Source organism: Sus scrofa, chromosome 9 (genome assembly GCF_000003025.6).
Source record: "Sus scrofa isolate TJ Tabasco breed Duroc chromosome 9, Sscrofa11.1, whole genome shotgun sequence".
Classification (NCBI taxonomy): domain Eukaryota; kingdom Metazoa; phylum Chordata; class Mammalia; order Artiodactyla; family Suidae; genus Sus; species Sus scrofa.
Window position 1 is genome coordinate 4,132,759 of NC_010451.4, and position 125,320 is coordinate 4,258,078.

The 125,320-nt window shown below is 45.0% G+C and overlaps 8 protein-coding genes and 1 pseudogene across 11 annotated transcripts; 1 reads left to right on the forward strand and 8 right to left on the reverse strand.

Annotated features, from left to right (window-relative positions):
• Positions 9,057 to 10,643, reverse strand: LOC100622082 (olfactory receptor 52H1-like). The gene has a single exon (XM_021062358.1). It carries the CDS (start codon positions 10,372 to 10,374, stop codon positions 9,412 to 9,414), a length of 963 nt encoding a protein of 320 aa, XP_020918017.1. The 5' UTR covers positions 10,375 to 10,643; the 3' UTR covers positions 9,057 to 9,411.
• On the reverse strand, positions 18,078 to 19,732 carry LOC100524884 (olfactory receptor 52H1-like). Its single transcript, XM_003129492.4, has one exon. The coding sequence runs from the start codon at positions 19,519 to 19,521 to the stop codon at positions 18,580 to 18,582; it is 942 nt and encodes a 313-aa protein (XP_003129540.3). The 5' UTR covers positions 19,522 to 19,732; the 3' UTR covers positions 18,078 to 18,579.
• LOC733579 (tripartite motif protein TRIM5) lies at positions 24,532 to 37,475 on the reverse strand. Its single transcript, NM_001044532.1, is given in 8 exon segments — positions 24,532 to 25,984; positions 26,201 to 26,227; positions 26,503 to 26,603; positions 27,838 to 27,860; positions 30,792 to 31,022; positions 31,657 to 31,752; positions 32,611 to 33,086; positions 37,297 to 37,475. Coding segments are annotated over 7 exon segments (1,479 nt in total). The 5' UTR covers positions 33,034 to 33,086; positions 37,297 to 37,475; the 3' UTR covers positions 24,532 to 25,406.
• LOC100738479 (tripartite motif-containing protein 34) lies at positions 42,902 to 55,770 on the reverse strand. 4 transcript variants are annotated; one of them, XM_013979111.2, is made up of 9 exons: positions 55,631 to 55,747; positions 52,948 to 53,123; positions 49,764 to 50,243; positions 48,821 to 48,916; positions 47,656 to 47,886; positions 45,943 to 45,965; positions 44,154 to 44,254; positions 43,833 to 43,859; positions 42,902 to 43,588 (listed from the first exon to the last, which is right to left on the reverse strand). In XM_013979111.2, exons 3-9 carry the CDS (start codon positions 49,929 to 49,931, stop codon positions 43,023 to 43,025), a joined length of 1,212 nt encoding a protein of 403 aa, XP_013834565.1. In that variant the 5' UTR covers positions 49,932 to 50,243; positions 52,948 to 53,123; positions 55,631 to 55,747; the 3' UTR covers positions 42,902 to 43,022. The 4 variants fall into 4 exon arrangements, with proteins under 4 accessions (XP_013834565.1, XP_005667136.1, XP_013834564.1 ...); XM_005667079.3 differs by lacking the exon at positions 52,948 to 53,123 and having other exon boundaries at positions 55,631 to 55,770; XM_013979110.2 differs by lacking the exon at positions 52,948 to 53,123 and having other exon boundaries at positions 49,764 to 50,930; positions 55,631 to 55,719.
• LOC100738522 (olfactory receptor 52B4-like) lies at positions 60,105 to 61,065 on the reverse strand. The gene has a single exon (XM_003482526.2). The coding sequence runs from the start codon at positions 61,044 to 61,046 to the stop codon at positions 60,105 to 60,107; it is 942 nt and encodes a 313-aa protein (XP_003482574.1). The 5' UTR covers positions 61,047 to 61,065.
• LOC100622028 (tripartite motif-containing protein 6) lies at positions 65,164 to 71,930 on the reverse strand. The gene is made up of 7 exons (XM_021062360.1): positions 71,484 to 71,930; positions 70,662 to 70,757; positions 69,565 to 69,795; positions 67,845 to 67,867; positions 66,249 to 66,349; positions 65,939 to 65,965; positions 65,164 to 65,726 (listed from the first exon to the last, which is right to left on the reverse strand). Exons 1-7 carry the CDS (start codon positions 71,904 to 71,906, stop codon positions 65,164 to 65,166), a joined length of 1,464 nt encoding a protein of 487 aa, XP_020918019.1. The 5' UTR covers positions 71,907 to 71,930.
• On the reverse strand, positions 92,334 to 93,352 carry LOC100516630 (olfactory receptor 52B6). The gene is given in 2 exon segments (XM_003129447.2): positions 92,334 to 92,977; positions 92,980 to 93,352. Coding segments are annotated over 2 exon segments (1,005 nt in total). The 3' UTR covers positions 92,334 to 92,345.
• LOC100525239 (olfactory receptor 52H1-like) lies at positions 105,204 to 106,166 on the forward strand. The gene has a single exon (XM_003129493.2). It carries the CDS (start codon positions 105,204 to 105,206, stop codon positions 106,164 to 106,166), a length of 963 nt encoding a protein of 320 aa, XP_003129541.2.
• On the reverse strand, positions 111,653 to 112,611 carry LOC100739167 (annotated as a pseudogene).

A 125,320-nucleotide genomic window follows, 5' to 3' on the forward strand; every position in this document is an offset into this window, starting at 1 on the left:
ACTCTCCTGCTAGGATTTTTTCTCTTTGTGCTTTCGCTCACCCATCTAGCACTATTTACCAACACACTCCACCACGTAGTTCGTGTTCCAACCACAGCTGAGTGTTTTGAAATGTCCAAAAGCTTGTTTTATCACACCTGCAGGCCTTTGCACATGGAGCTTTTTCGTACAGAGTAGATATTTCCATTTGGTCCCCGGCCAGTAGCTAATAGCCATTCAAAGTCACACGAATCCCTTCTGCTACAATAAAAGCATCACCCATCTTAAGCTCAACTCCCTTAGGAATTATAAACTCGTTTGATAATTCTGTGTATGCCCCTTATCCCATTACATGAGGAAATTTCTGAGTCTCTTTTTTGCTCTGTCTGGGATCAATGCCTTACGTGCATACTAGGACACTAAGGAATGGTTGATAAGTAAATGGGGCCACATGGGTGAGACCCTGGGGTTTACAGGGGAGTTATACCAGGGAAGGTTTTTAGCAGTGACCGGGCAATGGTTTGAGATGGTGGTGACAGCAAAGGGGAAACAAGAAAGAGCCATCTTGCCTCGAGAGGTTCCTGTACGTGCAGTCAGAGTCATCATTCCTACCTTATTGAAGTCCACTCTTTGGAACTCAAAGATTCTCATTTTTAGAGGGGACATAAAACATAAAGATCATCCAATTGGCCTCACCTAAAAAGAATTTTAGAATGTGCAATACCTATGATAAAAAATTCTGTAATCATTTAGGAGTTCCAGCTGTGGCACAGTGGGTTATGAATACGACTGCATCCACTCGGGTCTCTGCAGAGGTGCAGGTTCAATCCCAGGTCCAGCGTAGTGGGTTAAAGGATCTAGCATTGTCACAGCTGCAGTATGGGTCACAGCTGTGGCTCAGATGCAATCCCTGGCCCTGGAACTTCCATAGGCTGCAGGTGTGGTCATAAAAAAACTATAATTATTAAAAAAAATCCTTCCTTCAATTCCTTATTCATATTCAATTGTATTATTGAAAGATTAATTTTGTTTATTTTATTAATTGCTGTATGCATTTCTTACATACTACTGCAAATATGTTACTTCATGGCAACAGTCATTATGGCTATAAATTGTATGTAACAATGTTATTACAAGTTTTAATTACTAATGAAATTATTATTTTGTTTGAGTTGTTAAGTCATAAAATAGAATTTACTACCAATTCTACTGAAATCTTTGTAGTCTTGAAATTTCAAAAATTATTATTACAACAAGACTTTGTAAACATGTCTATGCCCATTTTAGAAAGTATAAATATTTTTTTACTTCTATCCTGGAAATAACTGTGATTTTTAAACAATAGATAAATGAATGAAATATAGTCTTGTCATCCAGTTGGAAAATAAGTTTTTAAAAAAAGCACATGTAGTTCAATAATTACGCAAGGCTTGACTCCCAAATGTGATATCCTGAAAAACAGTTACCTGGAAGTTGTTTGTACTCTGGTAACAGAAAAGATACACTTTCTGGAGACAGCCATTCTCTGAAATATGAGAATGTTTCTCTTTCCTTCCAGTCAATACCTGTGAGCACAATCCACATCAAACAAGAGCAATTCCTCATCAATGTCATAGGGTTCTAATTTCATAACCATTATTATCCTTCCTAAGGCTACTCTTTTATTTCACCACTTTGTCAAAAAAAAAAAAAAAAACCCTATTGACAGTCTACCATGCACCAGGCATTCTTCTAGACGTTTTATGTATTCTAGAGTAAGAATCTGCATGCTCCAAGGTAGATTAAGTTGATCTAATGGGAAGATGTAATTAATCAAATAATTTCTGACATATGAGCAAAAGTGTACATTGACGTATGCTATAAAGAAAAAATGCATAATCCAGTTCCTATTTGGAGAAAGCTGCCCTGAGAAAATGAAATTTAGTCTCCAAATCTAAGTCTTCCTCAGATGCTTCAAGCATCGCTTATACAAGTCAGTTTCTAGGATTGTCACTGTCTTTATGTGGTCCAGTCTGGAAGATAAGAGATGGGATTCAGACTGCCTGGCTTGAAAATGTGGTCTAACTTCAGTTACTTGCTAACTATATTATCTTCAGTAAATGTCTCGTTCCCTTCGGTCTTCAGTTTTCTAATATAAAATACAGATAACAATATTTTAAGGTTTTTTTCAAAGAATTAATTGGGAACAATCATGTAAAGCACATAATACAGCCTCCATAATTTAATAAATGTTTATTATAATACTCACTGGTAGTTCTCATGTTTGTGCTAATTATAGCTGAGTCAACTGGACTATGTACATGCCTTTCAAAAGAGAAGACTTTATTTAGTTTCTCCACTTAAAAGACATGCTGGTCTTGGAGTTCCCATCGTGGCGCAGTGGTTAACGACTCTGACGAGGAACCATGAGGTTGCGGGTTCGATCCCTGCCCTTGCTCAGTGGGTTAAGGATCCGGCGTTGCCGTGAGCTGTGGTGTAGGTTGCAGACACGGCGGCTCGGATCCCGCGTTGCTGTGGCTCTGGCGTAGGCTGGCAGCTACAGCTCCAATTCGACCCCTAGCCTGGGAACCTCCATATGCCACGGGGGTGGCCCAAGAAAATGGCAAAAAGACCAAAAAAAAAAAAAAAAAAAAGACACATTGGTCTTTCTTGACCCTATCTATAATCTATGGGTGAAAGCACTGCAGTTTCAGCCTCCTTTAAATCAAGAACTGTTTTCAGAGCTATCCAAGACTAGCCCTTAGGTTAACTCTCAAAATATGAGATAGATGGCTGCTCAAGGATCCCAAGCCCATCAGCACGGCAATGTCATTGAGGTCCCCTCAGTCTCCCTGAGAACCAAAAAACAATTCTGGTGCTGGAGTCCTTCAAAATAAAAGGAGTGGCGTGTTCTGTGCTGTCACTAAGAGTGAAGATGAAGACATGTATGCCTTATTTCTGTTAAAGGTAGGACTTCTGTTAGGCTGTTCAATAAGCCAATGAAATCAATCCTCTGATTTTTGCCCTGGACAAACAGAACCCGGGGTACTGCAGCAGCAATTCCTCGCTTGGTGGGCCTTTAAATTTTGTGCATTGGAAATTACAGAACAGAATTCTAGAGTAGGAGGGTACCAGCTGTCCTCAGACACAGAGGAGACCGGAAATCAGATGTGTGGGCCCATCCCCTAGGCTTTCTGTGAGCTCCGTGAGGGTCCAAGGGACTCAAGGACAAGATTGCTGTGTATGTATCTCCATTCCTGCCTGGTTCCCACCTGGCTGCCTGACCAATATGAGTGAGAACAAGACATGGAACAAGCACAAGGCATTTTGACCCACCACTGTTTAAGAACACCTGCTCCTGGAATCTATCTGACTGGCTCGTCTTGAGCCCACAAGTAAAATAGTAAGAGATGAAAATCCCTAACTGCAACAAAAATGATTGAGATACAAATAAAAGAAGAATTTGCTGATGACAGATTTTCGTATGTAGTAAAGCTACCCAAATGTCTGAGGGGTTTCAAAGAACCGTACCTCTTATAGTGGAGTCAAGGGACCATCCGAGATGACCTCTGGCACAGCCAAGGGCATCAGTGTCTTTGTATGACTGCTCTCCCTCTAAATCTCCCCTGACCTCTGATCCTGGCTTTACAGAATGGCCCTCATCTTTTTTATTCTGTCCACCTCTTCCATCCAACACTCACCCCAGCCTCGGGGGTCAGCGGCACCTGAGAAATCCTGATCCAGCACAGTGTCGTTCCAGGATCTGAGACTTGGTCTCATTTATTGCCACCCTCTGAAGGCTTTTTAGACCCAGAGAGGCTGCGGTGTGGCTCAGAGCACTGGTGTTCCCAGCTGCTAAAAGTAGAAGTGAATTTGCAAGCAAGATCTCTGGGGAGACACACCAGTCACATCAGAGTCTTCCCTTAAATGCTGGACATTTTTTAAATCAGGAGAGGGGGTCAGCTGTAAGTTAATACCTGACCAGCCCTTGAACCAAAAAATGTAGCCAAATTTTGTCAAACTGTTGGGGAAGGAGATTTAAGGGGAAAGGAGGCAAAACGTAGAATGAGGATAGACTGGGAGGAGGTCTACCTTGAACTGGAATTTGCACGCTTCCTTTGGTTGCCTTATCCAGTATCACATACCACCTGTTCTCAAGAAAATAACCACGCTATTTAACCTCAATTCCTCCAGACTGATCTTGAGCCTGAGTCTTTATTCCCCTTTAACATTTCGTGTCTTCATTTGGATAACTTTTGGTCTTTTCTCCTTTATATTATCTGTTATACCAGGTGATAAGCTACTTACTCAAAGGTACTGCTAGTGATAGTCAAGTGTAAGACCAATGCATCTCCTACAATGTACTGCAGAAATTACATGTTGGGCTTTGGAAATAATCTTTAGTAGTCTCCACCAAATTCTCACTCAAGCCAAGTATCTAGATATCCTGCAATGTAAGTGCAAAATTGTATGTTGGGTTGCCTGGGTCAGGAGAAACTCCTATACATTAAGACAACATGGAAAGTGCGTCCTTGGGAAATACGTGACGGGGGACAATGGTATTGTCTTCAGCAGGATTGTCATCTAGAACTATCCAAGGTGAGGGTGTATCTGATCCATGAAAATACAGCTTTCCAAGGAAGAAGAATGGATGAGCTGGACTCAGATTCTTTTTCCGTGTGCTCACCGGGAAGAGCGCACATACCTGTAAACATCTTAGTCACCCAGTCTCCACTCTTCTCCCTTCCTCACCCCAGACCTGAGCACCTGACTCACGGGTATTGAACTATAAATACATGCTCCGTGCACAGTAACACTCACAATTTGTGACTTCCATGCAAGTTAGTGTGGAAATGTGTTCAAGATTTTTAGAAGTGATTCGAGAGTAAGCATAAAGCAACCTAAAAGATGGTATGCCTTAATCCAGTGCTACCACACAGAGGGCTTTGTTTTATACGCGAAATCAAGAAGATGGGAATGAGGCAGACATAAATCTGAGCCCCAGCTCTGATATTTACTAACTGAGAAATTTTAAATAATTTCACTTTTCAGATCCTCCATTTCCTCGTCTGTAAATTAGAGCTATTCATTACACTTAAAGTCAGTCGTTCCCAAACCTTACTGTACCCTAGAAACTCCTGGGGCTTTTTTAAAAATGCTGATGCTTCCATCTTAGCCACAACCATGCTGACTTAACTGACAAGACGTGAAACCTGGACATTCACAGCAGGTCAATTATCAAGGCCCTGAAGGGACGTGTACTTGACGAACTGGAGAAGGTTCAAGAAGATGCGTGTGGCAAGAGCAAGGGGATTAGGGAAATGCAGCAGAAGATGAGACCACAATGTCCTTTGCCGGCTTGTGCGGGATTCTGCAGTGGAGATTTCTCAGCCTCGTACCTGCCTGGTTTACCTCTTCTTTCCATGTCTGGCTTCCTGCTGTATTTAGATGGGGCCATGTGGCTAATTATGGCCAATTAGATTAGAATAGAAGTAGCAAGTGTCCTATTACTGAAAAAGCACAATAAAATGCGTGCATGTGTGTACGTGTGTGTTAGGGAAAGGAAAAGGGGTGAAATGGAGAAAGAGAGAAAGAATGTGTATTAAGCAGTAATTCAAGGACTGAGCCATAAAAGTAATGCTGGCAAGGAGGAGAAAAAGATGGGGAATGTGAGGAGATATGAAAATGTAATGAGACCAACTTAGCCAACAATGCATGGAAGTTGAAGGATTATTGAACTGGGACTCAAGAGAAAGTGAGTTGGAAAGCAAAAAACAGGTGGGGGAGGAGTTCCTGCTGTGGCCTAGCAGGTTATGAACCTGACTAGGATCCATGAGGATGAGGGTTCGATCCCTGGCCTCGTTCAGTGGGTTAAGGATCCCACATTGCTGTGGCTGTGGTGTAGGCCAGCAGATGCAGCTCTGTTTTGGCCCCTAGCCTGGGAACTTCCACATGCCACAGGTACGACCATAAAAAGCAAAAATAAATAAATAAATTTTAAAAAAGAGAGAGGAAGTGAATTGGAAAAATAGAGGTGATGGGTCAGAACCTGAACGCCTAAAATTTAGATGGTTAATAATGTGTACCTGTTTGTGGAAATACACATTCTCAGGTATTGCCAAAGAATTAGATGAGGTATGACAGTCAATATTTTTGGAGAAAAATTCAGAGTACTGAGAAGTGAACCGTTTCAGTTATTTATCGTTGCACTACAAACTACCCCCAAAAGTACTTATTTAAAATAATGTATTATTATCCGCTACGATTCTGTAGATTTACTGGTCATTTGGGCCGATGTCATTTGGGGTGTCTTTCTCTCTCATATGACGTAATCAGATTTTTGCTGGAGCTTCAGTCTTTTCTAAGCTTCACTAGCATTGATGCATTTGAGTCTGGCTACTATCTAGGAGCTCAGGCAGGCTATCAACCTTATAAACTCTCTTATTTGGCTACAATAACTCCTCCTACATGCAAAATGCATTCACCTCTTCCCTAAGATTTCCAGGTCTCATTCAAATTATGAGATTAACATTCTCATTTACAGTCCAGGATCTCAGCCTCCAAAGCAGGACACAGTGGGAATCAGACTCGGGTTCAATTTCTCACATACAGAGCCTAGAATGCAGGTCCTCTCAAGACCTGTGGAGTAAAGAAATGAAAAAGAGACCTGCTGCCTGCCACGTCAACATACGCAGTGAGCCAGAGAGAGGGTGACTGCAGTAGACACTCCTGTGTAAAATACTGGGAGAGTCATGTTATAGTTACCCGGGCTTTTATACTTTCCAAAACCCAGGAAGATTTATTATCACGTTTCCTTTTTTTTTGTTTTGTTTTGTTTTGTTTTTGGCTTTTTGCCTTTCCTAGAACCGCTCCCACAGCATATGGAGGTTCCCAGGCTAGGGGTCCAATCGGAGCTCTAGCCACCGGCCTACGCCAGAGCCACAGCAACATGGAATCTGAGCTGCGTCTGCAGTCTTCACCACAGCTCATGGCAACACCGAATCCTTAATCCACTGAGCAAGGCCAGGGTTCGAACCCGCAACCTCATGGTTCCTAGTCGGATTCGTTAACCAATGAGTCATGATGGGAACTCCAATCACCAGTTTCTTAATTAAAACCCAATTCTGCTCTCTGGGAATGATCCCCCACGGCTCTCGGTTAACCCCTAGGCAATTGGCTATATATTATCCGCTTCTTAAAGCAAAATGACTTGTGTTTACATCTGAATATTTTTCTTAGTCTACTTCATGAGTAATGAAATTGGAGACCCAAAAGTCTTCTCTCATTTTAGCACTAACTCTGCCCCTGTTAGTCCGAGCTAATGGGGGACTGAAATTACTAAAAGTACCAAAAGTTGATGTAACTTTAGCTTACATATGTACTTTTTTCTTTTAAAAATTGTGGTTTTCTATGGATCTTTTAGGGTTTATCCTGTGAGACGAAATCATACCCACAAATATCTTCCAGGTTGCCATCTCTGAGATTCTGCTTGAGAGTTCTGCTTCTCTGGGAAGATTAATATTCTCAGGCTTCTAAGAATCTTTGTCCACCTGAAAAGATTTACCAGGCCCACCCTTAAATATTTCTCTTCTCTTAGCAAAGGCTCTTACAAGCTCAACCTCGAGATGATATTGTATCATGAGGTAATTTTTTCCTTTGAGAGTCTTTGTCATTTGGAGAGGCTGATATATATATATATATATATATAATATATAAAACTTGAATCCAGCCAGTCCTGATTCCTTGGTATTTATCTACATTATGATTAAACATTAAATAGTTTCATTTTAGCTTATATCTCTCTATCTGTACCTTATCATAAAAGACATAAGAATAATTTCGATATTTTCAGTACTCTGCCTCAAAATCTCCTTGTCCAAGTACATCAGATAATTAAGTATGTTTTCCATTTTTCATAGTACTGCAAGCATGGTAGTTAAAACTTCCTGCAATTACATAGGATTCGTTCCTTTTCATCCATCCTCTAATAACAACTTTCTTGTTGTCTTTCAAGCATTCATTTACAGTCTCCCCAAGGCCCTTTTCTGCTTCTGCCCGTTGCCTTATTCCAAAGCTAATGCTGCCCATCTTAGGTTTTCTTGACACCAGCACCCCACTTCCTGTTACCAGTTTCTGCCTTATGTATCTATTGCTACATAACGAACCATCCCCAAATGTATTGGCTTAAAACAGCAAATTATTATTTCTCACGACATGCCTACCGATACCCAAAGTCTCAACTGGACTGGATAGTCTAGATGACTCACCACATGACAGGTGGTTGTTGCTGACTATTAGCTGGGATCTCAACTGGGGCCGTTCACCAGAATATTTAGACCTGTCTTTTCCACGTCGCTCGGGGTACTCATCGCCTAGTAAGGGGATTCTGAGAGGAGGCACACCGAGAGCAAGTATTTCAAGAGCCCCAGCTGGAAACGGCAAAAATGTTTATGGCCTAACCTCCCTCAGAAGATAACTCAGAATACTCCTTCCACCGAGTTCTATTGGTCAAGGAATCCCTAAGCCGAGAAAACATTCAAGAGAAGCAGAATCAAACTCCAGCCGTTAAGGTGAGGACGCAGAGTTCACACGGCAGGAGAGCGTGGAGGATGGAGTGCATTATTAGAGTGACCGTCTTTGGAAAACACGCTCCACCAAGTCATCGACGGGAACATCGCCAGCAATCACGGAAAGAATTTTTGGTGCCAGAAGCCAAAATTCTTCAAAAATGGCAGTACATAGAGATAATTAATAATATGTTTTGATGATAGGAAAGTGAAAGTTGTGGAGCTTTACGATGAACAAATGATGCCAGAAGCAGCAGCAGCAGCTATGCAGGACCTAAAGAAGAGTTATTTTCCTTCCAGACCCGGGAAATTACCACAAGAACCAAGTCTATGGGTCTTTCAAAGGACAGGGACTTTTCTGATCTGGAAGGATCCAAGATTTCTTAGGCATTGGAATCCCCTAGAGAACAGGTAAAGCATCCAGAAGCCCAGTGAATTGCATTGAGGTCGGGACTTGACATGTTTACCAAGTTCCCAAATGGCTGTGGTACCAACCAATGTTTGAAAACCACTTTTCAAATGGCTGATTTTTGTGGATCATTCTTTTAAAAAAGGGTAATCATTTTTCAGCTTTTCCAACTCTCATCTGGGACGTGTCCTACAAAGGTATTCCATGTGGATAGATTCCTGTTTATCTCTTGTAACCTGTTTATAAGAATTATATTCTAACCATATTCTGTGCAGCATAGTGACCCAGTCATACACATATATATTTTTTCTCATGCTATCATCAGCTTTTTTGGTCTCCCCCTCTTGACACCTGTTCTCTTATCGACTCATTATTCCCTTCAACTCATAGAGGATTCCTAGGGTTTCACACATATTTAAGTCATCATTGCAGATACTGCAGCTTTGAAAAAATGAAGTGTATTCCAAAGGGATACAGTTACCTGTTTCCTCTTCCAGTCCCTTTAAGGGAGAAGAGCGGGACGATCTTTTCCCGAATCTGCTTGGTCTTCGCCCCATAGATGATCGGATTAAGTGCAGGAGGGATGGCTACGTAGAGGTTGGCGACCAGTATGTGGAAGGAGTGAGGAATAGTGCGACCAAAACGGTGAGTGAGGACAGAGAACATGGCTGGTGCGTAGAACATAAGAATGACACAAACATGGGAACCACACGTGTTGAGGGCTTTCTGGCGGGCATCCCGGGATGGGAGGCGGAAGACAGCACGAAGGATAAGCGCGTAGGAGGTGCCAATGAGGATCAGGTCTGAGGTGACCGTCATCACAGGCACAGCAAAGCCGTACCAGATATTGATGGAGATGTCCGCACAGGCCAGCTGGGCAACACCTATGTGCTCGCAGTATGTGTGGGGAATGATGGGCGTTCGGCAAAAAGGCAGTCGCTTTAATAGGAACACACACGGTAAGATGATACAAAAGCTCCTGCTGACAACACCCATGCCAATCTTCGTAATAATCTGCCGAGTGAGAATCGTGGTATACCTTAGGGGGAAGCAGATAGCAATGTAGCGATCAAATGCCATGGCCAGTAGGGTGGCAGAATCCACAGCAAAGCTGTAGTGAAGAAAAAACATCTGAGCGAGGCATCCTGAAAAGGTGATTTCCTGAGGACCTAGCCAGAAGATCCTGAAGGTTTGAGGTACACATGTATTAGACAGGATGAGGTCTGTCGCGGCCAGCATGGAGAGGAAGAAGAACATGGGCTCGTGAAGGCTGCGCTCCTTGGAAATAAGGTAGAGGAGAACGCTGTTGCCTGCAAGGGCCACCAGGTAGATAATAAGGAAGGGAATCCCAATCCAGAGGTGGAATTGTTCCAGCCCTGGGATTCCCAGCAGGATGAATGAGCCTGGATTGAAGCTGCTCAAGTTGAATGCGGCCATCATGCTCCTGGGTCGGATGTGTCTCAGAGGCTGAAAATAAAAATGTCACGGCTAATTGTGAAAAAAGATCTACAGACATCGACCTCTCTGCCTTCTCCCTCATTTTGCAATTTGTAAAGTGATAAATGATTCTTCTCTTCTCTTTACTAATAAACATCTGCCAAACCTTCCAACACAAATTTGTCTTGATCGGAGTGGAATCAAAATAATTTTTCCCAGAGGTACACGTCATATAACTTTGAATCAAGCCCTTCCTGGCTACCAACAACCGAGGACGTTTTCTAAGAAAATATGTGCAAAAAATAATATAAGGCAGAAAAGCAATCACTCATCAGGGATTTGGAACAGAGTGTAGTGTGAAGCCACAGTACTGGTGAACCCAAAGGACACCTGTAGGGTCCCAGAGGGCTGAGAAGAAGACAGGCTTAATGTCTGAAACCAAAGCAGACCCTGCGGTCTCTTCTTCAGCCTCCCCTCCGCACTAGGACATTCTGGTTCTCCTTGGCATTATAGAAAAGTTCACCGACATGAAGAAAGAGACAAAGAACATTCTTCCCTAAAATGTCTAGGTTTAGGTGATTTCATCTGCCACTTCAGACATTCCCAGGATGGAGTTTTCAAGAGAAGACACTCTCCAGTAACGTACTTAGTCAGATGTGTTTCATGGAAAGAACAGAAGCCTCCTACCCTCTGGATCCTCAAAGAAAACCATCCCAGTCCAGGAGCCCAGTCTCCTGGCAACGTTCTGAAAGGACATGCTTGCCTCTAGCAAATCTATAAAATGACTCATGCTTAAGAGACTTCATCAAAACAGTTGCGCCTTTCTTTCAAAACGCTTATTTTGTGACATGGCACAGAAATCTATTTGTACGGGAATTAAAAGATGCCAAAATATATTCAGGTGGAAAAAGGCAGATTGCAGTATAAGGCTAGTATGTTATTAGTGCTGATCTGGTGTTCACGTTGGTATTTGCATGTAAAAGTCTGGATGAAAACACATCAACTACTCTAAGTGATATTTATGGGGAGAGCTTTATAGGGTAGGGTGGGGAAGGAAATTTGAATTTTTAACTTCATAATATGTAATTTCTCTGTTTTATAAAACAAGATTTTATTAAAATTAAATATTAAGAAATAATTACTGGCAATTATTTTATTTTATTTTATTATTTTACTCTTTCATCTTTTTGGGGCCTCATCCATGGCATATGGAGGTTCCCAGGCTAGGGGCCTAATTGGAGCTGCAGCTGCCGGACTATACCACAGCCATAGCAACACTGGATCCAAGCTGCATCTGCAAACTTCACCGCAGCTTGCAGCAATGCTGGATACTTAACTCAATGAGCAAGGCCAGGGATCCAACCTGTATCCTCACAGAGAAAACACTGGGTCCTTAACCCACTGAGCCACAATGGGAACTCCTCAAACAACAGTTTTTTTACGTCCTAATGTGTGTTGACACGGAATGAGAACTCCTTGTGTAAACAAGCAATAGATTATGGTAAGTACTGCAGTGAAGTAGATAATAGCAGCCGGAATGGGTGTCACAGAGCAGATTAATAAATTGACAAATTAACTTCAGAGGCATAAGAAGACAGAACTGGTAGAACATGTCCATTGACAGGGAGGCGATGGAAAGAAACGTGGGAAAAGAAATATCAGCACCTTCATCTCCATGAAAAGCTTAAGCAAAGTTTGTTTTGTGTTGTGTTGTTTTCTTGGCTTCTACATTGTCTCTTGACTTTCCAGAATAATTTTAAAGATTATTTAAAATATACCATTTGTGGAGGGCCTATTGTGGCTCAGTGGGTTAAGAACCTGACTAGTATCCGTGAGGATGTAAGTTTGATCCCTGGCCTCACTCAGTGGGTGAAGAAGGATCCAGGGTTACCGCAAGCTGTGCGTAGGTCGCAGATAAGGCTCAGATCTGGCATCGCTGTGGCTGTGGCGCAGGCCGGCAGCTGCAGCTCCAGTTCAACTCCTAACCTGGGAACATGCACGTGCCCTGGGTGCAGCCCTAAAAGGAGAATAAATAAATAAGTTTTAAAAAATAAAATATGACCTTTGCTTGCTAGCTGACCAAGGTCAGCAAACAGGCATTAACTTAAAGACACATCACCCACTTGTGTGACCAGCACTCACGTCTAGATGGGATTAGCTCCCTCAGTGGAGAATCTCACACAACCCAGGTTTTCTGCCTCATCACATCTCTGTTACTGACACCATAGTGGCATGTGGTTCCTCTGTACCACCCTAAAGACCCTGGAGGAATTCCTTTGTCTCAGACAACCGCTGGCTTAACCAACCCCAGGCCCCAGATAAGAATACCAAAGCGGAGAATGCCGCAAAGCCCCTCTCTCCCAAAAGGGAGATAACTTTGGTACACCAAGCGGTTACTCACAATTTGACTTTCCATTTCTGGGAAGACTTTTGTCTACATTCTTTCCCACCTACATTTGATCTTGGACATTTCTTCAGCTTAGTACATCTTGCCTCTTCCTCTAACTTCCCACTCCTCTGCCAAGCACGGCAAGCCTTCCTGAACAGCGTCAAATTAGGTCCCGTTCCAAGGTGCATTCCTGGTGCTCCGTACTATCCAAACAGAGTGTTTATCACACTATTGTCATGGTATTTTACTTGGCTTTTTCACTTAATAAATGGTAAACTTGAAGAGAACAGCTGTCATGTCTGCTAATTTCATGATTCCATTGTTCTAGCCCCATAACAGTGTCTGCTTCAGAGTGTTCCATAAATACCCGTCCAATAAATGAGTGACCAAGGGACCTCTGGCCTTCACAAGAATGAACTTTATCACCCAAACAGAGCTGTGGACACATCTTCCTCATGCTCCTATCCTACAATCCACCTTTCTCTCCCCCAATCTTGACCCCTCACAGCCTGCCGTCGCGCGAGGCAGGCTCCTACACTTCATCTCTGGAAAATGGAAGCTCTAGAAAGGCATGAAAATTTGCTGCCCATATTTAAATACTTCCAAATGAAAAACTCCCATCCACAGACCTGGAAACCCACAGGCACGACACACAACTGGGAAGGAGGGCACAGCAAGATACACAAAATTAGAACCTTCTTCCCTCACCTTAAATACAGAGAAAAGGGCCCTAGCTTTATATTTCCATTTTTTGTTGAAACTGCCCAGCTGTCACGGATGATGCATTATTTTTAATCTGTTAGTAATGTCTCTGTCTTTGAGCACAGTCCCTCTCATCACAGAATCCTAAAAAGGATTTTGTCTTCAGCAGGCATTCTACTCCAGCCTTATTTACTGGTCTCTGATTGATGGCTGAGCAGTTTTCTTCTCTGTTCTAAGCCTAGATATGTTGCAATATCTAGTGTATATCTCCACGTGCTGGCTCTTCCAGCACTAAGCTACACATAGGACATGTCCTCCCATAATATCTGTGTCATGAAGTTTTATAATCCATGAAGTATTATAACCTTGTCCTTCCTCTTGCTATGCTGTGTGCCTGTGTGTAGATCTCCCCCCTGCCCATTTTAGGGAAAGGAATAGCCATGGTTGGTCCACGGGTCACAGAAGGACTGCTGTAGGAGCCGTTCCAGAAGACGATGATTTAACTCCATGGTGTATTTATCTGTGCTCCTCCGTAGTTCATATGGTGGGTGGTTGTCTTAGTGCTTGTCCCCAGCATCCCCAAAGAACCACAGGACATCTTTCACAAATGCACTCGCAAACACAAACCCATGCTTTTGCACATAAGAGAACCATAAAGTCTCTGAGGTGGCCTATGAAATTTTAATCTCCAGATGGCTGTACCCAAGAGGGTAAGGACCATCCTAGGTCTATCATGGTCACTTTTCTCTTTAATTTTTTTTTTTATATCCACGGCATTTAACATTTGGACGTTCAGAGAAACATGGAAACATAATAGGAGAAGTAGGAGGAGGAGCTTAGAATTAAGCTCCTAAAAAGTAATTCTTTTTCTTTTTTTTTTTAAGATTTTTATTTTTTCTATTAAAGTTGATTTGCAATGTTCTGTCAATTTCTTCTGTACAGCAGTGACCCAGTCATACATATACATACATTCTTTTTCTCACCTCATTCTTCATCATGTTCCAACACAAGTGATGAGATAGAATTCCCTGTGCTGTACAGCAGGACCTCATTGCTGATCCACTCCAAATGCAAGAGTTTATATATACTAACTGCAAACTCCCAGTCTTAGAAGTAATTCCTTTTCATGTCATTCTCTTATGGGAAATGTCAGCTCTAGAACCTATACTCAAAGATCTAATCTTGGCCTTTCCTATTTCCCAGAGCTCACTCTTCCCCCACTTCCCCTCTCCTCTCCGCTACCTCTATTTCTCATCAGCTCTACTCCCTATTAGCTTTACTCCTAATAAATCTATATTACTCACCACCAGCTTATACCTTGGAGGTCCTGGTCCTGGAGCTGTTTTGCAAAGGCAGGGCAAGAACCAGAGACTGCAGAAACACAGCAAGCAAAAAGCAGACCAAAGAACAAAAGAAGGCGTCCCAGGGTCAGTAAGGACAGATACCACCACAAAGGGGACAGACAGGGTCACGCCTAGTAGAGAAGAACGAACACAGTGCCTGGAGGAGTGGAGTGCACGTGTACTGGCCTCGGCTTCTCCAGGGATTAGACACACGTTACAACAGAGGACCGCTGAACCTGAGGGACACATGGCCCTCAGTTCCCAAGGCCCCAAGCCAGTCTGGGATGTGAGCAAGGATTCAACCAAATTCGCACTGCCATCTCTGCTTGTGAGAGGTGGCATGGTGATTTTGGAATCCAGGATGGTAGCACCTGAGTCTCAGGAAGGTCTTGATCTGATTTGATACGTAATTTGATAGAGAAACTCTGCAAGAATCAGATGAACCCCTTCTCCGGTCCAGGCTAGAAAGCCTAAAAGTTCTGGGGCAGGGACTCTTTCAGGTTTTATTTTATTTTGAATCCCCAAAAGAGCTTTTTTCACAGTAAATACTCAAGAAATGTCTGTTGAATGGAAACAAATGTGGGTCTAACCTTAGACAATAAAACCCTGAAACCTTTTCTCACGGTGGTTGCCATCCTCCCAGGTGTGAAGAAGTTCCTCTTTTTAGAGATTTACTTCAATGTTCAATTTATTCCTTGTTCCATTCAGCAAATATTTACCGCATGCTTATTATGAACCAGGAACTTTGCAGACGATAGGGACATGATGGTAAAAACAGCAAAAACGAATCAGGCCCTAGTGACATAATGAAGGGAGTAGACACTAAACAACCGTGTATACAAGCAATCACCTTATTAAAGTTGTGATAAGATCTGCAATAAAAGTGCACTGTGTTCCCCTTGTGAGCTCAGCGGGTTATGTACCTGACTTGTCTCTGCGAAAATCCGATTTCGATCCCTAACCTACCGCCTCGCTCTGTTGGAAAAGGATCTGGAGTTGCCCCAAGCTCTAGTGTAGTTCGAAGATGCCGCTCAGATCTGGTGTTGCTGTGGCTGTGGTGCAGGTCTGCAGCTGCAGCTTCAAGCTTCAGTTCGACCCCTGGCCTGGGAACTTCATATGCTGCCTTAAAGGTACAGCCTTAAAATTTTTTAAAAAATTGCATTGTGCAAAGATAATGTATACAAAATACAGTGATCAAATATGCAGGGTTAAAGAAGGAATGTCTGAGGAAGGATCTTTCAATGAAGCCTAAATAGCAACGGCCAAGCAGCGAATGAGGAGAAAGTACCGGCAGAAGAGACAGGAAGAAATTCGATGCGTTTCGGGAGCTGAAACAGTGGTACACAGTCTTGATTTACTAACGATAGTGTCAATCCACCCGTGGTGTCATTTTCTCCAACTTATTCAAACACTAACAAGGCTAACCCTGTGAAGTTTCCTAGAATGTTTTTTTTCAAATGAGTATGCAAGACGAGTTTAGGATGAGTTGCGTTCAGGATAAGCACATAATACCTTAAGTGATACGCTATGGGATGGAAAATGGATAGAGAAGGAAGAAAGGAAAAGCAGAGATGATGGCTCGGAGGAAGGGTTCCTGACGAACCCTGAATGTGCCTGAAACCTGTATTGAGACCACATCGTGTGTCAGGTATTTTCATAAGACCGGGTGTAAGAAGGGGCCTAGGACTAAGTTTCTGCCTTCAAGGAGCACATGATATAAGAGTGGATGGATAAATACATAAGCAAATAAGAGTGGTGGTTTATAGCAGTGGCATGGATAAAGCAGCCCCTGCACGTGTCTCTTCTAAACTGCCTAAAGGGTCTTCCAGATGGGGGGGCGGGGGGGAAAGAGTCGACACACTATAACAGAGGATCTTATCTTAGAATTTCAATTTTACTCTTTACTTCTTACTTCCAAGGAATTTATTATGTTCATCGTGATTAAATGTATGGCTTCTTTTCCAGTTGGGATTTTAGGAAATAGATGGTTTTATCTGGGACAATTTCTTAGGAGGAGCCTTGCCAGCTCCCCCCCAACCCCATCCAATACACAGTCTACCAACAACAAGTTTTTGTTTTGCTTTTGTTTTATAAAATAACAGAATACTGAGTATTGCTGACACTCAAGAAAGGACACCATTTTTGGAATTATTTGCTCAAAGAGTCAGGGGAGTGCAGATGAAGTGAGAACAACAAAGTGTGAATAAGTGTAAATTAAGTACAAGACTCTGATTTTCATGGAAGACACTAGACACTCTTTTTATGGAAGTCTTCCTTTCCCTGCAGTGAGATGCTAAGGACGAGACCTATGCATGACCTTGAGGAAATGGGACTTGCAGAGTTTCAAGGCGCAAAGTGTTCAAATCAATCATATTTGACATAGAATGATCGCTCTGGCTTTTATAAAGACAGCGAATCGGATGGAGCAAGGTTGGAACTCATTTAAAAGGGTGACTTTGAAAGGCTCTCGAGAGACTAGATAAGGGCCCAGAAGAGCTGGCCGTGATGAAAATGAGAATGTGATGCATAGTCTACTGTAATGACCTTTACACACTTCAAACTCAAATACGAAACGCAAATGTTGAGTTTGTTTTGTTGGACAATGACGTAGAAATAAAAGGCAAGCCAGAGGCCCCTGGCTTTGGAATTGAGGTGTTGCAGGGGTGCTATTTACTGTAAATAAGGTCCAAAAAGGAAAACCACTTTTTGTTTGTTTGTCTGTTTGTTTTCTTTTTAGGGCCATACCTGAGTACTTGCAACCGCAGAGACCCACTGAGGGAGGCCAGGGATCAAACCTGCATCCTCACAGACACTATGTTGGGTTCTAAACCCACGGAGCCACAAGGCGAATGCCCAAAGACCACTCTTAGTGGGAAAAGTTAGAGAAATTCGCAGGTCAGTTTCAGAGAAATTAAGTGTGAGAAGTGTGTGAATCGTTCTAGTGAAACTATCCAGGAAGCAATTGGACAAAGAACTCAAAATAAGACAGGCCTGGGTTTTGATTTTAAATCTCTGTTTGTCTTTCTGTAATTGGTCTAAGACTCTGCTTTCTCACAGGTAAAATAAATGGACTAATTATCCTCTCATAAATATGTTAATTTAAATACACGTTTCATGTTTTAAGTTAAATGTTTAAAAATAAAATCTTAAATTAACTATAATTGCTTTAAATTAAACTGGTAAGCTATAGACCAAGGGCAATTGAAAACATTTCTGGAGCATGCAATTGAAGAAAACAGATATAAAAAATAATCGTCTATGTAATCTGACATGGGTAGGGAGAAAAGTACAGCAGGTAAAAGACAAAGAAGGAGGAATTCATCAATAATGCATAGAATGAAGACTGCTGTGTGACGCCGTATGTTCTGTAGCTGCCATAGAAAGAATCAACAGCTGCTTAAAAAGGCAAGTAGCTTTCTTTTTAATTCAGAGCTAAGAAACACAGGGCAGTAGCATGTTAGGAAACATCTAGCCTACACATGTTTCAAAATTAGGAGTAGGAAATATGTAAATTCTAGTCCTCTGCTCTTCTGTGCCTGTCCTCAGTTTCTTCATATGAGTGGTGAGAACACTCAGCCAAGGAAATTCTTGCCTTTCTAGAAGTCCTAAGGATGTTCTTGCTCCCCTCTCCCTCGTGCTTATACGTTCTACGTGGGTAGAACTCTAAACGTTCTAGTTGGTAGTAGCCACTACCTTATTTTCATGTCTTCCGGTGCCACACACAAGGTCACCTCATCAATTTTACCTACATTTCTCCTTCAGCATCCTCGACCCTCATGGTGTCTTCTTCAAAGAAAAGAGGAGAAGAAATCTGTCCTGGATGTGCTTGGTCTTCACTCCGTAAATCACAGGATTGAGAGCTGGAGGGATGGCCACATAGAGGTTGGCAAACAGGATGAGAACATTTCGAGGCACACGGTGCCCGAAGCGATGAGCGAGGATAGAGAAGAAGGCAGGCGTGTAAAACACGAGGAGGACACAGATGTGGGAGCCGCAGGTGCCCAGCGCCTTGTGGCGGGCACCTTGGGATGAGAGCTGAAAGACAGCGCGGAGGATGAAGATGTAGGAGATGGCAATAAAGAGCACATCCGAGATGACCGTCATGAGAGGCACAGAAAATCCGTACCAGATGTTGACGGAGATGTCGGCAGAGGAAAGCTGAGCGACACCTATGTGCTCGCAGTACGTGTGGGGGATGGTACGGGTCCCGCAGAAGGGTAACCGTTTCAGCAGAAAAACATCCGGGAGGATGACTGAGAAGCTTCTCCCCACAATGCTCACCGCGAGCTTGACCATCACCTGCGGCGTCAGGATGGAGGCGTATCTCAAGGGGAAGCAGATGGCCAGATAGCGATCCAGTGCCATGGCCAGCAGGGTGGCTGAGTCCACCACAAAGCTGAAGTGGAGGAAGAACATCTGGGTGAGGCAACCAGTGAAGGTTATTTCCTGGGAGCCAAGCCAGAGGTTACTGAGCAGCTTGGGCACGGTGGCAGTAGGCAGGAGGAGGTCTGTGGTGGCCAGCATGGACAGGAAGAAAAACATGGGCTCTCGGAGGCTGTCCTCAACAGCAATGAGGGAGAGGAGGGTGCCGTTGCCCACAACAGCCAGAATGTAGATGACGCAAAAGGGAATCCCAATCCAGACGTGGAACCTCTCCAGGCCAGGCATTCCAGCCAGGGTAAAGGAACCAGGGCTGTAACAGCTCAGGTTATACATGGCCTTTTCGGTCTGGGGGATGGTGGGGGTTGAGCTCGGAGGACGAATCACCTGTCAGAATGGGCTGTGGGAAAGAACAATTCCACTCTGGTGCTGCGCGTGGTTGAAAATGCAGCTGTCGCATTCAGGGTTCCTGCAGGGGAAGCACCTCCCAACCCATGGATGAGCTGCACCTATAGAATTCAGCCGTCATCACCCCTTTTCTTTGCCATTGGCTCCACGGCGCTGCTTTCTATACAGGTATTAATAAATCATCGGAAATGGTAATTTTTGTAAATTAGCAATTTCATATGATGAAACCTAAATAACTATGTCTCTTTGTCAATGCAGAGTACTCAGAATAGACCCAGGTGCAAATGGGGAAAAAAAATTGTGTTTGAGAAGAAGAAGGAGTTATGTGTGAGGGGGAAAGAGGGAGAAAGAGAGGGGTAGGAGGGACTATTCAAACTATTAAATGAGAGGTCCCCTGTGACACAATGGGTTAAGGATCCAGTTGTCGCAGCAGTGGCTTGGGTCACTGTGGTGGCACACGTTCCATCCCAGGCCTGGGAACTTCCAATGCTGCAGGCACGGCCCCCAGAGAAAAAACAAGCCAACAAAGACACTAAAATGGGATGAGATGTGACCAAAGAAGAATAATTGACTTGTAGGGAGGAAATATTCTGTCTCAGATAATGGAACTGGTAAAATAAACAGAGGGGTTTTGATAAAGTAGCAGATAAATAATGGCCCAGGAAGTTTGTTACACAGGGATTTAATTACAGTTCCGGCTAGGATTTATGCTCACCGGGTGTGGCTGCAGACAAGGCCTCTAGCAGGAAATGCCCGGCATTCCCCCCACTCAGGCAGGGAGTGGGGAGCTCAGAGGGTGGCTTCCCATGACGTCAGGGCCACGGCCCCAGCTTTGGAGGACCTGTTTCCCAGCATGCACCGGGGACGGCAATGCCACATGTCACATTTCAGTGAGCCTGAAAACGCCTCTATACTAGTTATCAGGCAGTGTGACTTCGCCCAGGCAAAGTCACACAGAGCAGATTTCTCAACGCCTATAGCGGAATCAAAGAATAATACAGCCCTGCCCAGTGTTGTCACTTCTTATCTGCCAGGACTGGGACTAGGAGTACATTTTTGAGAACTTCCTTTTTGCACTAAAAAAAGTCTGCCTCAGGAGCTGAGTTTTGTATTGGAAATATCCCTTAAGTTTTAGCTTTATTGTATTTTGTTTGGTTGGGGGTTTTGTTGTTGTTTTTTTGTTGTTGTTGTTTGGTTTTTTTTTTTTTTTTTTGCTTTTTAGGGCCACACTCAAGGCATATGGAAGTTCCCAGGTTGGGGTCACATCGGAGCTACAGCTGCTGGCCACAGCCACAATCACAGCAATGCAGGATCTGAAATGCCTCTGTGATCTACACCACAGCTCACAGCAATGTGGGATCCTTAACCCACAGAGTGAGACCAGGGATCGAACCTGCGTCCTTCTGGATCCAGTCTGGTTCATTACCGCTGAGCCATAACATGAACTCCTGTGTGATCTATTTTATAAAGTCTTTTGACAGGGGACTCAGTGGCCCAGCACCATCTGAGCCAGGTTTAGACCAGCTTTGAAGCGGTTTAGTTCTTATCTTCTCTCCCAAATTTTCAAACTCTTTCCAAAGGCTTTAAAGGAAAGATGTGGTTTTGTGAACAAGCTATGATAGCTCCCTATTACTGCATTTGGCAGATATTTATAATTTTGTTCTTGAGGAAGGAAGAATAGATTGAGACATGGAAGATTTTGTAATAGCTCTGCCAGAACCCAGGTCAAAGTTTTGCATAGCGTGCTTCTCTCACTTAGGCGATGGTTTTGTGATTGCCAGAGCCCTTAATTAACCAAAATGAACAAAACATCCACTTAGCAGGAATGTCATTCGTTCCCACTGTCCACAGGCAGCTCTCTGCCCCTTCGGGTGTATGTTCTAAGTTTCATCTCCAGAGCTGATGCAGACTGAACTCCTATGGGCAGCTTATTATAATAAAGACAGCAGCCAAACCATCTCCTGCGGCATAAAGAGCACCCCCAAATATCAGAGAACCCCCCCAAATATCTGGGTAATTTCAGTAATACAGCAGCTCAGACCCTCGTTGAGTTCAGACTCACTGCCTCCTGACACAAAGCACAATTCTTCAGGATCACAGGAAAAAAAATAAAGGGATAAAAATAAACTCCTAATCATTAGAACTACAAAGGGAGGGATTTCCCGTCGTGGCACAGTGGTTAGCGAATCCGACTAGGAACCATGAGGTTGCGGGTTTGATCCCTGGCCTTGCTTAGTGGGTTGATGATCCGGCGTTGCCCTGAGCTGTGGTGTAGGTTGCAGACACAGCTCGGATCCCGAGTTGCTGTGGCTCTGGCGTAGGCCGGTGGCTACAGCTCCGATTGGACCCCTAAGCCTGGGAATCTCCACATGCCGCGGGAGTGGCCCTAGAAAAGACAAAAAAACAAAAAAAAAAAAACAAGAAAAAAAAAAAAAACTACAAAGGGAGATCAAAAAGGAAACATCCCTATCAAGGTCGGCTGCTTTACTCAAAACCTGTTCTGACCTCAGCCTTTTCCCCAATGAGCGTGTCTTTCCTTGGGAATTCCTGGTTGTCACCTATCGCAGCAGTTGGTCTGCATTTGAGATCAATAGTTTCCTACCAGGAACTGTCTTCTTATTGTGGAATCATTGATGTCCGAACATCTTTCCCCCAGATCCATGTCCTCCAGGGCACAGCCCCTATTTGGACACTAAACAAACTGGAGGCTACGTTATTTGATAAAAATCGCAAAACCACTGTAGGATTTTTCTTCTCCCCAATTAATTATAGTTTGCAACTCACCAAAATGGTTTCTGTCTCTTGCTTTACAGGAGTAGTGGGAAGTGTCAGTGTGAAGGGAGCAAGTAAAATTTTAGGTTGGAAGAGATTCTGGAAGAGCTGAAAGATAACATTTATGCATTTTCTTGTTCTCCCAGGAGACAGAACTCAGGCTATATGGGCCTTTCCATTTCCCCTTCCCAGACAAGGATGAAAATCAACTATATTAACTCTTCTCCCTTGAGACGGAGTGTAGCTTGGTGGTTTGCATATTGAATCCCTAGGGGATTCGGTCCAGACAATTTGGACACAGTCAGTTGAGACAGAATTCTCAGAGGCTTCAAAAGGTTCCTATGCTTGTGCTTTTCTTTAATTAGTCTAGGTATATAAACTTGTGCCAGTATTATACATTCACAATTAAAATTTTCTAGTCCTGATATTGGAATGTAAGCTTTCCATCTTTTTCTTCCAAAAATTTTTAACCATTTGTAGCACTTTGTATTGCCAAGAAAGTTTCATAAGCAGTTTCTCAACTTACAAACACACACACACACACAGAGTTTTTATCTAGATTGCATTGAATCTACATATATATATCAATATGGAAATACTTTGTTTATAATACTGTATATTTGTGTTACAATATAAATATGATATATGCTAGCATTAATGTAGTCTTCTTTTAAACTCCTCAATAATAGGTGAAGATAGCCATACGTTCTTAAAAATACAAATACCCTTTTTTGTTGGATGCAGAATACTTGTTTTCTATACCTGCTGAAACAGACTTCATGGCTTAAATTAACACAAGTTTTTTATCTTTACAGTTTTTGTAATTCAGAATTCTGGCATGAGTCTCACCGAGTTAACTTCAGCATGTTGAGAAGGCTCAGTCTTTTCTGAAATTAATCTGTTTCCCTGCTTTTTCCAGCATCCAGGAGTGGCCTTCCTCCACCTTCGAAGCCATCAGTGCTCCTTCTGCCCTTCTTCCAGTCTCACGTTGTCCTCGGACTCTCCTCTTCTCCCTTCCTCTGCTTGTTGATGATGGTCCTTCTGCTGAATGTGTGATGTCATCTCCTGTGGTTTCAATTTACATTTCTCTGATGATTAGCTGAACATCTTTTTACGAGCCTGTTGGCCATCTGGAAGTCATCTCTGGAGAAAGGCCTGTCCAGGTCTCCTGCCTACTTTTTGATTGGGTTGTTTGTTTTGATATCGAGTTGTATGAGATGTTGATATATTTTGGGCATTAACAACCTACCAGACCGATCGCTTGCAAATGTCTGTCTCCTCCCATGTCTAGGTTCTCTTTCATTTTGTCAGTAGTTTTCTAAGCTGTAAAAGCTTTTAAGCCTAGTTAGGTCCCATTTGCTTAGTTTTGCTTTTCTTTCCTTTGCTCTAGGAGACAGATCCCCCAAAATATTGCTACCACTGACGTCAAAGCGTGTCTGCCTGTGTTTTCTTTTTTTAAGTTTATTGAAGCATAGTGATTTACAATGTTGCGATAATTTCTCCTGCACAACAGAGTGATTCACTTATGCATGTACACGCATGATACTGAGTAGGGCTCTTTGTGTTTACGTTTTCTTTTAAGAAGTTTATGCTTTCAGTCTTACATGTAGGTCTTTCACCACTTTGAGTTTATTTTTGTATATGGTGTGACAAAATGCTCTAATTTCATCCTTTTACATGAAAGCTGTCCAGTTTTTCCCAGCACCACTTATTGAAGATACTGGGTTTTTTTTTTTTTTCCATCATATATGTTTACCTCTTTTGCCATAGATTAATTGATCACAAGTGCCTGGGTTTATTTTGAGGAAGTCTATTATGTCCCATTGATATATATGCCCACTGTTGTGCCAGTATCATACTGTTTTAGTTCTTGTAACTTGGTGGTACAGTCTAAAGTCAGGGAACAGGATACCTCCAGCTTTGTAATTTTTTCTCAAGACTGCTTGGGCCATTCAGGATCTTCTTCTCCTCCCTAAAAATTTTTGGATTATTTGTTTGAGTTGTTTGAAATTGTCATGGGTAGAGAGAATTGTAATTTTTAATCAAATTATTTTAGTTCTTAACACATCACAAGAGTAATATGTTGAAAATAAACCGATATGGATTCTTAAAGTGATTTATTCCTGGGACAGGGAGAGGGAGCCAAAAAAATGAAGAGACACCATATTGGACTGCAGAAATTATAGGATTTATTGAAAATGCTTTGTTGTTTAATTTTCACAGTACTACATAAGGTAAATTTTGTATTTTTTTTTAAAAACTTGATCCTGGATCCCACAGAAATTACTTTACTTGATAAGGGGCAGTATATAGCAACATCAGAATTGTACTAAAATTCTATGATCACACAAATGCATACACATGCTTTTCACCAACAGGGGTGGCTGAAGTAGACCTGACAGGAACACAGGAATATCTGGGACCTGAAAAATGAGACTTCAGTAAAAAGAACCCTTGAGCTCCTGAAAGCACAAGCCTGTTTTTAATAAGAGACTGATACAGGTTACATTTTTCAGTTATCAATATAGAGAGCTCATATTTATTATTAACTTGAGACACTTATATGCTTTACACTTAATAGCATTTATATTTTCACCATGATTACATGTATGGTGCAGTTTTGATACCAAGATTACATTAGGAAAATAAACACGATGCTTAGGAATGTTATTCAAGGTTATACCGCTAACATGTAGCAAGACAGAACTTGGACTTAGATATTCTGGACACAAAACTTCTACTCTTGGAAATGAGATGGTAATTTGGCAGAGGTGCTACCTCAATACTGCTCTTTCTTTATGAGGCATCACTCATTTTCCCTTGGAAAATGATGGATTAAGATTTTCTCCTCATGCAAACATGATATTGAGAAAAGTATGACTCAAGGCAAACCATATACCCTATTGATGAATGAAGGACAGTCCAGTGGAAAACAGGGAGGCATCAAGGATAAAGGGACAACGGCGCTGATGAGCTCAGGCAGGTAAGAAGCACCCGCAGCAAGAGGCATTACTGAGAAGTGGGTGTGGATGCAAGAGGGTTCAAGAGCCCGGCGAGCACAGAATCATGGGGATGTGACATTTCATAGGGTTGAAATACGGAAATGTCGCCTGAGAAAAGGGACATGAAGAGAATCTATAGATGAGACTGCCATGGTTTGTGATGTTGAAAAATGAGACAGTGCCGGCTTCATACTCCAGGAAAACCCCAATACGACGGGGAGGAACACCAAGAGAGAGGGTTAAGGGCCCGGAATCCGAGGAGGAAGACTCCTCAAAAGTATTATATTCACCCTTATCATTTAACCATATAACCCAGTAGCCATATTTTGGTTTATATCTCCAGTAAGGATGTTGATTACTTTTACTGAAACAAAACAAACAATTGGAGAGTTTCCTACCATACACCCCCAAGATCCAGGCTCTCTTCCCCGACACGTCTACCTCCCAATAATGTTTCCCTGACGAAATTAGTGGGTAGCCCAGGACACTACAATCTTCAAAATCACCGTTCGGACATGTACTGCTTAGTCCAAATTTGCGCGCGTATCTCACTTGTCTCCTATCCACAGAAATGGTGACATCCGATTTAATCTTGAGATTATTCAGGGTCACGTGAACTGTAGAAAAATTATAGGGTTGGGTGAAGGCTCTGATGTAGTTTTATTTGTGACATAGTGAAAGGGGTCTTTGGAATAACTTAAGTGGAAAGATAATATGTTCGTGTATGCTGGGACGAGAAATATGGTGCTTAAAACATGAGACCTACTAAAAAGCAAAAAATCCTACAAGGGAATGAGACTAGGGGGCTCATCGAAATTGTAATTTCTGCTTACCCCAGTAACGCCGCACATCCGTCAGCTCTGAAAGGACAAAAATCCACAGTATTAAACAGGCCAAGGACTCAGCCCTGAAATCCTCTCTCAGTTAAGGGAAGGACTATAACGAGGCAGTAAACTGGTGAAAAAGAGGATGGAACAAGCCCGTGGTCACTCCCCACTAAATAGGAGCATCTCATCAGCACATGGCATCTGGGCTTCCTTGTCTCCGACCACAGGCGGAACTCCTAGCCTCCTTCCCATGTTCCCCGGCCATCACCAGCATCCCACCGACACCCACGAGGGGCAGCTCTCCTTACTGTTAAAGACACACAGTATCTCCCTCAGGTCAGGAGCTCGAAACACTCTCCTTTGTTCTTTGGGGAAAGCTTTTGGCTTCTTCAGCGTCAAAGTCTCACTCCTAAGGATGACAAAAATCGACCCCGACCCCTCTGACTTTTGGCCCCTCGAACCTAAATCCACTCACATACAGTATTTTCGCCCTATCGATGCACTTGAACTGTCTTCCTGGAGACCCTGAGAGAGGAGAGAGTGGACCCAGACCTTGGATGCAGAAGAAATGAGCTCATGGCCACCTCCCCAGGTACCCACTGTGTGACCTGGCGAAGGCTTGACCTGTCAGAAGGACAGTTTCTTCCTTCCAAAATGAAATCATTATGAACCTTTCTCTCTTGAGCATCTAGAAATCGTAAGACATTATATGAAATCGTGGACTTAACTAAATAAAACGTTGGTACCTTAAAAAAAAAGAATTTGTGGAAAAGCCTGGATTTCCGGGAGTGGGTTTCCAGGAAGATGATCGGAAAGTGAGGTTGCAGGATGTGGATCCCGGATGCTTGAGGCATACTGCATATGGGAATACTGTCCGGAGCATCCCAAGATCTTTGAAGTTTGTTCCTCCTGAGGGAGGCTCTTGGAATAATCTAAGATTTCAGATTCTCTGGGAACGGTTCAAAAAAGTTGGGAGAGAAAACGCTGGGAATACTAAACTAGCAATGGTCTGAAATTCACATGTTTGTTAAGATCATGATGCTGCCGGGGGGGGGGGGGTGAAAATTCATATACAAGGATATGGACTTTCTGTTCTGGTTTCTTGAATATGTGACCAAGATGGAGCAATCGTTTGCAACAGAGTCAAAATATTTCCTGAGAAAAGTCTGTTTTTAGAAATCTAAACGGAAAGATATAGAAGGACCTGGTCTCCTCTATGAGCTTTAAATTTAAGCATAAAGGCGCTGTCTCCAACGCTGGGTGCAGGGTAGATAAGAGGACTTGACCTTCCCACGACAAGTTGAGCACCTATTAAATATGGGAACCCGAGCCAGATAATGACACCCAGTGTGAATTAAGCACTGGAGGCCACAGGGTTCTGAAACTGCAATGCCTTATCCTAATACTGCTACTGAAACAAACTCTGCAACTTCCCACGAGCAAACTCTTTAATACAATCTAGTCCACTCTCGATACTTATGGAACAACCTGGCCATGATTTACCAACAGAAACTTGAGGTGAATCTAAATGCCCATTTTTCTGCCCTGAACATTGTTTTATTTCCATTGATCACCAGATAACTCCAGTGGCTTTAAATTATTTTCACAGCACATAAGGACCATCTCTGGTCTCTCACACATACCTTTTCAAGATGTCATTCACATCCTAGTAAGAAAAGAGGAAAACATGAGTCAAGTTATAGGTCCCCACAGTTACAAAGCTTTGTCAATTCTCATCAGCCCCTGATTGGGGTCTGTGTCTTTCTCCATTTCTAGTTATTCCACCTATATTCACTTGATCCTAAGTTCATGAAAGAAACATGAATTTACTGATACGAACTCCAGAAGAAAAGAGAACTTCATGTCCAATTATTCCAAAAAGTTTAGATGCCTACAGGCTCCTGCAGGCATTAGCCTGTAGGATCGGGGGCCTGTATTAAATCTTCACTGTGTTTTTGCTGGAAGGAAATGAAGCAATGGGGGAGGAAGTTTCTGTTTCTACTGGAACTAAGTTAGCATCACTTTGAAGAAGATCATGGTAGGACAGGAAACATATTTTAATCATTAGAGCAATGACTAGGGAAAAAACTAAAATAATACCATTAGAAATAGGAAAACTTCAATTTCATGACAGAAATATCTGTTGAACACAAAAGAAGCTAGTTAAGGAGAAAAATGAAAACCAGAACAGCCATATAGGAAGCAAAGAGTAAAATTTAAATATGTCAATAATAACTGCATTAAATGTTATTGTTTTAATACCCCGATGAAAAGTCAGAGGTTTTGGGATGGGATAAAAAAGAAGTATTTTTTAAATAAAAAAGAAAAGTATTAATACAATGCATTTATATCATTATCTATCTAAATTAGGTTATCTATAAGAAACCTAATTTAGATTGAAAGGTACAAAAGGCAAAAGTAAAAAGATAGAAAATTATATACCATATGGTCTGTAACTGTAAGAAATTTCAAGAGTTTATATGAGCATTCGACAAAATAGACATTAAGACAGTAAATATTATGAGAGAGTGAGAGGGAAATTTTATAGTGATAAAAGATTCAGTATATCAAAAATATATGCCAATTAGGAGTTCCCATTGTGGCGCAGCGGAAACGAATCTGACTAGTAACTATGAGGTTGCAGGTTTGATCCCTGGCCTCTCTCAGTGGGTTAAGGATCTGGTGTTGCCATGAGCTGTGGTGTAGGTCGCAGACGTGGCTCGGATCTGGCCTTGCTGTGGCTGTGGCGTTGGCCGGCAGCTTCACCTGGGATTCGATCCCTAAACTTCCATATGCCATGGGTTCAGCCCTAAAAAGACAAAAGACTATATATATATATATATACCAATTATAAAAGCACATGCACCTAGCAGCAGAAAACTTCACAATATACAGAAAAAAATTAAAAGGAAAAATACACAATTCAATAAGAGTTGCAGATTTCAACTTTTAGGCTATAAACAATTATCAGTGAATTTAAAAGTTTAAAATAATAAAATTTATGTTCTCTGATTACAGCAGAATTAAATTTGAAATCCATAGGAGAAGTAAAACTCAGAAATCACCAATTATTTCTTTTTTTTTTTTTTTGTCTTTTGTCTTTTTGTCTTTTGTTGTTGTTGTTGTTGCTATTTCTTGGGCCGCTCCCGCGGCATATGGAGGTTCCCAGGCTAGGGGTCGAATCGGAGCTGTAGCCTCCGGCCTACGCCAGAGCCACAGCAACGCGGGATCCGAGCCGCGTCTGCAACCTACACCACAGCTCACGGCAACGCTGGATCGTTAACCCACTGAGCAAGGGCAGGGACCGAACCCGCAACCTCATGGTTCCTAGTCGGATTCGTTAACCACTGCGCCACGACGGGAACTCCTTATTTCTAATTAACAACACTCTTTAAAATATCCTGGGTTTAACAACAACAACAACAAAAAATACATTGGAAAATTGAAAATAAGTTGAAATGAATGAAAATAAAAACTAAGTAATCAAAATGTATGGAAAAGTATGAATACAATGCATTTATATCATTAAACATATATCAGAAAAGTCTCAAATCAGTGATCTACTAAGTTTTCACGTCAAGCAACTAAGAAACAGAAATTAAATCAGCACACACAAACACACATGCACAAGTGTGTATACACACACAAAGAAAACAATAACTTCGAGAGCAGAAATAGATGAATAAGAAAGTGAACAAAATAGATAAAAATCAACAAAACATTAGTATGTTTTTGAAAAAATTAATAAAATTGACAAAACATAAATAAACTGAGTAAGAAAAAAGTCAAAGAGCAAATCACCAACATCGGGAATAAAAGAGAGGAAATTATTCTGACTATTACTGACATTAAAGGGCTAATAAGGGGTTACCACTGCTAACTTTATTTCTACAAGTCAGGCAACTTAGATAGAAATGGATAAATTCCTACAAAGACATGCGAAAACAGACTTGAATGCAAAAAATCTAAATAATTCTAAAACAAGTAATAAATATGAATCTTTCCTATATCTATATCTATAACTATATCTATAGCTGTAACTATAACTATATCTATATCTATATCTGAACCTTTCCAATAAATAAAACCCAGAGTGGATGGCTTCTCTGGTGAATTCTATTAAGCATTTGAAGAATAAATAATAGTTCTTCATAAACTGGCTTCAGAACTAGAGAAAGAGGGAGAAAACCACCACACAATGAGGGAAAAAAGCCCTCCTGGAATCTGAAGTGCATTTGTTTGTCTGTGACTCTGACAGATCATGAGAAGGTGCCTGATAAATGCTTAACACTAGATCAGAGACAACAAGGTTGTACAGAAAAGTCACTGAACACAATGAACCTTCTCTCGACAGTCCAACGTTCGCACTGAGATGGGTACAAATAATAAAAAGTAAGTTTCCTTTGTTATTCCCCCTCTAAACTCACACAAGTCATACATTCAGTTAGTCCTATAACCATTGAAATAGTTGCATGAAAGGCTCAAAGCAACGTTAGTGACAGCAGCAGAAAGAAGAGGGCAACAGAGGAGAGAAGAAAGGCACCTGGGGTGCATTTCGCTCATCTCCCAGACGCTGGGGCTTCTTCCCCAGTCTTACCTGCAGCATCTCCAGTTTGGACCCCAGCAAACGACGCTCCACCTCCGAGATGAGCTCTCCCACCAGCTGGGTCTGCTGGGCCAGCTCATCCTTGGAGTCTGCCAGGTCACTCAGAATAACTTTCTCCTCGTCCTTCAGCATCTGCATTTCCTTCAGCTCCTCATTTTCCAGGATCCCTCTCAGTCGCATAAACTCTGCCTGGACATTTTGTTGCTCACTTTGTATTTGATTCTTCAGGAATGAGAAAGAGAGAGCAGGGTTTGGGGACTATCGGACTGAGACTGGGAGCAGAGGAAGAGCCCCTCCACTGGGGAAGCGGCCACCGTGAAGGGAGCTAGAAGGAGGGAAGCAACTCTTGGGGCAGCGACTTTTCCTTCCTGTCTCTCCATCACACACCAAAACAATGGCCCCAAGTCTGTGTTGCTGAGGTCAGCTCAGAGCCAGAATGGGGTCCCTGGGAGTGGCTCGGCTTTGACAGCCGTCCAGGATGCTCATGCCTCCCCGTATTACTCCTGACCCCCTCCCAGCATCCCTCTGCCCACATGGGACACAGAGGACAGAATCACGAGCCATCGCCAAGTGTCTCCCGTAGAAGAGGCAAAGGCTAAAACACACGTGGGGAGTGTGTCTGAAATTCACAAGTCATCCGCACGGGAGGGTCCCTCTCTATGAATAGCCCCTTTCAAATATCCGTGATCATTTGCGCTATGTTCACTCTTCAGCCCCCACCCCTATCAGAGGAAGGATGAACCACTAGTCCAAGGACTTAGCTGTCAGGGAACCAAGAGGAAGGCAGCTCGCTGTGACTAACCCAAGGACCCGCCTGGGGATTGACCCAATGCCCTCAGGAAGTGTCTGCTCCTACCTTCCAAGCAGAGACCTCTTCTCTGACTTGCGCTTCCAGCTTCTCAGCTTCCTTCTGCTCCTCCTGCAGCCTCTCCAGAGCATCCTGGAGTTTCTTCTATGAGAAAAGAATCACAGCAGAGTCAAGCTATGGGCTTTTTAGCATCGCTGGAGGGGATCAATGGTGGCGACATGAGGTGGGGACAGAAGCTGTGGGGACAGAAGCTGTGAAAACAGCAACGAGCAGCTATCACCTGGAAGCAAACCCGAGGTGGGGAAAGTGTTCTTTAGGACTCAAGGGATGGAAGTCACCATCCTTTGGCCAAAGAAGAAACCTGATCCTGCAGCAAGGACACAACCTACCGCTCAATCCACCCAGTGTCCTAGTCTCCCCTCCTGTTTAAAGGAGAATAAGAGCTGGGAGTTCCCGTCGTGGCTCAGTGGTTAACGAATCTGACTAGGAACCATGAGGTTGTGGGTTGGATCCCTGCCCTTGCTCAGTGGGTTAAGGATCGGGCGTTGCCATGAGCTGTGGTGTAGGTCGAAGACGCAGCTCGGATCTGGCGTTGCTGTGGCTCTGGTGTAGGCCGGCGGCTACAGCTCCGATTCGACCCCAGCCTGGGAACCTCCATATGCCGCGGGAGCAACCCAAGAAAATGGCAAAAAGACCAAAAAAAAAAAAAAAAAGAGAGAGAGAGAGAGAATAAGAGCTTTTCTAGGGCTCCAGATCTCCACGAAGTTGGCACAAGCTACATTAATACGTACTTCTGCCTAAGGTTCTATATGGAGGGTTATACTTTTGTAATTGGGTGCAATGCACAAAAATATCCCTCAGACATTAGAAAGTGAGCAAAGGCAGAAAAGAGATCACAGGCTTCAGGCCGATGGCGACCAGGTAAATTAAGGCCAATGCAGAGCGGGGATTTGCCATCAAGCACCGCTTTCTGCCTGCGCTTCTTCCACCCTGGCCTCCTACCTGGTACTCCTGGGCAACCTCCTCCACGAGGAAGGTCTGGTGATCACAGTGCTGTTGAGATCGCTCGCAGATCCAGCAAATGACCTTCCCATCCTCCTTACAGAAGAACAGGAGTTTCTCTTCATGGTGTACACAGAGATTTCCCTTCTGCTCCACCTCCGGGCTCAGCGAGACCTTCCTAAGCCTCTCCACTATGTTGGCCACATGCCTATTAAGTCGCAGGTTCCCAGGCTGGTAACTGACTCTGCACACAGGGCAGTTGCTCTTCCCTTCCAGGCCCATCATGGACTTCTTGCTGTTTACAGTCAGGCAGTCTTGGCAGAAGCTGTGGCCACAGTCAAGGCTCAGAGGTTCTTTGAGAAGCTCCAGGCAAATGGGGCAGGTCACCTCCTCCCGTATGTTCTCCAGGATGCCTGAAGCCATGGCAGCGGGCTCCTGCTCGTCCCAGCTTCTAGGATTCTCTTGCTCACACGTCCCTGCGTGATTGGAAAAGGGACAAGGGACTAAAATAAGAAAGGCAGAAATAACACAACACCAGTTGTGTGAAGGAAATAGTGAAGGACAAAAAAGAAAATATGGCGAAATGAAGAAAGGAGCTTCTTGGTTCGGTGAGATGACTTTTCATGGTAATTCCAAACACCTTACTCCTGGTTCCTGTCACATGACAAATTCCATCCATCCTTATCTCTTCCACAACTGTTATCTTCTTTAATTAAAAAAAAAAAAAAGTGGTCTTTTCCTCCCAAGATCCTTGTACGACCGGTTACCATCTGTTCTGCTTTTTCTCCTCCATGCGAAAACACATCCTCAACCTAAAAAGCCCCAGACCACTTATGCCTTTGGGTTTTTAAACCTGTTCTTCTCTCAGCATGGTGTATTCATATGACTCACTCTTTTCATGTTTTTTTTTTTAATTGAGGTATAGTTAATTTACAGTGTTGTGTTAGTTTCAAGTGTACAGCAAAGTAATTCAGTCACACATACATATATGTGTGCGTGTGTATGTGTGTGTGTGTGTGTATAAAATGTCCTTGTTGTTTACTCATTTTCTATATAATAGGGTGTATACGTTAAGTCCAAACTCCTAATGCATCCCCACTCTGTCCCATGCCCCACTATCCCCTTTGATAACTTAAGTTTGCTTCTTATGTCTGGACGTCTATTCTGTTTTGTAAATAAGTTCATTTGTATCATCTTTTTATATCCCACTTACAGCGATATCATATGGTATTTCTCTTTATCTGTCTGCTTTATGCACTTAACATGATAAACTCTAGGTCCGTCCATGTTGCTGCCAATAACATGATACCATTCTTTTTTAAGGCTGAGTAATATTCCATTGTATGCATGTACCACATCTTCTTTATCCATGCCTCTGTTGATGAACACTTACGTTTCTTCTGGGTCTTGGCTATTGTAAATTGTGCTGCAATGAACACTGAGGTGCACGCATCTTTTCAAATTAGAGTTTTCTATAGGTATATGCCCAGGTGTGGGATTCCTTGATCATATGGTCGTCCTATATTCAGTCTTTTAAGGAACTTCCAGACTGTTCTCCATAGTGGCTGTACCAATTTACATTCACCAACAATGTGGGGGGTTCCCTTTTCTCCACATCCTCACCAGCATTTATTATTTATAGACTTTTAAACGATGACCATTCTGACTAGACTAGAGTGTGACTCAGTCTATTCAGTTAACTCTCTCTCTACATGGCCTCCTGTCATAAAGACCTTCTCCGATGACTTAGATTCATAATTATAACCATTGTCATCATTTACTGCACTTTGGCAGTGGTATTTATTATCAGGACAGATAATATACGGTAATGCGTCTGCGCATATGGTAAGAATAAACACTGTGGTTTATGTAAACAGAAACAGTGACTTACAAAGACTGTGGCCCTTCAATAGACAGAATGAGGGTGAACCTCATATATTTGAGATCTTCTTTCAGAGGCCTGTCTTCTACCCCACCAAGTTAATCGAAGACAAAGAGAGCTGGCTTCATGGACCTAGTTAATACCCAGAGCGATGGGGCTGGGGGTGGGGAAGCAAAGAGGCCAGTTCAGCTGGAAGATAATGGTAAGTCTTGAATGTGTAGATATGGATCTCACTTTGGCCTGGAAACACGCCAACGACACCGACAGGAGGCTAAAGATGCGTAAGGAGAGTGGGCAGGGAGACGGTATAAATGACCTCATGAGATCAAGTCCATCAGATGTGTTTAAAAAAACCAGAACTACAGATGAAATGAATGCTGGTCTCGAGAAAAAAAGCCTCCAAGTATTAGACAAGGTCACTTAACAAATGCTCATTGAGAAGAATGCCATGCTGGCAAATGGACCAAGAGCCATAAACAGAAAGACGAGTCTCAACAGAGGGTGTAAACCACTATTAACCTGAGATTCACCTGGAAACTAGTAGTAGATTAAAGCTCGGCTGTCCATATACAAAAGAGCAGATGTGGAAAATGCTACTAGATTGACGTTGTTCAGAGATCAGATGATGGGGGTGGGGGAAATAAGGGATTATCCAAGAATTCCAACTTGAAAACGCAACGACTGAATTGAAGGTAGAGAAAGATGAAGGAATCAAAGACTGAGTGAGGAAGAAACATATTAGGTCGAAGAAACGACCTGTTGCTGGAAAACATATCATCTTGCAGGCGTTTCAAAATGCCAGTGTGGCTGGTGTGCACAAAAGGCCCAGGCCTTTGGTATCACAAGTGCCTACAGTGGCCTTAAATATGATGCTTACTAAATTATGTACCACTTAAAAACTCTTTTCCAAGAGCAAGGGGACGTTATCAATGTCTCCCCCCCGGAGACAGGTAGGGGCATTAACTAGCAGTATGTTTGAGCTGTGATCTTAGACGGTCCCATTGTGGAGCTGGGAAGGTGAGTGGGACGCAGGCACAGCTGCTCAGGGCAGAGCTGGTGAGCGTCTGGGGCGGGGGGGTGAGGAAGCCAATGCAGCGAAGCAGATGAGACAGAAGAGATATAAAAGGACGGGACTGGGTGTTGGAGTCCATGGGGGGGAACAAGGTTAAATTCAGGCCTGGGCTCACTCTTCCCATCAGGAAAGATAACACTGGCGTTTACCCTCTTCCTCGTAACTTTTGTTCATTTGTTTTGTTTTTCTTGGAAACCTACTGGGTGACAGTCAAGTGGACGATCGGTGGCCTTTGAGGCCACATGGTTGATAATACAACAAGCCTGATGTGTGACGTGCGTTTGGGCTACAAAGACTATATAGATCTTAAAGGCCAGTGGGCAAGTGTAGACCTTTTTTCACAAGAGGATTATGACTCTTACCGCCAAATCTGTCTTTTTTGGGAAAGAAAAGGTCAGCCCCTGGAAACTGTGCTCATGCTGTGAGGCCACGCAACCCATCCTTCGCAGGACTAGGCCTCTCTAACCTCCAGTAGTTGGTTACACAAGCATCTGGTCTATTTCCTACAAAGCTGTGATGACTGGGAAAACTCACCTCCTGACCCACTTAAGCACCATCTCTGAGAGCTCACCTGAGGCAGCCATGCCATTGCTGTGCCTCCTGTCCTGCAACCCCGGGTCAACCCGAGGGAACCTGGCAGTTCACGTCTTTTGAGGTTACATGGGCAGGATCGGCAATCCCGATTGGAAACCACGGCTGGTGGTCGGTTAGAGTGGGTACCACGGAATGACAGTTACAAGCATGTTCGTTTTCCAACCTGGACTCAATAGGAGGAGCTTGAATTTCTAGGTTGAGAAATTCTGTCAGAGGCTCCAGGAAAATGAGGCTAAGAAACCATCAACACAGAGAGGGGGGATCTCAGAAGATATTCACGTCTTGACGGCTGCCCATGCTCAATGGTAGAAGAAAGAACTCCAGTGTGAGACAAATGATAAAGTTCGCTCTTCTGCACAAGGAAAGGAGAACCTATGGAAACTACATAGAGATACACCGAGACTACGGAGAGTCTCCCTGTGTGCCCTGTTCATTGCACAGGAAGGGCCCCTGACAAAGAACGAGGCTGCACACGGACGGGAAATAGACGCTAGCTAAAGGTGCAGATACTGAAAATAGCCTAGAAGCAACACCTAGTTCGCCCCTGGCTGCAAAGCCGACCATCCAGGTCACCCACTGATAAGTAATAAGGTCAGAGACAGACATTTTATCAGTTCATGATGCGAGCTACTTCCCCCTGTGGTGGTGGGGCTTCCCATTATTTCTCATCCCCCTCAAGTCCCAGCCCATGAACACAGAAGAGGCTGCAGAGCTGCCCACAGTCACACCACTAGGCTCCCGAGCACGGAGGGGCCAAGAGGATGGAAACCAATCCACCCCCCCCCCCCGCCGCGCAAATGCTGTCACACCAACGGACTAACCCATCAGGACTCAAAGACCCCCCTGCCCTGGTTCCTGGCACATTCTCGCTCTGAACAGTCAAGGATGCCGGCTGTCTTCAGCAAGGTGCCATATTCACATGTACAGACCAGGAAGGCCAGGTGGGTAGATCCGGCCTGGATAAATGCACAGTCCCTCCGTGGAACAAGCAAAGCCTGGCTTGCCTTCCCCCCTCCCTTCCTGTAAGCCTCGCCCTCCCCCAGAGGGCCCTTCAGTCCGGCCTTGCTCTCAGCAGGAAGCCTGCAAGCTGGGCTTTTTCCACCCTCTGGAACGGCCTCCAGACAACCGTTCAACTCACCCAAGCAGCTTCAGGTTTTCCTCCGGAGTCTCCCCAACTCTGCCTTCCACCAACCACTCAGTGTTCTTCAATACTGAGAAGAAGGACCGGAGGGCCTGGGCAGATGGGCTCAGATCCACTCACTGACCTCGGGCTCCACCCAGAAGACCTGCCGCGGCAGCTGAAGGAAAACGAAAGTTAAATTCTAGGAGGTGGAGCTTGGGCAGGAAAGGAGAAGAGAAACTGTATAGCAAGAGGACAAAGCCAGGCCTCCCCAGAGGGTCCCTGAGACTTGACAAGGCTTTTGCGCCTGAGCCTGGGCCACAGGCTGGTTTTGTTGTTGCTGCTGCTGTTGTTGTTTTGTTTATGGCCACACCCACAGCACATGAAATTCCCAGGTCAGGGCCTGAATCCGAGCCACAGCCCTGCCACCCATACCCATGCCACAGGGACCTGAGAAGCTGCTATGGGATTCTTTTTTGCTTTTTTCGTTTTTCTTTTTTTTTTTTTTTGCTTTTTGGGCTGCACCTGCAGCATATGGAGGTTCCCACTCTAGGGTTTGAATCAGAGCTACAGCTGCTCTCTTGCACCACAGCTCACGGCCACACCAGATCCCTGACCCACTGAGCGAGGCCAGGGACTGAACCCACGTCCTCACGGATACTGGTCGGATTCTTTTCTGCTGCACCACAATGGGAACTCCTGCTATAAGATTCTTAACCCACTGTACCACAGCGGGAACTCCCCAGTGGCTGCATTTTTATCCTTAGCTCAGCGCTACTCCCGGAAGGTTGTTCCCATGGCTCCTCAGACTAACCCATCCGCGGGATAACGAGACATCCTGAGCAACGCAGTTTCACACGCAAGCCCCTTGCCTTGTGTCTTTACACACGATCTGTCAAGAGGGGGAGGAAAGTACCCCCCTCACCCAGTGAAGACCCGCACTCAGGGCTTAGGCTCACGGGAGGCAACCGTGCTGGCTCACCCTCTCCCGGCATGTGTCCACCAGCTGAACTAAGCCAATCTGGCCAGTCCGGGTCCTGGCAGGTCCCATTAGCGGGGCCACCACAGAGTGGGAAGGCACCAAAGCTGACTTTCAGAAGCTGGAGGCCATGTGGCCACATGGACCCTTTTGCTAAATAGGCTGAAAAAGATGACACTGTATGAAGTGCCATTTGCTGGGCTGCGTCATCTAATATGTAACATATAATCCCCATGATCTTAGAGTAATAAAAAGGCAGCAGGAAAATGTGTGTGATGGTTGACTTTAGGAGTCCACTCGCCCGGATCATTGGCTTCCCAGATGCAACCGGCTTTCTGGGTGTGTCTGGGAGGGTGTCATTTCCAGATGAGATTAGAATTGCATCTGTGCCCTCAGTAAGGTCGTTTGCTGTCCGCAAGGTGGGTGGGCAAGGGCCGATTTGCTAAGGGCCTGAAGAGAACAAAAATGTGGAAGGAGGAAGAATTTGTACTTTTCGGCCCTGCCGGCCTCCTTCAGCTGGGCTTTAGCTCTTCTCCGGTCCTTAGACAAATATATTTCTTTTTTCTCATTTCCTATAGACGTTTATTTTTATTTTTTTATTTTTTTCTCGTTTTTAATTAAAATATAGTTGATTTACAGTATTGTGCTAATTTCTGCTGTACGGCAAAATGACCCAGCCGTGCATAGATATACCTTCTTTTTCCCATATTATCTTCCATCATGTTCCGTCACAAGAGACTGGAAGTTTCCTGAGCTGTACAGTAGGACCTGATGGCTTACCCATTCTAAATATAATAGTTTGCATCTACTCTACCCCATAAGTACAGGGGAAAAGAGCTGGAAATGAAAATGCCAAAAGACACGGGGACCCAGCCACGTGCTGCACCTTTACTCACTGCAGTAGCGTTTGCCCTGCGTCTCCCTGGAGGAGGAGAAAAGCCTTGACTTCATTCTGAGGCTCACGGCAGCCTTTCCGCTCCCTGGAAAGCGTGAGGCTGACCAGGAATAGGAAACACGGACTTACACCACGACTGAGGAAGCCCGGGACCGAACTTCCAACCCCCTGTCCCGGTAGGTCACAGCGTGAACGAGCAACCTGTAAAAAGATGTATCTGGGCAAACAGAGAAAAGGCTTTCCAGTAAAAAGAATGACTGTGACCACAGAAAAAAATATCAAATCTCTTTTTTTCTAGTATATTCTTAAGGAAGCTGTGCCAGTAATTGCAATAAAACCCTGGGTATCTATGAAGAGATAACACATTCTTTTATAATGAAGAAATATTTGTTATATGCACAATACAGCATTGTTACCTATAGGCTCTAGGACTCATCCATTTTGTGTAAATCAAACTTTATGTCCATTTTAAGCAACTCCTTAAAAACTTGCTAAAAGGCCGGATTTCCTGTTAAGTAGTCTTACCACCATAAAAAAAAAGGCAACATGATTGATAGCAGAGTATTAAAATGGAAAATCAAAAAGAATGTTTAGAGAAAAGAAACAACAGCCCAGAATTATATACTCGGAAAGCTATTTATCTGCAAAGTAAAATAAAAATATTTGAAGATTTAAAAAATAGGTTTCTTATGCAAAATGATTAGATTAAAATGATTTGTGAACCCTTAACCAAATTAGTCTTTATCAAAGCAGTGCAAAGGTATGAATGTTTAAAGTAGATTACTTTGCATTCTTCACATTAATATTTCAAGCCACAGAAAACTAATTGATACCAATCTGGGTTACTGCTTATGTGTGAGGAAATAAGGAAGTTATTACAAATGGTCTATTATTTAACTCTTATACTAGGCCTTAAGGTAAGTCTTAGTATTTTTATTTCTTATGAGAAACTGAATCAATTTATAACGGAATATGGAGCAGTAAGCAGTAACATTTGCTATGATAGTGAAATTCTATCTGGTTTCCAAGTCTGAGCTCTTCACTGTCCAGGGCTCACCCACTATAACGTGTCACCTAGCACAGCACCCTACTCATGAGGGGACTCAGTTTGGTTTTAAACACTTCCATGACCTGCTCCTACTTCGTGAACGGCTACAAGGCTTGAGCACATCAATCCGTTTCTCCTGGCACCTAAGATGCTCCCATGTGCTCCCAGCTCCTTCTGCAGGGAAGTGTCCTCTGGGTTTCCCCATCTGACTCCACATCCTCGGGAACCTGGCTCCTGCCTTTTCCTGGGGCGTGTGTCCCTGAAAGGGCACCCGTGCTGGAGAAACAGGTCCAGTTCTAACCCTGCCGCCTACGCTCTGAGCCATGAGACGTTGGGTGAACCTAAATGTATGTATTCGTCTAACAACCTGATAGGAATCTGTTCTTTACATGGTGTCTTTGAAGATTGACTCAGACAAAGATACTCTAAGTATATACACTTACACACATAAGTATATGCACACATACGTGTGTGCATGTGTGAACAAGTGTGCATGTATATACCTTTCTCAGGCCACGTACTTTTTTTCACTCCCGCTGGGACACATTATTACCCTCCTGTGATTTCACGTGGACTCTACAGCAGCCTGCCTAATAGATGACATATTTTTCTCTAGGAAAAGCTTGTTACTTTACTCTCCTAGGTCAGACTGTTCCACATCCTGAATTTAACACTGGTTACAAAAAAAAGAACAACATCCGAGGTGCATGGCGTGGCACATACAGTGGTGCTGCATACTCAAGGGTTTTGCCACAAGGGGAGACCCCAAAACCAAAAGGCTGTCCTTAAGAAGACAGCTTCCCTGCTAGACAGATTGGAGAAACTCATACTTCTGCACTTCTCTGATCCATTTCCGGGAAAGGGCCTTAAAAACAGGCCCATACAGAACAGCTTTGGTATAAAAACGTCTATAAAACAAGACTGGAACTGGAGCAGTCTGGACAGCCGAGTCTGGGAACTTGAAAAATGAGACTTGAGTAGATCAATCTTTGTCCCTCTAACAGGGGCAAATCTGAAGTTCCCGTCGTGGCTCAGCATTAACGAACCTGACTAGGGTCCATGAGGACATGGGTTCGATCCCTGGCCCCACTCAGTGGGTCAAGGATCCGGCACTGCTGTGAGCTGTGGTGTAGGTCGCAGACGTGGCTCAGAACCCGCGTGGCTGTGGCTGTGGTATAAGCCAGTGGCTGCAGCTCCCATTCGACCCCTAGCCTGGGAACCTCCATATGACACCAGTGTGGCCCTAAAGAGACGAAAAGTAAAAATCAAGCAAATAAATAAATAAATAAAAGGCACGGATCTGTTGCACATGACATTGACACAGCTTATACGTTTCCATAATCGCAAGAGCAAATCTTTATTAAATTGGACGGGACCCTTAAACAGTTGCTTTATATTGAGAGACATTTCATTTTACACAAGGATCTTGAGAGGCAGGTACAATTTTAAACCCCAGTTTGTATTTAAGGACAAAGAAACCCAGCGTTTATGCATCATGACGCACCTTGTGTAGGAACAGACAGGATTAGACATGAAACGCCCTAGACATAAACTCCTGACTCTGGGTACGTGTATCATGTGGGTTTTCCTCTCTGTGACCCTTTGAGGAACCTGGTTATCCTGAGCCACAAACACTCACTCGAAGACCTCCTGGTTGGATGGGGGATCGCTGACTGTCTTGAACACACAGACGGTGGCAGACAGGCTGTGCCACGGCTCCTCGGGTCAGTGATAAAAGAGGGAATATGGACAAGCGGGAGGGCAAGGACACTCTACTGGTCCCGCTCTGTCTTTCGGAAAGACTGAACGTCCTTCCTTGAGAAAAAGCAAACAGGGTCAATGGGTACATAAGAATCTCCGCTAACTCAAACCAGATGCGCTGTACCTCCGAAGCATGAGCACAAGTTCTAAAGCGTACTGGGGGAGTTCCCTGGTGGCTCAGTGAGTTAAGATCCAGTGTGGGAGTTCCCATTGTGGCTCAGTGGTAATGAACCCAACTAGGATCCATGAGGCTGCAGGGCTGATCCCTGGCCTTGCTCAGTGGATTCAGGATCCAGCACTGCCATGAGCTGTGCTGCAGGTCACAGGCGCAGCTGAGATCCTGCATTGCTGTGGCTGTGGTGTGGGCCAGTGGTTGCTGTTCTGATGCGACCCCTTAGCCTGGGAACCTCCATATGCCACAAGGGCGGCCCTAAAAAGAAGACAAACTAAAAAAAGATCCAGTGTTGTCACACATGGCTCTGGTTACTGCTGTGGGGTGGGTTCGAGCCCTGGCCCAGAAATTTCCGTATGCCACAGGCACAGCCAAAAAATTCAAAAGCACAGAAGGGAGATGGGAAGAAAGAGAAGGTGGGAACGATGGTGTGAATGATGATGAGAATGGGGCAGATGAGCTCAGGTAGAGAAGATGAAACCCAAGAGTCGCTCTAAGAACTGGGTGAGGGGGAGCTCCCGTGTAGCTCAGGGGGTTAAGGATCTGGCATTGTCACTGCAGAGGCTCAGGTCACTGCTGTGACGTGGATTTGATCCTATCCCTGGCCCGGGAACCTTTGTATGCTGTGGATTCCAGCTAAAAAAAAAAGAAAGAAAGAAAGAAAGAAAGAAAGAAAGAAAGAAAGAAAGAAAGAAAGAAAGAAAGAAAGAAAGAAAGAAGGAAGGAAGGAAGGAAGGAAGGAAGGAAGGAAGGAAGGAAGGAAGGAAGGAAGGAAAGAAAGAAAGAAAGAAAGAAAGAAAGAAAGAAAGAAAGAAAGAAAGAAAGAAAGAAAGAAAGAAAGAAAGAAAGAAAAAGAAAAAGAAAGAAAGCGGTGAAGGATTAGGAAGTTTCAGGAACTTGGTGGGCACAGAGTCATCGGAGCTGGACAGTTCCAAGGATTGAAATACGGATAGACATTCTGAGAAAAGCTACATTTAGAGAACCTGTAGATAAGTGACCCATAGTTTGTGACATTGAAAAATGAGACAGTACCTGCTTCACAGTCTAGGAAAACCCCAACCCGAAGAGGAGGAACAGCCCCGGAAAGAGTCAAGACGTTGAGATCACAGGTGGAAGCGTCCTCGAAGGCTTTGTACTTAAACGCATTCTTTAACCCTATAACCCAGTAGCCACACTGAGGTCTGTATATGGCGTGAGCATTCTGATGCTCTGCGCCTCGTCCGAGAGCCAGCTCCGCGGTACAGGAGCGAGCTCTGCAGTACACCCCCAGCACCCAAGCCGTCTTCTTGGACACATCTACTTCCCAGTAGTGCTTCCCCGAGGAGAAATACTGGGAGCCCAAGACACCGTAATTATAGCACTTAACAGGCCATATCGGCACAGATATCACTTGTCTCTGATCTTCGGAAAGGACAAGATTCAAGTTTAGGTTGAATGGATCCAATGTGATGTCCTCTGCAGAGAGAAAAAAATCATCAACACGTGCAACAACCACGGGGTACGTTTATCCAGTGGCATTTTGAAGAGGGAACCTGGGAGGCGTCTGGGAAGAATGTCTTTCGATGGACTGGGGAAGGGGCTAAAATACTGGAGTGGAGGGTTCTCCCTGGGCGTTGGGAGGTGAGACCAGCATTGGAACCATACACGTCTGAAAGGGGATCAGAACACACTGTTTTGACGACACGGCGAATCTTCTTACCCCAGTAGCACTGGACGTGGGTTAGCTCTGAAATGATACAAGAGTCGAGATGCGGATTGCTGGGAGTGAGTCAGCCCTGACACCCTCCTCCTCCCTGGCATGGGGGCGGGGGAGGGGACGACTGCGAAGCTGTGAGCTGGTGAACGAGAGGACCCACCGGGTCCCGGGCGCGTCTCCCTCAGATAGAACCACAGCTTCCTCAGCAACCGGCCTGCTCTGGAGCCCCTCCTTTCTCCCCGCACGTGGGAATGACGCCGGCTCCCAAATCCAGTCCCGGGCACCACCCCAATCCCATCCACACCGCTGCCCTGGCTTCCTCACCTCTCTGCGCCTGCAGCATGGCACCCAGATCCGGAGCACGAAAGACACGCCTCAGTTTCTTGGAAACAAGTTTTGGCTTCCTCAGTGTCCAGATCTCACCCCTAGGGAGGACAAAAGCGTTGACCCGCCGTCTCCTCCCTGTGTCCCCTCGACACCACGGCCTTGCCCTCTTCCTCGCCAGCGACGCCCTCACCCCTTCTTCCCCAGGAAGCCCCAGGAGGGGAGAAGGAGGGCTCTGACCGTGGAGGCAGAAGACACGTGTTCCTGTCTGCCTGCCCACTTACAAAGGTCTCCACCGGAAAAGGCAGTGTCTTCTTCTAGAAACGCAACAACTAACCTCTCCCTTGATCCCTCATGGAAAGACTGAAATTGGGTGAAAAGAGAGGTAGTATATGAAAACGTCATCCCATCCCATGGGGATCCCAGAAGGGGCCACAGAAATGGGTTCCCAGGCAGCTCAGCCCAGGGCTACAGATCCTGACTGTGAGGCGGGCCTATCTGAGCAGAGCCAGTGAGCCGGTGCCCCCGTCCAGAGCGTTAAGGCCAGTGGGGTGGCAGCACCTGCTTCTTTACAAACACATGAACCTCTAACCATTTTCAGTTGGGGAGCCATAACCTCTCCTTTGCCAGAAGCTTTCAGCTATATTTCCCAGGACACCTGAAATCTCAAATGTGACTCGTGGGCCAGCACACTTTAGACACGAGGACTGCACTTGCCCAGATAAGCTTTGAAGGTGAGGGGCCAGGAAGAGATTAATTACGTGGGACCAAAACCAAGAGCCCCAGGTCCCAGACATGCTTGTAGGATCTAAAGAGCATCCTGCAGAATGACCTAGCCCCTCTGCACCCCATTTAAACAAAATAAAGATTTTAAAGGCTGCCCCAAAAACCTATATCAGGGCTTGACAGGGCACTCCGTGTGATTAGACAAACACTCGTGAAATATAGAAACCAAGAAAGAGACAGAGGGAGAATTAAATGAGTGAAGCCACACAGTCTGACAGGGAAACCCCTCAGCCCTGTGATCCCGACAGGCCCCGACTCTGTAAATTCCAACCACCGAATTGACTAACATGGACTCCGGTCCTTGCGCAATAGATGTGGAACATTGAAATCCTCATCTATGACCAACAATTTAAAATAATACCCAGGGAGTTCCCGTCATGGCGCAGCAGAAGCGAATCTGACTAGGAACCATGAGGTTGCAGGTTCGCTCCCTGGCCTCGCTCAGTGGGTTAAGGATCTGGCATTGCCGTGAGCTGTGGTGTAGGTCACAGACATGGCTTGGATCAGGTGTTGCTGGCAGCTATTGCTCAGATTAGACCCCTAGCCTGGGAACCTCCATATGCTGCGTGTGTGGTTCTAAAAGGACAAAAAGACACACACACACAAAATTAAATTAAATTAAAAAAATTAAAAAGTAAATGAAATAATACATGGATTAACAATAAACCTAGCTTTTACCATGATGAGGTCAGAAGAATCATTCCTATTGTATTTTCAAATAAATAACCTTTTGATCAGTCCTCATTTCTTCCTTATGCAATTATCTTGCAAGAAGCAAACCCAGACCAGCGTCAAATCTGCACTCTGAATTAAAACTTTGTACCTCCTGAAAACGTAGATAATAAAAATAAAAATTTACTTTCTACAACTAGCTAAGAAAATAATACTCCATCTGAACTTCCTTGTTTTAAGTGATTTTTCGTTCTGACTGGTCTGATAACGCCCGTGGCTACCAATCTCGCTTCATGTCACATGAGCATCACTCCTGGTCACCCATACACACCATTTCATGGTTCCACTCGTGTCCTAGGAAGAAGAGAGAAAACATGCATCAAGGAGAATAAACAGCACAGCAGCGCTAACGAAAGAACGAGGGAAAAACAATAGAGAAAACCTGAGCGATCGAAAGTAAATTATTTGAAACCATCAACAAAATTGACAATCCTTTAGCTGGAGAGTCCAAGAAAAAAAAGAGATGGAGGAGGCAAATTACTAAAATAAGGAGTGAGGAGTTCCCATCATGGTGCATCGGAAACAAACCCGACTAGTAACCATGAGGTTGCAGGTTCGATCCCTGGCCTCACTCAGTGGGTGAAGGATCCAGCATTGCCATGAGCTGTGGTGTAGGTCACAGATGCAGCTCAGATCCTGCGTTGCTGTGGCCGTGGTGTAGGCCTGCAGCTGTAGCTCTGATTCGACCCCTAGCCTGGGAACCTCCATATGCCGCAGGTGTGGCCCTTAAAAAAAAAAAGGAAAAGAAAAGAAAACCTGAACAGAAGAGTAAGACCAGGTCTATATATAAATCTTAGAGGAAAATATAGTCAGCTTAACAAAAATCACAGCAATATCTTTTTTAATCTACTTCCTAGAGTAATGAAAATAGAAACAAAAATAAACAAATGGGATATAAACACAAGCTTTTGCACAGCAAAGGAAACCATTAAAAATCTCAGCTATAGCTCTGATTCAACCCATAGCCTGGGAACCTCCATATGCCATGGGTGTGGCCCTAAAAATAAGATAAAATAAAATAAAATAAGCAGTGAAAGAAGAGACATTACTACTGACCTAACAGAAATTAAAAGATTAGGAAGGCTGTATGCAATCATATGCCAACAAAGTAGACAACTTATATTAAACAGACAATTTCCTACAAACACAGAAACTAATAACACGGACTCAAGAAGAAATGGATAGTCTGCGTGGACCTAAAACATGCAGAGACGGGACTGAAAATCAAAAAAGGACCCCCAAAGACAGATTAGGCCTAGACTACGCGTCCCTGCTTCCCCGAGGAATTCCACCCAAGGTTAAAGAAGAAACAATAATAGAACTACTTCCCAAATTCTTCGAAAGAACAGAAGAAAAGGAAACACTTCCCAACTCATTCTGTGAGGCCAAAACTATTCTGATACTAAAACTGGACAAAGATATATCACAAGAAAAGTAAACTGCAGGCCAGTATCCCTTATGAATATTGACACAAACTTTTTCAACAAAACAACAGAACATTTTAGGGAGGTCCCACTGTGGCCCAGTGGGTTAAGAATCCGACTTCGGCAGATCGGGTTCTATCCCCGGCCCGGTTCCATGGGTTAAAGGATTGAGGGTTGCTGGAGCTGTGGGGTGGGTCACCATGCCTTGATTTGAGAGAGTTTTCATTCCGATGGACCAGATAAACTCTCGTGGTGACAAATCTTTCTTCAATCCCTGGCCCAGGAACTTGCACAGATCTTGGGTGCAGCCAAGAAAGAAAAAAATAAAAATAAAACACTGAATCCAGCAAAATATAAACACGTCTACCTCATGGTCAAGTCGGGTTTATCCCAGAAATGCCAGTTTAATGTCGGAAAAGCACGCGGTATGAGTGAAAATAAGCCTGACGAATGTCCAGAGCAAGCTCTTGGGATTAACAATGGATCAGGGCCCCAGGACACCGACGAGAAAGTAACTCGGGCTGTGTGTTAAGCATCTCAGATCAGGTGGTTCTCCTTACCTGCAGCAGCTCCTGTGTGGGCCATTCCCTGCGACATTCTAGGTCCGAGATGAGATCTTTCAGCAGCCAGGTCTGCTGGACCAGCTCAGCCTCGGCTGCAGCCAAGTTATCCAGGGTCTTCCTTTCCTCTTCCTCCAATTTCTGCAGTTCTCTCCGCTCCTCACAGTCCAGGATGCATCTCAGCTGATTAAATTCGCTTCGAATCCTTTGTCTCTCCGTCTGCATCTGATACTGCAGGGTTGGACAAGAAGAAGAGGTGAGGCATCTGTCAACCTGGAAGCCTACTGTGCAAGGGATTAGGAGCCAGGAAAAAAAAAAAAAAATTCAGGGGCTTCGAACTGGAAGGGGAATAAAAGCAGCGGAGTGATTTGGGGGAAGCTGTTCTGTCGTGCTGGTGGTTTTCTATCGTTTTCCCTTCAGTACAAACCCAAAGGCTCTCAGACTGTCAAATCTGCCAACCCTGGAACAGAATGTGAAACCTGAATGAGGGCATTCCTGCTGTGACCCAATGGGTTAACGACTCAACATTGACTCCGTGAGGATGTGGGTTCGATCCCTGGCCTCGCTCAGCAGGATAAGGTTCCAGCGTTGCAGTGAGCTGTGGCGCAGGTCGCAGATGCTACTCGGGTCCCATGTGGCTGTGGCTGTGGTGTGGGTTGGCAGCTGCAGCTCTGAATCAACCCCTGGCCTGGGAACCTCCATACACCGCAGGTGTGGCCACAAAAGAGGGAAAAAACAAAAACAAAAAAAAAAAACCTGAGGTTTGGGTTGTGGACAGCTGTGCTGGAGACCCCAGCCACCCTGCCTCGCCACTGTCCCAGGTCTGAACCTTGGAAAAATCTCAGTCCTTGGCCTGTTAACTGTTTCCCCACTGGACACAGAGCCTCCCTGAAAGAGGGGAATGACGACAGAGCTGTCCAGCCTTCCTCACCATAGAGCCTGCCTTCGTGCTCCATTCCCAATGTCTGCGGGAGCTTGTGACATGCCCCCTTTCCAGCACCCCCCTCCCCCCAAGGAAAGTACAAAGGGGGGGGAGGACTGGTAAAATGGTCTCTGGAATCCATCCATGCCAGGCAACAAGAGGAAGGGGCTTCCTCGTGATTAGGACAGAAGACCGTGCCCAAATCACCACCTTAGACACCCCATAGGAAGCCTCTCCTCCCACCTTGCAGGAAGTTCTCTGCTCTCTGATGTCAGCTTCCAGCTCCTCCGCTTTCTGCTGCTCCTTCTGCAGCCTCCTCAGCGCCGCCTGCAGCATCTCCTGCAAGGGAGGAACCACACCTGCATGACGCCGTGGGCTCTCTCAGCACCTGCGCAGAGCCCAAGCACGGAAGAAATCACGCTGATCTCAGAAGAGACCGCTTTACGGAAACTGGCTTGACTCGGATGATGAGCATCCGTGACACGGGAGAACATCAGAGGACGTGAATGTGTGCTTCCTTCCTGGGTGAGGGGCGTCACGGTCCCCTAAGAATAACCCGATTCTCTCTTTAAAAAAAAAAAAAAATCCGTGGAGTATAATGGACTTATAACATTGTCTTAATTGCAGGAGTACAGCTAAGTGAATCAGTTTTATACATATATGTGAATCCGTTATACATAACAGGAGTTATAGAGAGAGATGGCCATTCTTTTTGCCATATAGGTTACTGCACACTATTGAGTCAACTCCCCTGTGACAGCGGGTTCTTGTGAATTATCTATTTTTTACAGTAGTGGGTATGTGCTACCCCCACCCTCCTTTTCTGAGAGTAAGCACGGACTCTACAGTGGGGAGGGCCTCTTACCGCCACCCTGTCCCCACCCAATCCACCACGCTCAGCAGCACCCATTCTCCAGCCGCTCTCCAGCCAACCCGGTGAAGGGCCTGCTGATCCAGACAGCAGAAGGGCAAAAAGGAGAACCCCTCTCCCGCTTGGCCAAGAGTCTGTGCTCGAGGCTCCTCCTTTCTGTAGCTGATGGAATGCACAGAAACGTCCCCCAGAAGCTGAGGAGACAGTAAGAGACATACGTGGAAGGAGACAATGAGGCTCGGGGTCAGGGCGCCAAGGCGAGGGCGTGGAAAGGTGAGATTTCCCACCAAGAACCAGCTCCCTCGCGGGTCCTACCTGACACTCCTTGGCCGCATCCCGTATGAGGCACAGGTGGTGATCTCGGTGCTCCTGAGTCTTCTCACAACACAGACAAAAGACTTCCCGGTCTTCTCTGCACAAGAGGAGGAGTTTCTTCCCATGCTTCCGACAGAGATCTTCCTTCCACCCGTCCTCTGGGCTCATCCCGACCTCTCGGGGATGCTCCACGATGCTGGGCAGACGCTGCTTCGGTCACAGGTTCCCCAGGGAGTAGCTGACACCACACACGGGACAGCCACGCGCCTCCCTGCTGTCAGAGATGCAGGCGGGGCAGAAGCCGTGGCCACAGCCTAGACGGAGGGGTTCTGTCAAAAGCTCCCAGCAGACGGAACAGCTCACCCCCTTCTGTGTAATCACAGGATGTGTGAAGCCGTAGCAGCTGCTCCCTCCCTCGCTTCTTCCTGTCCAAACCACTGAGGCTCGTCTTGCTTAAAGATTCCTGGATGGGTGGGCCGACTGAAAGATAAGAAAGACTTAAAAAAGACTCTAATTGTCCCGACAGTAAGGACTGGTTAAGGCTGAAACACTGAAGAACAAAAAGGAAGACACGGAGAAAAAAATCAGAAATGGCTTTTTCTGTGGCCTGGATTAGCCACTAACGTCTCAGGGCTTCTGTAATTTGTTTTGCTTTCAGCTGAGAAGGACCCTTCCTCTAGGTATTTGCATAACTTTCTCTTCGACTCCAGCCACTCGCTCCTCTCATCTGAAGGATCTAAGGTGACTAATTCCACAGCACAACCACCAAGACTCTGGGGGTACTTCTGCCGTCTTTCTCTTGGTAGCGCTACAAAGCCTGTGACATCTTCTTCGAAATATCCTATGCCTAAAACATAATCCAGGTAAATCAGGCACTTTGTTTTTGTTCACTGCTGCATCCCAAGACGCTAGAACTTGCAGGAAAACTGTGTTTGATGAACACGTAAGGAAGCCGTTCACTTTTCCAGGGTGATTAGACTTTTCTTTTTTTTTTTTAACCAGCATTTCCTCTTTCCTTTCCATTAATCAGCTGTTGTCTAACAGACGAGCTGGGAGCACAGATTCGGTTTCCAGGGAAAACGGATCATCAGTCTACCTACCTATCGCTCCTTCTATACCTGTCCTACCCTGGGCCCTTCCCGCCTCATACTCACGCCTCAGAGACACCTGCAGAAAGGGCAAATATTATAAAGGGAAATGATTTTAGGACCAACAATTGCACATGCAGTTACAATATGTAAATCACTGTAATCTATTTATGCCCTGAGCAGAAGTCCTTGACAGACGAGAGAACTCCCTTCATTCAGATGTCTAAGCGGACCCAGGTGATTACAAAGACCCCTCACTCCAGTAAAGGGAATGGGGTGCAGATAGTGTTCCCAGGTCCGCTTCCAGAAGTGTGGCGGGTGTGATAAACACCCCCCCCCAGGGACATGTTTCTGAGAAACCAAATAACTTGCCAAATAGGAGAACATCAAAGCACTGCCGTCGCACAAGTATAAGTGGAACAGAAAGCGGAATGATGGGAAGGGAATGTGAAATGAGAAAGATAAAAGCATTTTCGAGAGAAGGAATCGCACATATGAACATCTTGCTAATGGAAGGCAGGGCATCTTCTAAGAGTTTAAAAACATCAGTGTGGCTGGAGTGCAGACAGCAGCTCATTAAATGAGCCGGGAAGGGACCAGAAAGGTGTCGCTTCTTAAGTGATGTAGCAATGGCGGTCTCTTTCCAGAGAGAAGGGGGGCCAGCGATGAGGACAAGATGATGGAAAGAATGGAGGGAAGCAGAAAAGAGTGAGTGATGAGGTCGGACGAAGTGACAGCACTGGGAGCAGGGCCGTCCCTGTGGGAATGAAGGGTTGGCATCAGGCTCAAATCCTCTTTTCCTGTAAAAAGGAAGGACTGGCCTTCTTACCTTCTCCTGGGGCAAACCAAACCTGAAACCGTTGTGGTGGTCAGTCAGAGGGCACATCACAGAGTGGTGACACTGACTCTCAAAACCTGGGCACATTAGGGACAAGGAACTGCGAGGCAAAAAATTACATAACTAAAAACAAAGGAGTATCTCAGCAGATACTAATGCCATGATACGTGCCTTCGTGGATTTAATCTTGTTCCTCGCACAGATATGTCTGCCTGCTTGGATGTGACCTTTTCTGGAACGAGGTCTTTAGAGATGTAACCAAGATAAGATGAGATTATACTGGTGTCAGGTGGGTTCTAAGTCCAATAACCGATGTCCTTTAAGCGGCAAGGGTGCACAGACACACAGGAGAGAAGGCCATGTGACAATGGTGGCAGAGATTGGAGCAAGGCAGCAACAAGGCAAGAAATGCTTAGGATGCTACAAACCACCGGAAACTAGGAGAGGACCGTGGAGCAAATTCCCCTTCAGCGCCTACAGAAAAAAACCCAATTCTAGCACTACTTTGATTTTGGACTTCTGGCCTCTTGAACTGCAAGAAAATAAATACCTGTTACTTCAACCACTCAATTTGCAAGATATACATACCCCAACAGAAGTCAGAAGAATATATATATATATATATATATATATATATATATATATATATATATTTACAACAGTCCCGAGAAACTAATGCAGGTGTAAATATTTGATATTGAAAGAAAGATCTGAAGGATGTAACAAACTATAAACTTCCCCTTTCTGCTCCAAAATGAAAGAGAAAAAAAGGAAGACGTATGGAGATAAATTTAGGTCTAGAAGTCTTCCCACTTCACCAATCATCCATGATGTAAACAGGATGAGACATAAGGCTGAATATGCACCGGTGGGTAAAGTCTAGCCCATGGTACAGGTACTGAAAATTGTCCAAAGTCCGTGTGCTCTTAGCTCCTGGCTGCAATGACTGTGAGTCAGACGAGGCTCTGAGGACTGGCAAGACCAGAGGTTTACATGATATGAGAGTGTTCCCCCACCCCACCCCGCCCTGGTTTACAGCTGAAGCTATGAGCCACCTGTAAGGTTCTCTGCTACTTTTCATTCTGTTCAGAATCCAACCAGTGCTGAGAAACACTAGGAGGCTAAATAGGAACGTGCGATCTACCATGGGGCTATGGACCTCCTGTTCAGAGTGGGGCTGTGGGAACTGATGTCAAAACAGCTGCCACCCAAATGGTTGCAGAAAGAGGAAGCTAAAAATGAGCCAGAGCATCCACACCTGCACAATGACCCAACCAATTCCCAAGAGTGAGCTGGGAGTCCAACAGAAGTCAGAAGAGATCACGTAGCATCTGCAGGACAGGACTCCGGGGTCAGACGGCCGCCATGGTGTCAGATGAATATATGCCACACTTGAGTCTTCTCCTAGCTTCTGGAGGAGTGATACTGGAAACGCTATGTGGGTTAGAGAGTAAACGGAAAGTGTCTCCAGAAAGTCAGGTGCAGAGAAAGATATCCTTTGGAGCTTCCAGACAACATCCTAGACGCTTCTCTTGGGTTCCTGAGTCAGGAACTGCCGCTGGGGGAAGGAGGACCTCTTTTTCTCATCCAAGGATCTAGGGAACTTAGAAACATTGCAGTTCTCCCTCCCCAGCCCTCTAAGCTCAGAGGTCCGGCTTCACAGCTCCTTAGAGTCCAGGACTCAGTCGTATTAATGAGCCTCTCCCAAAGATCTCTAGCTCTGGAAAAATGTGCTTTCGAGAAATCATGTTTTAACACAGGACCACTTTCGTTATCACTCCCAGTCTCATTCGATCATCAGAAGATGCTGAGTGTGGCCTCTAAATTAGCTCACCCATTTCCACGGCCACCATTCTGGGAGCAGTCACCTGCATCTCCCGCCTGGGTTCTGGGGAAACCTTCTCCTCCTGTTCTCCGCTACTACTATTGCCCCTCTTCACTCTCTTGCCATCCCTGTTCTCACATCATGGACCAGAATGACCCTTTTAAAGCAGACACCAACCTTGTCACTCTTCTCTCAAACCAATGTCATCCAGCGTGAGCCAGTTATCATCACGGTCCAGTTAGGTCACAGGACCCATCTCCTCCTACTGCCTCCCACCGCCTGGTACCCTGAGCCCACCTTCTACTCTCCACCTGCACACAGCTCCCCGGTCTACACTGGCTTCATTCCCCCCCCCCACTTCAGGGACAAACCCAAGTGAAAGCCTTCAAATCCTTCACATTCTTTCTTTTTTTTTTTTTTTTTTTTGTCTTTTTGCCTTTTCTAGAGCCGCTCCTGCAGCATACGGAGGTTCCCAGGCTAGGGGTCAAATCGGAGCTATAGCCACCGGCCTACGCCAGAGCTACAGCAACACCGGATCTGAGCCGCGTCTGCGACCTACACCACAGCTCACGGCAATGCCAGATCCTCAACCCACTGAGCAAGGCCAGGGATCGAACCCGCAACCTCATGGTTCCTAGTCGGATTCGTTAACCACTGAGCCACAGCGGGACCTCCAAATCCTTCACATTCTTAAGACTGCGCTCAAACACCTCCTGGCGACGAGGTCTCTCCGTGAGCACTGCTTAAAGTTGCCAGGCCTGGACTAGGTCACTGCAGACCCCTCCGCCTAATTCAGCATTTTAAAATGTTACCCCATAATATTAGCCACCTTCTTGTACGCTACATGAATTATTTTTGGTTTGTTGAAAAGCTCCCCCCCACCACCCAACGAGGATGTAAGCTCCTTTATGTATTTAACGTGTATCGAATGTCGAATGCCTCTTCATTATCTGTTTAGTGCCTAAGAACTACATTGTAAAAATAAGCAGATAAACCCTTTCATCCTGTGTATTAGGTCTGGCTGTTGACCCTGAGGAGGCAATGACATTGGGGCAGCAATGGGCCCTTCCTAGGAGTGAGGCGCAGACGCACGGCAAGGCTGTACCTGTGACTTCTAAAAAGTGGGAGCACAGATCAGAAAGGCCGTGTGTCAAAATGTATGTAGGGTACCAATCAGTGTGAGTGTAAGGGGAGTCCTCCCTCCTCAGTGTCAGGGGATGGAGCAAACGTCTTAGCCACGCCGCCGAGTCTTCGGGCTCCCGCTTAGCGCTCAGCCACTCTCCTGAATTAGCTCTGAACCACATCAACCCCACAAGGGGAGGAGCCGAGGTGGCAGTCAAGGCCACGGGGTGCCAAGGGGGAAGAATGACGACCAAAAGCTCCAAGGCAGCTGTCCACGGGCTCCTGAGGTCCGAGTGGGCAGGGCTCTTCAGAGACGCAAGCAGATGCCTGAGACGGGACCCCAGGGGGACACGGGACAAACGGGGACCCCGGAGGCAGGCAGCTGTCCTCCAACCTGCCCTCCTCAGGCAGGACAAGAGCTGAGGGTGTGTCGGGAACACCACAGACGGAGGGAGGGCGGGGATCCCGTCAGCGCTGCCCCTGAACTTGTCCCCAAGGCTCCATAGAGGGGCTGGGGCTTCCTGCCTTTGGAAAACACGGACCTCTTTCTCCAGGGTCTCTTCCGAGGAGGAGGGGGAGGTGGGCAGAAGAGGAGACTCTTGGTCTCTCTATGAGAGACAGACAGAGAGACAGACAGGTGGGGGGGATGTTCCAGTTTCTCTCAAAACTACAGAACAGGGAGGCAGCGGCTCTGAGCTCTGCCTAGAGAAACAAGGGCTTCTCCAGCCAACAAAACCTCTGCCTTTTCCAGGAGCCCGTCTTCTCTAGACTCAGGGTTGCCATCTGTCTGCCCTGAGAGCAAGAAGCCTGCAAGCTGGCCCTGCTGCCCCTGGGAACAAGCCTGGGCCACAGCCTCAACTCAACCAACGTCTTGGACTTTCCTTCTGCAGTCGCCCCACTCTCGGTGCCCTCGGAGACCTCCGACCTCCCACACCACCTGCAGCCCCACCCTCCCGGGTTAAGGGGTGAAGAAAAGCAATCAGCCTTTACGCACCCAGCAGGGCTCCGTCTGCAGGAAGCAGCTCCTCCCAGGAGCTGGCTGAGAAATGAAAGTGAAATCTTGGCCCGGCCGGAAAGGGGAGGGCGCTCTGGGCCAAGCGGGCAGGCAGCCGCCCTTTGGGGCCCCTGGAGGAGTCCGGCTCTCCCGCGGGGTTCACAGGCTGGGGAGGGACCTTGGGCACCTGAGCCCAAGTCCAGTTGCGGGGATGCTACTGCCACCTAGTGGGCAGCGGCGGGATCGTTCTCCAAGGCGCAAGGCAGCCTGCAAGGAAGAAGGGAGCGAGCAGAGGCTGAGAAGCTCTGCCTGACCCCGTCTGCTTCCCAGGCCAGCTAGGCCCTGAGCGTCTCCTGCCACTTTCACGGTTGTGCACAGGCCCTCGATCAGTCTACCAATGTGAACCATCGCTTCCTGGGCGGCGTCCCACTTGCTCCCGAAAAGCACCACCCGCCTCCTAAAAGCAGGCGTCGAAACCACCCCTGATGGGCAGGAACCTTGACCAGAGGAGTCCCTGTCAAGTCTCCGCCCTTCTTGGGCACAGGGTGACTCTGTGTCTCCACGTGCCTCCGTGAAAAGTGTCCTCTGTTTTGATGAGGAGAATAACTTCCTGGGTTGATTTTTCTGGGCTGCATCCATCAAGGAAATCTTGGTCCCACCTCCCGGAGAACGTGTTACATGAGAAAAAGTGTCACCTCCGGAAACTGCTTTAAAAGGTTGCCCTTATCGCTTTTCGCCTCCCCCATCATCTGACTCATGGTGGGGGGCCAGGGACACATCCGAGGAAGAAGGAAATCTTTAAAAAATTGTTGACATTTTAACAGCTTTCTCGTAAAATTGTCGGTATCCTTTACAGGTGGACCTATGCTGGGACCACGTTTAAGGAGTCACTTCCCACTTGGCCATTTAGGTCTTCTCCTTGGTCCAGTATCGGCCATTTCTAGCATTCAGATTGTCAATCCCTGGACACATTTGTCAAATCGTTGCGTTAGGTGTGCCCAGGACCTTCGTCTGGTCCATCAGTTCTGCGGACTGTGACATCCACGTTTTGTTTTGTTTTTGTTTTTTTATCACTGATTTTACTTGAACATCTTCCCTCTATTTTCCTTCGTCTCGTTTTCCTGTGACTCCGGGGGGCTTTGCCACCGTGCTCTGACTTTGCCGTCTTTCTGCTATTTTCGGAACCTCACGTTCCTGCATAGGATATGTGCAAAGTGGGGGGGGGGGATCGCCACTGGGGGAGCTTTCCTCAGGGTATCGCGATGTCCCCTCGTGCATCCCTCTCAGCTGAGCTCTTCCTCTGGGAGGCAGAAATGGCCTGGAGAGAAGGGCAAGCTGGGTGCATCCAGGAAGTGCCTCTAGTTCCATGGGTAGTTACCCTTGAGCTCTAGGCAAACGGAAGCGAGGCTGCAAGAGTGAGCAGAGTCACTTCGTCAGACTCCCTTGCTGAGCCTTTATCTGGAGGATGGCGACACCCACTACCAGATCCGAGCGCGGGAGACAATGCCAGGTTTTTCCAGCTCCGTCTGGTTTCTCTCCCATCATTTCCTCGCAGGACCCAGACTCCCCCAGAGTCCAACAGGACTCCCTTCTCTGTGAGCCTCTGCCTGCAGAAATGACTCCGAGGCCTGGATCGCCACAAGAACCACCCTGCATAAGGCCCTATGCACGTGGTAGATAATCGCGTATGTTTTAAAAGGTTTGTTTTGCAGTTCCCATTGTGGCTCACTGGGTTAAGAACCAGACTGGTATCCATGAGGATGTGGGTTCTATCCCTGGCCTCGCTCAGTGGGTTAAGGATCCTGTGTTGCTGTGACTGTGGTGTAGGCAGGCGGCTGCAGCTACAATTTAACCTCTAGCCTGGGAACTTCCACGTGCCACAGGTGCAATCCTAAAAAGACAAAAAAAAAAAGTTTAGGAGTTCCCATCGTGGCTCAGTGGTTAACGAACCTAACTAGGAACCATGAGGTTGCAGGTTCGATCCCTGGCCTTGCTCAGTGGGTTAAGGATCCAGTGTTGCCGTGAGCTGTGGGGTAGTTTGCAGACACAGCTCGGATCCCGCGTTGCTGTGGCTGTGGTGTAGGCCGGTGGCTACAGCTCCGATTCGACCCCTAGCCTGGGAACCTCCATGTGCTGTGGGAGCGACCCTAGAAATGGTAAAAAGACAAAAAAAGACCAAAAAAAAGAAAAAAGTTTATTATGAAGCTTTCTGTTTTTTAAAAATATTAGACTTTTCTATTTTGCACAGAATTACTTCACAGATTCTAACACATTAGCAGAGAACTGTGTAATATTTTTTAAATATTTTTATTCTCTTTAATGAAGTCCTTTTCATTTACAATTCTACTTGCTATTTGTGCTGCATTTGCCTTGTTTACCTGTATAGAATGATCACTTACTCCTCCTACTGAAATTTATTTTCTTTTTTCTTTTTTTTTCCTCTCTCTTTTTTTTTTTTTTTTTTTTTTTTGTCTTTTTAGGGTTGCACTCATGGCATATGGAGCTTCCCAGGCTAGGGGTCGAATCGGAGCTGCAGCTGCTGGCCTACACCACAGGCACAGCAATGTGGGATCTGACACACATCTGCGACCTACACCACACACCTACACCAAGAGAAAAGTTTTCAGGTGTAAAACCTGAAAACTATGTATAGGATCTACACGCTGAAAATTAGGAAATGCTGATAAAACAAGTAAAAGGAAATGTAAATAAATGGAGAGGCATACAAGATCCATGAATCTGAAGACTCCACGTAAAAGACATCTCAACATAAAAGAGATCAGCTATCAATTTTTTCCAAAGTATATCTATATATTTAATGAAATTTCTATAAAAATCTCAGCCAGGATTTTGTAGACATAGATATACCTATTCCAAAATTTGTTAGGAAAAGAGAAAAGACTTAGAATATCTAAAACAATTAAAGAAAAACTCATGTGTGCGGAGTCACTGTACTTGATGTTAAAGTTAATATTTAGCTGCATTATCAAGTCCATCGTCGTTGGCAGTGAATAGACACGTAGATGAATGGAACACAACAGAAAAAAACACAAATAAACTTATACAAATATGCGCAACTGATTTTGGACAAAGGTATGGAATTCAGCAGAGAAAGAACAGCTTTTGTCGCTAAATGGTGCTGGAGAAATGAATGCTAACAGGAAACTAAATCGATAAAAGAATCTTGACCTAAATCTCACACCTTATATGAAAATTAATTCAAAATTGATCATCGACTTAATGAATATAAAACATGGAGAAAAATATTGGAAGAAAATCCCCAGAAACCAGAGATAGATAAAAAGTTTTCAGATGGCATCAAAGCATAACTCATGCAAGGAAATGTTAACAAATTGGATTTCTTATCGACTTAAAAACTCTAAGAAGTTTTTAAAATAAAAAGTGTTTACTTTGATAAAGTCCCCATTAAGGAGAGGAAAAGACAAGCTGCTGGGAAAAATCTGTCTTTAAACCACACATGTGACAAATGCCTTGTGTTTAGAATATGTAAAAAAAACGCCCCCAATTTAGCAGTTAAACAGGAAAAAAAGAAAAAAAAAAAAGAATCCAATTAGAAAATAGGCAAAATCCTTGAACTGACATTTCCCTGAGGAGGGCTATTGAGAGGATAAATAAACACACAAAAATGTGTGACATCATGACCCTTTAGAGATATGCATATTAAAACCACAAGGACAATCAGAATGACTGAAATAAAAAATAGCGACAACACTAAATGTGGATGAAGGTATGGAGAACAGGATCACCCATGCTTTGCTTGTGGGAATGTATAAAAACAGAGCCGCTCAGGAAAACACCTTGGCATCGTCTGTAAAGTTCACTGCGAACTTATCCTGCAACACAGAGTCGTGTGCTTACGTATACATCCCAGACCAAAGAGCAGGATCAGGTGCACAAACACCACAGTCCCCCCGTGGGTCGTTCTACAAAATACGAAACAGTTTATTTCCATTCCCTTACGACAGGCATGCATGTTAGTAGGATATAAATTATGATATAATAGGAATAGCTGTAAAATCCAGGAACCACTGATTCTACAAATGTCATTTAGCTACAAGGAAGGACGTTCAGGAGAGGTTTGGATGTAGTGGTCAAGGGATTTCAAAAGCTGTCTCAGAACTCGAGAAACTCAGGAAGAGCTGAACAAAATCCCAGGGCCGGGCACTGGTCTCATGTCCTCTAACTCTAAAGAGCAAGGAGCGATGCCTTCTGAAAATCAATCTATCCCATGCCAGGGTCTTTGCAGGAGGTTGCTTGCTCCGTCAAGCAGGGCTCTGCTCTCTCAACTGCTTTGACAACTGAAGGCTAAATCCCGCAACCTCTCTGGAGGATCTGCTCCAGAGACAGAACCCATAGAGCTATTGCCTAGGGGTTCAGCTGACCCCTCCCACCACTTCCACAGACCTCTTCACAGGTGGCTAGAGACTCTGAAAGTGCATATCTTATACTAAAGTTATTTCTGCTTCAGAAACAAGTGAGCCACCTGCTCCTGGATTTGCTTGGTCTTGATCCCATAAATGATGGGATTCAGCATCGGGGGAGCCAGCACGCAGACATTGGCCAGCAAGATGTGGATGTGAGCTGGGATGTGGCGTCCAAACCTCTGAGCAAGGGTTGTGAGGATCCCCGGCCCGTAAAAGAGGATGATGATGCAGACATGGGAGCCACACGTGCTGAGCGCTTTGTGACGAGCATCTTGGGAAGGCATGTGGAAGACAGCACGGAGAATCAGCATGTAGGACACAAAAATTAACAGGATGTCTAAGAACAGTGTTGACACTATGACAAAGAGGCCATACCAGATGTTCACTCGAATGTCATTACATGCATATTTGGCCAAGCCAATATGTTCACAACCGGTATGTGGAAGGACATTATTTCGGCAGAATGTCAGCCTTTTCAAAAGAAATATGATGGGGAAAACGGTACAATAACTTCTCAGAAAGATGGTAACACCGATCTTCCCAATCAGCGTGTGTGTCAGAATAGTGGTGTATCTCAGAGGGTAGCATATAGCAACGTAGCGGTCAAACGCCATCACCAGCAGGATGCCTGACTCAGACATGAAGATGCAGTGTATGATGAAGAACTGAGTGATGCAGCGATCCAGGGAGATCTCCCCAGCACGGAACCAGAAGATGGCCAGGGCCTGAGGGACTGTGCAGGTGGACAGGACCAGGTCGGCCCCGGCCAGCATGCACAGGAACAGGAACATGGGTTCATGCAGGCTGCGCCTCGTGAGGATGAGGAAGATGAGCAGGCTGTTCCCAAGCAGGGCGGTGACGTAGGAAATGAAGAAGGGGATGGAAATCCACAGGTGCTGGTCCTCAAGGCCGGGGATGCCCAGCAAGTAGAAGACGGTGTGGCTGACCCCAGTGCGGTTAAAGGAAAGCATACCTAGACATAGGACCTTGACCTGACTTCCTGTTTACAGATGGGGGGGGGAAACATATATATATATGTGTATTCTTTTAAATATCTTATTAAGAGGAATTATAGAAATATACAAACACACTTTCTGAAGACACCAGGAGCTTTAGGCATACCATTCTTTCTGTCTGCTTCAACATGCAAATCATGACAGGTGCAAACACGTAAGACTGTGACCCGCAATCCAGCTACACAAACTAAGAGGTATTATTGTCTTTATTTCACTTTCAAACAGAGGATTATGGATTTACAGAAGAAATCAGTGTGCATGTCTGGGAAAGCTGTTAACATATTGACACTTGGACTTGACCTTGAAAATTATGAGTTTATCATAAATTACAAATGGGAAGAGACGAGAAGCAGCATAACAGTAAACCTACAGATGATGGCAACAGAGGAAGCTCATGAAATGTTTCCAACATGGGGTGAGAAGGATATAAGGTGTACACACAGGGGGATGTGTGGGCAGATTTTCCTGTTTGTGAAGGGCTTGATTATATCTTAACACTTAGGGCAGCCTTCGTATGTTGAAACAAGTAGTTTACAACAATCACCACTTTAGAGTGATTACTTGTGGAGGTTTATTGGAAGAGCAATCGCCTGAAGAGTCTGATGCTGAAAGGTTAGTCATAATTCCAGGAATGGAATGAATCTGAACATAATAGAGTCACAAAGGAATTAAACTCATATTTATTCAGCATCATTTCACACCAAGAATTGCTGCATGTGTGTTGCATATGCAGCAAGTTGTATATTCTCCATTTAGGGAGCAGAAATCCAGTCCAGGAAGCAGAAGATATCTCTATTTCACACCTCAGGAAAGGGAGACTCAGGGAATATGAATGCCCTGCCACATTTCACAACCAACAGTTGATCAAATGAGTTTGAAAATGCTCTGACTTACCACATACAGTTGGCTCCCTTTTGAAAAGGGGTCATGAGAACTTTAAGAGAGAACATAGACAGGGCCTGTGTGGCTGAGATGAGATACTCCTCCGGCTTATGCCTTAGGGAGATAAACTTAGAAATGACTGAAACTGGGGAGAAAAATCATTATTTCCAGAGGGCAGGGGTTTGGGGCACTTGATATTTGGAAGATTCTTCTGCTAAGAATTCACAGGTAATGTCACCACTTACTTCCTAGTATAAAGTTTTCTTCATCCATCCACTTAACCCTTCAACAAGCACATCTGGAGCAGCAGCTATTTTTCAGGCATTGGGCCATGTGCCTGAGTCCTAACTCGCGTGGTGGTTTGAGGGAATGGTGGGTGCATGTGTGAGCAGGTAGGTATGGTGATGGGCCCAGAGCATCCATGTTCAAGCCCCTTCTCACCAGAAGGGGGAACTGGAGCCAAATTTTAAATACCCTCTTCACGGGGTTTCCGAGGATATGAACTAGAAGCGTATCTTGAAATATCTAGCTCTAGGGCTAGGACATATCTTACACTCAATAATATCACTACTTCTACTCATTTCCTCTCTTAGGGCCCCTGGTTTTTCTTCCTGGGGAGGAAAATTGGCTCCAAGTTCTCATATCTGCCACGATTCCCTGGCTGCCTCCCCAGAGCCCCTTCTAGTGTCTGGCTCAGGACGGGGGACCACAGCCTTCCCCCTCTTCTCAGGGCTCCTTTCATTTTTCCAGGAGGTGTCTGCAGTCTAAGTAAACATGCTTTCTGTTTTCTCATCTCCCACCAAATCATTGGCACTGGCCGCGTATCGGATGGCTTCTCATTGTTTACCACGCGGCAGCTTCCTCCATCCTGCCCTCATGCTCTCAAGCTCCCTTCCCAGACCCCACACTCCACGTCCAGGCAGATGTGTGACCCTGTTCTTTGCCATTCTCTGTCGGCTTTGCTCAATAGTCTCCAGTACTCCTGTCCCCTCTGGCTTGTCTGGGACACGACAGGGGCCCAGTCCTTACCTTGATTCTGGAAGCACCCCGCCCACAGATGTCTAGTTCTCTCACTAGACGTAGGCTGAGACTACAGGAATGGATGGAGAGACGTGAGGCATCAGGATTTGGGCTGTTTGTCCTCCTATGTGGAGCCCTTGGGGGACATGCTTACATCAGGGACTCCAGGGACGGGGCTGTCTACCAGCCTCACCCTCTTCCCAGGAGGCCAACTCTGAAACCACTGCCCAGCTCCCACCCTTCCTTCTGAGTCTCTTTATCCTTGCTTTTCTCAAGCTACTCTGATAACAAAAACCTTTTTCCACTTCATCTAGCTCTGCTCCAGGCCTGTTTCAACGAATGTGAAACCTATTTTCAACAGGAATATAAATACACATAATTAATATGTACCTACGATTTTTAAAGTTTTGTTCCTCTATATTAACGTTATATCCATCCCGAGTTTTCCTAAGTTTTAAATTTGACAGTCATGACTAATAATGCTTCACTATCACCTGATGGTATATAAATGGACAGGCTTAACACTTCATACCAGTGGCATGAGTCTTGATTATCTTGAACCTTTGTATTTCATTTCCCTGCCTCCTTTAGCTACGCTGATTTTTTTTTTTCACTTTATCTTAATTTTCAGTTTGATTGTCACGTACCCAGGCATAGTTTTCTGCTTTTACCCTCTTTGAGGTTTATTGAGCTTTTGGGATCTATACATTTATGATTTTTAAAATTTCCAGTAATTATTACTTCCAAAATTTTGTCTCATTCTTCCTTTCGTTTCATTTGGAACCCCAAATACACATATATTAGATCCTTTGATATGGTTTCATTAGTATCTGAGAATCTCCATTTCTTTCTCCAGGTGTGGCTATAAAAAGAAGAAAGGAAGGAAAAAAAAAAAAAGGAAAAAAAGTCAAGTGGAACAGGTAAAGTTAATATATATATTTTATTTAATCCAACATATCCAACATATTATCACTGAGATCTATAAAAGTTATTAGTAAGATATTTTATATAAATTTTGAACTAAGTCTTCAAATTCTGGTGTATATTTTACACATACAGCGCCTCCATTCAGACTCGGCACAGTGAAGCACTCAAGAGCCACTGCAGGCTCTCGGCTACCATAATGGGCAGCCAGCTCCAGTCAACTTCTTCGTATTTGTTTCCGCCCTCACAGCCACCTCATTATCATTTCACTTACAAATGGCTCAAAAAGTACATAGCACCTCTCTACCAAAGTCAAAGCATGAACTGTTCATGTCTGAGCGTAAAGAAAAGGAGGTATGGAGAAGCTGGAAGAATCCATTCTCTTCCTGAAAGGGCCGTATATTGATTATTTTCTCTATACATTTTCCTTTCATTCTGGGAGAAAAATCTGTCCTGGGTTCACTATTTTCCTCGTCTCCCTTGTTTCACTTCAATGCATTTGGAAGATTTTTTTTTTTAATTTTTCAATTACTATCTCAGATTTGTAAGAATCATGAAGTTTGCAGTGAAAATTGAAGTTAGAATCTCTTTAAGTTGAATTTAAAGCCAACAAAATTAACATAGTGGTTTTTAACACTCAATCCTATGCATACTTACATAAACACATAGCAAGTTCTCCGCTCACTATCATATTTTATAAAACCTGACAATGATGTTACAAGAATGTAAAATTGCAGGTCAATTTCTTTCATTAGACAGAGACCTAAACACGTGTTAGCAAACACAAATCCAGCATTGCATGTGAAGAATAACAGTGGTTTATTTCAGAAATTAGTGTTAGATTTAAAAACTAAATCAATATACTCCAATAACAGAATTAAAATGACGTGATTATCACGATAATTAGAGACAGTATCTGTGGAAATTCAATTTTCCATTCAGTAGACAAAGTAGTATCATATTAATAGAAGAGATTTTCCAAAGAAAAACCTCCATCAAATACCATGCTTAATGGTACTTAGAGGTTGAAAGCTACCCCTCTCCCATCTCAAGTTCTAGACTTCATCTGTCAAGGATGTTCACTCTCGCCATTGGGTTACTCAACTCTAGCCCTGAGTCAATACGTGTTCAAAGGGGAGAGAGTGAAAACACAGGAAACCAGAAGGTAAGAAAGGAGAGACTCTGATGCCGACGAGCCTCAGGGCAGAAGGGTACTGCTGGGGTGTGGGCGAGAACCGGAGAATGTTCAAGAGCTTGGGCGACGCAGGGTCATTGGGACCACACAGTTGCAAGGATTAAAATACGGACAAAGAGTGGAGGGGAAGTAGTATTTGGAGAAGGTGTAGATGGGGAAGCCATGGTTGGTGACGTTGTAGAAGGAGACCGTGCCGGCCTCGTAGTCTAGGAACACGCCCACCCGGCGGGGAGGCACAGTCATGGAGAGCAGCAGCGAGGCAGACGAGTCCTCGTAGGCCCTGTATTCGTGCTTCCGGTGTAATCCAATCACCCAGTATCCGCTCTGAGGTTGGTATCTGGAGTAAACGTTCCGACCTGCGGCAAACTGGCTGAAGGAGAACGTGGGTGCCATCGCATCGCTGCACACCCCCAGGATCCAGTCGGTCTTCTTGGCCACGTCCACCTCCCAGTAATGCTTCCCCGAGGAGAAGTGCCGAGAGCCCAGGACGCCACAGCCGTAGTGCTCGTCCAAGCGCGACCCGGACTGCTGGGCGCCCACAAACCTCACCTGCCTCCGGTTCTTAGACAGGACGAGATTTAAATTGGCCGTGTGTGGATTCAGAGTCACGTCCACTGTGGGGGAAGGGACAGCATCAGCGGGTGAGGGTGGGTACCTGGGTCTTCTGACTGAGAAGAGGAGGCCCAGGATGTGGGTGGGAGGAACTGGAGCTATGGGGTGGCTGGGGAGCTGGAGGGCAGAACAGCGTCTCACAGCTGAGGGGGTGGGGGTATGTTTGGGGAAGAGGAGAACCTGACAGCTCAAAGAGGCCATGGTGTCTACTCACCCCAGTAGCTCTGGACATCTGTCAGCTCTGTAACAATAAAGGGTCAATCACGTTATAAAGAACCAGCGTCTCAGGTCTGCAGGTTCTCTGTCCTCTTACCTGTCTGAGGGGTGTGGCAGGGAACTCTGCAGGGATGTGAGCTGGCCATTTCACTTGCCCATCAGCATAAAGATCTTATCTTCTTCAGCAGACTGTTTTCCTCCCGCTCTGACCTCCCTCTCTGCCACTGTTCCCAAGTACCCTCTGTTCTTTCTGTTTCTTACCACTACCATTATCCCCCATCCAAACTCTACTCTCAGAATCTCCTCACCTCTAAACACTCGCAGCATCTTTTTCAGATCTGGGGCTCGAAACACACTCTTCAGCTTGGTGGGGAGAGCTTCTGGCTTCTTCAGGGTCCAGAATTCACTCCTAGAGAGAGCAGACATCGTGAAGCTCCAACACCGCTAATCTTGGGTGCCTCTAACACCTGTTTCCCTCTTCTCCCAAGCCCATTGGTGAACTTCAACGTTCTTTCCTGGAGAAAATTAGCAAAGAGCACTGACATCAGAGCCAGAAGACCTGGACTAAAAACTAGCTTCTGACCATCTGTGTGAACAGTGATAAGATTTTCGTTCTTTTTTATGGCCGAGTAGTATTCCATTGTGGATATACACCACATCTTCATCCATTCATCTGCTGTTGGACACAGATTGCTTCCACATCTTGACCATTGTTAATTGTGCTGCAGTGATCATTGGGGTGCCTTTTGCATAGCATAGGGAATATAGCTGATATTTTATAGTAACTTTATATGGAGTATATTCTATAAAAATATTGAATCTCTATGCTGTACAGCTGAAACTAGTATACTCTTAGAAATTACCTATACATCAATTTAAAAGAAAAAGTTAGGCTTTATCTCTCAAAGCCTCATTTTAATTTCTACAGTTTGTTGTTGCTTTGAAAAATATGATAATTTCCCCTGCTTTCTCTGCATCCTAGAGACTGTATAATATCAAAGAAAATAATGGCTTGGAAATCCTTAGCCATCTCTAAAAAAGATATAAAATATTTCAAATGTTACTGCCCTCTTAGAGGGTCTATAGGCATCTGTGTTGGCAGCAGAGCACCCGAAGCTGCTGCTGGGGCTTGGAGAGTATCAGGTGAGGGGCTATGAAGTCTGTGGTTTAGGTCACAGGGCCTCGCAGAGGCCGAGGGAGAACGACAGCCTCTCAGGATTCCTGGTCTCTGGGAGTGTCATGCCAGCTGGAGTGTTAGACCTCAGGCTCCAGGGCACATGGGTTTGTGAGGTACCAGGTGTGTGGGCAGCTGTAGGGTCTCTTCGATGAGTGAAAGTCTGGAGGATGTGATAGAGGAGAGGACACGTTCTTGTCCCAGGACCAGGGCCCCTCCCTGCAAGGTCTCGGGCCTGTGATTTTACTAGAATTAAACGGACTCCGAGGAAAATTAGGAAACCAGGTGTGCATGGTTTCAAAGATGGGAGAGAAAAGGGAATTTAAGTAGATGTCCCAAGAGCTGATGTCTAGACCTCGGGGGTGGGGGGAATCCAGATGGAAAATTCCTCTCTGACAAAGCCCGTGGGCCAAGAAAATCCCTGAGTATTTAGAGGTCGCTGTACACTACTGGAGGCAGGTACAGAGGTGTGCAGAGAGGGAGGGAGGTCCGTCAAGAGGTAAGGGGGTGGGGGGTGAAGGACACCACTGTCCCCATCCAAATTCTCCTCCCATAGAAACCCAGCTGTGCCCTTTGCTTGGGGGCCCCCCAAGCTCTCAGGACAAGGAGCTCAAGTCGGCAGCGTCGTAAATCTGCTCTGTGATGTTTTGTTTCCTTTCCCACTGACCACAAGCCAATCCCACCGCATCTCCTGTCCACCCGAGGGCTCCCGCTCGCGTTCTACACATACCTTTCCGCGACATCCCTCACATCCTAGGGAAGAAAGAGACAGGTTAGGTCTCGCAGTGACGGGCCTTGTCTTGTAACCCAGCCTCATCCACATCCCTCATCCCACCCCACCTCCCCGTGATGCGATGGGGGTAGAGACGGTCCCCACACGGAGGCTGCAAAACAGAGGTGACCCTGATACTAGGGCCCAAGAATAAGTAAAGGAATTATTATCCCACCAGGAAACAGAGCAAGAGGAAAGCAAGAAAGCAAACAGAAAATAAGAAACAGCCTGAAGCTTCCAGAATGTCGCAAGGTACATCCTGCCGCAACGCCACCATCACATTCTTCACTCTGTGAAGAGAACAGCTGCTCAGATTCCAGCTGCAGTTTAAGCCTCTCCATCAAACCTCTTTGGACGTGATCGCTTGTGCCCTCTGGACCTCAGGACACACACAGACCACAGCCCATTCTTTGTGCCTCAAAAGACCTGTTCAAACTTCTATTACAGCATGTTCAATGGTTCTGCCCCAGAGAAGAGTCAAAGCAAAGAAGGGAGAAGAGGTGGTGATTACATAAAAAAAAAAACCTCAAAGCACTTGAGTTTGGTACATGTCTGCTTGGGACTAAGCTGGGTCACAAGAACCTGACCAATCCCAGCGGAGTATCGGCGACAAAAGGTGCTTAATGACCAGTGATTCTCAACAGCGGGCATTTGGCAATGTCTGGAGGGTGTTTTGCTTGTCACAGCTGGTGGGACGCTACAAGCATCTCGTGGGTAGAGGCCAGGGATCCTGCTAAACATCCTACAATGCACAGGGCAGCCCCTCACAGCAGAGAATGTACCAGCCCCAAAGATCACAAGTACCACGATTGAGAAATGCTGCTTTAGGAGTTCCCGTCGTGGCGCAGTGGTTAACGAATCCGACTAGGAACCATGAGGTTGCGGGTTCAGTCCCTGCCCTTGCTCAGTGGGTTAACGATCAGGCGTTGCCGTGAGCTGTGGTGTAGGTTGCAGACGCGGCTCGGATCCTGTGTTGCTGTGCCTCTGGCGTAGGCCGGTGGCTACAGCTCCGATTAGACCCCTAGCCTGGGAACCTCCATATGCCGCGGGAGCGGCCCAAGAAATAGCAACAACAACAACAACAAAAGACACAAAAGACAAAAAAAAAAAAAAAAAAAAGAAATGCTGCTTTATAAAACATCACTCCAGGAGCTCCTGTCATGGCTCAGCAGAAACGAATCTGATTCGCATCCATGAGGACACAGGTTCGATCCCTGGCCTCATTCAGTGGGTGAAGGATCCGGCATTGCTATGAGCTGGGGTGTAGGTCACAGACGTGGCTCAGATCCCATGTTGCTGTGGCTGTGGTGTAGGCCAGCAGCTGTAGCTGATTCGACCCCTAGCCTGGGATCCTCCATGTGCCTCGGGCGCGGCCCTAAAAAGACAAAAAAATAAAAATAAATAAATAAAACATTGCTCCATATAATAGATCTTCTGCATAGTATCGAATTTCTTTATACCTAAGACATTAAAGTGAGACATTCATTTAGCAGGTGTGCTTTTAATTATCCTAGGCTGTATCCATGAGTTCTGGCTGGCCAATAGGAAAAAACCAGACAGGGTCAAAGGAAGATTTTGTTCTTTCCATCACCAGGATAGGAATCCCATGTCGGGAGGGAGGGCAAGTTAGTCTCTCTCTGTCTTGCCTCTCAGGCTGTGGGTCCTTTGCAGCCCTTACCTGCAGCAGCTCCGTCATTGACCCCTGACACCGGCGCTCCAGGTCTGAGATGAGCTCTCTCAGGGACTGGCTCTGCTGGAGCAGCTCCCCCTCAGCTTCTGCGATGACACTCAGGCCCTTCCTCTCCTCCTCCTCCAGCTTCCTTAGCTGCCGTTGCTCCTCTTTGTCCAGGATGCTTCTCAGCTGGTCAAACTGCTTCTGGATCCTGTGTCTCTCGGGCTCCATCTGATTCTTCAGGAACAGAGAAGAGAAAGAGGCTGGTCTGTTGAGCTGAGGGTCTCCTGTGCCAGGGGTGAGGCGGTGGGCTCAGCACTGCTTTCCCGGCAGGTCTCAAGAGCGGAGGAGGAGGAATGGGGGAGGAATTCCTGCGAAACCTCTTTCTTCCTTCTATTCTCGCATTAGCTCCTCCCAGACCCCGGGCCCAGGCGGCCTTTTCTAGGCTTCCTACAGAGATCGTGATTCCCGGGTGAGCTGTAGACTCCAAGCGTCTCCCTGGCCTCTGAGGTGTCAACATCAGCTACTCCTTCCAGTTTTGAACTTGAACGTAGGAATGACTGGCCTGGGCTGACGGCTCAAAGCTGTAGCACAAGGTCCAGGATCAAGACTTAGGGAGCCGCCCATGGCCATGGCTCCTCTCTACGTGACTGTCTTTAAAAACCTAGATTCCCTCTGATGTGTTCATTTTCTAACTTCCTCTTCTCTCCCCCTGGTTCTGCACTAAGAGAAATACCCTCAGTTGGAAGTGTTGCCATGAAGACCAGGCAGGAAGAAGCTTGTCCGGTCAAATCAGGGAACAGACAGGACCAGGCCTTTGGCTCCCCTGCCCCAACTCACATCCCAGGACTGCTTCGGAAGAATCTCTCTTAGGTCCCACTGTGGCTCAGCGGGTTAAGAACCCAACAGAGTCTCCGTGAGGACGCAGGTTCAATCCCTCGCCTCGCTCAGTGGGTTAAGGATCTGGCGTTGCCGTGAGCTGTGGTGTAGGCCAGCAGCTGCAGCTCCGATTTGACCCCTGGCCTGGGAACTCTCATGTGCTGGGAGTGCAGCCCTAAAAAAATAAATCAATAAATTTTTAAAAAAGGAAGTATCTCTCTTACCTTCCAGGATGCTCTCTTCTCTCTGATAAGAGCGGCTAGTTTCTCAGCTTCCTGCTGCTCTTGCCTCAGCTTCTTCAGAGACTCCTGAAACCTCTCCTGGAAGAAATGCACCCAGTCGATCAGGGTCGTGTCAAATCGGTAGAAATAGAAGGAATGGGGTAGGGGTCATGCGGACCTCAGAAGTCTCGCTGGGATGGAAAACGGAGAAGGCCAATGTTATCTTTTACAAACAGGGGATGGAAACCAGTGGGAACAGCAGGAATGCTCTTTTCTCAGGGCACAGAACCTGACCAGGAACGACTTGAAGTCTTTTTTTGGGGGGGGGGGCTGCACCCACAGCACAGGGAAATTCCAGGCTAGGGGTCTAATCCGAGCTGCAGCTGCCAGCCTACACCACAGCCACAGCAACACAGGATCCGAGCCGAGCCGTATCTGTGACCTACACCACAGCTCACAGCATCACCGGATCCTTAACCCACTGAGCGGGGCCCGGGATCGAACCCGCACCCTCGTGGATACTAGCTAGGTTTGCTACCACTGAGCAACCACAGGAACTCCCACTTTAAGTCCTTTAAGCCCCCTGACAACACATCCCCCGCACTCAACCTGCCCACCCCTTACTGGCCCCCAGCAGCATCCGCTATTCAGGCAGATCTGGAGCAGTGAGAACACGGTAACGTTTCTACTCGAGGTGGCTCTTTGTAGGTGCATCCTCTAGGAAATGGGACGAGATGACCACAGAGACGTGAGGTGAGGGCGTTAGGAAATGTTTCAATCTGCGAAGGGGTCTGTTCCTTCCCGCCGTCCCTCCTCCGGGCCCACCTGGTACTCCTGGGCCACCTCCTCCATGAGGAACGTGTGGTGGCCACGGTGCTCCTGGGCCCGCTCGCAGAGCCAGCAGATGAGCTGGCCGTCCTCCCTGCAGAAGAGCTGGAGCTTCTCTCCGTGGTGCGCACACAGGATCACCTTCAGCTGCGTCCCTGAGCCCAACACCACCTCCCGGAGCCTCTCGGCGATGTTGGCCAGGTGCCGATTGGGCCGCAGGTTCCCAGGCCGGTAGCGGGTCTGGCACACGGGACAGCTGCTCTCCCCTCCCTGGTCCATCCTCCACTCCTCGCTGTTCTGCGTGATGCAGGCTTGGCAGAAGCTGTGGCCACAGTCTATGCTCAGGGGGTCCGTCAGGAGCTCCAGGCAGAGGGGGCAGGTCACCTCCTCTTGGATGTCCACCAGGACTGCCGACGTCATCGTAGCCACTCTTCCGGCCCCTGCCTGCCCAGCCCTGGCTTCGAAGGTGCTCCTTGCGTATAGAATCCTGGGCAGATGGGCAAACAAAAGAGGGTTCCGGTGAGAAACAGGGGAGGCAAAGGGAGGCTGACTGTTCTGGATAAAGAGGCCAAACACCCGGGGTAACGAGAGCATCTCATTCCAACTTCAAACCCGCTCTTGCCCTGCTCATATCAGACATTAAATCAGAGCAACGATTTCCTTTGAATCCTCCTGGTAAAGGGACACACCGAGGCCCTGGAGAGAAGTGGCCTTGGGTGAGCTGCCAGCTGTTAACCTTTTCTCAGTCCACCAAAACACTGTTTTTTTAGGCCCGCACTCACAGCATATGGAAGTTCCCAGGCTGGGGGTAGAATCAGAGCTACAGCTGCCGGCCTACACCACGGCCACAGCAACGTGGGATCCAAGCCTCATCTGCGACCTACACCACAGCTCTCAGCAACGCTAGATCCCTAACCCACTGAGCAAGGCCAGGGCTCAAACTCGCATCCTCATGGATACTAGTCAGGTTCATTTCCACTGCGCCACAGCGGGAACTCCCATATTCTCAATGTTCAAAGCACCAGGACACGCTGCTGCTTCGGGCGTTTTTGCTCTTGCTGCAAGGAAGACCCTAGGACCTGCATGGCTTCATTAACTCTCTCTTTACATGCGCCCTTCTCAGAAGGGTCTGCTTTGTCAAGCCTGGCCAAGGCACGGCCCCCCAAACCATCACTCTGAATATGCTTAGCTGCTTAATTTTTCCTCTTACCACCATTTAATATGTATCTTTAATGTACGAATCCTGCCACTGGAAGGTAAGCTCCATGAGACCTTTTTTGCCCATCATTGAACTAGCTCTGTGCCCAACACACAGGTCCTTAGCTTCCGAGGACGAAAACCCTAGAACCTCCTGGTCCCTCCAGAGGGTTAGATCTTTCTCGTGGGCATCTTCACCCTCTGTGCCGTCACGCTGGCACTGCTCCCCAGGAGCTAATCTCCAAGACCTAGGGTAAGACTTATTGTGAAGACACGGCTACCTCCGAACAGCTCTGTTCACGTGGAGCCCTTTCATCTCTCAAGGTCGCCTTCCCAGAAAAAGGCAAAGAAACAACAATGACCCCAATAAGGTGATGGCGCATCCTGAGAACTAACACTTCTTACAACCCGTTGTGATTTAGACACCGCACTGCCCTTTCTCCATCCCTCACAGGAAAACTCCCAACAAATAAACTAAGAATACACTTTTGACCTTTTGTTTTTGTTTGTTTGTTTGTTTTTGTTTTTTTTTTTTTTTCCCACTGTACAGCAAGGGGGTCAGGTTATCCTTACATGTATACATTACAATTACAGTTTTTCCCCCACCCTTTCTTCTGTTGCAACATGAGTATCTAGACATAGTTCTCAATGCTATTCAGCAGGATCTCCTTGTAAATCTATTCTAAGTTGTGTCTGATAAGCCCAAGCTCCAATCCCTCCCACTCCCTCCCCTCCCATCAGGCAACCACAAGTCTCTTCTCCAAGCACTTTTGACCTTTTGATAAAGAAATAGGGACATTGAGTGGTTTTATAAAATCACACGTGTTAGAGTTGATAACATGTATACAGGTTGCTAACAGGTATAACTTAACATGTCCAGTCCTACTTCAAAGCCATGCTCTCAACTTCCTAACTTTAACCAAAGACAGTTGGTGGTAAAGGCTGGTAAAAAATCAGGCACGACCTTGCTTTGGGAGAAGAGCTTTCACCAGGCCTGGCAACACCTGATGGGAGCCTTCGGGAGCCCATGTCAGGGGGTAGGGGGAAGAGGGCACAGGTGAGGCAGTCGAGGCCACATATGTTCTCGCGATAGGAAGAGTCCGCAGAGAAAACACACAAGGCGGAAGTAAGCAGAAGGGATGGCTGGGATGAGGAGGTCTTATGGCATCTGGGGAAAGTATTTTGGAATCACTAATAGGAGAAAAGTGTACAAATGGGAGGAAAAAAAGAATCAAGTTTTGATACCTTACCATGTGGACCAGCCTTGAAAACATGATGCTACGTCAATGAAGCCAGACACGAAAAGTCACATATATGTATGATTGGAGTGTGCAAATTTGTAGGAAGTAGAGTCATGGTTGCCAGGGGTTTGTGGGAGAAGGAATGGGGAACAACTGCTAATGAATTTGGGGTTTCTTTGGGGGGGCAATGAAAATATGATGGAATTAGTGGGGCTGGTCAACATTTGTAATCTTTTCCCAATTGTATACTTTTATAGGGTGACTGATACGGTATGTGAACTATATCTCAGTTTTAAATAATTGTCTCAGAGGAAATTAAGAGGAAGGGGAGGCTACCTTGTCCCTCGTGGTTCAGAGGCCTCCCAACCCGCAGCTTTTACACGGGCGCCTACGGCAGAGGATCTAAGAGTCAAGCCCAGGGCTATGGCTGGTTTGGGGAGATGAGGGTGGATGAAACTAACACTCTACAAGGACGTGAACCATGCGGGGCTTGGGCAGGAAACGCATCCATCTGGAACACGCGGCCAAAGATAATCACTATTCATGTGGGCAAGCATGCATGCATGGGGGTTATTTGTTTCAAGGGACAGCGGAAGGTAGACAATAATTATAGAGACTATTTTCTGATCACTTTGTATGTGGTGGGCAATAGCTGAACTCTTCACAGCTCTTATATAACCTAACCACAAATAATTCTATCAGATGAATTTAATAACCCCTACTTGACAGATGTGAAAAGTGACTGCTTTAGAAGGGATTTAATGACCAAGAGTCTCAAAAGGAATAACTGACAAAGCAAAGGTTATAATCCAGTTTTATGCAAGCGCAAACCTCAGGTTATTAACCACTCTAAGGTCTAATGCAGGGGGACCTGTCTGGTCCTTACAAGAAGCAAGTGTCCCCTTCAGGCCCCACATCACTTGCAAGGGAGTTCGGGTCACACAGTGGCTAAGAGCTTGTTTCCTCCCATAGCCTGACAGGTACCTGTCTCATTTTTTTAGCTGCATGGATTCAGCAGGCTAGTTCCCCTTCCTGGCATTGGCAGGCTTCCTACAGCTCTTTCTGAGTTCCCTGAAGGCTCCTTCTCCAGCCCCATTCTGCTTCATTCCTGATGGCACAACCCCAGGCCTCAGGCTGCATTAATTTCCCTGGCAGCAAGAGGTGAGAAAAAGCACTGGCGCTGGAGTCTGAATCCCAAATGCATCTGTCTCTCGTTCTGAAACCGTGGGGTGATGCCTGACCTGAGATGTGGTTTAATCCTGCGTGTACTACTGAAAACCATCCCTTCCTTACGGCGGCGTTGTGATACATTATCCGAGCCAGTGTGTAGCCGAGTCTCAATAAAAACCACTGGTCACAACACTGATACTGCCCTCGCTCCTCAATCCTTCAGTGCTCTGCCCTCTTTTACCGTGAGGGAAAGAGCCTCATCAGTATTTTCACCAGGAACAGGCAAAGAGCAAAGTCTCGTAGATGGATAGCTCTATATAAATATTTGTTATAACAAGAAACATCACTTTCTCACCCCCCGTCATATCTCCTTCCTTCTTTTGGACCTAGAAGGAAAAGCCACTCTTTTCAGGTCATAATATGATGTAATAAGATGGCATTTAAGGAAAACGCGAGATAGCAGGACCTGACCCAGGAGTCTCTGTGTGCCCGGCCTAAGGCTCAGTTAAAGCTAGTAGCTTCTCCAACAAGACAGCTAAAGATGTCAGAGATATTTCAATTTCTTCTTCCTTTCCTTCCTCCTTCCTTCTCTCTCTCTTTCTTTCTTTTCACTCTTCCAGCATTGCATCACTCTAATTGGAATCCATAAGCTCTCTTTGCCCAGCTGAGGTCCACCAAAGAAATGCCAGCTGATAAACACACTGCCCAGTTGAAGGCACCTTACCACCCCTGGTCCCAGCTGTGACGCTAGGGTACAGGATAAGCCACAGAATGGCTGAGAGCACGTATAATGCCTTAATTTTTCTTTGTCCGGTTCCCTCGCAAAGGCAGGTGGATGATATGGCCTTGAGTGCAGATACTGAAGTGGTCCAGGGAGGCCAAGGAATTCTGCATCAAAAGCGCCACTGAACGCCGAGGCTGCCCGTTGGCAGTGAAGAACACAGGCCTGTCAGCGAGGCAGCAGAAGGGGAGCTGAGGTTACGCCAAGGTGAGTGTTGCTTTGCAGAAACTAATCATTACATTGCAGAAAGTTCCCACCAACAAAAGGCTACAGTGCATTCCGATCAACAAGATACCGCACTGAGAGCAAACAGCCCAAACTGCAAAGGAGTTTGCAGTGTTTGGCAACCTGGAGGAACCTGTACTACATGGAAGCTCAAGCCTGCCCTTTGTGGCTACACCTGCTCCCAAGCAGACAACTTCCCTGGCAGGGATGTTTGGGGACCCCGTAACCTGAGCGCTACCTCCCTGTGTCCTTAGCGCCCCCCCACCCCCGTGTCCGCTTACTAGTCACGAGTAAGAAGTGCTTCACTTTTAATTTAAAGTACTTGCAGTTGAGTTCCCTTGTGGCACAGCAGGTTAAGGATCCCATGTCATCACTGCAGCGGCTTGGGTCGTGGCTGTGGTGCGGGTTCAATCCCTGGACCCTGGCCTGGGAACTTCTCGTGCCACAGCAGCAGCAAAAAAACATACTTGCTGTGTCCACTGGCTATGCACCCCAAGTGACAGACCCATCCAGTCTGTAACAGGTCCTATGATTTGCACACATTTTCCCCTCTTGCGGGCATTATAGGATTAAAACATCAAACTGCCTGCTAGTTACAATAGGCTCTTGCAGAAGAAAGGGCCTGAGAAGGTCTCCCGACTAAGACAACAGTCTGTGAGCCACAGCAGCGCTGAGCGGAGTGAGTACCAGGCATGGCTGTGGCTCTAGTGAGCTGAAGACACCACCTCAAGGCATGCTACCAAGCAATAAAGTGGACATACTGATGCATACAACAAAATACTTCTCAAAAGCAATATGCAAAGTGAAAGAAGCTAGACAGCAAGGATAAGCCACTGTATGATTCCATTTTTATAAAATCCTGAAAAAGACAAAACTACTTGAAATCAGATGAGTGGATACCAAGGCCCAGAGCTGTGAGAAGGCGGTGAATTGCAAAGGGGCACAAAAAAATTGGGGGGGGGGATGAAAATGCTCTTATACATCATGATGGTGTTGGCTGGACAACTGTACACAAATCAAAACACAGAACTCTATGCCTAAAATTGCTAACTTACTAAATGTAAATTATAAGCTAACCAAACCAAACAAGCAAAAAAGAAATGCCATAAGGACAACTGAGGCTTGGTTTTCTGATGTCCTAAACACAAATTAAAACTGTGTTATCAAATATGATAGCCACAAGTAGCCACGGAGTCCTTGAAATGTGGCTACAGACATGGGATGTTTTACGTAAAAAATATACACCAGATTTCAAAGATGTGTTAGGAAAAAAATAATTTTAAATATTTCATTAATAAATTTTTTTTTGTATCAATTACATGCGCTAAATATATTTTGAAAGCATGGAGTTATATTAAAAATCCATTTCATCTACTTCTTTTTAAAGGAGACCAATAAAAAATTTTAAAGTATATATACATATATGCCTGTTATTTTTCTACATTTCTTTTCCATTGGATGCTCTGTGTAGGTTATCCAAGGCACAAAGATTCTTGAACAGAAGATTGAGTAAGAGTTACTGTCTCATGTCCAAGGGTTGAGGCTGGGGAAAGAAGGAGGGGAGCAGAGTGGGCCCACTCCAGTTGGAAAGCTTTCTTGAGTCAGCCCTGCCCTCAGGCCTCCAGGCCCTAGACCACCGGCCACAGCTAAGCCCAGCCCAGAGGACATGTGACAATCCCCAGGAGTCCCAGACTAAGGCCCAGTCTGCAGAGCAGTGGGGGTTGGCAGAAAGAGTCTAGCCGGTGAGGTGTGCAGACCCCAGAGCCTGGGGGAAAAGCCCTGAAGGTCAAATTAGCAAATGAAAGAGGCCAAGTTCAAGACCGGGTGGGACCCCGTCAAGTCAAAAGCAGAAGAAGGCTAAGGTCACGTGGTCTGCTAACCTGCTAACCAGCCTCGTCGGCACCCAGGGGAGTCTTTGTGCGAACCTCTCTGCCTCACAGAGACCAGTTCAGTGTCTGCACTTCAGTAAGATCTCCAGTTGATCCGTATGCACATTCGAGCGTCAAAAGCACTGTCTTAAATAAGTGAGCCTTCTTCCCAGATGAAAGCAATTTAGGGTGCAAGCTAGAAAATGGGGTGAAGTGGGAGCGGAGGGCTAGAGAATGCACTGATTTTTAGCTCTGAAGCATCTCTTAGAATGGGAGCTGACAATTCCTATTAAAATGGCTTTAAGTATAAAAGCCAGTGACTGGGTGGGGGTTACTTAACACCAGTCGAGGCAAGAGGCTTGGAAGGGAAGTTAGAAGTAAGATGGGCAGGACTGCCCCCCGCCCCCCACTCCCCTGCTGGGAGCTCTCTTGAAAGTACAGGAAAAACTTTACCAGCTGGCAATGCCATTCAGAAGTGATCACGCTGAGGCAATAATACATTTTGTCCTTGGGTAAGTTTATGTTCCACTTTAACCTATTATTTGGAATTGATGCTCTGTAAATATTTAAATCGGAAGGAACTTAGCCTCGATTTTTTCTGACCTTCAAAGGAATCACTACCTCATGCATTCTAACCTTATAATGATTTAATAACTTTGCAAATTCTTAAAATGTTGTCCTGTGCAGGTTTACTTCTCCCTGCGTGTTAGATAATCCACTAGCCGAGGGGGTTTTAGGATAATAAAATTATTAGCATTTTTTTTCCTACACTTCTGATCGTCCACTTGGAATTCCTAATTTTAAAACTTGTATTTTAACATGTTTTAGATGTCAGAAGCCGTCGTACTCTCCTTTACCATAGAGTGTTTTTACATATTTTATTCCCTATTCTAGTCTTTCAAAAATTGCTTTTGTTTTGCAATTTTTTTAATTAGGCATCGAGTTTGTCAATAATAACTTAATAATTTGAGTATTTACGATTTTTCAGGCACTTTCCGGTGCGTTTAAACCTCCATCTCACTTAATCTTCACCAAAACTCTAGAATATAAACGACTCTGTCCATTTTATAGGTAGAAGAAACTGAAGCTCAGAGGTCTAGCAGCAGGTAGGGGGCACACAGCCAGCGTTTAAGTGTCAAGGCAGATTCTGAACACGCTCTGACCAGAGCACCCACGCTCTGAATCACGCGTTGCCGTCTCCATTGCCTGACTGATTAAATGCCTCAACTCGCTGAGCTCATTTGCAGTAAGGATGGAAAAAGGAATAAAGATAAATCAACTGCATCCCGAGCTCGAAAGGGAAGGGACCCCATTTCTTTTATCACCCTGTCACTTCTGCCAGGAGGGACCATTAAGTGGGGCAGGTCACAGACGGCAGACATCTCCCGGTGACAACATGCCCCCAAGTGATCAAGGCTCTTCCGAGCAAACCAGAGAGTTTTCTGCTATTTTCCTTTTGTCCTTTAAGGGCCGCACCCGCGGCCTATGGAAGTTCCCAGGCGAGGGGTGCAATCAGAGCTGCTGGCCTGCCCCACAGCCACAGCCACAGCCACACGAGCTCCAGCCGCGTGTGTGGCCTACGCCACAGCTCACGGGAACCCCGGCGCCTTCACACCGAGCGGAGCCAGGGATCGAACCTGCGTCCTCATGGATACGAGTGGGATTGTTTCCGCCGAGCCACAACGGGAACTCCGAACCAGGGACTTTGAACACAGGACACTCACTCCTTTGACCTTTTTGTTTGTTTTTTCCCAAACTCCACCGCACGCCCTGCTCCCTTCGGGGAAATGCAAGAGCCCTGGGGCCGGGCCGGCCTTTGCACAGACCCTCAGGTCGGACGGAGCCGGGAAGGCTCCCCGCCCCACCCTCCCCCGAGGAGTCGAGGCCTCCGGGGGGTGGGGGGGAGATAAACGTGCTCACTTCCTGGAGCCGAAAGGCTGGCGGTGGGGGAGGGGCGCTGCCCTCCGGATCCCGGCCCGTCCCCGGGTCCGCGGTCACTCCCCGACCAGACGTCCTTCCCCGAGAAAACGTCCCGAGCCACCGCCCCTCCATCCCGCAGCGCCCGGGATCAGGGCCTGCCTGGCACCTTTCCAACCACCTTTACCTCGACGGCTCCCGGCTCAAAGCTGCCTCTTCCCGGGGCGGGGGGCGGGGGCGGGCTCCCTTCCCAACCTTGGGTCCCCTCAAACCTGCAGAGGCCGCTCATCCTGCCTCCACCCGCGCACCCCGCAACCAACCTGCGGGACCAGCGGGGACAGCGGGGGCTGGCCAGACAAGGGACTTGCTCAGGGGTCGCGGGGGCTGGATCGGAGCCGAGGACCTAGAGCGACGGTCGCCTCCACCCCAGCAGCGAGGCTCCGGGGCAAGGGGCGGGGCGGGGGGAGGAGATGCTGCCGACGGGGCCGATTTGTCCAGCGCCGCCGAAGGCCCGCACTCCGGGGGTGGGGTCGCCGGGGCCCCTTCCAGCTGCGGGAGAACCCCCTTCCGCCTACCTGGTGAGCCGCAAAGTCCGAGGCCTTGGGAAACACCTGGAGGCCAGGGCTGGCCCTGGTACGTCGTCTTCCTGGAGCTTCCCGACGTCCCATCAGTGTGCATCGCGCTGAGAAAACATCTGGACACCATTATTAACCTCTCAGTGAAAACGTCGGAACAAAAACATGGAAAGCTGTACGACGGGGAAGGAAAGGTAACCAGCTGGCACCGGGATGGTATGTTTTGCAAAAAGATCATGAACGTTTATCCATTTCAAATTACGGCCATAAAATGTAAACTTATATGACAGGTACTTTCAATTACATCTGTAATGTTAATCAGTATTACGAAGAGAGTGTACACGTCGGCTCTTGGGTTCTCAGGAGTATGTGAAAAGCTAATTAATCCCCAGTAAAGCCCCGAACTGTAATCAGAGGGTTTCCATAGCACAGCAATTCCCAGAAGAAAAGGAAGCTTAAACCTTCTGCCCCGAGGAAGCGGACCTGGTCTGGGAAGGTGAGAGGCAGGGGCGGGAGGAGCCCAGATAAACGTCAGGACGGAAGGCTGGTGACTTAACACGATATTTTCAAGGATCATCCATGTTGAATCCTGTGTGAGGACTTTTTGTTCCTTGATGGCTGAACAAAATTCTACGAATGTTTCACCTTTTGTTTACCCGTTCAGCAGTTTTTAGACGTTTGGGGTGTTTTTACTTTTTAGCTATTAGGAATAATGCAGCTATGAATTTTCTTGTGCAGGTTGTTTTTTTTTTTTTAATGTAGACTTTTTATTTCTCTTGGGTATATACCTACAAACAGAACTACTGGATCATATATTTACTCTTTTGAGCATCCTCCAGACTGTTCCAGAGTGATTGTAGTTTTGCATTCCCACTAGGGGTATAAGAGGGTTCCAGTTTCTTCTCATCTTTGCCAATACCTGTATATTACCCTTATCTTGCTTGGTGTGAAGTGGCATCTCATCACTATTTTAATTTACATTTCCCTAAGGGCTAATGGTGGTATCACCTTGTCATGCACTTTACTATTCATTTACATCTTTCTTGAGAAATATCTCTTCCGATTTAATGGGTTGTCTTTGTCTGATTAAGAAAGAAGTCTTTATATAGTCTAAATACAAGTCTTATGAGTTGTGTGATTTCTAAATATCTCCTCCCATTTGAAAGGTTAGCTTTTCATTTTCTTGATAGGATCCTTTGAGCAACAAGTTTTTAATTGCGATGAAATCTCAATATACTTTTGATGTCGTATCTATGAAGGCTTTGCCTAATCCAAAGTCATAAAGATCTACTCATATTTTTTTTCTAAAAGTATTATAATTTAGCTTTACACTTAGATCTATGATCTATTTTAAGTTTGCTTTCACTGTGTGAGATAGAGGTTGTTTTATTATTTTGCACGTGGATAATCTATTTTCCAGGACCATATCCTTAGCCCCAGTGAACTGTCCTGACCTTGTTGGGAAACCACGAAGGTGTGTGATGTGTACATATGTTTGTGTTTGAAGTTCAGCTTATCACAGAGGAGTTAGTGAAAGATGAAACTTCTCCTTCACGGCGAACCGCTCAGTAACTCAATTTGCATCTGTTTGCCTATCATTACCTAGCAGATCTGGTACTGAACAGACGCATTGTTCTGTAATGCGTGTGCTCAGCAACGTTCCATCCAATAAATATCTGTTCCCTGGGGTTCAATTTCATTCTCTTATAAGCAATGGAAAATTTAATTATTTGTCTTTTGGATAGATCTGTTGGGTGGCTGGATAGATGGGGGTTTGGGGGTACACAATGCTGCCATCAGGGAGATCAATTCAATGACTGTTCAAACAGTCTCACTGAAACTAAACTAAGACTACGAAGGATCTGCTGAAACAAGTTGCTAAGACGGAATGGTTAGGCTCAGTGACAGCAGCATATCGGAGGGAGGAAAAAGGAAGAATCAAGATTGATTTTCACATTAAACTGTTAGAAAGATGGTGAAGATGCCCTTTACACCAAAGTGGGGAATAATGGAGATAAAGCCATTGGCTAGAAAACAAAAAACAAATGTGCATTTGTTGTTATTGTTTTAAACCAAGTTAGCATTCCCTGGATATCATTCAAATGAGATTACTAAATCCTAATTTCCAAGTAAAGTGTTGCCACCACCTTGCAGCAAGGGAGACTGGAGGGTGGACTCCTGTTTAACCCTCACAAAAGAATTGCCTGAGGCGACGAGTGTGATGACAAAGCAAAAGATGTTCTTGGGAGGGGGCCCAGGAGGAGGGCAGCAGGGTAGGAAAACCCAGGAGAAAGGCTCTGCCCTGTGGCTCGAGGCTTGCTGCCTCGAGTTCGGTTCTGGGTTGTCTCTGGCCAGTCATCCTGCATGGCCCATGTTTGGTGTGACGCATCTCTCAGCCAAGGTGGATTCCCCTGCCGGGGATTGTGGGAGGGTGGTAATCTCCTCCCTCCTCTTGGCCCCTCCCAAATCCTGGTTAGTTTTCAGGGCAGCATCGTGTTCCTTACTGGGTCCTCCTATTGTGAGACAGCTCACACAAGCAGTTGTTATCGTGCCTGGCCAAGGTAGGTAGTTTCAGTCAATAGTTCCCTAACAATTCGATTTTACTATAGATCTGTGAGTCAACATACTATGCCAGGATTAATGCCATGTGCTACCATTATATAAGAAATAAGAGCTCTTTAAGGCTAGGGATCATTTCTATATTAATATCTGTCTGTCTAGAGGATAGAGCAATATACGGAATGTACTAATTATTCTGAATTGGCTTGTGGAAGGAAGAAAGGAAGACAGTACATGACTTCCGTTCCATAGATCTGATCCCTGAAAAAAAGTGAAATAGCTTCATCTATATCTCCCGGGCTCTGCTCCCTGGAGTTCTTATTTTTGTATCTTCGCATACCCCTTGTTTGTTCACCAGAACAAACCTGGACCCTCACTTCGCTATTATGACTGCAATACTCAGCCTCTCCGTCAGGGGGCAGTGTTCTGTGGTTTGGGGACTAAACCTGTTTTTCTTTTCATTTACAGGAGAAAGAAATACATGGGTGGGGTTGGGGTGGGGAGTGTTAGTTACTTTATCTTGTGACATGTTGTATGAGTCCCTGCAAGAATCACAGGGTAGGGAAGATGGGAAACTGAGCCGCTATGGGTCACTGCTCTGGGTATGAAGGATTCATGACCAGCAGGAACAGGCAGATGTCCTTGGTAAGAGAAGTGGGCAAGTTCTCAAAGTCAGTGAGGTATTCAGAGAAAAAGGAGTCTCGGGACTGGTGATTCTTTTCCTGTGTCCTCATATTGCTTTCACTGCTGAAAACTTGGTCATTTATTGGTCCCCGGCAATTGCAGACTGAGCTGTGTTCTGCCTGTTGATCTCATGATTAGAATTGCGTTGACTCCCCTGCCTCTTCAATTTCTGAATCGGTTCTGGGAGTTGTAGCATTAGAACCCACGATTTCCATCACTGTAGAGAGAGAGAGAGCTCACGTCTTGCCCCCAAGCCATAGAATACCCATAACCTAGATGCTGGAATTTCTGAAGTTTTTCCATACTTACTCACTCACTATAAAAGCCTCTTCTGTGGGACAAAGGTCACGTTAGTTAGATTGTCCTTGCCTGACTTGTCCTTGTCCCGTAGGCACCTGAACAGCAGGGCAAATTTGTCCTCTGTGAAGCCGTGGTTTTGATTCTGAGGGCGGAGAGTCTGTGTTCCTTTGGACACTAGCAAAGACTCCAGACAACCTGAACTCCAGGATACTGAGCGTAGTGCTGCGCTTCAGCCAGATGTTCTGTGCTTATTATATCCAAAGACTTCAAGAAGTAAAACTAGGACGGACTGACCTCTGAAACAATGGTGTGTTATTAGAGAATATTAGTTATCTCCCGAGTGAGACCCAAGAGGGTGGAGAAAGGGGTCTCTCTTTTTAGGTGGAAAGAAGCCGCGATGAGGAGCCACCTCCTTTCTTAGCCCTTCCACCACATTCTCTTTTGTCGTCTTCCTGTGGCTTCAGCTGAGTCCTGGATGTTGACTTGAAACAAAGCACAGGGAAGTGGCAATTTCAGGTCTGCCCTGCACTGAACACATCCAGAGACAACTGCTTTTTGCTGTGCAAATGTCTAGTCTGATAAGTAGCTGGAAAGCCCATTTCTATGAACCAATTCTCTGCTATTCCTCTTTCTTCTTGTGTATATAGTACATTTAATTTCACAAAGAGTTTCAAGCAAACATTCAATTTTCGTGACAACCCAAGAAAATAAAATGGGCAGAGATTATCATCTTGGAGAAATGACGGCTGAAGCATAAGCTCCAAGAAAACTGCAACAGAAGTCTAAATATGAGGCATCTACTCTTCTAAATGAATTGGATTTATTTTAACATATTTTATTCATTAGTCTTTCAAATGTTGGATTTCTAGTCCCATTCCCAGGCTTATAAATGAGGGCTCATTGAGACATGGCAGGCAACTGGGCTTGCCGTCGTTATCCATTAGGGAAATGCAAATCTAAACCACTATAAGATACCATTTCACACCCAAAAAGAGGGCCAGAATTTAAATAACAGTAGTAACGAGTTTCATAGAGTAATGTGAAAAAATTGGGAGTTTTCTACATGCAAGAGGAAGTGTAATATGATGCAGTCACTTTGGAATATAGTCTGGCAGGTCCTCAGAGGGTTCAATATAGTTATCATATGACTCAACAAATCTACCTCTAGGTGTGAATCTAAGAGAAATGAAAACATAATTCCACATGAACGCTTGCACTTGAATGGCCACAGCAGCATCATTCATGACAGCCAAGAAGTAGAAATAATTAAAATGCCCATCAACTTACAAGTGGATAAATAAGCACCATGTGACAGAGCCTTACCATGGCATATTACTCAGCCATCAAAAGGAACAAAGTACTGATACATGTAGCAACATAAATGAACCTTGAAAACGTGCAAAATGAAAGAAATCAGTCCCAAAAGATCACACATTGTACGCTTCCATCTATTTCAAAGGTCCAGAACTAACCGGTAAATCTATCAAGAGAGAAGAGAGGTTAGTAGTTGCCTAGGGCTGGGGCTGGGATAGGAGAAAAGGGTGGGTGATTACAAAAGGATACCTTGCAGTTCCCTAGAGACTTCGCAGTTAAGGATCTGGTATTGTCACTGCACTGGCACAGGTTCGATCCCTGGCCCAGGAACTTCCACATGCTGCAGGCACAGCCAAAAAAAAAAAAAAAAAAAAGAATGAGCGAATCGTATAATGTGTGAATTCTAACTCAATAAAGCTATTAAAGAAAATAATTAAAATGTAAAAAAAATTAAAAATAAATAAAAGGATAACTTTTTTGTTGGGAAAGGGGGGTAAAGGAAATGTTTTAAAATGAATTGTGGTCGGGAGTTCCTGTTTTCTCAGTAAAGAACCTGACTAGTATCCATGAGGACATGGGTTTGATCCCTGGCCTTGCTCAGCAGGTTAAGGATCCGGCATTGCCATGAGCTGTGTCGTAGGCCAGGGGCTACAGCTCCGATTTGACCCTGAGCCTGGGAACCTCCGTTTGCTGCAAGCACAGCCCTAAAATGACACAAAATAAAATAAAATAACATAAATTGTGTTGCAAGTGGTATGGCTCTATGAATATGATACAAACAATACTGAATCATACACTTGAAATAGGTGAATTGTATAGTATATAAATTACATTTCAATGAAGTACTAATTCAAATTTTCAAAAACAAAAAGGGTAACTGAGCTTACCTCTCTAGCCGAAAGAGGAAGAAATGCATGGGCTGCTGGCCTCTCAATCTCCTCTCATCTCTTGGCTGAATGCCTTTCTCCAGGGCTTGAGAGCTGCTTCTTCCTTCTCCCAGGCTTCCTGGGTCAGGGTCTTCTGGACTTTGACCTTGACACAGCCACTTGGTGGCCTGAGATCAGCGTGGCTGTGCTTTTTCCTCAAGCTTGGGTCACACTTCAAACCTGCAAGATTCCCTGTATTTCTTCATCCCACACTGGCCAACTGCTGAAGTCCTGCAGGGTGGGTGAGGGCCACCGGGCTTTATTCACCTGTTGCTGCATATGACAGATGAAGACAGAAAGTAAGGCCAGCTTCTCACGTTGGGGAAGTGCCTTGAAAAGACAGGAGGGGCCGGAAAATCCTCCTATAGAGCTGAATTGAGTCTTTACAGGTCTAGACCACTACAGCACCATTCCAGAAGTGGGAACGGTAAGGCATGCATGTTCTGAGCTAGGAAGAGCCCTGATAGGATTTAAATAACTGCAGGTACAAAGGGCTCTGATACTATCAGGGCCAGGAGGTGGTGATACTGAGGTTTCCACCTCAGCGGTGCTTACTTTTCCACCACAGTTTAAAACAAAGAAAAACATGCCTACATCCCAGAGGTAAAAATAACTAATTGTGAGAGTTGAATTGAAGCATAACTATGGTTAAGAGACAGTGAGTTTGCCGTTGGTTAATTTTGCTTAGACAGATTTCCTCCCTGCTATATTAGGGAGTCTTTAAGTTTATACGATTTTCCAGGTGTTTTGTTTTTTAGGATCCAAATATTTTCATAAGCACTTAAAAAGTTCCGGAGCCTAACATTGTGTCCTGAAGGTGGAAAAGAGCCTTGCGGAGAATAGGTGGCGTTCATCCGTTTAAAAGGAGAATGGCGTGATGGGGTCACTGTCCCAAGATTCAAGGGCGAGCCCCCCTGTTCCAGAGAAGGCTAGCCCCCCCCCCCACGTTTCCATTCTCACACCTCCCTCCTCAAAACACCACCACTCACTGCCTGGAGACCTTTAGGAAAATGGCTATCATGCATTTTATGCAAAAAGCTCAGGATGCAAGGTTCTGACTCAGAGTCTCATCTCCATGTGGGTCTGGATATGCCTAGTTTTGAGCCCATACACGATCCCTCTCCAACATTTGAAATCCCGTACTAGACAATCCAGGACTCACAGTCAGCCGTCAGCAAGATTTTCTTGGAATATTCTCTTTGCTTTCTTGCCTAACTGAAAACGGGCTCCCCAGAGTATGCGTGTTTATTTTCTTCCAGCTCTGCTGGCCGGAAGGTGGGGCTAGTTGTCATCCCTGGCAGTTGTCGTCCTTGTCCTCGCTGATTCCCTCCCTTCTCTTAAACTGTAAAACAAAAGCATCTTTATATCACTTCATCATAGTACAGTCTCTCTCGTCTTCAACGTTGCAGTTATCTACTCATCCCCAGTTATTCCTTTGTTCCCAGGTGGCTCCTCCTCCTGCTTCTGATCTTTGTTTTTCTTTGTCTTATCTCTTCTCTTTTCTCCTCCCCCCACCCCACTATAATTATCCTCTTATCATGATCCTGAGTGACTTCCATAGGGACAGAGGTGATCCTTGCTTGTTCTGGACTCCAGTCCTATTTCCCACTTCTCCAAAAATGAGCGTGTGGTCATGCTCAGCCTGGCTCAGTCTCTCACCCATGGATGTGCTGCCCTTGAAGTCTCTCAACTTATTCAAGGCTAGTGAGCCTGAGGGGTGAAGGACCAAGAGGAAGGATATGAGGCGAGGTGAGGTAGGAGCAGTTACCCAGTTTGCTAAAATGGAACAGACACCTTAGGTTTGTTGAATCCAAATTATAATTGATTTGGACATAGTCCGATAAAGGTTTTTAAAAGACGTTCTCATTCATAAAAGCAGCATAAGTAAATAAATAAAGGATGCTGACCAACAGTAGGCTGTGATACCTGGAAACACATACGCACATGCACAAAAATTTATCTAAAACCATTGGATGTTTTTTAGGGCTAAATTTTAAAATAATGAAATTGAAGAGTTCCCGTTGTGGCTCAGTGGAAATGAATCTGACTAGCATCGATGAGGACGCAGGTTCAGTCCCTGGCCTCACTCAGTGCGTTAAGGATCTGGCATTGCCGTGAGCTGGGGTGTAGGTCACTGCAGATGCGGCTTGGATCCCAAGTTGCTGTGGCTGTAGTGCAGGCCGGCAGCTGTAGCTCTGATTCGACCCCCTAGCCTGGGAACTTCTATATACCGTGAGTGCAGCCCTTAAAAAAAAAACAAAAATAAAATTAAAAAAAATAAAATAAAATAATGAAATTGAGGGCTCTGAGGCCTTGGAAAATGCAAGAGGGATGAGGAAGGAACTGTTCTGGCTTTTTCTTCTTAGTGTTGTTTCAATTTGAATACTTTTGAAATCTGCCCAGTTGAAATAGTAAAGCCATCATTTATTTGGGCATGTGTAAGAATAACTCTCCAGAATAAGGTTAGGTGAGGGCTGAGAGGGCAACTTGGAAGAGCAATAGGGGCTCCGTGAGGAGAAATGGCTCAACCCCCTCGGTAATTTTTCCCCCATAAACTATATCTTACCTGCTGGATTTTTACCTTCCTTATTCAATCTCCCTCTCAGATACTCAGCCCTCAACCCACGAGGCAAGGCTCCCTTGCGGTGGTTCTTACACGAAGGTATTTCGAAAGAAGGAAGGAAGGAAAGAAAGAAAAAGAAAGAAAGAAAGAGAAGAAAGAAAAGGAAGGAAGGAAGGAAGGAAGGAAATAGAAAAGGGTCTTCTTCCTTTGATTCTGGGCAAGAACAAGTTACTTTTGGGGAAACAGCATTGGAGATGCTTTGCTTTCCACTTTCCAAACCTAATTCTTTACTAATAAGAATTAGTTAAATCTAATTCCTTTCTAATAACACATGTTAATTTTACAATTGAAAATAAGTATCCGAATGTTCCACTTTTAGGCATTTAACCTGTAGAAACTCTGTTCTCCCAGATGTGCGCCTCAACATACCTGACTTGATTCCACCTCTTGGATGAGGGTGAAACACTGATTGCAACAAAATGTCCATGTTTTGCCCTCTTTAGCATCAAACTCTTGATCATTTCCCCCCTACACTGTAAGGGAAAGTTAGCTTTTTATCTATAACATAATTTGAAAATATTTCTCCCCAGTTTGCTACTGACTTTTGACTTTGCTTATGGTGGTTTTTTGTTTTTCGTTTTGTTTTCTTTTCTTTCAAGTAAGAAAAAAGGAGGTTTATTTTATTTCATTTATTTATTTTTTTTTTAAACTGAAAGATTATAGCGATGTCTTGGTGGAAGAGACGTATAAACAGAAAACAGAGTGAATGGAAGGAGTGAGTTATATAAAGACATAAAAAGAGAGCATTTCAGGCCAGAGGACGAACAAGTACCAGCTCTGAAGAGGAAGTGATTTGCTGTGTCTGCAAAATAAGCAGAAAATCTCTGTGTCTTGACTGGCATAGTCATACTAAAGCAATGTCTATAAAGATTTTAAGTAGTTTAATTTTGATATTTTATTTTTTTATTTTAATTTTTATTTTTGTCTTTTTGCCTTTTCTTGAGCTGCTCCCGCAGCATATGGAGGCTCCCAGGCTAGGGGTCCAATCGGAGCTGTAGCCACTGGCCTATGCCAGAGCCACAGCAATGCCAGATCCTTAACCCACTGAGCAAGGCCAGGGATTGAACCCGCAACCTCATGGTTCCTAGTTGGATTCGTTAACCACTGAGCCACGAAGAGAACTCCTAATTTTGATATTTTAAAGTTATATGTGGTGGAGTTCAATTATTGTAAACATAGTAAAATATTTTTCCTTTTGTTCTTGTTTCCTTTTTCTGATTTGTCATTAAACAAAATTATAGTATAACCCATGCAATAGGCTTAGGTCTCAGGACAACTCTTTATTAATCATAAGGTGATGAGCTATGAATTGAGTTGGATGAGCTATTAACAATAATTAAAACAGCAATACAAAGAAAGCTATTATTTGTAAAGTGTTTATTATATGTCAGACACTATTATAAGCTATATTAGTGTATATATATATACACAAGCACACACATATATATATCTCATATATGTACTCTATATTCCTCATCGAGTCATTATGCAAAAGGTACTATTAGTATTTCCTTTTTATTTATTATTGTTATTGCTCTTTAGGGCCACATCCGTGGCATATGGAAGTTCCCAGCTCGGGGTCCAATCATAGCTGTAGCTGCCGGCCTACACTACAGCCACAGCAATGCCAGATCTGAGCCTCGTTTGTGACCTACACCACAGCTCAGGGCAATGCCGGATCCCCGACCCACTGAGCAAGGCCAGGGGTCGAACCCGCATCCTCATGGATACTAGTCTGATTCGTTTCTGCTGGGCCACAACAGGCAATCCCAGTATTCCCCTTTTAAATTTGAGCAAAGTGAGACATAGAGAGGTGAAGCAACTTGCCTAAAGTCATACAGTATGCAGAAGAGTCAAAATTCCAGCAAAAATTCAAAATCCCCAAACTTACTACCCCTCCTCCACATAATAAGTACTAACTAACATGTCTCTCTTTAACTTTTATTATGCTGTCTCCAGGATGCAGAAATCTATGTGGAAAGGAAAGAGAGAAAAATGAACTGAACAGTTACTGAATGCTTACTATGTAATAGACAAATACCATTATATCATCCTCAACTTCTTTATCAACGAGTAGAAAACGAAGGTCACTAGAATCATGCAACCTCTCAAACCCATCGAACAAGTAAGTGGTAGACCCAGGCTTTAAGATCACGTCTCCTAGCACCTAGCACCATCTTCTCCTCTTTTTAACACTGAATCCCAGGCCTGAGAAGAGCTCACTCAAAGAAGAATACATGTTGAACAGAAAAGTGATGTTAAAAATATTTAAAATAAGAATTTATGCACATTCATACCTACTGCGTATTTGCTATGAGCAGGTTCTTAAGCTGTGGAACAATAGAGATAAAAAATGACTTTCCAAACAACCTTTCCTCAAAGAATGCATTTTAGACAAGGAATAAAGGCACAGACAGGAAAAAGAACTCTAATAAGACAAGAAAAAATATTCTCAGGCCCCAACAAAATAGTCATCTAGATGAAAAGAGGTGGAAAATCTTAAAAGGTGGATATTTGACTGTGGGTTGAGCACGGATGTACACGGCGTTGAGATGTGAGCTAGGTCTTTGAGGATGAGTTGGTTTTAGGCTAAAATTCAGACAGACTTACATTTCTCAATCTAGAGGACATCAGGCTAGACTCATCGCTGGTGTTAATAATTAATGATTAGTGAGCAAGCTACTGAACTACATATAGAAGTTTATATTTCTTTAACAAGTTGTGAAATAATGCACAAATTCATGTCTGCTAGATGTGAGTAGGTATTTGACTTCTTAATTTAATGATGACTATGTTTTTAAAATACAAAACATACTTGGATGGAAAAGACTATTCTATCCCTATGTAAATATCTACATTTTAAAGAAAGCTCTGTCTGGAACCAATAACAGTAGCCTAGACTTACTGGATAAAAGTTTTTGAAATGGCACGAGCATATTTAAGCTGATGATAAATGGATGTGTCCACATATTTGTCCTGCTGTGTGTTAGCCTCTCTGAACTTGACTATTTAAATGTGTGTCATTCTAAACGTGTGTAGCTGGTAATGAAAATATCACCCTAGGGACTAAGAATTTCTAGACACGACAGTTCTCAGAGGTTCCTATTGTGAGAAAGATGTTGAACGAACAAATCTAAATGTCGAAATAATACAAGGGCTTGGGTCCCACATCAAGGAGAAAATGAAAGTGGATGCTGAGATTCCAGGTAAGTCATCGCATTTTCCCTAATTAGTTTTCCTTGAGGTGATGAGGTATCAGAAGTTAATTGAATAATAGATGGAAGAAAGAGCAGTGAGTATTTCTATAGATTTCTAAGAAAATTAGTCAGAGGTGGATTTGAGTAGAACATGTATTTAAGTAATTAGAACACAGAGGAGACTAATACAGGGATAGCATACAGATGAGGAGAGAGTGAATATAAATATAGAGACATTAATAGGTATAGAAAGAGATTGAGTTGCGGTCAAGTCGGGAGCATTTATTTAGAGCCTTTGGCAAGCTTTGAAAACATCTGTTTAGCCCCTTCCAAAATCTGCTTGGTCCTCACTCCGTAAATAATGGGATTGAGCACAGGCGGGAGGACCACGTAGAGGTTGGCCAGAAGGATGTGGACGTAGCGTGGGATGCGTCTCCCGCCAAACCTATAGGCAAAGACAGAAAAGAGGGCGGGGATGTAGAAGAGGAGGACACAGACATGGGAGCCGCACGTGCTCAGGGTCTTGCACCGGGCATCCCGAGAAGGGAGGTGGAAGACAGCTCGGAGGATGTGCATGTAGGAAACGGCCACAAGGATGACGTCCAGGCCTGTGGAGAGCAGGGCAGCGGCCAGCCCATACCAGACGTTGACGGAGATGTCGGAACAGGACAGACGGGCGATGCCCATGTGCTCACAAAACGTGTGGGCTATGACGTTGACCCGACAGTAGTGCAGGCGCTTGAGGAGAAAGATGGATGGAAACATGATGATGAAGCTGCGGGCCAGCGTGGCGGTGGCGACCTTCCCAATGACCTTGCTGGTGAGGATGGCGGTGTATCGCAAAGGGGAGCAGATGGCCACGTAGCGGTCGAAGGCCATGGCCAGGAGCACTGCCGAGTCAGCCACGAAGAGGAGTGGATGAAGAACATCTGGGTGAGGCAGCCGTCAAAGGAGATGTGGCTAGAACCGAGCCAGAAGGTGGCCAGGGCTTTGGGCATGGTGGCTGTGGACAGCAGGACGTCGGCACTGGCCAACATGGACAGAAAGACGTACATGGGCCCATGCAGGCGTGGCTGGGAGACGATGACACAGATCAAAACGCCGTTGCCTGCCAGGGCGGCTACGTACATGGAGCAGAAGGGAATGGAGAGCCAGATCTGAAGGTGCTCCAGCCCTGGGATGCCGGTAAGGAAGCATCCGGCCCTGCGAGTATCAGAGTCGTTCACAGCAGCTACATTGTGAGCAGAGAAAAGGGCCATGGTGCTCTGCAGAGCCCTCCCCTGGGGCATAAGAAAAAAAGGGGCTTCAGACTTAGTCTATATCAGCAGAGTGCACATAAGGCTTGCAATCAGGAAGGTCCCGTGGTGGCTCAGTGGGTTAAGAGCCCAGTTACCATTCATGAGGATGTGGGTTCAATCCCTGGCCTCGCTCAGTGGGATCAGGCGTTACCGTGAGTTGTGGTATAGGTAGCAGATGCGGCTGGGATCCCGCATTGCTGTGGCTGTGGCTTAGGCCAGCAGCTATAGCTCCGATTCGACCCCTAGGCTGGGAACTTCCATGGGCCTTGAGTGCAGCCTGAAAAAGACAAAAAAAAAAAAAAAAAAGGCTTGGACTTCCCGTCGTGGCTCAGTGGTTAACAAATCCGACTAGGAACCATGAGGTTGCGGGTTCGATCCCTGGCCTCGTTCAATGGGTTAAGGATCCGACATTGCCGTGAGCTGTGGTGTAGGTTGCAGACGCAGCTCGGATCCCGCGTTGCTGTGGCTCTGGTGTAGGCCAACAGCTATAGCTCCAATTGGACGCCTGGAAACCTCCATATGCCAGGGAGCGGCACAAGAAATGGCAAAAAGACAAAAAAAAAAAAAAAAAAAAAAAAAGGCTTGCAATTAGCTACAGTTCTGCACATACAGGTCCTGCAACCATGATGGGCTCTGCACACATGCATATTCTCTGTAAGAAAATCACACACAGCATCTGCACAATGAACATAGCTCTAGGCCCTGCCCACAGACAGGCTCTGGGTGCTTATTCAGAGGCTCCCTTTTACAGCTACCTATAAGACTTTGAGGCATCTACAGGGCTCGAAAACATTGCCAGACTCAGTAAAGGGCCACACGTGCTGAAAAGAGTGGGGATAGTCAGAAAAGGAAAGACAATCTCTGTAACCTCTATGGGTAGGTGAGCTCTGCACAAGCCCCAGGCTCACGAAGGACTGCCGTCTCCCCCCCCAGAGAGCACTGGCCTCTGCCCGGCAGACTATGTGAAAAGTAGGGCTGGGAGTAGTGGGCACTGCAGCCCCTCTGCCCCTTTTCCCCCAGTTGCAGGTGTTCTGACAATTACCAAGGCAGGGAAGGCGGCTGTGGCATTGAGAAATAACACTGGACAGGGCAAGAAAAATTCTGGTTCAGAATCTGTCAGTTAGATCATGTGATTTTTGGACAAGTTACTGTCTTTTCCAAGAAACAGTTTTCTGATCTCGAAAATAGCATAATTATGGTCTTTTGGTGTGTTACATTACGTTTCACCTATGGAAGCCTTGGTGGACTGGGTGGTGCTTCCTGAGTCACCTAGGTGGCTCTGAAGTGTGGCACTGTCACCCAGGACATGAAGGGCGGTGTGCAGCGGCGCTTCCCCAGGTGCCCAGACTCGCAAGTTCCCCACCACACACCGAATGCGCAGAAACCCTGACCTTGGATCTTTTAGCAAGGTCACCGGGTGACTCTGATTCCTGCAAGAGTCTGTGAACCACTGATGTGGGACCGTTTCTACTTTCTTTCCTCCCTGGTCTAGGTGTCCACCTCACAGGATGGGTGACGTCTCAGGTCCACTTAGTGTCTGCGGCATCCTCCGTGGAAATGCTCGGGCTTCAGTTCGATCTAACCGGTGCGTTCTCCACTTCAACTCAAGCTGACCAGCGCTCCCCTCCGCTTACCTGGTCAGGATGTGAAGAAGACGATGCAGGCATAGAACAGTTTTTCCTGTATGTTAAGCCACTAACGCCCCCTCCGTCCTGTTAAATTATTCTCCCAGTGACTGTACAACTTCGACCTCTGTGGAAATTCTTGCTCCTCCCTCTCAACTGAACTTTCCTGCTGCTTAACTGAGACCTCGAGACTCAGGGAACAATCCTTCATCTTATCATTCCCTCTCCTGTTCATTTATCTTATCTCTGCAGGCAGCTTTCTCTCATTCCCTCCACTCGCAGAGAAAGTTGTGTGGACATTCCTGCTGCATTTTGAGGTCTCTTCGCAGAGCTAGACTATATTTGACTTCACCTAGGCACAGGAAAGCTCCAGGTATGTATTTATTTGTTTATTTGGAGAGTACGAAAATGATACAAATCAACCGTATTTTTATACCAGTAGCAAACAACTACGCATTAAAATGAAAAGATCTTTTTATATTTAACCCCAAGTTTCAAAGCTAAGAATTATAAAAGTCTTATAAAAACTAAGAATTATAAAATACTGCCAGAAGAGATTTTTTTAATGTAAATAAATGGAGAAGATCATGTATACAGATCAGAAGATAGTTTTAAAATTTAAGGTAACTTTTCCAGCTTTACTGAGGTGGAATTGACAAAACTGTATAATGTAAGGTGTATGACACAATTTAATAATGTATTATATACATTATGAAATCATTAACACACCCATCATCTCACATAGTTGCCATATGTTAATTTTTTTTTTTTTATTTATTTTGGTCTTTTTGGCATTTCTTGGGCTGCTCCCGTGGCATATGGAGGTTCCAGGCTAGGGGTCCAATCGGAGCTGTAGCTGCTGGCTTACGCCACAGCCACAGCAATGCAGGATCCGAGCTGCGTCTGCAACCTACACCACAGGTCATGGCAACACTGGATCCCTAACCCACTGAGCAAGGCCAGGGATTGAACCCGCAACCTCATGGTTCCTAGTTGGATTTGTTAACCACTGAGCCACGACGGGAACTCCTTAAATTTTTTTTAAAACAAACTAAATATATGGACACCCCCCAAAAAAAACCCACAAAACCCCTACAATTGTACATATATACATACTTTCATGCATGTTTAACCATGCACCTTGCGTATAAGTATGTATGTATTTATATCTTCAAGAAAAATTCCCCCACCTTTCTCTGAATCCTCTTTCTTTCCTGCTTCCTCCGGGACTTTGTTTTATCCGTTATCCCTTCTCTTCTTTATCAGCAGTTACTCCTAATTTCCTGGATTTTATTATTTATGAATATGCAAATATGTTTCAGCTTGAAAGCCAACAGAAAACTGACAGGTGTGGTAAAAATATCTCACTTGCCTGGCCTGTCTCCCTGCTTTTCATTCTGCCTCTCTTCCCATCAAAATCACGCCTTTCTTTAGCTTCTTCTCTTGGCTTTGGTTTCTCTACCCAGCGCTGGTTCTCCTCTTGCCCCGACCTCCCTTTCTAGTCCTCATGAAGGGCCCTCTGTCCCTGCAGAAGGTTTACTGTGGGCGTTTCCTTTTGGCATCTCTCTGCTGCCTGGCCAGTCTTATCACCTGCCCTGGCTTCATGTGTCCTGCTTGTGCCAAAACTTCCCAATCTATAGTTGCCATTTATATTGCTTTCCAGGCTCCAGATCTACTTGTCCAAAGACCTCCAACAGGTCTCCTAGCCTGCAGTCCTTCCAGCCTCTAAATCAGCCCCCATATTAAATTCTAGTTCCACAAAATAATTCTGAGCACACACTTACTGGATCGTAGATAATAATTCTCCATTGCCTGATAGACTCATAGACACATGTTCTGTGCTTTCCCTACAGATGCTGATCAAGATGCGTGTCTCAGAACCTGCTCTTCTTCTCTGTGGTTTTATGCAATTCGCTTCCTCCGTGGCCATCCTCCCCTTTAATCTGGCCGGTTTATGGTCCTCAATCAGGAAGACGTTTCTTATTTCCCAAGGCTGGGTTAAGCACCTCCTCTGCATTCCAGTCGTCCCCTGCAGTTGTCTATTTCTCTAGGATTTATCACACTGAAACATGTTCACCCCAACACACCATGAGCTCTCTGAAGATCGGGGTCTATTTATTCACCGGTGTCTGTGCTTGAGTTGACATGCAGTGAATGTTAAAAAAAATGAGAGCCTCGGTACGTTCCTAGCCACGCAGCCACGTACGTTCACACTGGGAAGGACACACACAAATATCACAAAAATCATGGGTTTATAACTGGGTCCTCACATCCTCCCCGTCTGCAGTCTGTTGTCACTCACGATGCGCACGCTTCCCACGCATCACGCAACCTGCGCGCCCTCCACTGCGCGCTCCCACCTTTGTCAGCTGCATCAGCGCCTGCATACACCATTCCTCTCCAATTTCAATGCTCTGTCTAAATAATCAGCTTCGAGGGCAGCTTTTGTTCAGAGTATTCTCCCTGTCATTCATCTGTGTGACTCTGTTTTCAGCCCAGTGCAGGCCCCCATTGATGCTGCTGCCCCCCAACCAGGGAGCAAGCCCAAGCGCCCTGCTTCACGTTGTCTCTCAGGCAGCCTCCTTCTTGAGAACTTCAAGTTTTTAAACGTCCAGTTTCCTTGCCCACTGATATCTGCTTCTGTCATCTTTGAAAAAATTAACCGGAAAATTGCCCCTTCTATTTCAATGAATTAATTCCCTTTTCTGCCTGTTTTTTGACTCCTTTACCTGATTGCTCTCTCCAGGAACTTTATTCTTTTTAAGTTGTCCCCTGAATGCCGTAGAATAACCTTTTTTTTTTTTTTCCCCATTTTTCCTTGTTATCTGAGGATGTGTGATATTTGCATCCACCTTCGGAGCCAAGGTTCCCTTGTCAGCCTCTCCATCCTCACCTGGAAAATGACCCTCTGAACTGCCCTCCTCCCACTCAACTTCCCAGGAAAGCACAGTTCATTCCAGCTCTTCGAGGCAACTTTTTCCATCAGCCTCCATTCTTCCTTGAATACTGCCATGGAATTTTGACTTACCTGGTTCCCAGTCTCCATCCATCCTGCCACATTAATAACCCCTTCTCCCTCCTGAAATATCTGACCCAGTCTTACCTCCCCGGTGCCACCTGTCAGACTCAGTTCCCAACTCAACATTTTATGCAGAGCTTCGCCTTCGTTAATATACAGAATTGGCTCTCACGCCTTTTGCCATATTCCGCCATATGATGTCTATGCCCTCTTCTCCTTTGGGAACAGGGATTCTCCTCCCTTTGTGTCCTTCTCTTCCTCAGCTCCAGCTTTGTCCTCTACCATTTGGGCCAACGTGCCTGTGCTCAACCCAAGGTTGCAAGACTCATGGGAATTTTGTTTGGCATGGAACCAGAGAGAAGAGCAATAGACAATCTGAGCCTCTAAGGGGGGTTGTCGGCATCAACTCAGAGGCTCTCAGCCTGCAGTTTTCATTGAACTCGTTTTTGCATTTTTTATTCCAACACTGGATTGATTCTATTCTTTCCGTCCTGCTCCTTCCCCCTCTCTCTCTCTCTGTCTTCCCATTGTCCTTCCTAAACATTTTCCTCATAGGCGTCTTTCATTCATCACCTTCCTAGCGTCTATTTTTAAGTCCTTGTTTGTTTGTTTTACTTTAGTGCCTACTTTTCGACCCTTCACTGCCTCTAAAAATCTAGTCTCTCTGTATGTCATTCTAAAGGCGAGGCTGTCTAGAGGTCGTTGCCTCTGTCTTGCTCATTCATACATCTGACCAGGTGTAACTGATCCCTTAATGCCCTTAAAATCAGCATTTTAAGTCTATAGATAAAGGAACTATTTCCTCTTACCATGAGCATTAGTAATTACGTGAAAGCAGTGGGCACACAGCACTATGCGAGTCCAGAGCCAAAAGAATGATTCTGCCTGGTGTGTTAAGGGGGGCTGCTTAGCATCTAAAATTGCAGTTGGAAGTGAAAAGAATTGGTGTGTGTGCACACTCGTGTGGGTAGGTATCTGTGTGTGTGATGTTGTTATAAGTGCCTATTGAGGAAATAAAAGTGAAAGGAGTTTACAGTTGAAATAAATGCTTTGGTACATTGGGATGGAAGGAAATGATGGAAATTAGAATACTAGAACCAAAGCAGAGATACTAGAGACGAGTGTTCAGGAGATAAGAAGTAGTATCAATCTGTCCCAGGATCGTCCAGAATTAGAATGACTCTTCTTCTGGGCCCAAGCTTTATGTAATTTATTTGTCAGTTGAAATGAAATTTACTTTTTAATTATTTATTTATTCTTTGGTCATGCCTGTGGCGTACAGAAGATCGAACCCATGCCACAGCAGTGACCCCAGCCACTGCACTGACAATGCTGGATCCTTAACTCACTGCACCACAAGGGAACTCCATAATTCGCCTTTTTAAAGTAGGCAATTCAGGGGCTTTTAGTATATTCACTAGGTTGTTAAATCACGGCCATTATCTCTTTCCGGAACAATTCTTCCACCCCTAAAATATTTGGTATGTCCCTTAGCAGTCACAATCTGTACTTTCTTCCTGTTGGTTCCTAGAAAGAACTAACTTGTTTTAAGTAGTTTTACCAGTTCTGGCCATTTTATATAAATGGAATCATTTTATATACATGGAAGACTATGTGGTCTTTTGTGATTTACCCTGCATACCATTTTCAAAATTCATCCACGTTCTGGTGTGTGTCATGGTACTTCATTTCTTTGTACAGCTAAATAGTCTTCTATTGTGTTGATGTAACACATTTTATACATCTATTCGTTCATTGATGGACATTGGGTGACTGCCATCTCTGGGCTGTTATGAATAATGCTCTTACAGACATTTGTAGACTATGGTTGCTTATTCTGAAGTCTTCTAGAACTTGAGACTCACCTATGGTAATGTTATGGCAGAAGCGGCAGCTTCTTGATTCTGGTTCCTTTAAGATGTGACGGCAGATGTAGTAATTCCTCTAGTGAAACATTGTTCCGACAGCCATGGCTCCCTTTTTGGAGATTACTCTTTCGACTCTTTCAAATATATATTTTTGAATTAGTATCAAGTTATTCTCCAGGATTTCTATACCAACTGGCAGTTGCACAGTTTTGTGTGTACATTGTATTAGACCATTTGCCCCACAGCCAAACACTTACCATTCATTCAATAGTATTTTTTTATTGAGAGCTCCCTGGAAATAACCAAACTGATAAAGCCATTGCTCTCATAGAACTAACATTCTCGAGGAGAGAGCTAGATACAAATAAAAAAATAAACAAATGAATCCATAATATGATAGGGTGTGATATATAAAGAAAAATAAAGTAAGATAATGAGATTGAAGAATAATGAGGGCAGTAGGTAGATGCTATTTAATTAATTAATTAACTAATTAATTTTCTTTTTAGGCCCACACCTGCGGCATACGGAAGTTCCCAGGCTAGTGGTCAAATTGGAGCTGCAGCTGCCAGCCTACACCACAGCTCACAGCAACGCCAGGTCCTCAACCCACTGACCGAGGCCGGGGATCAAACCCTCATTCTCATGGATACTATTTGGGTTCTTAATCTGCTAAGCCACAAAGGGAATTCCAATAGGTGTCATTTTAGATAATAAATAAACTAACAATTGCTGGCACAGATAGCTTACAAAGATAGTGAACAGAGTCCCATAATTAATAATATTATCAGGATCTTACACTAGCATTACATGCTTTCTAATCAATGAACCAATATCGATACATTACAATTAAGGTAAATATGTATTAACTGAAGTCCGTTTCTGATATAATTTGTATCAGAAAGATTTATTTCTGTTTACAGTGTATTTATAGTAGAAATGCTGGCATGTAATTCTGTAAGATTATTTATACAGATAAATGGCTTTACAGTGATTTTAATAGATAACGTAATGTAAACATACAAGTATATCTTTTATTATATAGAACACCTAATAATAATTAACATCTTTTGAGCATTTAGTGTATATTTTGTAGACTCAGGAAATAGCTCATGTTTGTTAAGAAGAGCTGTAACTTAACACTATTTATTTTGACAGAGCTTTCTAGAATGGCATATATCTGCTGCACTGATTAAATGTATTTGTTCTAAAGAATTATAATCTTATTGTCTTAATGTAGAAGATAGTCAAAAATAAAAAGAGTAACTTTCTATTTCTGCGACACACTGTTTCTTAGGGACAATTTATTTTACCCTGTTTTGTGCTCAGAGTATGATATATTTATTCTGTATCCTCAAATTTTCTATGTCAAGAACTGTGTGGAGTCTAAAATTGTATTCTATTTGCAAGATAGCAAGTTAAACTGCCATGGTTTCATGAGGCCAGTAGAATATACAAAACTCCTGGGTCAGAGGCAGGATGCTTCAGTACACACGGTAATGGCAGATTTTCCTAGTTTTACCTAGTACTCTTTTTATTCCGGTCTCATCCTGGAAACCTTATTACATTTAGTTGTCCTGTCTCCTTAGGCTCATTGAAGATGCAACAGTTTAGTTTTTAATTGTTTTTAATCTATCGCTGTTTTACTTTGATATTTAAAAATGACTTTTTGTGTGTATGTTATGTGTTTTTATTTTAAAATGCTAATTTTTTCATATTGATGGAATGGATGGAGTTGACGTCATTGTGTCCTCAATTTGACTTTTTGCCATGTAATTCCAACTCTGATGTGTTGAAATGAGATAAAGATAGTTTTATGTAAGGAGCTAAGAGATCTTCAAAAACTGGAGTTCTCGTTGTAGCTCAGGGGGTTAAGAACCCGACTAGTATCCATGAGCATGTGGGTTGGATCCCTGCCCTTGCTCAGTGGGCTCAGGATCTGGCATCACCTTGAGCTGTGGTGTGGGTCACAGACAGGGCTCAGATCTGGCATTGCTAGGGCTGGGGTGTAGGCCAGCAACTGCAGCTCTGGTTGGACCCCTAGCCTTCGAACTTCCATATGCAGCAGGTGAGGTACTTAAAAAAAGAGAGAGAGAAAAGAGAAAAAAAACAAAAACAAAAAACCTCACTCACACAGCCACAATCAAGAAATTAAATATATTTCTTTAGGGAAGTAGAATTTTATTTTACTTTTTTTTTTTTTTTTTTTTTTTGCCATTTCTTGGGCCGCTCCCACGGCATGTGGAAGTTCCCAGGCTAGGAGGGGTCTAATCAGAGCTGTAGCCACCGGCCTACACCACAGCCACAGCGACGCCAGATCCTTAACCCACTGAGCAAGGCCAGGTATTGAACCTGCAACCTCATTGTTCCTAGTCAGATTCATTAACCACTGAGCCATGATGGGAACTCCGGGGCTGGTTTATAAAAGTGTAATTCATCTTGCTCAGAAATCACTGAATTTTTTTTTTTTTTTTCAGTCCAAAAAGTATCTCAATGCAGTTGTAAGTAGAGACCAGAAAGCCCCCTTCAGGGAAGGAGAAAATAATAATTATCCAGAAAAAGCCTCACCTAATGGAGGAGGTGGAGCTGAGGACCCAAATGTACCAGAATCTGAAGGACATTGAAAGACTGATATTCACATCTGTTGTACAAGTCTTTCCGTCAGGAACCCATGAATATTCCTAATCAGTCAACTGCCCTTTCTCCAAAAGTTTACATAAACATCATCTGGGGCCCAGAATTTAAAAGGTCATCATTATACCATTCTTCTGAGTCAGAATCTGGTGCCTACCTGCTTAAACTCATTTATTTTGTAAAAAATCATTTCTTTACAATCTATTTTTTACTTTCAAATTTTTATTTTTTTATTTTTTTTTCAATTTTTTAAATTATAGCTGATTTACAATGTCCTGTCAATTTCTGCTCTACAGCAAAGGGATCCAGTCATATGTACACACATATTATATATATTATTATATTTATATATACATTCTCAAAAAATATTTTTGATTGTCTATAAATGACTGGTCTCCACAGGTCCTATCTTGAAGAGTCCTAGCACTTCCTGCTTTCTTGCCTCTGTCTAAAACCCTGAATCATATCCTATGTGTATATGCTGTCATTTCTACATCAGGAAACTATGAAATAAACAATCGGCTATTCGTAGCATTGACTAGGGACTGGAGCTGCTAGAATCCCTCTAGGTTTTCGAGCCCTCATTTTTCAGAATCCCCCCAATCCCCTGAGAAAACCAACGAGAGAGAAAAGGTTCTTCCATCCAGGTGTGTCCGCCTTTCCTGACTGGCATTAAACTTGTTTCTCCCCATGCCTCATCTTCTCACCTGGGTACCCTTTTCTTTCTCTCTATATGTCCTCCTCAATTGGGTTATGTCCTACCTGTATCTCTCCGTTTCGTGCTTGGAGTTACCCTCTGCAAGCTCTTTGCTGGCTTTCTAACCCAGCACTAACCTCGAAATCCGGGGCCCGTGAGTATTATCTGAGTGTGTTAATGGCGGTGCTGGTGGCACAAGTCTTAGGGAGGCAGAACAAGAACGACCCAGGTAGCATAAAAGGTCCTCGTTACATAGGGTAGGGAATGGCCCCTCAAAGGCATGCATCATCTAATCCCTGGAAATTGCGTATATGTTATTTATAAGTCAAAGAACTATGGTTGATAAACAACCGGCTTTAAACTAGGCAGATTATATTGGATTATCTGGCTGATTCCACTGCAATCACAATGGCTTTTAGAAGTGGAGAAGGGAATAGGAAAATTCAGAGTCAGAGCTTTGTGATTACAGAGGTCAGAAGTCAGAAAAGTGAGATGTGAAAAAGACTCTGTGTGCATGTCATTTTTTTTTCTGGCCTAAGTGAACGTTTTTGTGTGAAAACAAGAAAAAAGTAAGTACACAATGACATAACTGAAATACCAGTTTTACTACTGAGACTGTATGAATAGTTATTCCATGTGCAATCTTACTGTCTTGCACTCTGGAAGAGACACATGGAGAAAGAAAATGTATCCTTTAAAGGAGCTGTCAATCATTAATGCAGGATGGATGCATACCTTGGAAAAAGAATCTAAGAGACGAAGTAAGGGGAGTTCCTGTTGTGGCTCAGCGGGTTAAGAACCTGACATAGTGTCCGTGAGCATACAGGTTCAATCCCTGGCCTCGCTCAGTGGGTTGAGGATCCGGCATTGCTGCAAGCTGCAGCACAGGTTGAAGATACAGCTCGAATCCTGGGTTGCCATGGCTGTGGTGTAGGCCAGCAGTTGCAGCTCCAACTAGACCCCTGGCTTGGGAACTTCTATGTGCCACAGGTGCAGCCATAAAAAGAAAGAAGAGGAGTAGGAAACGTATGCGAAGCTCCATCTAACTGATATTAGGTTTGATCACACAGTTAAGAGCTGTGATTTTGTAAGGAGGGGAGTAGTCTGCATGGTTCAGCTACACCCAGGAAGGTTTCTTGGAGACATTAGCACTTGTAAGGATCAGAAGCAGTAAGTAGAATTTAGAGACACTGAACTAATATAAGATTACTTTTCTAAAAAGATAGAAATGTAAGCAATTAAGTGTAGGAATGATGGAGAAATACAGGGAGACCTATGTGAATACCTTTTGGGGAATAATGTCTTGATAATTTCCTATTTTCAAGAGAGAAATTTGGCAGCGTAAGAAGGGCTTGCAAGACATCGGAAGAACCTGATTCTTACTCTGGTTCCATTAGTGATTAAGACGACTTGAGTAGGTGAGGAAGTGGAGAAGAAATGGAATAGGCAGATCAAACAGATTTCAAAAAAGGATCATATGAACCAGCAGATGAGCTACAGAGACTGAGGGAGGAATAAAGGTCATGGTCAGCCCTCCAATTATTACGTTCCAGCAGTGGGAGAATGATGTGATTATGAAGCGGGGTCAGGAAGTCAGCAGGTGGAAGAAGGTAATGAGTCCTGGAGAACTGATGAGTTTAGATGAAGATTTTCTTCCAGATATTGAAGAGGTGGGGGTAAGTCAGCAGTAGTAAGTCATCTCACCAGAGTCCTAATGATGCACTGGCACACCAAAAAATGCAGACTTGCTAATTCACACGTCCCAGCATAGGAACCATCCTGTTGTGGTAATAGCCATAGGTGGGGAATAATTGGTTTAATTGCGGTCTCTCGGCAGCTTTTGGTAAATGCTGTAGTGGCTGTGACAAGAGGTCGGTGACAGCTTCCCTAGCGTTTATTAGAGAATGGAAAGGCGAGGATCCTAGGTATGGAAAAGACTTAAAGGGAATTCTGGGGCCGTCAGTCCCAGGAATCAAGTGTGATATTTTGTCCTCAGGGCATGACAGTCCACAGGATGCTCACCTTGAATTTCACCATTTTTAACCCAGACGCCTTCGTTTTGGTGGGGATCCCAGGGCTGGAGAAGCTCCACATCTGGATCGGGATTCCTTTCTTCAGCATCTACCTGGTGGCCCTTGCAGGTAATGGCATCCTTCTCTACCTCATCGCCGTGGACCACAGCCTCCACGAACCCATGTTCTTCTTCCTCGCGATGCTGGCCTCTACAGACCTCGTGTTAAGTACCACGTGTGTCCCCAGCACCCTGGGCATATTGTGGTTGAAATCTCAGGAAATCACCTTTCCTGGCTGCCTCACTCAGTTGTTCTTTCTCCACTTCAGCTCTTTCCTGGAATCAGCCATCTTGGTGGGCATGGCCTTTGACCGCTACGTGGCCATTTGCTCCCCTTTGAGGTACACCAGTGTCTTGACGCCTAGGGCAGTCGTCAAGATCCTGGTGGGCATTGTGGGTCGCAGCTTTGCCGTCATATTTCCTGTTGTTTTCCTGGTGAAGCGTTTGCCCTTCTGCAGGACACGCACCATCCCCCACACATTCTGTGAGCACATAGGGGTGGCCCGCCTCGCCTGCGCCGACATCTCCGTCAATATCTGGTACGGCTTTGCTGTGCCTCTGATGACAGTTATCGCAGACACAGTCCTCATTGGTATTTCCTATGCTCTCATCCTTCATGCCGTTTTCCACCTTCCGTCCCGAGATGCCCGCCAGAGAGCCCTGGGCACCTGCGGTTCTCACGTCACTGTCATCCTCCTTTTCTACATCCCCGCCGTGTTCTCGGCCCTGACTCATCGCTTCGGCCACAATATCTCTCAGTCTTTTCACATCATGTTTGCCAACCTCTACGTAACTATCCCTCCTGCCCTCAATCCCATCATTTACGGTGTCAAAACAAAGCAGATCAAGGACAAGGTCATCCTTCTATTCATCCCTAAAGGGATGCAGTGACCTGCAGATAAGAACATGGAGAAAAAGTGTGGGGACGTCAAGGCATCATATTGATTTAATAGAATTTCTTTGGTAAAGAAAGAGCAGGAAGACTTCAATAATGGATCCAACGCCTATGAATGTCAAGGCCTCGATTCTGTGGGGTAAAATTATAGGTAGAATGAGAGGGAGGGAGGCAAGGATGTTTTAAGCCTCAAGAAAAAGAGAGGCATCAGGTGGAAGTATCCTAATTTTCTAAAATCAAAAGCACCAAAGCACGAAAGTTTTGCTCTTCCTTTGGTCCTTTTATCCTGTTTCAATGGCCTCTTTTTAAAACAAAAGAAAAAAGTAATATTTAATTTATAGGTTTGTTGTAAGGTTGAATTTGTTTAGCACAAAGTGAGCTCATTAATTCAAAAGCCATCTGTATGCTGAAAACCTCTAAGTAAAGTTCTACTTCCATTCCCTTCTGTCCCATGTAACCAACTCGCTATTTGATAACTCCTCTTGGCTCTCCCACCGAGCCTTCAAAAAAGTGAGCTAGAAAAATAACCATTTTTCTCCTCTTCCTTTCCTCGTGATCAGCCCAATCTCCTGAATTCTCTATCTTCTTAAATGGTGTAGAAATCAACCAGTTTCCCATGTCACATCCTTTTCTCCGTATTCATTTTCTTTAAATATTTTAAAAGTCATTTACTATTTGTTATGTCTTCCGAATAGCCTTTGCATTTATACACGTGTTTCACATTAAAACATGTTTATTATCCTCCCTTTATCCTGGACTAATTTTCAGCAGCCTCACTTAGAAATTTGCTACCGTCAATTTTTTTTTTCTCTGCCATTTGTTGTTTATTCAGAAACTAGGGTGATCTTATTAACCTTCAACTAGATCATGGCAATCTTGTAGTTAGTAATCACTTAATAGTTATCAACTTTGCTTGGCACGAAGCCTAATACCCTGACAGATCTTCAAAGCCTTTTTTGACATGATTTGTGCTAACCTGTTAGCTATTTGTTGGTGTCCATTGACCCAGTTCTCTCTTTTGCTCTCAGATGTCTCCTTTTTGCTACAACCACCTCATATATCTTTTTTTTTTTTTTTTAAACAAGCTATGTTCTTTTCCTTCTGGACTTTCACATGTGTTATTCACTCTGGAATCTGAATCTTAGCTTGAACTTGAGTAGGAATGAGAATGAAGAGAAATGATTTCCCAATTCTTTTTATTCTTCTATTTCATGCCTTCTAGGATAGCTATAATTTTTTAAAAATGGAAGGTAATAAGTATTGGCGAGGATGTGGAGAAACTACAGCCTTGATACATTGCCAGCTGGAATATCAAATGATGTAGCATCTAATGGAAAAACGTTACTTCAGAAAGTTAAATGTAAGGTGTTCCTGTTGTGGCTCAGCGGGTTAAGAACCCGACTAGCATCCATGAGGACGCAGGGTCGATCCCTGACCTCACTCAGTGGGTTAATGACCTGGTGTGGCCATGAGCTATGGTGTAGGTCACAGACGCGCCTTCAATCCCACTTTGTTGTGTCTGTGGTGTAGGCCAGCATCTGCAGCTCCAATTCGACCCCTAGCCTGGGAACTTCCATATGCTGCACCTTCAGCCCTTAAAAAGCAAAAAAAAGTTACATATAGAATTACCAAATGACCCAGCAATCATACTCCTAGGTATGTAAGAAAGACAACTGAAAACAGTTACTGAAACCAAAATTTGTCGATGAATGTTTTATGGTAGCATTATTTATAATAGCTGAAAAAGGGAAACCAGCTCATTCAAATGTGTATCAACTGATGAATGGATAAAACAAATGTGTCATGTCTAAACAATGGAATATTTTCCTGCATAAAAGAGTGAGTTTCTGATAATGTAATGCAACATGGATGAACTTTGAAAACATTCTCAGTGAAAGAAGCCAGGCACAAAACACTCATATATTATACATAACATATGTCAAAAGTCCAGAATAGGCAAGACTGTGGAGACAGACGCTCAATTGGTAGTTACCAGGGGACTGGGGAAAGGGGAAATAGAGAGTGACTGCTTAGTGGATGCGGGATTCCTTTCGGGTGATGAAAACAGACACTGGTGATCGTAACATGACCGTGTAAACGTACGAAGCGCCGCTGACTCGTGCATGTAAAATGGCTAAAGCAGCGAATTTTATGCTTTGTGAATCTCACCTTAATAAAAAAGTTAAATAACATGCTCAGTGTACAAATACCGTAGATGAGCGTATAGCTAAGAAGTGGGTCTGACTCCCAGTGTCGCTTTTACTCCCTCCCTGTCTTCCCTCCCAGGGAGGCAGGGTTTCTCTAAATGAAGCATCCTCACTCTTTCACATCTTCTCTGCTAAACCAAAACCACATCGTCAAGGTCATTCTGATCCCAGTGCATCAGATCTAATAAAGAGCTACAGTTAGTCGTGTGCTCGAAACCGTTCATAACGGCCTGTGAAAGCCAAGCGCTAAATGTTCAGGAATTTTGCCAGAAGGTCAGCATCGTTTGGGCAGCTAGAAATCAGCCTTAGTGGGGGTATCTATACCTTGTGAAGCATCACATCTACAACCCCAAACCCCAAAAGGCAGTTGTATGTCCACCTGCACACCGCTGGCTACACGCCTCCTGAAGCCCAAATTACTGGCCTGAGTGTGGCTCCGGCCGTGACTTGAGAGTTTATGCGGTGCCCTGGAACCTTAGCCACACTGCTGGGCCCTTTTCTGCTGAGCTCTGATTTTTATGTCAGGTTGGCCTTTTTTTTCCCCCAATGACCCTTCATATCCCTAAGTTTAGTGGTGTTGTTGGGAGGGAGAGTGGCACATTATTTGACCGTGCTTTGGGTGGGTCTTTTAGGAAAGTGGCGTTGCATGGCTGCAGGGAATAGAGTGGGAAGGAGACAGAGTGAGAGCACGGGCGGCAGACACCCGAGACGTCCAGGGACGAGTGTAATGGAAGCAGAACCCTGTTTACAATGGACGTTTGTACTTAGCGTGCGTTGGATTTTAAATATTTATGTTGTCAGTTTCATCCTGCATGCACAAGCCACGTGTTCTGGATCAGGCATAGATTATCACTGTTCACGTAAAAGGCAAATGACAGCAGTTCCCAGTGTGGCTCAGCACGTCAAGACCCTGACTTGTATCCACGAGGGTGTGAGTTTGACCCCTGGCCTCACTCAGTGGATTAAGGGTCCCGTGTTGCTGCAAGCTGAAGCATAGGTTGCAGATGTGGCTCAGATCCTGCATTGCTGTGGCTGTGGTGTAGGCCGGCAGCTGCAGCTCTGATTCAGCCCCTGGCTGGGGAATTTCCATGTGCCACAGGTGTGGCCCTGAAAAGAAAACAAAAAAAATTTTAATTCAAATAATAATTGCGAATTTCCCCACACTGGATTTGTACTCCTGGGGCTATACATTTGGCCTTGAAGTTCAGGCCAAATGGCATATACATAACAAAGTATGTATAAAGACAAAAAATTTTTTCTGATTATAAAATAGAGACTATTCTTCCTCCCTCTACAACCCCTCCTTCTGAGACAGTCTCCTTGGAGATCAAAGGGCAATACATTTCTCCAGAGAAAAGATAAGACTGTTGCCTCCAGCTCCACTTCATGCTTCTGGAATTAGGTATATCTCTCTGGAGCTCTCTCACTCTCTGTAGGTACCTCATTAACTGTAGTTTAGAGACAGGAGGGACGAGGCAGGGCTCAACCATTAAAGGGATGACACAGCCTTTGAGGATGTGACCAAGCAGGCCCAAGGTGGTGGAAGATTCAACTTCTGGCGGACCCTGAGCCTCATGATATGCTCATTGTAGTACATTAGCTGAGTGACATGTCCTCGGGTGCCATGACAGTGCCGAGGCAGACCATACCAGGGCAAAAAGTGGGGTTGGCTCACTTCTTGGAAATCTCCACCCCTTCTCCAAAGTAGCTGGAATAATCCTCCCTCTGCTAGCCTATGAAATTACCCAGCCTATGAAAACTAACCACCCCATGTGTTGGGGTCACCCTCACCTCCTAAGATGGCCCACACTCTGTCTCTGGAGGGTATATCTCTCAATAAATCTACTTCTTACCTATCGCTTTGCCTCTGCCTGCATTCCTTGTGCACTGAGACATAAAGAACGTGACACCAGGTGCATGATTCCAATTAAAAGACAGTGGGTTTAAGTTCCAGCCCATGGGTTCAAGTCCCACCTGAGTTGTGCGGTTTCAGCCTTACATTAATTTTGCAAGACTTCCTCTTAACGCAGAATCCCAAGATTTTGGTAACATTTATTCAGAAAGCCCAACTTAGGAGAAACACAAAAAATATCTTCTCTCTACACCTCATAGTATGCCAGGGATCTGAGCAGACAGCTGAGAAGAAGGAAGCTGCATGATATGGATAAGGCAAAAATTTCCTTGAAAGTTCCCTCAGGGCTTCTGAAGGATGGCAAGGGCAAGCCTGGCCACGCTGCCTGGGGTATGGGGCAGGCAGGTGGAGCATCCAGTAGTGTCTCTCATTACCCTCCATCCAATATAGGTGATGTGCATCTGACAGGGAAAAGCTGTGGGGTGGCCCTGCACTGTAGATGAGATATCTCTGGTGGGAAAAGAAAGGAGAACGGGGAGTGAAGGAGAGGGTTTTTCTTGCAGACAAGACGATGGGGGCTTTGCCTTGCCTTATTTTTAACTTTTGACCAAGGAGGGTGAAAACCCGTGCCAGGGAACATCATGACATTATCAGCAGTGATAAAACACAGTTATGCAGAATTACACAATTCCTAATGTGCTTTCGTTTCCACCTTCTCCTTGGATCCACATACCACAATTGCTGTGAATTAGATGGGAAGGAGCCTGAAAAAAGAGGGTTGCCTAACCAGAAATTAGGAGGACACCTAGCCCCCAAGGGGTGTCCTCTTGGATCCAAGACATTTTATATCTCCAAACACTTTAATTAGCTTGTCCTTATTTCCCCCTCTAAATCATGTACTGACAGCACTACCGGCCATTTCACTTGCAGGGAGCATGCTATTTCATGTCATCAGCTATTTGCATTCCTATTATGAGATCGTTAAATCTTTGTGAAGAAGGTGGGGTGGAAGAGTGAGTCTCCCACTTTGCCCTATTCACATATAAGTTGGGTGTTCGTGCTTTCTAGTCGGTATTCATCATAACTGTTGGGGAAGACACGTGGGGTCTAAAATTGAAATAGTAGATGAAAGAACTAGTCTATAAATTTTATTTTTGTTTGGTGGCAATAGAGATGTTACGTTATTAAATATTGAGGAATCCAACAGACATGTAAATAGCAGTGTCAATGTCTTTGAATAACAGATTTTCAAGAACCTGTTTACCTTTGAAATGAGGGACTCATACAATTTGGATCATCCTTATTTAACAGGGGGAAAAAAGACTAATTTCATAGCAAGCAGAGCCAGTTCTAAGCGACAACTTCTCTGTCCTCTGTTCTAACACGGTCCTTTCTCCTCACCTATGAGAAACCACATTCATTCTCAGCAACACTTCCCTTGTGAGGAAAACGCAAGGGTCACTTGTTCACGGGTCTGCTTGGTCTTCACTCCACAGATAACTGGATTCATCACTGGGGGGACAAGAACATAGACTGGCCAGCAGGATGTGGACATGCTTGGGGATTTTCCGGCCGAGGCGCTGAGCAGTGACAGTGAAGATCCCTGGCAGGTAGAACATGAGGACGACACAGACACGGGAACCACAGGTGCTGAGTGCTTTCGTCCGGGCATCTCGAGATGGCAGCCTGAAGACTGCTCGGATAATAAGCCCATAAGCAATGACTATCATCACCAAATCTAGCGTAACACTCAGTAATGGCACGGAGATTCCATACCAAATATTGATGGTGATATCGGCACAAGCCAGCTTTGCCAGCCCCGTGTGTTCACAGAATGTATGGGCAATGATGTTTGTCCGACAGAAGGCAGCCGCTTCACAAGGAAGACGATAGGGAAAACAGTTGCAAAACTCCTGAGCACAACAACACCCCCAATTTTGCCAATGGTGTCCTGGCTAAGAATGGTGGTATATCTCAAAGGATAGCAGATGGCCACATAGCGGTCAAAAGCCATGGCCAAGAGAATGCCTGACTCTACTACAAAGGCAAAATGCATGAAGAAGAGCTGGGTCACACAGCCACCAAAGGAGATGTCCGTGTCATCAAACCAGAAGATGCTCAGGGCTTTGGGGACTGTGGCTGTGGATAGAATCAGATCCCAAAATGCCAGCATGGAGAGGAAGAGGTACACACGCTCCACTGCCACCACACAGATCAGGACAGCATTTGCTGGCACGGCCACCAGGTACATCAGGCAGAAAGGGATGGGATCCATGTGTGTAGCTCCTTCAGGCCAGGTAGACCAATGAGGATAAACGTGTCATAAGTGACAGTGGAATCGTTGGGAGCTGCCACGCCTGGATTACGGTAGGGAACTTTCATCACTCATCTGGAAGGAGAAAGAAAGTTGGAGAGCCAGCCTGTCACAACCAACTGGCATACCTTCAATGACCTCAACAGGCTCATTAATGGTTAATGAGCATGTATTCAATAACCCTCAATGGGTTTAGACATCCACCATGCAAAATTCCAGTTAGCAAATTCCCACGTACTCAGAGTGTCAATTATGGACCTACATGTGTGTGGTATTCTGCCTTGAAGAGAACAATTCCAAAGATTCAAAGCAGGATCAAATAATTTTTAAAAGATGCTGCTGAGGGAAATCCTGAGACTGGTACTATTTTCTTATGTAGTTGACATAAATGTGAAATAATGGTCATGTAAAATTTTAAACTTTGTTTTGATTGTATTCTCTAAATATTTGAAGACAGGAAGGACAATTTTGAATCTTAAAATTTAATAAGTGAATAGAAACAAAGTTATTTAAAAAAATGAATTAGGGGAGTTCCCGTCGTGGCGCAGTGGTTAACGAATCCGACTAGGAACCATGAGGTTGCGGGTTCGGTCCCTGCCCTTGCTCAGTGGGTTAATGATCTGGCGTTGCCGTGAGCTGTGGTGTAGGTTGCAGACACGGCTCGGATCCCGCGTTGCTGTGGCTCTGGCGTAGGCCGGTGGCTACAGCTCCGATTCAACCCCTAGCCTGGGAACCTCCATATGCCGCAGGAGCGGCCCAAGAAATAGCAACAACAACAACAACAAAAAACAGACAAAAAAAAAAGACAAAAAAAAAAAAAGAATTAAACAATACTTCTGTAATCTCACACATATGTTTTCCTGATCAGCTATTGGTCTATTTATTACAGAAGCATACGCTGACCACCTGCAATGTGTACAGACATACACCGTGTGTGTAAAAGGGAAAAAGGAGTTCGAAGCCCATAAAACAGAGATTCTGCAATAGGGTTATCATCTATGTGAACCACAGTGTCCGCAGAGCTGTTATTTGTTTGTTTCATACACTATTATCTATTGACTCCAGGTATCTTTTGTTTTGAAGTTTCAATAGTGAAAGGTTTTATCAAATTCTGAAGAGTTATCAATATAGTTAGGGGTGTTGTTCCTTGAAAACGGATGGAGCTGCAAGTCTAGCACATGAGAAGAAATTTTCCTTAACTTCAGGATGAGACAACTGAACTTGACCCAGATGAGTCAGAAAGATTATGTTTCTAGACGACAGATGTTGAAAACTAACTTATGGTTACCAAAGGGGAAAGGCAGGAGGAGGGATGGATTGGGAGTTTGGGACTGGCACACGCACACCATCATATATGGAATGGATGGTCCTGCTGGATGGCACAGGAAATTCTACTCAATATTGTGTGACTACCTACGTGGGAAAAGAAACTGAGAAAGAATGTGTATGTATAAGGGCACACCTGAATCCCTGTTGTACAGCAGAAACTAACATGACATTGTAAATCAACTGAACTTCAATAAAATTAAAAAAAAAGAAAACAATTACGTTTCAACCCCCCCCCCCTTTTAATGGCAGCCACATCTACGGCATATGGAGGCTCCCAGGCCAAGGGTCTAATCAGAGCTGCAGCTACCAGGCTACGCCACAGCCACGGTAACACTGGGTCCGAGTTGCATCTGCAAAATATGCCGCGTAGTGTGACAACGCTGGATCCTTAACCCACTGAAAAGGCCGGGGATGGAACCTGCATCCACATAGAGACAGCATAGGGTCCTTAAGCTGCTGAGTCACAATGGGCACTCCCCAAAGTTTTCTTTATCAATACATCCAACTCCATTCATTTAAATAAACATGATCAGAAATAAGGAACCTGAGCAAATTAAAAATATAATCATAGATGTAACTTCTTATTTAAATTTCTTTTAAGAATAGATTTGGTAATTTCTTTCCTTATTGGTTATCAATTCCTTAAAGCTTTATTTTGTGTTTGTGTAAGGATGAAATTTGAATAAAATTAATAAGCAAGGAAATTCCGTCTTTCAGAGACTTCCCTCAAAACCCTCTTAGGGACTTTTGCGAAAGCCTTCACCTCAAGCTTAAAGGATTTCATCACCGAAAAAATAACATATAATGAAACACGCCACACTCTTTAAAGATCACAATAAAATTTCCAATGCTGCCATCATTTTAATAGCCTAAAAATTAGTGAAAAATATTCATTAAAAAGAAAATTGATTGTCTTATTCACAAAGAAAATCCTTCTGCTGCTATTTCAGGAAAGATGGACTTATACGCAAAGATAGCTTAACTCTTTTTATTTAAAAATAAGTGCATTTAATATCTACCACTGATGGCTAAATTCAAAAAAAGAGGTTCTTAAAAAAAAAAAAAAAAAAAAGGAGTTCCCGTCGTGGCGCAGTGGTTGGCGAATCCGACTAGGAACCATGAGGTTGCGGGTTCGATCCCTGCCCTTGCTCAGTGGGTTAACGATCCGGCGTTGCCGTGAGCTGTGGTGTGGGTTGCAGACGAGGCTCGGATCCCGCGTTGCTGTGGCTCTGGCATAGGCCAGTGGCTACAGCTCTGATTCGACCCCTAGCCTGGGAACCTCCATATGCCGTGGGAGCGGCCCAAAGAAATAGCAAAAAGACAAAAAAAAAAAAAAAAAAAAAAAAAAAGAGGTTCTTAAAATAATTATACTTGGTGTCATTGTTGAATAATAGTCTGCCATGTAAACACACACTTTCATAAAGAGGCTCTTTGGTAGCTAAAATATGGAACTATTAACTATTAAATCTGAGTAGTGAACTAACATGATTTCATTTTATTTTTGTTTTTACCTGATAGTTCCTATTTTTCTATTAGGACTTTAACTATCGTTAAATCTATGACAATAATTTAAGGAAGTTCACGGTGCTATTAAAGAGAGTGCTAAAATTTAGGCTTTTGATAGAAGTCATTTAATTCATATCATCAACGCTTACAAAAGTTTACCCACCATTCCCTCTCATCCACAGTGGTCTTTTTGTTGGACTCACTCTAGGCTTGTGAAGAATCTGGGGTTGTCCTTTGCCTTTTTAAAATAAACTGGGACGGAGTGGGAGGGACGGGGAATTTGGGGTTAATAGATGCAAACTCTTGCCTCTGGCATGGATAAGCAATGAGATCCTGCTGTGTAGCATTGGGAACTCTGTCTGGTCACTTACGATGGAGCATGATAATGTGAGAAAAAGAATGTGTATATGTATGTGTGACGGCATCACCTTGCTGTACAGTAGGAAATTGACAGAACCAGCTATAAGGAAAAAAATAAAAATTATTTTAAAACGAATAAATACATAAAAATGTTACTTTACCTGCTGCCCGTGCAGGCAGTCCTCAGACAGAAATGGCTTCTCGAAGTCTGGGTGTTACTTAGAGTAAACGCTGTGAGTCTGTGTCCAGGGCCCTGGAGATGCTCGGTATGTAGCTCACTCCCCCTCATCCATTCCCGTGGCCACAGAAGGAAGACTCCCAGTGCACAGAAGGCAGAGGGAGCCTGGGATCATTTACTGCTCTTCCAAGTCCCACTGGAACGACCTCGGGGACTTGGCGTCTGGTCTTGCCTTCAGTTAAACTGCAGACAGGGACAAATGCGTCAAGCAAATACTTAACTCCTTTTCTGCTGAGCTGGCAGTAATACCCTGACAGTCCCTGAATTGAGCAGGAAGCCTGTAGAGGTGCCTGTAACAAAAAAACAAAATAAACAAACAAAATTTCAAGGGAACACTTTAAGGCCCCGAGAGTAAGGCTCTCCCTAAATTTTCCATTCTAGGCACTTCTTTCGTCACAACCTTGTTCCAGCCCTGGAGGGAGCATTTTTTTTTTTTTTTTCCCCACTGTACAGCATGGGGACCAAGTTACACTTACATGTATACATTTTTTTCCACCCTTTGTTATGTTGCAACATAAGTATCTAGACATAGTTCTCAATGCTACTCAGCAGGATCTCGTTGTAAATCCATTTCCAAGTTGTATCTGGTAACCCCAAACTCTGACTCATTCCTGCATCCCCTCAGCCTGCTTAACTCCTCGTCATCTCTGCCTAGGTGGCCGTGGATATTCGGAAACTAATTTTGCTTCCTCTAAAGCAAATGCAAGTGCATGTTTCCTCATTCCAGCAGCAAGTCCACACAACTGCCAGAGCGAACTTGCCAACATGTCCAATTCATTCTATCATACTCCCAAGTATAATCTTCCCTTGGCCCGTTCATCCCTTAGCCTTTATAATAAGATCCAAGTCCCAAAGCACAAGTTCTTGCTCACCTCCCTAAATTCTTCTTCTCTCCTCCCCTTCCCTTCTTCCCAACCTCCTGCAACCACATTCGGGGTGCCTGTATCCAAGTACAGTTTCCCAACTCTCATCATGTTCTCATTCATTTATTTGCATTTAAAGTAATGTTCTCTGCCTGCCTTGTTCCTATCGCCATGGTTTTCCTTGAAAATTCCTATTTTCCTCCAAAAAAACACAGCTATGATATAACATTCTTGATGCTCCTTCCCTCTCCCCAAATTGCATCAGCACCCTCTTCTGTGTTTTCACAGGTCCTTGTGCTTTTTGAGGTTGTGATCTCTTGCCATCCTGTTTTGAAATTGTCTGCTTCCATGTGTGTTTTCCCCACTAACCTGTGACATCCTTGAGGAGAGTCAAACATGGCTTAGCCATATCTGCGTCCACAGCACCTGTTACACGGTAAAGTAAAATTACATTAAAAAAGATTGGCACGTAATGTCCCAAATAACGCAGAAATTGCCTTTCAAACGTCACAGTCTATCCTCACATCTTAGGAGGTAGGTAAGGACTCCAGGTGTACATGAAAAGAATTGAAGGTTGGATGAGTTAGTACATTTCCAGGTGGAGCTGGTAAATTGCAGTCAGCTGTCAGTGTTTTTGCTTCAAGCCTTTTCCTTTAATCCCTCCTCTGTGCTGTCCTATAGATGCGTCAATGAATGGTGGTTGGATGAATGAATAAGTGGTATAAATGAATAAATGGTACACTGGGGCAGGGAGCATGCTATTAGGCTGAACGTCCTCTTTCAACACAGTTCCTTGGAGAGGCTATTACTTACTATAAAAGGGTCTTCGCTGCTCGTAACTTTTTAAACATACATGAAGCACAAAGGAAAAAAATAATACCGCCTGCTTCCAAGGAGCTTATATTCACATCTTCCTCCTTCTCGCCTAAGGGCCTTTGCACATACTTTCCTCTGGGTTTAGAATATTCTCCCCTTTTCCTGTAGCTTGCTGGAGGTAACAGAGCACAACGTGAAGTAGAAGCTGGAAAATTCTCCATGTGACAACTGAACCATCTGGATCAACTTTCTAGTATCATTGGTCCTATCTGTCATGTAAGACAAATGGATAAATGGGATGTTTCTCTCACTGGAAGCGATCACATTTCTAAAGGGTCTGGCTTTCAGTGGACACCCTGAAAGAACACAATACATTTTATCTGCTGTATTAGCTTGCGGTTAGAATTCACTTCATCTTTCAAATATCTTCCTCGAAGAATCATTTCCTATCTCCCCCAGACCTGGTCAGATGCCATTGTTATCTGCTCTTATAAAACTCTGCAGGAGTTCCCGTCGTGGCGCAGTGGTTAACGAATCCCACTAGGAACCATGAGGTTGCGGGTTCGGTCCCTGCCCTTGCTCAGTGGGTTAACAATCCGGCGTTGCCGTGAGATGTGATGTAGGTTGCAGACGCGGCTCGGATCCCGCGTTGCTGTGGCTCTGGCGTAGGCCGGTAGCTACAGCTCCGATTCAACCCCTAGCCTGGGAACCTCCATATGCCGCGGAAGCGGCCCCAGAAATAACAACAACAATAACAAAAAAGACAAAAAGACAAAAAAAAAAAAAAAACACAACACTCTGCAGATTTCCCTAACAGTTATCAGAGAGGGTGATTATTTTTGCACATACACTTTGTGGATTATTTGAATCATATATGCCTTCTTCATTGGCAGGAATACTCCGTGAGGAGAGGCATTCTGTCTGTTTCACTTTTCCCTCTGCTCCTGGGGTCTAGCTCAGTGCTCTGCTCCTCCTCGGTGTTCCAGGCACCTGGACGAATAACCCAGGACCTGCTTGTGTAAATAAATGAATGAATGATTGCTGGCCCGTCCACCTCGGCAGTTCTTTTCTCAGCAATTCACTCACCGTGTGCCTGTGCCTCCTAAGCGACACCCGTCTCCCAGAACTCATGATGTCCTCAGACCCTGCTGAGCCTTTGCATACGCTGGTCTCCCGGATATCTTTCCTGCGTCTTCCCTCTGGTGCTTCTCCACCTCCAAGATTCATGTTGTTCCCCCTGTGTCTCAGGATCTTCTCTGACCCCCAGCCTAGCGCATTACCCCTGCCCTCCGTTTCTGGACATCTTCGAGTCCCTATAACACTCACTACATATCAAAGTTTTATTTTACAAGTCTCCTGACCTCCCTAGTTTGTGAGGGCAAGCCAACAGACTGGCATTGATCACTGAACATCCAGGGTCTCGTATAATGCCTCGTTTCCCGGACCTGGCTTATTATTCCTAGTTTCAGTAAATGTTTATTGTGGCATGATCTTAAAAACCTCTTACAGATAGTCAAGCTGCTTACAGTATTTCACACCTATCGGGGAGGCAACCTCTGCTGAGGGGATTATTCTGATAGAATTACAGTGTCTTCAAGTGGCCTAAGCGGCCAAGAAGGGTTTCCCCTGCCTGAACCTCACTTCCTCATCCATAAGCAGGACTATCTAATGATAACTTGCCTTCCTATTCGTCTTAGTTATCTATGCGATGTAGCAAATTTCACCCCCCCAACACACTCAAAAACCCATTTATTATCACAAAGAGTTCCTGCCTGATCAGAATTCTAGAGTGGTCCATCTGAGTGGTTCTGTCTCTTATTAGGCTGCAGTTAAGGTGATGCTAAGGTTGCAAGTATCAGAAGGGCTGGCTGGAGCTGGAGGGTCTCCTGGGAGGAGGCTGCTTATGCAGTGTTGTTGGACAGTAAGAGGCTTCGGTTCCTCCTACAAAGGCTGCGTGTCCTCCTGTCACCGAGGCTGGCTTCTCCCAGATGGGGCAATTCAAGAGAGAGCACAAGAGAAGCTTCGGTGACTTATATGGCCTAGACTTTCCTATATATCTTATTGGCAGTTTCATAAGGAAATTGAAAGCATAGCATAAACCAAATAGCATTCAGAGACATGAAAGTCTTCTCAAACCATACACTCCTAAGAGCTGAGATGTGGAAACAATGTTTATTTCCTTTTCTAGAAAGAAGGATAAAAATTGTAGTACACACACACACACACACACACACACACACACACACACACACACACACACGAAATACACAGAATATCACTGTAGATGACTTTAGAACCATTTTGAAAGTCCCAGGAGACTCCGCTGACTCAGACACTGTCTGTCCTACAAGACCTGAGCCTGCAGGGACTCAGCCTGCCCCAGCCTTTGGGAGCTCAGACTCTCAGGAGCTGGACCCCTGGGAAGAGCCTCGCCGGGCAGCCCACGGCTCTCTGATGGGCTCGTGTCCGTGGTCTCTCAGGGCCCCACCAGCCAGGGCGCCCTCTCTGAAGGTCCCAGAAGAGAAGGAAGTGCGTCCACTTATGGGTGTTGTTTCTGTCCGCCTCGTGAAGGACCTGGGGGCTGGTGTGTGTTGGTCGGTGGGCAGGGCAGCTGTGATTGGAAAGCCCAGGGCAGGGCTCAGATCCTGGGGCAGGCTGACTGAAGGACAGACAGCCAGGGGACCTCAGAGGAGGAGCAAGGAGCCTAAGGAAAGACGAGGGGGGCCCCGTGCAGCTTTCCTCATGAGGTAGCCTGCAGGTCTGGGGCCAGACTTTTAAAGTTTGAAGGGTTGGGATGACGATGGGTAAATAAAGCAGAAGGAGACGGGGAGGACTGGGCCTGTCACAAGGACACAATTCAACAGCCAAAACCCAGGGGTCTGACAGCTCGGACAGAAGCGTGGACTTGGCCTCTGGTTCACCTGTGTGCATCTGCCTTTGCTTGTCGTCCGAAAGGGGAGTACAGACTAGCTGCTCTCTCGGGAGACCACTTTCCAGCCACGGAGTTGAAGACTCGTCCACTGCAGAAAATCTCCTCAAAAAAGTGCTCCTGGCAAAAATGTCTATGAGGAAACAGGCCTTTCAGAGACATCAAAAAACTCCGTGAAGTATAATGAAAAAAGAGGCACAGATCATCAAATGCAAATTCAGGATTCCCGAAACTAAAGCCAAGGTTCTTCAGCAGGGACTATAATGTGAGTTTGGTCGACGTTGCCCATAATTCCCTGTGTTTCTGGATGTACGTGTAAATATGTGTATTTGTCCATTAATTACTTTCACCACTTATTTACCAAACTGCCCTTTACTGTAACACAGGGTGGGCAGAGATGGGGCCAAAAACGTACAAAGCTCTCAAGTCAGACAGGAGCTTGTGCGTACGCAAGGATTTAAGCATTATTCACTTTAATATAACTTAAGTGTTTTATAGGAATTAAATTACAGAGATAAAACTATGAATATGAAAATATCTTTATACTCAAGAAAGATTGATGATAGGCAAATAAATGCAATACATTGTGAGAGTGTGTCTATCTGGCGCAAGTGCATGGGTCTATGGGTTCAAATAAGAGGACCCAGCCTTGGGGGTTAATTTTCATTTAAGCTGAGGCAAAAGGCGGGGGGACAAAAGTAACCAGTCCAAAAAATGTCTCATTTCTCTGGGTGCAGCTTCTCAGCAAAGGTTTAAAAAAAGAATAATGATGATCTGGTTTTCTCGTTGATAAAAATGCCCTTAGCATTTTCTTGGTTTGGCATTATGATTAGCTGCCAGTTTTAATAGGTTTATTTTCCTCTACTTGCTGTAGCTATTTCACAATGTGAAATGTATTTTCAGACGCAACAAGAATGTCCTTTTGGTCTTGACTCAATTCCGGAAATATTTATGAGTATTTTTTACATATCACCATTGTGCTGACATTGAGACTATTACTAAACAAAGAAAACACAGAAAAAAAAAAAAATGAGGCATCTTGGCCTTCGCAGAGACTGCCGTCTATCAGAGAAAAATAATGAACCACTAGTTGCAAGTACGATGAATTTCAGAGAAGAGGAAATTGCATGTAGAACATAGAATTTTCTAATGTAGAAAACCAGGAAGACTGTTCTCAGGGAAGCGATGTTTAATCCGAATGAAAGGGGTTTTCGCTAAGATCTGAATGCTCATTAGAATTTCGCCTTGTCTGCAGGTGAGAGAAGGGAAGGTAGTGGGTATGAGAGCTCAGCCCCCTGGGTTTCCACCATCTCTCGTTCGTCTTAAGAGAAAATATGTGAGTCTCAGTGCATGCGTAAGACTTATGCCGAAATAATTAAGTAAATATTGTAGGTGGAATCTGGAAATGAAATGGTAGAGGAATTTACCATGATTTTTCATATCAAAACAGCTTTTTTTTTTTTTTTTTTTTGGCTGCTGCCTGCAGTGGCTTTATGTAGGATCTCTGATCCCAGACTAGGGGTTGAACCTGGGCCACAGCAACAAAAGCACCGAGTCCTAACCACTTGCCCACTGGGGGGATGCCCCCGAATTGCTTTTAACACATATGTTTTTAGAAAATGCAGGATTTTTTTCTGGCAAGCATGCCTGGAGTGTAACAAGAAGGCTGAAGAGTTAGTAAAAACCACTTGTAGTTTTGTTAGGATTTGGGACCACAATTCCAAAAATAATTGGACAGCTGTAATTGATTGAATGTGGGGGGGTTTAAAGAGAGAGGATATAAACGATAAATTTCAAGTTTCTGCTTTGGGTCATTAGTGCATGATATTAATATTCTTTGACACAGCAGGGGCATCAGGTTTGTGACGAAAGATGTTGAATTTGAATTTTTGAAAAATTAAGTTTGAGGAGTTCCCGTCGTGGGTCAGGGGTTAACGAATCCGACGAGGAACCATGGGGTTGCGGGTTCGATCCCTGGCCTTGCTCAGTGGATCAAGGATCTGGTGTGGCTGTGAGCTGTGGTGTAGGTCACAGACGTGGCTCGGATCCCGCGTTGCTGTGGCTGTGGCTGTGGCGTAGGCTGGCAGCCCCCACTCCGATTAGACCCCTAGCCTGGGAATCTCCATGTGTCATGGGTGTGGCCCTAGAAAAGACATATATATATTTTTTTTAAAAAAGGTAAGTTTGAGGTTCCTGTGAGCCATCCAAAAGGAGATAAGTAGGGTGTAGTTGGACATGTGTGGATAAGAGGTGGGCGATGGTGATGCATCACTATGAGCTGTGGTCTTGGGAATTGATGAGTTACATCAGGAAAAGGAGGAATTGCATGTTGTCACGTGTATGTGACACAAGTTCAGGGGAGCAAGGGAAGACAAATATTCTTAAGAGAATAGTTAAAACGATGACTCATAGGAGTTAACCTCCATCAGAGGGTTGCGAAGACGCCTGGATAGTGAGGGAATGATAGTGAAAATGCCAAGCCCGAGAGGGTTTAGGTTTAGGAGCAGATTGGTAAGAACTGAACCACATCACTGAACAAGGTGGGGTTTCTCAATTTGTGACATACGAGGTTAATCGATTTTGGGTTCCAATGCCTCAAAGACATGGCCCTGGATTTGTGCAGCTGACCATCAGCAACACAGTTAAGCCATCCAGGACGATGCTGTGCAGCTTTGAGGGGCACGTTTTGGGTAAGAAGCAAGAAAGTTAAACTTACTGCAGGTAATAGCTAGACATTCCTCTTCAGAGAATCAAGGGAATTACAAGGAAGTCTGAGATAACAATAAGAAAAGAGTTGGGCAAAGATATGTTATTTACTTATTTTATTTATTTATTTTTTGTCTTTTTGCCATTTCTTGGGCTGCTCCTGCGGCATGTGGAGGTTCCCAGGCTAGGGGTAGAATCGGAGCTGTAGCTGCAGGCCACAGCCACAGCCACAGCCACGCGGGATCTGAGCCACATCTGCAGCCTACACCACAGCTCACGGCAACACTGGATCCTCAACCCACTGAGCAAGGCCAGGGATCAAACCCGCACCCTCATGGTTCCTAGTCGGATTCACTAACCACTGAGCCACGATGGGAACTCCTGTTTACTTATTTTAAATGTATCCTAGGCAGAGATGTCTGCAGGCAGTATGATTTCCACCTGCATTGAGGAGTGTTCCTTTTAAGAGCTCAAAGTTATCTTTCATGTCATTTAATGCTTTTAAAATTTAATTTGACTTTTTTCTGGTTTTCATTTCGCCAGATTTGCTCCCTTTGCCCTTCCATTTATCCGAAGTCCTCTGGTCTGTGCTGCTTTTGTTGCATCCTTGCCGGGCCATTTTTGTTTCCGTTCCTTCTCCCGTGAGAAACATGCAGTTGGATTTTATTTTAAAAGACGTCATGGATACTTAGGCTTTTAAATACAGGAGCTCGGATAACCTACATGTATAATCATAAGTGATGTGCTTGATTTTGTGCTGCTAATTTGTTTTCTCTTTTCTTTACATGACTGAATTTTATATCTTTATATAATCTTAGTTACCATGTGTATAGCACTTGCTATAGACGCTGTGAAGAATTTTCACCCTGTACATAGGGGTCTAGGAAAATGCTCTGAGGGTTTGATTTCCAGCTTTATCATATGCTCATTGTGTGGCTGTGACAAGTCACTTAAACTTCTCTGCCTTAGCGTCTCCATCTTTAAAAAGTGGACAATAGTCTCACCTGTCTCATAGGGTTGCTAAGAGAATAAGAGAAATGATATCATGGAAAGAGCTTTGGATTTGTGCACTATCATTGAATGCGCGTAAAAAATGTTACCTCTTCTTATGGAGGTGTCTTATTTGTCTTGGGCGAGACCCAGAATTTAGAAGAAATAAATTCTTGCTTTCTTCCACTAGAGGTCACCTCTCCATTTATCAAAAGCGCTTTCGAAGGCTTTTCCTCATTCAAGCCTGAGAGGGGCTGGAGGCTGAGCCTCATACCCTTTCTCATAGACTCTTCCATCATGAGGCATCAAACCGCACAGCCTCAGAGAGCATCCCGGTCTGCAAGTCCCAAGACTCTAGGGTCAGGGGAGTCGTGGCACAGGGTTGGTGACAAATAACAGTGCCGGCGTTGTGTCTTTGCTCGTACACTCTCTACCAGCCCCGGCCTCTTTTCAATTGTTCTCACCTGACAGCGTGTTGAGGAAGTCACGTGGTGTGGCACAGCCGCAAAAAAAAACCAGTACATCTGTGGACGCTGACAGTCCTGGCTCTGCCAGTTCCTGAAGATGAGAGCTTGAGTAAGATAGCGCTCAGTATTTCAGTTTCTGAAAAAAAAAAGAGAAGAAAACTCAGAAGGATAAAAATAAATTTCTCAGAAGATTGTCCTAAATGAGAGAATACTTTTTAAGAGACTGGCCTGTGGCAGACATCTATAATGATTCCTTGTCTCCTTATTTTTTTCAATTAAAATGCCCTGCTTTTCTCGTTGTCTTTCTCTCTCAGCATGTGGTTAGATTGTTTTTCCTCTAGTCTCATATCTACACAGATGCGCATGAGACTGACCCAGGGAAAACTCAGTCATTTCATGGAGTTTGAGGAAGACTTTGGAGAGGCTTGGTGATTACTACCATGTGTACTAGCCTGGGAAATCTTTCTACAAAAATGATCATCCTTCTTCATAGCAAAGGGAAGCTCTTCCCTGGCAGATGAGAAGAAGGAGAGCTGGGCCTAAGGAAAGGATGCAGGAAGAATTTCCCTATGT

Excerpts from the sequence above, each read along its gene's own strand:
- LOC100622082 (XM_021062358.1), bottom strand. The coding sequence starts at position 10,374 with ATGATGGCCGCATTCAACTTGAGCAGCTTCAATCCAGGCTCATTCATC.
- LOC100524884 (XM_003129492.4), bottom strand. The coding sequence starts at position 19,521 with ATGTATAACCTGAGCTGTTACAGCCCTGGTTCCTTTACCCTGGCTGGA.
- LOC100738479 (XM_005667079.3), bottom strand. The coding sequence starts at position 49,931 with ATGAGCCCAGAGGACGGGTGGAAGGAAGATCTCTGTCGGAAGCATGGG. Across the intron at positions 47,887-48,820 it reads AGCAGAGAACTTCCTGCAAG|TATCAGATGCAGACGGAGAG; the intron begins GTGGGAGGAGAG and ends CCAACCCTGCAG. Across the intron at positions 43,589-43,832 it reads CCACGTCCAGTGCTACTGGG|AGGACATCACATTGGATCCA; the intron begins GTAAGAAGATTC and ends TTCTCTCTGCAG.
- LOC100738522 (XM_003482526.2), bottom strand. The coding sequence starts at position 61,046 with ATGCTTTCCTTTAACCGCACTGGGGTCAGCCACACCGTCTTCTACTTG.
- LOC100622028 (XM_021062360.1), bottom strand. The coding sequence starts at position 71,906 with ATGACGTCGGCAGTCCTGGTGGACATCCAAGAGGAGGTGACCTGCCCC. Across the intron at positions 70,758-71,483 it reads AGGTGGCCCAGGAGTACCAG|GAGAGGTTTCAGGAGTCTCT; the intron begins GTGGGCCCGGAG and ends CATTTCTTCCAG. Across the intron at positions 65,966-66,248 it reads GATGCTGCGAGTGTTTAGAG|AGCTGACAGATGTCCAGAGC; the intron begins GTGAGGAGATTC and ends TTATTGTTACAG.
- LOC100525239 (XM_003129493.2), top strand. The coding sequence starts at position 105,204 with ATGACAGTCCACAGGATGCTCACCTTGAATTTCACCATTTTTAACCCA.